The 118,750-nt window shown below is 40.7% G+C and overlaps 1 protein-coding gene and 1 long non-coding RNA gene across 13 annotated transcripts; both read left to right on the top strand.

Moving 5' to 3' along the window:
- Nucleotides 1–1,622: 1,622 nt before the first annotated feature.
- Nucleotides 1,623–19,942, top strand: LOC117023062 (uncharacterized). Its single transcript, XR_004423163.1, has 4 exons — nucleotides 1,623–1,783; nucleotides 3,319–3,390; nucleotides 19,258–19,432; nucleotides 19,635–19,942. It is a non-coding gene; the product is annotated as an uncharacterized LOC117023062 (long non-coding RNA).
- Nucleotides 19,943–23,841: 3,899 nt separating this feature from the next.
- On the top strand, nucleotides 23,842–117,020 carry NIN (ninein). Of its 12 annotated transcripts, none has more exons than XM_033108100.1 (32): nucleotides 23,842–23,859; nucleotides 25,146–25,199; nucleotides 33,537–33,740; nucleotides 44,535–44,616; nucleotides 53,951–54,040; nucleotides 55,624–55,793; nucleotides 69,524–69,563; nucleotides 70,889–71,079; nucleotides 74,920–75,066; nucleotides 75,548–75,715; nucleotides 76,310–76,446; nucleotides 76,768–76,908; nucleotides 77,163–77,337; nucleotides 81,174–81,284; nucleotides 81,667–81,756; nucleotides 83,427–83,565; nucleotides 85,808–85,929; nucleotides 87,057–87,562; nucleotides 88,500–90,626; nucleotides 91,899–92,024; nucleotides 92,137–92,206; nucleotides 93,774–93,989; nucleotides 94,957–95,070; nucleotides 98,015–98,137; nucleotides 98,860–98,973; nucleotides 99,750–99,896; nucleotides 101,115–101,294; nucleotides 102,409–102,558; nucleotides 105,184–105,285; nucleotides 109,312–109,512; nucleotides 113,833–113,946; nucleotides 116,049–117,020. In XM_033108100.1, exons 3-32 carry the CDS (start codon nucleotides 33,558–33,560, stop codon nucleotides 116,256–116,258), a joined length of 6,486 nt encoding a protein of 2,161 aa, XP_032963991.1. In that variant the 5' UTR covers nucleotides 23,842–23,859; nucleotides 25,146–25,199; nucleotides 33,537–33,557; the 3' UTR covers nucleotides 116,259–117,020. The 12 variants fall into 12 exon arrangements, with proteins under 12 accessions (XP_032963991.1, XP_032963993.1, XP_032963995.1 ...); XM_033108099.1 differs by lacking the exon at nucleotides 23,842–23,859 and adding an exon at nucleotides 24,558–24,630; XM_033108102.1 differs by lacking the exons at nucleotides 23,842–23,859; nucleotides 53,951–54,040 and adding an exon at nucleotides 24,508–24,630.
- Nucleotides 117,021–118,750: the final 1,730 nt, after the last annotated feature.

The raw sequence follows: 118,750 nt of genomic DNA on the forward strand, positions 1-118,750 counted from the left end.
CAGGAGTTACAAAACGTGGTGACCATTCCACCAAGTGCTCTACTTTTAGTAATATTGGCTGCCCACTCAGACCATGCACTTCACGATTTTTCCTTTGGGAGTAGACGTGGAGTTCAGTCTCAGAGAATCTGCCCACGTGGCTCCGAGGTAGGCACTGAATTGGAGCAGAGTTGTTGAATTGCTTTGGGGCAAGTGAAGCCTGAGCCTTGTCCCTCAGAGCTATTTCTGGATGAAACAGTGAGCACTCGGGAACCACAGAAGGCTGCTTAGTGGGTGTCTTTGGGAAGTGACACTAAGGCTGCCACTGCAGTTAGAAAGATTCTGGGATGATTATTAGGAGCACGCGGCCATCTCCTCCACAGTGTTGAGGAGCCTGCTGCAGCCTTTCTGCCTGAGGGAACCGCCCCTTGATCTATTCAGCATGAAAGCCACTTTCCAAATTCCACCTAGGACAACACTATATTCTGTGTGGTCTCAGTTTCTCTGAAGCAAGAAGGGAATCAGAGACACGACGTGAATGAGCAAGAAACAGGAAGAACTGGCAATTAAAACAAACCCACAGCGGCAGCCTAGTTTCACATCAAAGTGAGGATCCAATCTGCTCACTGAAAAGGTACCAGGTGAGCACAAGGAAATTGCACTTTGATGTGTGTTTGTTTGAGCCATGTACCAGAAATCATCTCACATCAGAGACTCTGTGCGAACTTTCAATCATCCTGAATAAAGGACTTTTACTGAATGCTATAAAATAAAATCCAATGCACATCAATGAATAAGTCATGTGGTTTCTCTGGAAGGGAGTCTCGTTAGCCGGACTTACATCGATGATGAAATCATAATCACTCTCTCTAAGGATTAAATTTACCCCTTCAGCAAAGGCACAATGAACTGCAAGAGGGAGAGAGAAAGGGAGGGAGGAAGAGAAGGAGAGAGAGAGAGAGAGAGAGAGAGAGAGAGAGAGAGAGAGAGAGAGAGAGAGAGAGAGAGAGAAAGGTGATATAACGATGTCTTCTAAAATGAAAGACTTGGTGAAAACTCGCCTGGGTTATACAGGGTTATGAACAATAGAAAGCACTGGTTTAATTCCATATCATTTATTGTCATGGGAGCTCGTAGACTGGAGGGAGGTTTCCACCCTTTTATTTGCAAAGCAGAAAACTGACAAGTTCTATGTTGTGGCTTTTATATCAGACACGTGGGGGCAGCCGTGAGCCAATGAGGAGCATAAACAATACCTTTGAGCCAGAAAGTTTGACTCCAATCATTGAGATGTCAGCTAGCTAGCTGTGTTTAAAATGACTTAAACCAAACAGAAACATTTTTAAACCTTTTAAAAATTAAGTATTATTAGTGTTTACTCTTCTAGCATATGCTTCATTATTTCCCAGATGTTTTGCTTTTCCTATTGACAATTTCCTTTTTTAATCCATTTAGGAGTTTGATCATTTTAAAGTTGATGAACCTCTTCCTGATCAATCCAAGTGGAAGCGTGGGGAGAGGAGCAAGATATTCCAACCCCACAGGCACAAACACAAGCTCTGCGGTGCAGAGGTCACAGGGACCACCTTTGTGGAGAACCCACAGTGGGCCGAGCTGCCAATAGCATCGTGAGAGCAATTGGTTTCCAGAGGGCTCCTTTTGAGCTGGTGGAAGCAGCAGCACTTCCTCTTCCTCCCCAAAGACGGATTCGCTTCATCCCTGCCTATCTGACAGCTGAAGAACAGCAAAGGGCGGGCTGTCCTGGTTTTGCTTTCACTGCTCACGGAAGATTTTGTAAACAAAGGTACCCCAGTCTGTCCTCCTTTAAACCCCCCAAACGACAGGGCCGTGAGAGAGAGCTGGAAGCAAAGGGCTGGAGCTGGTGATTAAGGGGCTGTTTCCTGAGGGCAGGCTGGTCTGCCCCACGCGGGTGGTGGGCAGTGACGCCCGGGGGACGGAGGGCTGGGCTCACTCCCCAGGTGGCCGAGGAACAGCACCTCCTGCTGCACCTGACAAGAGGCCTTTGTTAGGATGTCAGGCCACTTTTATTTTTAGACTCAGTCAGGGCTGTACTCTGGCTCTGGGCTTCCCTTCTGCTTTCCGAAGCCCTAGCCTACAGGTGTTACGCTTACCTTTGCCTTTGTTTTTGGCAGTGACAAGTTGGAAAAGTGATGATTGTTTTAAAGGGATGAGATGTGGAAGGCTGCCCCTGGGGCTGAAAATCCTCCTCTGTTCTCCCCAGCCCAGCCCTGCAGCAGCATGCCCTCCCCTGTCCCATCGTGGACCTCCAATCCAGGCTTGTTTAAATCAAACAGTTCCAGCCTGAGGCTAGGCGGCCTCATGTTAGTGAGCACCCTGAAATGCTAGGCCCTCCTTCCTGCTCTCGCTGAGTGTGGGACCTGTCACCTGGCCCTGACCTGTGGACTAACCAATGGAGACGGCAGAGCGGGAATCAAACACCAAAGCCCCCCCTACGCCACAGGCCTTCGCTGATTAAAAAAGGGTTCCTTGTATACAGAAGGTGCCAAAAAATGTATACACATTTTAAGAAAGGAAAAAACTGTATTAGTATATACTGATAAAAGATGACTACAAGTCACGTTTGACTTCTGCAGTGACAAGAGGTGCTCAAAGTGGTTACCATCAGCCTCCAGACACTTCTGAGCACAGTGAACTACTGCTTGAGCAACGTTGACCAAAGTCTTAACATCGCTTAAATTGTGTATACATTTTTTTGGCACCCCCGGTATATTATATTTTAAATAGTTTCTTTCTTGCTGTATATAAAATGTGTGTTTCTTGTGTTATTTCCATGCAGTTTGTCTCTCTGGACAAATCGCAGCATAATTTCACGTTTCTGGGTTTTTTGAGCATGTTTGCAGCCCTGCTGGACAAGTGACTGCCAGCATTGCCTGTGTGTATTTTAAAATCTGCATAGAAGCAGAGATTGCCTATGGCGAGTAGGACTGGGAGATGAGGCAGTTTTGCTTTCTTACTTTCTACCCTCCGGTTTAATCTTTTCCCAAGAAAGGAATTATTTTGTAATGTTTTAGAATAAAGGAATGAGGACAGCCTCACTGATGTCAGGGCCATTGCTCTGTTGGCCGTGCCCTCAGCCAGGACTCCACACAATAGGGTTTTCTCTTCTGTCCTCAAAAATACACTTACATTCTTGCTCCTACTGGTGTAGTTCTCTTTGCTAAGAGAATATTAAATGGTTATGCTGTCCTTGGACACCAGTTTCCTGAGGAACAGACTGAGGGCTTCCTTCCTCTGCTCAGCATCCTGCCCTCCCCCCACCCCCCTCCTCACACACACTACTTTCTTCCTCTTTTCCAGAAGCATGATGCTATCAGGCCCAGGAGTTGGCCAGGAAAGGATTCAATGCAGACAGGACCACTCAGAAAAACAGTAAGATAAGTCCGCATATGATCCAATACTTTGAAAAGCAAATTGTCAGGAGAGTAAAAGAGAACTGGCTCCTCTTTCTTTTAAAGCACTTTGTCCTTTGATTTGTATTCTCTCTTTATTCAGCCTCTGAACACCTGCTGACCACCCACCCTGTGCCTGGCTCTAAGTGGGTCCTGAGTTGTAAAGGGAGGTAGCCACAGTCCCACCCTGGGGACCACATGTCCTTGTGAAGGACACAGCTCAGTGGTGAGCTTCCTGTGAGACGAGCAGGCAGGGACCATAGCCCAGCCCAACCCGGCCCCACCAGCCCAGATTAGGGAAGGTTCTCAGGAGGAGATGCCTGAGCAGAGAGAGTCTAAGGCCTGGTTGGCCAAGCAGAGAACAGGAGAAAGGAAACATGAAATAACAAGGTTCTTCTGCTACTGAGCTTTTCTATGCATCATGGCCGGGTTCTGAACATTTCACATGTATCATATCACTTAGTTCTTACAACCCTGTGGAAAGTGCTCTTATGGCTCCCTTTACAGAAGTTAAGGTCCCTAAGGCATGGACAGGCAGTCATTTTTTCCCAAGGCCGTGCAGTTAGGAGTGGTGGAGCGAAGGCTTGAACTGGGGCAATCTCTCTCCAGAGCCCTCACTTCAAACCCCTCGATTGTCCTGCAGTTTGGGTAACTTGAAAAGTGAGGGGTGACTAGAATATAGTAGGGCAGGAGCTGGGTTGGAAAGTGGGCAAAAGCCATAGGATGCTAAGGAGCCTGAATGTTATCCTGAAGACCATGAGAGGATTGAAAACAGAGGAGTGCCATGATCAGATTTGGGTTTTAGATAGAGCCGTGCATCTGAGATGGTCAAGGTGAGTGGAGAGGGGGGACGAATCTGAGCTCTGCTGAGGAGACAGGGCTGGGTCCATGATGGAGTGTGGAGAGAGAAGGGCAGTGCTTGGCACCCAGCTTGGGTTACTGGGCCGAGGGTGGCTCCTCTCAGGCATGCTGGGAACACTGCAATAAGAGCAGGCTTAGAAAAAAGGGGAGGAGTCGATTCAGGTGCATGTGGGGACATAAAGACCCTCATCAGGTCAGTGGCAGGAAGAATGGGAAAGAGGAGGCAAGTGCCAGAGATCATTTTAAAGAAGTGTTCTTTTTAAAAAACTGAAATACGATTGATATGTAACATTAGGTAAGTTTAAGCTGTACAACATGTTGATTTGACACATTTGTATCTTGTAATACGATTGCCATGATAGCGTTAGTTAGCGCCTCTATCACTTCACATAATTATTGTTTCTTACAGCAGGTGTTCTTAATTCAGATAGAACTCAGGGGATCTGTAAACTGTGTGGAAAGAACATGATAGCTTTACTTTCACTTTTCTCTTAACAAAAACTATCATATTCTTTGATTATGAATGCAAAAAAAATGCTACAGTAAATTTAGCAATATCTATGGCTTTGTCTCCAACAGAAATCACAGATTTTTTTTTATATCACATTTCAGTTGTAGATATCTCTGAGTATCATTTGTGTTCATCACTACTTTAAAATTGCTGTAATTAGATCTGACACTGGATCTGAGTATTTGATATTATGTTAGTGCATTTTTACATTGCTGTATCAAAACTTTTTATAATTTTGGAAATTGTATTTCCAAAAAATGATATCCTTCGTATTTTACGCATTATAAAGCATTATTTTGAGAAGCAATCTGAAGTCTTCACCATATTGTCGGGAAGATTAATGATATTTTTAAAAGTTAAGAACATTTAACGTTAAGGTAAAGTGAGTAATGTTTGTTAATGGTTGGAGGTTTAGCAGTGAGGGGGAAGGAGGAAAATACAGAAACTCCATGAATACCTGACTGAGTGACTAGGTGGTTGATAGTGACACCTCCACCATGGAGAACACAGAACGAGCAGAGCTTTGGAGAGGACCACGATGAGGATCTCTTCTGGTGAAGATGCTGGTGTGAGAAGCCCATAGGACAAGCAGCTGGAGCTGTCCAGTGGAAAGATGGAAACATGGCTACAAAGTTCAGGAGCAACCATGGAACGGAAATCTCATTTCAGAGTCAGGGGCATAGACTCGTTGCAGAACAAACATATCCAGGAAGAGCATGTGAGATGGGAAGATAAGAGTTCTGAGCTGGAGCCTGGGGAACACCAGTCTCTAAGGGAACTGAGGAGAGAGGGAGGGTAGCAAAGGAAACCAAGATCAAATGGTCAGAGAGGAGGGAGGAGAACCAGGAGAACGGGCCTTCAGTGGCCAGGGCAGAAAGGATGCAGGTGAGAGTGGTGTCAACACTGTCAGATGCAGCAGGGAGGCCAGACTGCATGAGGACCAATCAGAAGCCATGGATTCTGGCAGTGGTGACTCTAGGGGACAGTGCCCAAAAGCTGCAAGAAACCAGATCTCAGTGAATTGAGCAATGAGGAAATAGAGACGATCTATGGACTTCTTTCAAGACATTGTGTGGGGAAGGGGAGGGGCGGGGAGGAGTCAGGAAGCCTCTAAAAAAAGAGTTAGGCAGGGAGTGGGGGGCCAGAATCAAGGAAGGACATTTTTAATATGTTTGTGGTTTGACGGGGAAGAGAAGGTCATGGCCATCCAACGATGGGGAGGTCAGTGGAGAGAGGCACTGAGGAGGTGGGTGGAGTGTGAGGCCAGCAGCCGTCAGGGCATAGGTGGAGGGAAGGAGTAGGGCCGTTTGGTCCCCTTCCTTGAGGGAAGACATGAAGTATAACAGAACATACAGCTAAGTGTGGATGACAGGAGAAGAAAACTGAATGCATTCTCTCATTCCTGTTTCCTCCAGACAGAAGTAGATTCAGGGCTTGTGGGCCTGAAATGTGTGCAGTTTGGAAGAAGGGCCTGCTTAGGAAAAAGAACACAAAATTTACCGAATCAAAATTAGAGATAAAGTGAATATTATTTAGAATGAGAAAAGAAATTGTAGAAGTCATAAGTTTATAAAAAGCTGACAAATACAACAAACCCTTAAAATTCAGAAAGCACTATCATTTATATTTATCAGCTGGCACACACAATGCTATTTTTTCCTGCACAATTTGGCTAGAAACTCTGGTCATCTCTAAAATGACAATAATTTTTGGTAATATTTTCTAAAGAGGGAATAGGAGGATAATTCAAGATTTCTTCCAATGTGGCTAGCAGAAATGTGTTTCTTGATATTGATGGTGGTGGTGCATAAAGCTTACAACTGCACACACACCTACTTGCCGTTTGTAGTGCTGCTGTAAGGTTCTGCTCTGCAAGCAGGAATTGTCATTCTAATGTGATTCCCACTAAAAAAAAGAAAAGAAATGTATAATGTGTATCTTAGTCAGCTTTGGCTGCTATAACAGCGTAGCATGGACTGGGTGGCTTGAACAAAGTATATTGATTTCTCACAGTTGGAGGCAGGAAAATCTAAAATCAGGGTGCCAGCAGGGTTGGGTTCCGGTGAAGACCTCTTCCTGGTTTGCAGACGGCCACCTTCTCCTTGTATACTCACATGGCTGAGAGAAAAAGAGCAAGTTCACTGGTCTCTTCTTATAAGGCCACTAATTCCATCATAAGGACCCCACCCCCATTTCATGGCCTCATCTAAACCTAATCACCATGCAAAGGCCCCATTTCCAAATACCATCACATGACGGGGTAAGGCTTCAACATATGAATTTGAGGGGCAAACATTCAGTGAGTAATGCAGTAATAACTATTAGTGCTGCGTTGTCTGGTATGTTCCTGACAGGGAAAGACTTCTGTTTTGACTATGTCCTGAGAACCAAATCCTTTACCTACCGTTCAGTATATCAGAGGATTACAAGAACTTTGCACAGACTACCTTGTGGCTCTGTACATGCAAACCCTGTCTTCCCTTTTCCCTGTGCCTCTGCTGCCAGGCTCTGTGGAAACATCCTCCCGCCTTGTCCCGCCCTGCACATGCGGTGGAGAGGGCAGTCGGAGTCCCGGGAGCTGCTTCCGTGCTGGGATGGCCAGCAGTCACTGAAATCGATCTGGAAGTGATCAAACCACATCGATGTTCCCCACTGAACCCAAACTAAATGTGTCTCCAACGGAACTTCTTCGTTGGGGCCCCACATGCCCACGGCCACTTCCTTGCTCCCTAACACAAGGGAAACAGACGGAAACAGATGGCATCTTAACCCATTGCGATGAAAATATATCACTTTTGCAAATTTGACAAAAGCACCACATGAACACATTGCTAGGGCCTCTCTCAGGACCTGGAAGCGACAGGCTCCTCCAAGCAAGGGGCTTTCCCTTCTCGGTGAATCTATGTCTGCCTCAGGACATGAGCTGTGAGGGTGAGGATGGGGACAATGAGACAGTCATTTAAAATAAAATAGTTCACACGTTGGTAGTGCTTACAAGGGGAAATGCTATGTGTGTAGTCAGCCATTTAATCGTCATAACAACCCTACCATGCTGGTACTATGAAATCCTTCATTTTACAGAGAGAGAAACTGAGTCACAGAGAGGGTAGGGTCACACATATAGTAAGTGCCAGGCCTGGGATTGGAACCCAGGCAATCTGGCTCATGCTTGCACCTCGTACACGGAGCACAGCACACCTCACAGATGCTACCACCACTACAGGACTCTGCAGTCCCCCCGATAAGACTTAGTATATGTGTTACTGATTTGTCTATTTTCTGTACCTTGCTACTAAGATATGGATTCTATGAGGACGGAGCTGTCTATTTTGTTCACTGCTGTATCCTCAGCACCTAAACCAGTGCTTGGTACATAGTGTATGGGAAATATTTTGTGATTACCTTCAAGTCATTAATGCTCCTCTAAACTTTTTAATTACTCCAAGAAGTCATCTATTTGGAAAACTGCAAAAGAAAATGAAAACAAGAGGAAACACATACGAAAAATGGGGAAAGTTTGACCCACATGAAATGCAGGGGGGGACATGAACTTTATATATTTTGAATAAGATAGATAGATCTGTCCTAAGTGGCTGTGATTCGTGTCATCCAGTCCCACATGCCTCAGATCAGGTAGATTATATAGGGAATCAACTAGAAATAATTGAAGAATTTTAGGTGGTCTTGAGTGCCCAGCCGACGTTTGAAATTAAAAATGTATATTAGCACCTGACTGTATGGTTATGTGTTATGTAATTCTCTCCCATAATGCTCAAGGCGCAAAGACAACAGACAGATGGGTGAATCCAAGATGAAGGATTTTTTGGTTGGCTGTGCTAGCAAGTCCCAGGAGTAGGGGGTTGTATCTGATGATGATAGTGTCCTTAACCCCAAGAGGGCTAGGGGCTGTTAGATGGGGAGATTGAAGGCCAGTGCCTTCTTACGACTGAAGACAGGTCGGGTGACGGTACAGGTGCGGGAGGCGTGTTGAGTTGAGCTCAGAGTGGAATTTCAAAGTTCAAGATTTCAGAGGTGAAGCAGTTCTAGGTGATGACAAGGTCTTGCAACAGGATAGGGCATATTGATGGCAAGTGCATAGAGCTCTCAGATGAGTCATAGGACATGAGAAATTTGATATTATGTGGGTTAGGCAGGGATGTATAAGTTTATCAGCTTGAGCCATGATTTGTAAATTATAAAGCCAGCTTTAAATATTACATGATATTTAAATATCACCTCCAGTGGTTTATTTTGCTTTAAAAATACTTTATTTATAATGATTCAAAAATAAAGATCCTCCCCAAAGTAACAAACCAGGATACTAGCATCCTCTCAATTCAGTAGATTCATAAAGTTGGGGGCTGTGAGTTTTGCTTGTTGAAAGTTCGATTCTGTTCACACACACCAAAGAAGTGTCACTTTATAGTACCAGATTAAAGTCCCTTTTGAGACGATACTGAAGAATCCCTATTTGGTGCTACTAAAGATAATAAAAGATCTTTAGTCTCCAGAAGTTCACATTTTAAGGCTACAAGACACTCAGTAACTACATAAATATAATATTAAACAGTGGTAGGACAGAAAAAAGCACTTAGATCTCCCAGACACCCAGTTCATGAAGTGCTCCAATTACAAATATAGCCAGCTGATTTTCAGAGATACAAAAAACTTTACCAGGTATTGTCCAGTGGCTTAAAAAAACAAAAAGATAATAGAAGCTTGAAATTGGAGGTAATGTCCAATGAGGAGTAAGATTTCAACTTCTTTCCCTGTCAGGGGCAGCTGGGGATAGGCAAGGAAATGGTTTGTTTTGCAGATTTTTTCATCCAGTATTTAACCTGAAACATGAAAGAAAGGTATCAGAAATCCCAGATCAACTGTAGCCAGCAAGTAAATTGATGATATTCTTTTTTAAGGATAGTCATGATAAAAGAACCAATCTGTGTGTTTCATTAAATTCACCTGAAACGATAAGAAATCTTACAGAAGTCTTTCAAAGTAGAGGTTGTGTAAAAGGCTTTCAACCTTGCAAACTTTCTAACCAGGGAGTAACTGAGCAATGTCTCCTTTCCCTGCTTTGGAAGGCAGGTTGACCGGCACCTGGGTAGTGAGTCTTGTGGAAGTAGGAAGTGATGGAATCCATATACTAGGTCTTACATGTGAAGTAATTTTTAGACATTTCAGAGAACTAGGGAAATGCTTTTGCCTTTTCCATTTTACCCTGCTGAGTTTTCCATATCTCCAAGACAGATGGAGCACATGTAACAAAGCCAACCAAATGCAGAGGATGCAATCTGGGATATTAAAAATAAAATCTTTTCCAAATCTTCACAAGCTCCTTTAAAACATTTCCACTTAAGTGTTAAGGCAGCTAACAGAGGTGTCTAAAAATGGAAAAAAGGAGAAGAGGTGCCCCAAGCGTTCCTTTTTCAAAAGCAGTCAGCATTAATATTTACTTCTCAGAGAGGGCTCTTTCCACAATGAGCAAATATGACCAAATTTAGTCATATATGGATTAAACATGATTGTATCCCAGAGGGCTCTCCATTAAGAATCTTTAAATATAAAAATGTTGAATCAAATCCAGGAATAAGACAAATAGGCAAATGCAATTAATACCTAGGTATGATATTAATATTTCCAAGGATTCCAAATAAATATTTAGTGCCATTAAATTATTCAGGGAAATCAGTTAAGAAAATATGATTAGCTAGATTTTAACACTGTATTCTTTAGCCTTACTCTTTATTATAGCTCTTTATTATAGAAACATTGTAGCTTATATTTTATATCTTCATATTATTTAAAAATAGGAACCTATCAATTGTGGCTCCTGGGTGTAAATTTTTTTATGTACAAATAATTTATTCTGAGCCAAATGTAATTTCAGATTTTCTGGGGGTAGATTAACCTCACAAAATTATGTGGCGATATCACTATTCTATTGCCATCTTCCAAAGAATACATCAATATTCAATTAAATGTAAATAAAATTCATTTTTATCGCCTTCCTTTTCCCATTGGGACATCTAAGTAAATTGTTTTAAACGTATTACTGATGGAAATTAAATGTAAATTCCTTATTTTTTAATTTATGGAGCCTCCGTGCCCTGAACACTGATGAAGGTTCTGGGGACACAGCCATGAACAAGATGAACAAGGCCAGTCAGGCTAATAGGTAAACAAGCAGAACAAAGGACACCATTTCAGATAGCAGTGTGTGCTGTGAAGGAAAGGAAATCTGCTAATGGCATAGAGGGTGGCGGAGAGAGGGTGAGGGGCAGGGGCCAGAGTGATTGGGAAATTGGAGAAGGTGACATTTGGACCAAGACCAGAGGAGGAGAAGGAGCCAGCTATGCAAAGAGCCTGGGGGAAAGCATCGCAGGCAAAGGGGAATCGCTGATGCAGGAAGGAGCTTGGTGTGTTCATATAACAGAAAGAAGGCCCAGAGGCTGGACGGGAGGGAGGTCGGGGTGGGGAGTGAGTGAGAGATGAGACCTAGCTGTTAGGCAGGGCAAGATTATGTAGTAAAAATTTGGGGTTTATTCTAAGAGTGAGAAGAAGCCACAGGAACTGACTGCATTCTTTAAAAGATGACTCTGTCTCCAGTGAGGCAAAGGCCTGGGGCAGGGACCAGCGTGGAAGCAGGGAGACCAGTTAGATGGAGGCAGGAGTCCAGGAGAGACAGTGGTGGCTGGAAGGAGGATGTTGGCCGTGGCCACCATGGGGGTGGTGAGAAGTGTTCAATTTCAAAATATATTTTACAACTACAACCTAAAGGACCTGCTGGTAGTTATTTGCATTTCCCGAATTGTTAAGTTCTCTTTTGAGCCTGATATCTAAAGCTTGTCTGAAACAATTTCAGATCCAAGTTCCTGGCTCTTATCTCCCTACTCACATGCACATCTGTGCACCCCTTTTAGACTTCAGGAAAATGGCCTCAACCCTTTCAAATCCCAGTTGATCCAAATGGTTAACCCAGCATGCCAAGCGCATTTCAGCTGCTCCTCTATCTACGGACCCGAGCCATGACTCTCCAGACAGCCTTTCCCATGTCCTGTTGTCACCTTACAATGCGCACCCTCCTACACCGCCAGAGAAGTCCCTAAATGGTCATTTCTTATTTTGTGCAAGACTCTTCACATGCCCAAGATGTCTGCGCCCTCCGGGGGTCTGTCCTAGAATGCTACAGCAACCCCAATAACATTACCAAAATCTTGCTTGACTCGAGGGCCCTCTCATGCCTCAGCTACTTCACAGAGGACAGAACCCTCAGCAGTGCCATCTTACCATTGAGGAAACCAGGGCACAGATATGGTCTGTGAACTGTGAAACAATACCCAGCTCAGGTTTAAGTCGGGTGAAGACCAACTGGGCTCACAGCCGGTCGCTGCTGGGCCAAGAGCGCCCCCCACCCCTCCTGGTTAAGCGTCAGAGCTAGAACATGACTCTGGAGACAGATTGCCTGGAATCAAATCCAAGTGTCACCACATTTGAGTCGCATGACCTTGAACAAGACACTTAACCTCTCTGTGCCTCTGTTTCCTCCTCTGTAAAAGAGAAAGAATAATAAGACCTGCCTCATGAGATGAGAATTAAGTGAGTTACTATATATATCACGTGCTTAGAATGACACCTGGTATCGAACAAGTGCTGTGTAAGTATTGTTATCACCATCATCATTCTCCCGTGTCCCGCACTGATGCATCACCCTCATCTCATATTTGTACAACAGAAATTCAGCTCTGTGATCATTGAGCCAGTACCGAAAGCCCCGAGGTAGGTGTCTAGGTGGATGGGTTGGTAGGGGTGTCCCTAGCAAGGTCATTACAAAAACACTTTGGTATGGGAGGGCAAAGTGAAGAGACGAGTGTCAGAAATACTAAGCAGACACTTAATAAGTTGTGATTGATTTACTCTGAATAATGCATTGACGTGAAGACATTTTTAAAGCATTATTTGGATTAAATTACCATTCTGAAGCTCCTCTCGCTAACCAATGGACAGAGGGGAACCTGTTCTTTCTAGTAACTGTTCAGTTACTCAGTTAAGGGTCTGCATCTCCAGTTCTTGCCTTCACTTTATTGCTTTTAGTTACTACAGCATTCAGGGTGTTTATCAGTTAAAATAGACTAGATTTATTCGTTGGAACAATAGTAAACAACTTTCAGCTGCTTAAAATGATAAAGTTTATTTCTGAGTCCATCACGGAAGGGACAAGGCCCTACTTATTGTAGTCACTGAGAACTAGGTTGGCAGAGTCTCCATCTCAACATGCCTCCCTGATTGAAGAGGCAGGGAGGGGGCGCATGGCAAACCACATGTTGGCCCTGGAAGCTTCTGCCCAGAAATGACCCAACATGCTGCTCGCATTTCCTTAGTCCAAGTAAGTCATATATCCATGAATAGGCTTTAAAAAAAAAACAGCATGTGCAATATTTCTGCAGGGAAGTGCCCCAAATCCTTGGGGACAAGCTACCACAAGAAATTAACTGAAAGAAAGACCATCTAAAAGCAGCATGAACAATTAAGGTGTTGTTTTCTCACACAACAAATCTGGAGGTGGATCCAGGAAGAATAGTGGTATTTCCTCCTGTGGGTCACATATTACTGAGAAAAAATCTTTCCAGAAGCCTGAGCTTACTTTGGTTCCCATTCGCCAGAAGGAAATCATACGGCCATGACTGAGGCAGTCAGTGGCAAAAGGCATTAGATAACCACCTGGGATGAGAAAAGGCCTATTTTCCCTTTTCACAAACAACTCTGATTTCTGTAAGAAATATGCCACTGAACATAAGAAATCAGGAAAATGTAACCTAGTTTCATCTATTATGGCAAGCTCCTTTATTCAGCGTAAGAGGAACCACAATGTCCCTTCATGAAAAGCCTTCATTTGTGCTTACGTAATTATTCACAGTAAAATAACTATGGGCAAATAAAGTGAGCAAAACAGGCATTTAATAGGGAAGGATCATTTACCTAAGGGTCAGGGAAATAGAAACTACCTTGGATTGATATTGCATCTGTCTCAAAAGAGTTGACCAAAAGAATTCACCACTCCCTTCTTTGTGATACCCACCCCCATGATAGCCTAAACATTCTTTCTTCATCATTTCACCCACCACACTTTATTGCCTTTATCTGTGTACCTGTCTGTCTCCACCTGGAAGACTGTAAGCTCCTTGAAAGATATGATCTGTTTCATCTATTTGTTCTTGGGCATGATAAAAATAATAGTGGGTAACATCAGTTGATCAGTTACTGTGCACCAGAGCCCATTCTAAGTTTTAAATGAATTAATTCTTGTAATACTCAAAACTGTCATATGAGACATATGCTATTATTACCTATGTTTTATAGATGAAGAGACAGAGAGTCAAAAGGTTAAGTCTCTTGACCAAACGCACACAACTATTAAGTGAAAGAGTTAGATTTCACACGCAGGCAGCCTAGCTGGGTTATGCCTAGCACATTTGCTGGACAAATTTATTTATATGCAGAATTTATTTATATGTAGAATCTAAAATCCAGTATGAGGGTAGAGGTCATGTATGTTTCCCTTGCTCAGTATGTTATCTCTAACTCCTAGAACAGTTCCTGGCACACAGTAGATTCTCAAGTATTCCTGGAAGTAGGGGAGGGAGGAAGGAGAGAAGGAGAGAGGGAGACTGAATGCGTAAACACAGCGAATGTCCTCCTTTTCTTGCGCCTTATGTTTTCTACTTTCCCTTCCTCTGTTATTTCCATGGGTAATCTGGCTTTTGAAATCTACAACATTTTACTTTAGGATAAGAGGAAGTTTTAGTTTCTAAGTACTAAGTTTTCTCTAAGAATTGAGTGAATGAGTAACATGGTTACAGAGTAGCTAGGACTCTGTGGCCCTATAATTCTTTTGGCTTTTGAAACAATGTATCTTGTGTAAAGTAGACTTTTCTTCAAACTGAAACACTTTTTAAGAATCTGGACTTGTGCTTTCTCTTCTGTGTGCTGCCTGAAATGTCGACCAAATGCAGGGATGGTCAGTCCCACATGCACATATTGATTTTTTTTTTTTTTAAATCAACGCAAGGCCATAAGCAAATCAACAGTAATAATTAATGGCTAGGAAATTACTACTGTGCGTTGATGGATTTATTTCTCCAGCAGTCCTTTCACCAGCAACGTGTTCCATTAGACAGGTAATAGGTTGCAAACACTAAAAGTATTATTTTTCTTCTGTATTTCAGCACCATTGTCATAGGACTCTGCTTTCATAGATTGCTCCAAAGAGCCAGATTTAGTGTATTAGATCTAATCTTTGGACCATATAGATATGCAACTCTAGTTTTAAACAGCAACGTAAAATCGTAATGAAAGTGAAGCATTGCACTTTGTCACAAATAAATTTCAAGAGTTCTTATACCTGATAGGTGTCCAAGTTTCTGTGGTTGATTTTGTTGTTTTGATTCCTATGCAGAAACCTAATTTTAAAAAGTGTCTCTCTTTGGTCTAACTTTGAACTAGAACTTGAGTCTCTAAATAGCCCGATTTGTTGTTGTTATTGTTGTTCTTCTCAAACTTCATTCAAATTTCTTTGAGTTATTAGAGATTGTTTTTCAGATGTCTCCTTCAATTTCAGAATATCCAAAAATGAGCTCATTGGTTTCTCTGGCTTTTACCTCCTGGCTTCTCTCTGTTGGTTGATGGCACCATCATTCACTCTCTGACCCAGTCCAACACATTAATTAGCCACTTTTGATTGCTCTCACTTTCCCACCTACATTCAGTTAGTTGACAAGTCCATTTATTCATTGTCTAGATCCATTCTTTCCTTTTCGTTCTCATGCCCAGTAAGTACCCTAAGTCAGTCTCTCATTATCCTTACCCAGAATATTGCAATGACCCCCAAATTGGCTTTCATTATTTATGTCTTATCTCTCCAACCCATCCTTTATATTTCCATTTAATTATTTTCTAAAGGAGAGGCGTATCATGTTTCTCCTCTTCTCAGAAACCCACAATGGGTAACTGTTGCCAATTTTTAAAAAGCCTAGATTCTTTAACAATATTTAAGACTCTTCTTCAGTTAATCCCAGCCTACCTTAGCAGCTTCATCTCCTATCACTCCCCACCATCACCTGTATTATCCCTGCACATATATTTTCCCCAGATTTATTATGGTATTCCTCACTTCCTTCTGCCTGGCAAAATCCAAATTACCCTTCAAGGCCAAGTTCAAATGCCTTTTCTTTTATTTTCACCTTGATCTCCAGGTGAAATTAATCACTCTTTCTGGGCTCTCATAGCATTTTGTTTATATTCTTATTACGCCCCTTGTCTTAGGTCAGGTTCCCAGAAGATGCTCCCCGAGAGGAGGATTTGTAGGGAAGTGTTTTATTAAGGAAATTCTTCCAGAAGAGACCAGCAAGTGAATGAGGGAAGTAGGTAAGGGAAGGGAAAGACACTGAGCAAGGGTGAGTTTAGGCACAGTCCCAGAGGGAGTAGCTCAGCCAGATTCTCTAGGGGCATCAGTTTATGTTCTGCTGCACAGTAAGGGAGCTGGGCTTCCTTACTCCATGCTGAGCAGTCACTGGCTAGGAGCACCTCTGTCTCTGTATATGTACATAGCACCCAAGGGCAGCCACCAAGGAAGAATCCTAGGTGAAGGCTGTTGGAAGCCAAAGCTTATCAGAGCTGATGGAGGGGCACATGGAAACGGTAAAGGGATCCCCCAGCCTCTGGGAGGAGGCAGTGTCAGCTGCACTCCTCAGTATAGCCTGCTTTGTTTCTACCTAAGCATCTCCCACCCACTGGATGGTGAACCACTGGGGAGCAAAGACCCCTTCCCAGTCACCCTTATGTTGGTGAGGCATGGAGGCTATTACTTCACACCTGACAAGTGCTTAAATAGCACTTACTGGTTCAAATGACACACTCCTTTCCTAGGTCTTGCGTGACATTTTGCTGCTGCAAATCACATTGCAGAGATTTTGTTCCCTAGCTGGTTATAGTTCAATAATAACAGAGATGGCTTCTGGGGTTTCAAAACCTATGATTCAACTTTTCACCTTGCACTTTTCTTCCTGGGGCAACAACTTGCTCAGCACATCTCTTCCTAAATTCCAAGACAGGCTGTTTGCTCTGTTCAGTCAAGGCTGCCAACCCAAGAAACATTTTTGAAAGATCACAGTCAACATCATTGCCAAGAGAAGAAGTTCTTGGCACACGAAGAACCTGGTTCAATATGAGATGGCAGATGGTGATTTTAACTTCAGCTAAATTTCTGCTGAAAAAAAAGTGTTTGAACTGCAGATGAGAAAAGCTTCTGTGACAAATTTCCAAGTGTTAGAAGCTTCGGAGGGAAATGGCAAGTGTTGATACCCCCCCACCCCCCAAACACATGCACACATACTGTAGAACTACTGTCGGTATCTGGTAGCTAATATTCCCACAGAGATGCCTTTGCTCTTTATTGATTGGATTTTTACTAACGTTAAAGTACATGAACCGAGTCCAGTAAAAGCAAATACTATTTAATTATGTGCAGTGTTTTTTCAAAGGGTGTGTCCCCTTAGCATCTGCTGTGAGCTTTTTTTGGTATCTGGAGGTAACACTCTTCCCTTCATTATTAACTCCGTTATTAAGCCACCAATAACTCCATTATTAAGCCACTTAATAATCAGTGTGTCTCCCCTCCCTAAATACTTTCAAATTATAGGGGATATATGTGAAATATAAATTGATTGTACTTGGCCTGGATGCCCTTGGGTCCCTGACTTACTGGTGCAGCTCTCCTGACTCGAGTCAGGGTAAAGTCTGAGATGTGGTGTATGCCCCAGAGATCCACTCAAGATTCAGCTGAGGCTGGGGCTTTGTGTGACATTGTACCCTTGCTGGCTTCATCTCCTGCTTTCTCTGTGTTGCCCCTCCCCGACCCCTTCCTCCACCACACTCCCTTGCAGGTTTCTCCTCAGAGCATCTCTACAATAAAACTCTTCAACACAGATCCTCATCTCAGGGTCTGCTTGTAGGGATCTGACCTAAAACTCTGGACAATGAAAAATTCAAGGTGTTTTATGCTAATAGAGAGAAGGGTCATTAGTTCTGGAGCATGGTATGTATCCATAACTACTTTATCAATCAAGATCTCAGAAGGAAGTAGTGGATGAACTCCAATGAGGTTTTGGGGGAATAGTTAACAAAGGGACTAATGACAAAGGGGTGGGCCAGGTGCAGAGAAACAAGGGTAGTCCCTGTCGGGAAGCTGACATTAGGGGGTTTATTACTCATCCTCGGTCTCAGTGGCAAGAGGAGAGCTGGTGACAGAATTGTGTGGGAAGGGCTGTGTGACAGAAGCTGTGATCTTAAGGGATGCAACCAGGCTACAGAGACCCTATAGGGAGCAAGCTGGGTGAATAAATACCCCAACATCATGCTGCTTCCTCCTTACAATCCTTTGCCGGTGACCCCATCACCTGGACCTAATGGACACCAGGGTGCAAGGGAACCCCTAAAAGCAGTACATCGAGGTTTGCCTCTTTGGGCATAGAACAGATGGAGAAGGGCATAGAGGGCATCTGAGAGGACAAACAGAAGCTATCCAGCACATCTATCTAACTATTCTCTCTCTCTCTCTCTGACACACACACACACACACACACACACACACACACTTTGACCTGCGGCCAATGACACATAAATAGGCACTAATTTTTCCCTCTGCTTATCTTATTTCCTTTTATATTGTTTGTACTTTGGGGGTCCCAGAGGTAGGCTGCATGATGTGGGGAAGATTCCTCAATAATCAAGAATTACACCAAATACATTTTTATTAAAGTCTGAGTACGGCAACTGGACATCTCAGCATTAGCTCCCAAAACTCGGCCTCTAAGAGGGCATTTTATGTGGACTGAAATAGGACTCCCAGAGTTGCCATGAGGTTAATCATGACTTTGACCTCAGTACAGCGGTATCTCAGTTTTCGAATGTCTCTGTTGACAAACATTTTGGTTCATGAACGCTGTAAACCCGGAAGTAAATGCTTCAGTTTTCGAACACGACTCAGAAGATGAACTTGTCACATGATTTCCGCTGAGTGCAAGATCCTGAGGCCTAGCTGTTGGCTGTTTTCGAATATTTCAGAACTCGTGGATTACTTTAGAAAACCGAGGTACCACTGTATTTTGGTACAAAGAGGCCTAAATTATATCCTTGGTGAACCATGCCATTCTCTCCCAACTGAAAATGAAATGCAAACCAAAGATGTATGTTGCTTTTTGTAATGACATATCTAATTGCTTTCTCATCAAGCCAGGTGGGAAGATGCCATCATTATTTAGTTTGCTCCCAAATGTCCTATCAGAAGCAATGCTCTTCCTTTCGGTCTCATTTTCTGTTTTTGAAGTGTCATTTTCCCTGAATTCAGCTTTGGCTTGGTTCAGAAAGCAATAGAAAGTATGTAGAGTGGAAGACAAAAAGTCACTCTGTTATTTCAAGGTTTTTGAGATTAACCATCAGTCTTCAGGATGCTGGCAGGAGCTGATGTGGGTGGCATGAAGGATGGAAGATGGAGAAGCAGCACTCCCACACATCGCTGGGGGACAGGCACCACCCAGCAGCGCTGCCTTCTTATCCTCCAGCCTTGTCTCTGCTGGGTACTCTGCAGACTCAGGTACAGCTGAGTAGAAATGGGACTATGGGAGAGGTATTAACAAGTAGCTAACAGGGTTGTCATTTCTAAGTATTAAGGTATTATAGATTGGGCTATTTTCTTCTCAAATTTTATTTTTAGAAATATTTTGAGGCGTGCAAAGGTTTTAGAGGGTGGTCATTTAAAAAAATATTTTTAAACACTGTGTTTCATTTTGAGGCAGCTGTTGGCATCACACATGAACCTTCCTCTCAGGAAGCAACTGCTGAAATGAATGGGCCCAGCCTAGGGATCTGATGCAGTTGTGTCCTCATCTTGATCAAGGCGCCAAACCCTCCTGAACCCAGGTTCCTTGTAACAATACGCAAGACAATGAAGGCGGAATCCTCTTCTTGTTCTAACATTGCACTATAGCCACTGGCCACATGGGGCTGGTCTGAATTGAGATGTACTGCAAGTACAAATAAAATACACACCGCATTTCAAAGACTTCCCTGAAATACTAATGTAAATTATCTCATTAATAATTTTTATATTGATTACACGTTGAACTGATAGGACTTGGGGGTATATTGGGTTAAATAAAATATTAAAAATTACTTTCTGAAAGGTAGCTACTAGAAATTTTTGAATTACACATGCGACTCACATTATATTTCCATTGGACAGCATTGTTTGATTTACTTACTTACTTATTTTAAGAAATAGTTTTAATATATGTGTCTGGGTTCCCATTTCTTTTGTGTGTGCATCAATTTCTAGAAAACTTAAAGTAGTCTTGTCTGCGGGGAAAATGTTACATCATTTTGTAGTCAAAGTTCTTTTTTTCTAAAAAAGGGTAAAGATTTCATGTCATGTTGGCTAATGTTGAAGAGAGTGTAAGGGGAAGGAACACCAATGTTTCTTAAACTAGAATTTCATTTCCTTCTACTTTGAATGAAGCTGTGCTGTGGTGCCAATCTTTATGCACTTACAGTCTTTAGAACAGAATATTTCCAGATTCCAGCACATGAAAAATGATACTTCTAAATGATCAGTCCCCCCGGCCCCCACACACATAGGCCACAGCTCTTCCCCATGTGAGCACCAACTATTTGGAAAGCACCTAAATGTCCAGCCCATGAACTCCAAAAGTCCCATGTTCAATAACTGCTGGGTCAAATAAAGAACAGTAGACAGAGACAGGGCATCAAATATGCCTTTGGACCGATGATCTGGGCAGAAGGAAAAGCAGAGGGAAGATTCCGAGGCACATATGAGGTCTGACAATTAAGTTCGCAAACTTTCCACCATGTAAATGGACATATGAGCAGAGCTTGGAAGGAGGGTTGGTTGTCTGGGGACATTGACAATATATATACATTTGCATGCATCAAGTAGGGCCCCGCGTGTTCAGAAGGAGCTCTAGGATCTGATGTGAAAAGCAATGACCTGATTGAAGCCATGTTTTCAGGAAATCATCCCTCTCTGCCATGCTATATATGTGTGCATCCCCCAGCTGGAGGATCTGATTAGAATCCAACGCCATCTCACATTGTACCCTTACTCTCTTGTGCGTGTATATTTTTGCTTCCCCAAGAGAGAATGATACATTCCTCAAAGAGTGGAAGTTGATGTTCCTTTTGAGCACCTCATGACTTCCAGGACAGTAGTAGGCACGGAGTAGGTGCTCAATGCTTACTTAAAAAAAATAATAATAAATTGTACAGAATCCCTGTTTCCTCTTCTTTCATGTATTTCATGAGGGAAAATGAAGACAGAGAATCCTAATTACGAACAAGGGCCCTTCAGTGGCAAAAGTATGAATCAGTGTGCCTTCTGTCTCTTTCTCATTTCTTTTCTGTGTTTTTCTCCTTTTTTCCTGGCAACTTCCTGGGTCCTCACCACCAGCATTTTGTCATCAAAACTCCTAGTCTTTGACTTGCATGTCTGGAACCCCAAATTTCCCCTTCCTCCTTTCACCACCCATTGCCTCAGGCCCGTAGGGGAGAGTATGATGTCTCTTTCACCCTGACAGTCCCTGTGTCGGACCATAACTGATAATCTGCTTTAGCCCGTTGGCCCTCCCTGATGCAGCTTTACAACTGACCTGAAGATTGTTCGGATTAGTTTAAGTGGTCAGAGAAAAGTAAGAGATATTTATTAAAGAAGTGTGGAAGGACCTGGGAGTTAGTACAGAGTGACAGGAGAGTTTTCTTTTTTACTAGTCTGTAAATGAGAAATAACTTATACCCAACTGTGACTTTGGGAAAGGTAGACTCAGTTTGGGTAAAGCTATAACCTTTCCCTGACAAAAAAAAAAAGAAAAAAGATAATTCTGTAGATGCCAGGAAATTTACAAAGCCTGGATTTGCTTTTTCTCTCTCTCCTTTTATTTTTAAATTCATTTTTGTTGTCCTGACTCTATACTAGTCGTTGCAAAGTTAATTTCAGGAAGAAGCAAAGAATAACTTTCTCTTCCTTGGGTTACTCTTTAGTTAACTTCTTAGAGCTTTCAACCACCTGAGAAAGCCAGGCCAACATTGAAAAATGTAGGAGAAAGCCACTTGAAAATGTCATCTACAAATACTTTAAGGATCCTGGGTCCCTCAACAGGACTCTTTATTAAATGAGAGTTAATATCAGAGGCAGATAAACTGCAATGGACAAGAATGAAATGTGGTTTGTAAAGGGTATTAACACAAGGTAAACATTTATATTTCATTTTCTTTATATTGGTGATAATGTAGAATTGGAGGTTGGCTGTTATTTCTGCTTTTACCTTCATTTTTGTTTAACAGAGAAAGCTCAAGAGATAGGTTCTAAGGTAAGACATTGCTTTCTTCTAGCGACTCCAGTGGACTAAGACTTTCACCCTGTGCAGCCTAAATTCCTGTTAAATTATCTACTTCCGTGGGATTGCCCTTACAAAGCTACACCTCGAGGTACCACTGCTCCTTTGCACTACCCCTTTGTAGGGAGGCTGGAGATTGAATGTGATTTCCCGTTCCGAGTCCCAGCAGTAACTCCTCCCCGTGCCCTGTTCTCAAGAAAGAGTATCTCATCTTTTTCAAATTATATAACCGTCACCAGTTCTGAACTTTCTCCACAGGGAGTGAGTGAATGCTGCTTCCAACATCCCTACACCCCACGAATCGCTACTTCAATGAGCAGTCTCATCCTTAAGAATCCTTGCAGGTTAAAAAGGGATGTTTGGAGAGAAACCTAGTCAGGTGAGGCTTCCATGGCAGAGATTAGGTGAAACAAAAACATTTCTTTATTCTTACCTTCTAAGACTTGGCTGTTTTAGTCCCTAGTGCACATTATTCTCTTATTTATAAAATGACACCTATGTAAGTATCTGGTAACAAGTTTGCTATTCGCTTAACAAACAGTGCATATGTGCGTTGTATACTGATTACTGGTCTGAACAACCAGGCATAAAGAACATGAGTGTGGATGTACAGACAGAACGTGAACCTCTCCTCTTTCTTATTCTCCAGGCATACTGTGTTGAAGGAAAAAGCTTGAGTTCTGAAATAAGACATCTGCTTTATTAAAAAAAAAAAAAAAAAAAAAAAAAAAACAACTTTTTATTTTTAAATAACTGTAGATTCACATTAAGTTGTAAGAAATCATATACAGAGATCCCTTATAGACGCTTTACCCAATTTTCCCCAATGCTAACATTTTGCATAATTGTAGTACTCTATCACAATCAGGAAACTGACATTAATACAATCCTAGGGCCTTATTCAAATGTCACCAATTTTACATGCACTCATTTGTGTTTACTTAGTTCTACATAATTTTATCACATATGTGATCTGCATTTGAATCCCAGCTCTGCCAAGTACTGGCTGTGTGATCCTGAGCAAGGTCTTTAACATCTCTAGGGCCCAGTTTCTCATCTGTAAAATGGGTATAATAATATCTGCCTGTAAAAGTGGTGCATTTTGTGGAATTTCCAGCACAGGTGGATTCTCAAATGCTAGTTTCCTACCTGTCTATCTCTTGTTCTCTCGGTAGCAAGGGAGCTCTCTCCAGTTTCTTGCTAGAAGAAAAAAACAGACTTGTGGGTTATAATAAATCAGGTGCTCCTTCTTCACAGGCAACACATTTAACCCTGCAGCTCAGAGAGTTGTGCCCCAGCCCACAGCTGCTCCCGCCTTTGGGCCTGGTCTTGAAATCCTGTTTGCATCCAGATCAGAAGTGTAGGGATGGAGGAGTGAGAAAGCGGAGACTTGGGGGGGGGGGATGGGGGAAGAGGAGGGCGAGGCTGTGGGGCAGGAGGGAAGAGGGAGGAGGAAAGAGGCGGTAAATACCGTCGGCTGGGGAACTACCAACTCCAAAGAGTTTCTGTCCTGTGTGGCTAGTGACCGAGGGTTGGATGAACCCGCGGAAGGCTGGATAGGGGATGGGAGCCTATGAAGACCTGATGGGCAGGTGCAGAAGGCAGTCTAGATCGCGTAAGAGGGTTGCAGTCACTTCACAGGGTTCAGAGTCCATGCTAGAGCCCTTCCGCCCCCTAGACCCTTCTTCCAATGACAGCCAATGGGCGCTCGAGAGCTGAGAAATCCAGGGCAAGAGAGGCACCTGAATCCCCACCTCAAAGTACCGCTGGCTGGAGGCGGGGCCTGTCCTCCACACCTAGAGGTGGCCGGCCGAGAGTGCTGGGAGCAGCGGGGTGTGTGCGGCGTCTTTGGAAGGAAAGGGAAGCGGGCCGGCAGGGGGTCCAAGGGTGGACGCGCCAACGGCTGCCCGCCTGCGACCTCGGGGCGCTGGCCTCCTCCACCTGCACCTCCTAGAGCCCGGGCGTTTCCAAGTTCAAATCTCCGAGACGACCAACCCAGTGTCACGCGGCAGCCACGCGGGGACCCGGCTCCCGCAGGCTCCGGCGACCCGAGCAGTCGGGGCCTGGGACGCAGTCCGGGGGGAGGCGGCGCGGCGGGGACAGGCCGGGCGAGGGCCGGGAAGCGCTCGGCGCTCCTCCCTCGGCGCCCCGAGGCTCGGGCAGGAGGAGGAGCCGCGCTCCGGCCGGCGCCGCCCTGGCTCCTCCTCCCAGCGCGGGCCTGGCCCTTCCAGCCCGGCGTCCGAGGCTGCGGGCGGCCGCTGCAGAGCCAGGAGCCGAGCGCGCTGGGCGCGGCCGTCCGGCTGCCGCTGCCGCCGCCTGCGAGCCCTGAGCGCGCCCGCGGCCATGGTGCCCGCGGCGGCGCCCGGCGCCTGAGCCCCGGGAGGCGGTAAGCGAGGATCCCAAACCCGGGACCTCCACCCCGCGGCCTGGGGGTGCACGGAGGCCTTGTTCTGCCCCCACGCCGTCGGCGGGGCCCTGCGTGGACACGGCACGGGCACAGGCTGGGTCTTCCCCATCGGGGCCCGGGGCGAGGGCGGGAGATGTCCCCGCAGGCCGGGTGCAGGGGGCGGAAGCGAGGAAGCGGGTGGCCGGGCCGCCGGCCGGGCCGGGCCGGTCCCGGGGGAGCCGGCGGGGAGGGGGTGGCTTCGGGGGCGGGAGGAGGGGCGGGTCGTGGAGTCGCGGGCTGCGCTGGAGGGGGCGGGCCGACGGTGGAGAGGACGCGCGCGGCAGCCCCCGGGAGCCTCGCTTTTGTAAAAGCTGGCCCCTTACATATGGAAATGACGCTCGCGCGGGTCCCCATTCTCGTCCTTTTGAAGGACGCCCTCCCAGAGCCTCGGCGCCGCCTGCAAAGTATTGTCCGGCTTCTTGCGCCCTAACAAAGCGTCCGCCTTCGCTTTGCAGAGCCGTGGAGGCAGGCGGCCGGCTGTGCGGGCGCAACGGAGAGGTCGACAGAAGGTAGGCGAGGACGGCGGGGTCCGAAAGAACGTGCTGCCAGGCGGTACAATTGGGGTGACTGAGGTCTCTGCGGGTGGCAAGGGGCAGGCGGATCGGGGACGCGTCTGCATCACAGGTTGCCAGGGATGTCGGCAGCGCGCCCGCCCTCGGGCCTCACCTCTCCTCCGCGTCCAGCTGCGCAGCTGAGTCTGGGAGCCTCCGCTACCCGCGTGGTCCCAGCCCACAGCTCCCAGCTGAAAGCGGCTACTGTGTGTTGGTCCATGAGTAGACTTGAGTCCCGGGGGGAGGAGAAAGGGTGGTGGTTGTGTTGCTTGTGCCTCCCAGGCAGACTTGTGATTGAGAAGCTAAAGAGAAACCTGTGTGGGCAAACTCGAGGTGTTAGCCTGGGCTGCGTAGCGGAGAGTTACCCTTAAAGTGGGAATTTTCGAAGGTGTGTGGGATCAATGCATATAGAAAGACTTTCCCAGGGCAGTTACTACTAAGAAAGGAAAAAGAACAAACTGATATTCGTTTGTTGCCTGAAAGCCTTGATCGCCACACCAGCAGACAAGTGTGGAGTGTTGCAGGAGAAGCTTCCAGGGTCCCAGGGGCTGGCTTTCTGCAGCTACCAAACCGGTCCCTGACAAAAGGACAAAGCTGATGGAAACAGTTTACAGCTGAAAGCTCTGTCTGCGAAGTTGAGAGAGAGAGAGAGAGAGAGAGAGAGAGAGAGAGAGAGAGAGAGAGAGAGAGAGAGAGAGATGATTTCCTAGCCTCAGCGCTACAAATCAAATGGAAGCTGGAGAGATTGTTCTACCATGTACCTTGTGTCTAGACAACTAATTATGAGATCTTCTGCTTGCTTTACTTCCCTGGAAAACTCCTGGTGTTGAGGAATTCCTGAGATGAGCTTGCCATAGAACTCCTGAATTTATTAGAGATCAAAACAGATTGCATAGTTGTCTTTGAGCCTAACGTGGTAGCTTTTTAGGATTAGAATCCTAATAAAATCCGCTATGGTACATGGGGTAAGCCCGGGAGACCACGAAAAATTCTCAGTTGGGCTCCCTTGCATGCATTAACATAAATTTTTTATGTTACGTGTTTCTTGAGGCTTGACAATCAGCATGCAAGGTAATGTATTTTTTCTGTGTCAGCTTAATTTTATCTTGAGTCTTCTCTAGGGGCTAACACTGGTGACTGACCTGGAATATTGGCAGATCTTGCTCTGGAGCTGAAGGGGGCTGTGAAAATTCCCAGACTGAGTGTAAAAGTAAGATTCCAGGCTGGCTGCAAAACCAGTTTGTTGTGGTCTCTTCAGCTGTTGTCAGTATCCCTAGAGAGGTCATGTGAACTGGGGAGTAGGGAGTTTGTTTGTAGATTTGTTTATTTTCACGAATTCTCTGGTGATTCTTTAGAGGAAAGCATTCTGAACCGCAGTGGAGATAATAAATGGATGTTCCAGAAGAGTTGAACATGGGGCAAAGGAAGGAAAAGGCTTTATAGGGGACAACAGAAAGGAAGCCACCACAGGCATGGTCTTTGCATGAAAATGTCAAGGATCAGTCATTTTAATAGGCACTTGCTCAGAATGGCAAGTGTCATAAGAAGATGACACTTTTTTCTTATTCTTTTTTCATTTCTTATACTTTTTTTAATTCTTTTTTTCACTTTAGATATGTGATGACCCTTAATATCACAAGATGTTAGCTGTCACAGGGGGAGAACAGGGCTCCAATGAATTCTGAACAGCCAATCTTAATTTAATAGACAATATTCTTATCATAAGTCAAATGTTGTTCAAGTAAATTGTTTTAAATGCCACTGCAAATAACTTTTTAAACTAACATTTCACTAATCTCGATGCTTCCACTTTCTGTTGATAATGAAAATACATTTTATCAGGCTTACATTGATAAAGGGTTGGCGAGTTTAGCCAAGGCATTTTCAAGGGATTCAAACAGCCTAAAGCCTTTTCAGAAGGTTTATTTTTATAGATGTCAATTCATTTGTAAGCCAATAAATTATGTGGTTTGAATTCTGGCTATTGAACTTACATCTGTTGAGCAGGGGCTTGTAAAGAGATTTACTAAAGCTTTCAAAATGATTTTTTTATCCTATTTACAAATAAAATAGAAATTTAAAACGACGATGGGAATATGCAAGTGAGCAAGTTTGTTTGAAATTAGGATGCTTCTTTATTGCAACTTACATCAGCAATTAACCATTTATTCAGTTTTTGGATGGAAACATTACGAAGTATTTATCCTCTAATGCTCGCTCACTTCAAAAACAAAGTTGAGAAAAATCTATTGCTTATTGAGGAAAAAGAGAAGTTCTTCACTTTTACCCCAGGGAACTGTTCTCCTATCTGCAGGCATTCTGCATTAATTTGAGTTAATAAGGCTCAAGAAGTGAAAGTTGTTACAAGCAGGCTCTTTTAAGAAAGTAACAAACAGGCAGCTGTTGTTTGCTTCTGTAATGTTACACAGTAGCTGATTACAGGTTATTGTATCTACAATGTGCTAAGCTAACGATTTTGTTCCTCTAGCTATCCTGAGTTAACAACTTGATTGGGTAGCCTACCTAGCTATCAGGTTTAACAAAAGCTTGGCTTTTCTACGTCATTCAGGATAGTAAAATACTAAAGCTTATTTATGTTTTAGAATAAATCCTGGTAGGATACCCTGAGTTAAGTTAAATTTTATAGTGTAGTTAGCAAAGGTTATTTCCTTTCAATTTAATGTGACTTTTTTTTTTCCTGTGTGGTGGCATTTAAGCTTTTGTGTTGTATTTTTATACCATGATTTTATTCTTGGTGATGCTCTTGTGCTTTTGGTATCCAGCTAGAAGTGAGGTGCTATCTGAGCAGGGAGGAGACCGTCTGACAGTAACCAGTTTGAGCAGCAGTAGTTTTTGGCAGAAATAGTCTATATAGATATGTAGATGGGGACAATTGCTTTTTCTATTAAGTTTTTACTAGACTTAAATATATCCTAGTCACTATTTCATTTTATACTGAAATTAGTCCAAAATGGTAGGACTGGAAATCTTTGCAGCAAATTAAAGTGCAAAAAAAAGGAAAAGAAGCACTGTAATTTGATCATGGGCATTAGGAGGCTCTGATCTGCCAAACTGAAAGCTAAAGGCGTGAATGAAAAAGCTTTGCCAAACCAGGGTTATGCATGTTTATCAGTTTAGTTATAAAGTAACTAAATTAGTCACTTGGTGGTCACTGCCTGGTCTGTGGACCCCCAACAGCTATGTCTGAACGCAGAGCCAAAAGCATCTATTATACTACCCAACGAAAGCGGCTGAGCCAAGAGGGGCATCCAGACATTCCTCGTAGCTGTTCAGCTGCTGGACCATCTGGAGGGGAAATAAAAGGCCTGGGCGAGGGGCTCTGGCATTGTGCTCGTTTATTATTTGGTTTTCCCTGGCCAGGCTTTGTCCCCTTTTCACTCCCTCGGGCCCAGAACAGACGTCCCCTTTGGCCGGGGTACCATTCTTACAAGCTCCTTTCTATATCTTGGATGCTGGAAAGTTCATAAGTTCACGTATCCACTTCATGCTCGCCTTATGTTGGGGACTTCATTATTCCAGCTGCACCTCCACTATCTCTTTTCTCGTCCCAGTTGGCACTGTGATTTCATCATCCAGGGTTGCCGAGGGCAGCGCAATAACACAGATCTGTAATGGACATCCCTGTCACGGACTGCACATTTTGGCAGCCTTGTTTTCAGTTATTTGGAAGGAAAAGTCTCCCAATAGTTCTCATTATGAGTGGTTACTGGGTGGTAACTGTTTTGATTAATGTCTCTGTGCACCTGCCTCGTTAGAACTCCAAAATATTGCTCACACACTGGCCCTTTTATTCCCGAGGATTGGTAAAGGCTTCTGACAGTTGGATGGGGAAGGTAGATAGTGAAGAGAGGCCCTGGTTTGTGGCAGGCTTTATAAAACGGGGATTGTTCTTTGCCATTTGAAGGAAGATTTATCATTCCAAACCCAACTTTATCTCTGAGTAAGATTCCTGTCACCGATGGTTGTCAGCAAGGCTTTGACTCTGGAAAGCATTGAATTGCACAGATTAGACATAATTAAGTGTTTGGGGGAATATTTAATAACTGACAATTCCTGGACTGTTCCCAGTGTTGAAGATATGGGGCTTTTCATTATCATTTTTATATAAAAATTTATTTCTTCCCTAAATCCCACAGCTGCTTTAGTAAAAAGAGATTGCTTGTTCTATGTTTCCCTAGTGCCTTGTGGCTAATAATTATTCAATATATGGATGAAGAGAGGTAGGCTGAAAGGAACCCCACCACTCCCCATTCCAGTTTGTAGGAGTTTGTGGCTATCAAGTGTTCCATGGTGGTTTCCAGTACGTGGTACAAGTGATTAACACATAATGGTGGAGACAAGTGATATGCCAGTGATGTCATTTCATCGGTCCCATTCCTGTGTTCTGTGTATATGTATAGCACTGAAAGACAGTGCAGGTTAGAGTCAGACCAGGGTTCAAGTCTCGCCTCCACCTTCCTATCAGCTGTATCCTTAGACAAGTTGCTTGATTTTTCCAAGCCCCAATTTCCACATCTTAAATGGGAATATGATATCTACTTTAAAGAATTAGGAGGATTAAATGAGATCATATATGTACTCAGTGTAGGCCACACTTACAGCAAATGCTCAGAAGTTAACATGTATATTCTCCCGAACTTTTCATATTTCGTTCTTTCTGCTTTCCTGTGGCATTACATTTCTCAGTAATCTGCCCTTAAAGATTGAGGAAACATTGAACATTAGCTGATGCTATTACCATTTAGTAATGTAATATTTTAATGTACGTACTACGTCCCCTGTCTGTTTTTGCGCCTGCGTTCTGGCATTCCACAGCTCCTGTTCTGTGTCTTTCAAGGCAGATGTATGGCTGATTGGCTTGTGTAAGTTACCTCTCCTCAGTTTTTACTCCTCCTTTGTAAGTCACAGGTATTTTCTTGGTAGTTTTCTCAATTCCCTTCTTGTACCAGCTTTCTCTGGGATTGGCTACTCTCACTTGCTTACTACATTTAACCCTCCCAGATGGTTATTATTCTTTTGATTCTATAAACCAGGGGACTAGGGAGAGTGTTTTGGTACAGATTGGCCTCCAAAGTCACATCTCATAGCAAGCAAACAAAAAAAAGAAAAGAAAAGAAAAAGAAAAACGAAAAAAATGCAGCTGAAGTTTGTGATTTCATTGGCTCACTTACTAACTCCTTGAACCAAACCTCAGACAGCTCTGCGTGGTGCAGTTTGGCAGTGGGTGCTGTCTTTCTACTTCTGCATGGTTATGTGTAGGACTGAAAATGCCTTTGAAAAGTGGTTGCATGGGGGAGGTAGAAGTGTGTTTTCTGAAGAAATAGGCATTTCAAAGTCTTCATATGCTCATTTCTACAGCTCTCTTTCAGGTTAAGTTTCCACTCAAGAAATCTCCAAACACTCAGTCAGTCCATGATGTTGACTATGTCCTGGTGTGAAGAACACACTCTACTATGCATTTGGGGGTAGTTATAAAAGAAATAGAGGTTGTGGACCTCACCCTTAAAGAAATTTCTGGCAAGTAGGGAGAAAAAATTCTTGCACATGAAATTCCTGATGAACATTTGGGAAATAATATCGATCAGTAGAAATGCATTCTGTGCCAGAAAAGTTCTGACAGTGTGTCACCATATGTAACATCTTTTGGATATTTCCTTCTGAATGATCATTTGTTCTGCAGCCCTCTGCTTTTCCCTTTCAGTCAAAAGAATGCTTTCCTAATTGGGGTGTCTTGGGAAAGAGGGAGACAGAATAGAGATAAAAGAAAGCTGCTGTAAAATGAAAGAGGGTTGAGTTAGTGAAAATCCAATGGCCTCCCAAAGAGCAGGTTATGTTAGCTTATCAATTCAAAACCATGGATAAGATCGGTATTTCTCAGTACACTGTTAGTTTTAGGGCTTCCTTTCATTGGTTTAGATGGACAAATTCCCTCCGCCCCCTTAAAAATAATTTTACAACGGGGAAGTGTTAGAATTCTTTCAGTTTTGAGTTGTTTTTTTTTAATATGCAAAATCAAGCAAAAGCAGAATAGTCTGGCTTCTATGAAGTTGGTCAGACTCCAGCCCAGGGGACTGTTAAACTCGGAGAGTGAGTCAGAGCTATGGCAACCCTGCAAATCCCAGGGCACCTTGGGGATTCTCCACAGATCTTAGGTGACAATTAACAGGCAGACTTTAGGTGAATCTCATTAGCCAAGCCTTGGTCTTCTCTAAATTCCTGACTTTTGTGGCTTTGCTTATCACCTTGGTGTTTCTTTCCTGAGGCTTTGATGTTTATATAGCATTCTCAACTTATTTTGATAACATTTGCCTTAGTGATTAGTTAACCCAACAGACCAACTCTGGGAAGGTAGCCAGAACCAGCAGCACCTTGGTAATAGAAAAACTGATAATTAAGAGAAGAGATCCTCTGAGACTAGGGGTCTGGACCACCAGCTTCAGCTCTGGTGCCACTTCATGTTAATGAGGGGCCCCAGGAAAAATCAAACTGGGTGGTGGACTATTTGAATTCATCTTCTGAGCCCCCCTGGTTCTGCTGACACCGTGGCTCTTCTTTAGCTTGTCATGTTTTAGACAGTTGTCTATGGAAAGCAAGCTACACAACCTAGAGCAGCGCTGGTTTGTTGTGAAAGGCTCTCTTCTTTCCCGTTCTGGCCGTGTTCAACATTGTAAGTCGTATGTTTCCCATGTTGTAATGGTCTGCTCCATGCGACATCGCAGAGTTTTCTGATCCAGGGCTGGGTTTAGCAAAAGGTACTGCTTTCACACTTAGAATGGTGGTTGCTAGGGCCTGGGGGAGGGAGAAGTGGGGAGCTGCTGTGCAGTGGGTATAGAGTTTGTCATGCAAGATGAAAAAATTCCAGAGATCTGCGGTACAACAATGCACATATAGTGAATGCTACTATACCATACAGTTAAAATTTTGTTAATAGAATGGATTTCACGTTATGAGGTTTTTATTACAGTAAAAAAAATTATATTGGCAAGATAAATACATTGGTTGTTTTAAAGGTGCTGCGTTTTATAGTCAAGGGCTGGTTCTGAGAGCCATGCCTCAGATGGCTGAGGTCACCATCTCAAGGGCATATGTCGTGTTTGGCTTCCATTGCTTCATGGTGAAGGTTCTTCCAATGTGCAGGTTTCAGGCTGTCATTGGAAGACCCAACCCATTAAAAATGAATTACTGTACAAGCAAAACACCAGATTCATTCTTAAAGTATGATGTACCTAGTATTTTATGATGTATATTTTTAGCAATAAAATAATTCTGCGAGTTATTGATGACTCCACGTTTTTATGGATCCCATGGAAATTGGAAAAACAGAAGAGTCTGGGTGGTCAGAGAGATAGAAGACAGAATAACCAGGTGAACAGAGTGAGACGGCTTAGATGGTAGAGTTCCCTGAGAATCTTTATGATTTATATGGTCTGCGGCTCCTTCAAACCTCACTGAAAGGTTGGAGGAGTGTTTTCCCCTTTCTCTAGGCAACTAAGCATTACCTAAACCTCCCTGGGACTAAAGCGAGCCTCAGGGAGTACTCTTCCTGTCACACCTGTAATTGCACCAATGAAGTTAATTGAGTTGCTTTTTGAGGAACATGTGGAAAAGACATTCAGTCTCATGTAAACAGGGAGGTGGTTTTGTATCAGACTGTCCATTTCCTCTTGCTGCAACCCTCTGGTCGAACAACAAAGGTGGGCATCTAGGCTGCTGGATGAGAAACTAAGCAGCTCCTCCAAGCTGACATATTGCAGCATCTGGGCAGGTAGTCTGGAGCTCACAGACTGGCATGGAAACTCTCACCCTGCAGGTTATTGCTGCTAACAGTTAGTACATTTGAAAGGACAGGATGTCCGAAGTGGTCTTTCACCATCTGTAAGTCCTGCTCCAGAGAGCTGATAGAAGGAGAACCGCTGGCTCTCAGTCTTGAGTCTGATAGACTGGTTGGGTGCCTTTCTGCCTAGAGACTCCCTTCTGGTAACATTACCCCGCGGTGACCGGACCTCATGGGCGTGCCCCATGTGGATGCATGGGGCAGCTCCACTGGCCAGCGCTGGGCCTGGAGAGACCTGTGGTCTTGCTGAGGGGTGTGCATAGTATTACCTCTCCCGCTGGCCCTTAGCAAGATCTTGATTGAGCTGCATGAGGGGGCCAAGGCATACAGAGCATTCCCAAGGCACTGGCATGGGTGGGGGTGGCGGTAGTGTGCGAAGCGGTGGCGGCAGTAGGACTCCAGGGGCTGCCACAGCTTCTCCTTGTTTCTGTCTCACACAGGTGAGCGCTGTGGGCTATGGGATGGATGAGGTGGAGCAGGACCAGCATGAGGCCCGACTCAAGGAGCTGTTTGACAGTTTTGACACGACGGGCACTGGGTCCCTGGGACAGGAAGAACTCACCGACCTTTGTCACATGTTGAGCTTGGAGGAAGTGGCCCCAGTGCTGCAAGAGACTCTGCTTCAGGACAATCTCTTGGGCAGGGTAAGTAAGGTCTGGGGAAGAGCACCGGCAGTGGGAAGTGGGGGCGGTTTCTGTCGGGGCGCTGGGGGTGGGGCAAACCACACATATTGTAACTTGTTTCTAACATCCTGGCTGTCTGTGCCCTTGGCTCTTAATGTGATACACAGACAAGATGTAATGGGTGTGACATAGCAGTGCTGTTCGCTCAGGTGGAGAGGGCCTGCTGTAATTTGTGCACTGAGCATCTTAGATAAAGAGAGAACAATAGGTAACAAGAGGATGTTTTCCAACTTTTTTCTTTGTGGATCATTTTATGGATGCCGCTTTTATCATTGAGACAGCAGGGGGGAGACAGATTTCCATTGAAGAGAAGGGAAATGCAGTAAGAAAACTGCCATTCACAGGAAAAGTAGATTGCTGTTGTGACTTTTACTTCCAATAAAGCTATTTCTTCTTCTGTGGGTTGTTTCTCAGGCGAAGTATTAATTAAACCCTTCACCCAGGAAATGAGGCTGGAGGGTAAGTAAATACAGTGTAGGTTCATTTAAAACCCAGCACGACTTGCTTCCAGCAGGGAGATGTGTGTGTGCTGATGTTAACTTCTGCATTTGACAACAAATAGTCGTGTTCTCACCATAGATCAAGTCACAGAGATGAGTAAGAAGTGAGAAGGGAGGGATCCTGTCCCCACCCTCTTGCTGATAGTGGGGAAGATGTTTGGTCCGTTACGACTTGATATTGCCTTCAAGTCTCATAATTATAATTAAGAGCATCGTTTGTATGGCTGTGGGTTGAGTCTTGCTGTTGATTTTTGAATGGCTGAGAGATAAAAATGGGCAACACTTTTTGAGTTCTGTTGCTGTCATTGCTGACACTTTGTAAACACTGGTTTCTGTCATGTGGTGTAAATTGAGGAAGTAGTCATGAAGCTCAACTTTATTCCAGTGGTTGAAATTCCTTTTCCTCATTTCATTTTCACTGTCTCTTAGCTGACAAGTTGAGTAAGTGGCCTTAGGTGCAGTATGTACGATGTGTCAGCTCTCGGTGACATGAGACAGACAGGAGTAGCGATCATCCTGCAATGAATGCACAAAGGATGATATTTTCAAGGGCGTGGCACTACGAATGTGGTGGTTAACAGGGCTCACACTTAAAGAAAAAATGAGTTTGCAAAAGTGGGATCATTCTTGGTCACTTTGGGGGCATTAGCTGCTTGTGAATACATGTGGTCCCTACAATATGTTAAAAATCTTGCTTTGAGGGGCGGCCAGATGGCTCAATTGGTGAGAGCGCGAGCTCTGAGCAACAGGGTTGCTGGTTCGATTCCCACATGGGCCACTGAGCTGCGCCCTCCACAACTAGGTTGAAGGACAACAACTTGGAGCTGATGGGCCCTGGAGAAACACACTGTTCCCCAATATTTCCCAATTAAAAAAAAAAATCTTGCTTTGAAAGCAGTAGGAATGGGAGATTTGAGGATTAAACAAGTAATGCACTCAAGTGGTTTTTAGTTCTGCCTCTATCTCAGATTCTTTGGGAAACCAAGAGTAGTGTTTCGCCCTGTGGTCCTTGGAGAGCTCAGGCCTTTTGGCGTCTAAGGAATCGTCTGAAAGAGTGGATCTCTTTTAATGCTTATTAAAACCTGAGAAATCAAAATACAACTTAAGGTTTTGTTGAGCGATCGTGTTAAGGTCAGTGTAAGTATGGGACCCTCTGCTCTAGGTGGACAGCGCCTTGGCAGCAGGTTAGCAGTTTGCTCCCTGGCTGTTGCACATTGTTGCCCTCATTTGGCAAACTGGAATGAGGAGCAGCTATCGATTGATTTGTTAACGACTTGACACTACCAGCCTGCTTTTCACGTTTGCTATTTGCCTGTGAATAATGAATAGCTAAATGGTCTATAGCGTGATATTTACTTAGTGTGCACAGGACGAAAGTTAAATAGATGTATGCACGTCGCTTTCATGTGGGAGGTCCCTGGCGATTATCTTGAGAGCAAGGTCGACATGAATTAATACGCTACTGTTAAATTGGAATTTTTTTATGAAACTGAATTATTCTCCTCAGGTGATCCCATAATCTGGGCCATCTGCTGTTAAGGTACTCTACGTGGCCTATAATTTTGAATTACAAGGGGGAAAAGTTCCTTAAAATTCATAGAAGCGATCCAAGTGCTAGCACCTTCTTGATATATTGAGTAGGGTCATAAGTTGTAAAATTATAAGTTGTTTTTAATGGCAGTCATCTTTCTTCTCTTTAGATAGTGTTTATAAAAAGCTTGTAAGGGTTAGCAGTTTGGTTTAGTAAAACAAAGAAATAGCATCACGACAAATCTAAATATATTCATCTATTCTTTAATTTAACAAATATGTATTATGTGTGTTTGTCCTGCATGTCAGGCATTCTGCTAGTCTTATGGTATGGGTGCAACTTATTTATGTTTATTGTAAAGTTTTCCATTGAATTGGCTTTTAGGTACATTAGTATCCATCAACTTCTTGAATGCTTATGGTTTTAATTTTATCTTTTAAATCTTAATGAGTATAGTTTTTAAGTAAAATAAAACTTCCAAGTTTACCATTGGAATTAAGCTGAATTAATCATTTTTCCTTGAAAAACAAGTAAGAAGACAAAAAGCATTGTACTTCTCAACTAAGAACATGAATAGTCTGTATATTTTTTATTTTAAAATTCATCTTTAATAGCTTCTTGTTCTTTTTTCTTGAGGCCTAATGTTTCTTTTGACAGCTGTTAAGGAAAGTAACTTAAGTTGACTTGCCATTTTCATGCATTTTCATAATAGGCCATTTACCCTCAAATTACGTTTAAATTCATCTGTCCAATCTTGAAGCCACATTCCCCTGAGCATGGGATTACTGTGTAAGTGTTTGAAATGCCTAAAGATTGTGGATCACTGATTTGAAAGAAAGAGAGCATTGCCGATAGGTGTTTCCAACTAGTTTATCAAAAGAGCTCCATCCATTTCTTTGTCACAGTTAAGCATCTGCCAGGTGGTGAGACCCCAAGACAAGGGACTTTTCAAGATACTGAAGAACTTATAGTCTGGTCACGTAATGTACCTGGCAGGTAAATAGTACTGGGAGCTAATACTACAGACATTTAAGAAAGGGAACCATGTTAGCTCTTCATTAAACCAAGTTTTCATCCAAGCAATGGATATATCTATTGTAAGTGCTGCCTGTTTTTTTGTGTCTTTTAAATGAAGTTTCCATATGCCTCTCTATCCCTTTTATTAGAAATCAGGACATAAATATGATAATTTACCTTGGTTTTATGGAAGCCTTTGGTGATATCCAGCTTGAAAATGCATTTTCCTTTTTTTTAATGGAATATACCAGCTTTGAGACAAAACATCGCCCTGAGTTTCTGATGAGTTCCCTTGCTATACTCTTTAATATGAATCTGGAGGCTGAAGGGCCCCATGTCCTTGTCACTCTTTAGCATCAGAACAAGCTACCTGGTAGTAGAACTCACCATTGGCTTCCAAAGAGTGCTGTGGGTATGTGGACTTTGGTCATCAAAGGCATTTTGAAATTTTTTAGTATGAACATTTGATAGCTGTACAAATACATAATTTAGTTCACCTTTCCCACCTTTCATTTTAAAGTGCTTGAGGTTATTTTGTAAATGTCAAGATTAATTTTATATGGAGGATTTGCTTGTTTGTTGTTTCTAATTCATTAAAAGCTTTTAAAGATTTCTTTCTCTTATACGCACTTTAACCATTTGAAAAGCCAATCAGAAATACAGAAACACTTTCTGACAGTGATTATTTGATCTTGTTCTCTGTGTACAAGATTGTGCTTGATCATCAAATAGTGCCTATTTATAACTACCCCATGTCCATGCTCCTGTTTCATACTATTGATCCAAGGCTTTTTGTATGCATTGGAGGGAATGGTGGAAACATTTCTCATTGCATCTCTTAAATGTCTGAACCTTCACTGTACCTTACTGTCTAACCACTGTAGAGTAACCTAAAATGATAAAGGATGTTTTCCGATTCCTGTGTTGCTCTTGTGACTCGGGGTATCTCTCCATCACTTCCTTCCTTTTCAACATTCTCATCTGGGGTTGAATTGAACTCTTAAGGGTCTCTGGTTCCCATTTATAGACAAACAGACATTCTGAGTAAGAGGCTACGAGACTTGTTTCTATTCTGTATTAACACTTCCTTGTCAAATTCAATGCAGAATTATTTTTGGTTTTGCATCCTGTGAACCTTGAGTCTCTCAGAGGTGTTTAGTTTGACAGAAAGCAAGGGCTGAGGGAAGAGCTGTTGGGAAGGCCTTTTACTTTCAACAAGAGTTGGGAAGAAGCACTAAATGATTGTTCTTTTCTACCTACTTTATTTCAGTAATGATCATCTCTTTCACCAGAGAAAGTATGCTCAGGAATGCTCATTAGATTCCCACAATATTTCACTGATACTTTTATGAGTAGCTTTTTGTCCGGACAAGGGGACTTAAAATTTTCAGTGTCCATCACAGATTTTAGATTTAACTGTTCATCTGTATGACAGAGAAACATGGAATCCAGAACTTCGAAAAGTGTAGTGACTTGTCCAAGGTCAGGCAACTCATTTGACGCAGCACTAGAATGAAAACCTAGATTTCTCAGTCCCTGAATGTGAATGCATGCCTCCATAGCCTCCTCAGACGCCACATATGCAAAGATGAATCTCATTGTGTCTCCTCCCTTCAACCCACCCCTACCTCCACATCGAGACAGTGTACTATTGGAGCACAGTCTTTGAAGTCAGACCTGGATGTACGTACTGACTCTTGCCACTTTTTAGCCATATGGGCATTTTATCTTAAATATTCTGAGCCTTAGTTTCTTCATCGGTATAATGGGAAAAATAATACCCTCCTTGTAAGATTGTGATGAGGGTTGACTTAGATTGTGTATATCAAAGACATCATAGAACCAGTACAGTTAACTGCTGTGTTCTTTACCTCCCTCCATCTCTTACATACCTAGAGCGGGGCTTTGGTACACAATGACTTCCCACTAAAAATTTTCTGAGAAATCTCATTAGAGAATGGATTTGCTAGAAACTCTTATGTGGTGGTGGTTTGCATCTATTTCTGTCCATAGGCAGGGCTCCTTGGATCAGTCTTGAATACAACTTCATACAGTTGCTTTAGGTATTTAAAATCTGCCTTTGAAAATGGACTTTGCTTGTCTACATTGTCTGCTGTTAACGACTAGTAAGCTACAATAACCTGAATGCTTTATTTAGAATACAGTGTTTCATAATTATAGAATACAGTGTCTTTCATTATGACATAGTTATGATCCAAGTCATTTATCTTTGCATAATGCCATAAACATTATTTTCCTCTACACTGACCTTGTGATGAGTCCATATTTCTATACCCATTTCAACTAACCCAATGTTTTGAGTGTTCCCTCATTGATTTCTCTTTGTATTACTAGATACAAACCTCCTAAGAGTGATGACAGTCACGTGGGCCTTTGTCTTGTTTAACAAGCTCACTTTGTTGAACGCTGGCTTGAGCTTTCTCATCTTGTGTCTGTTTGAAGTGCTGCCTGCACACATATGGAAACTATATTCATTTGATCTCCAAGACTGCACGAGATGATTTTATGCAATGCTAGGTTCCTTATTCTACTTCCTGTTGCAGGTTTTTTTGTGGTTTAAAATAGTGTTTGTTTCTTGTGTGTGCTTAAATTCTTTTTTCAGAAAGGAAAATTGCGTCTATAAAAAAAACATTCATATGAAATTTGGAGAGCAGAAGTGGTGAGGTAAATTTCTATTACGCGGTGGTAACACATGACAAAAAATATCAGACTTGACTAGTCTTCCTGTTAATTTAGTTTAAATGTCATGTGTGTTTTCAGTCAGTCATGTAATTCCCCCCATTGCTGTAAACTGCCCTTTGAGGCATACAAGATATAGGAATGCCTTATAAAATGAATGGCAGCAATTATTATTCAAATGAGGAGATACCAGCCAGGGTACACACAGCTGGGAAGCTTGTTACCTGGTGAGATTTAATTGCATTGTGTATTTGTGAAGACGTCTAAATTATAACATAGTACAATAGTAAAACTCCCTTGGAGGGGAAAAAATCGTGCTTAAAAATTCCAGTTATTGAACTTCGTGAGCCCACGGATGCTCATTTCTTCACAATAGAGGGCATTTATTAACATTTTGGTTCTGCCTTGTGCCCTCAGGGGCTTTTCTGCCACATCAGTATTCATGAGCATTGATGAAAAATAGCAGTCACCTGCCTCTGTTAGAGCACTCTCTTCTTGAAGCATGTGGAATTTACTGTTGTTTAAAGTGGAGGGTCCACTGTCTCTATGTCCTTGCAAGAAGGAAAATAAAGATCAACTTAAGACTTAAAGTTGCTCCAATATTTTTCTCAATTGAGATAGCGTTGGTTAATAACATTATGTAAGCTTCAGTTGTACAGCATTGTAATTCAACTGTGTGTATACACTATAGCATGCTCACCACCAAGAGTCCAGTTTCCATCTGTTTACCACATAATTGACCCCTTTTCTCATTCTGCTGTTTCCCCACTGCTCCAGGTGTTTTGATCAGCTTGCCAGCTTTTTGGGGTTTTAGATTTTTTTTGTCGGGGGAAGGAGGGGTTACTTAGATAGACAATGTTGGATTATAAAGAACCTCTGAGTTAATAATCATGTTTAGTCCTTTTAGACTCTTCTAAAATGTGGCTGATTTAATACCTTATACGTCCATTTTGGAAATCTTTAAGCTCTGCTTGTGAATATCTTGGAGAAGTCAAATGTCATCAAATGTCCCTCTTTTCCTGCCTGCTGGCCCAGTAAGATATGCTTATTTTTCAGAGGCCCCAACCAGCTTGTTTCTGTCTCAGAATACTTAACCAGATTCTACCTAGTGATTGCTAATAAAAATTCCTCTTTCATTCCCCATTCTACCCTCCCACATTCTAGAATCTAGAATATAGCTGATAAACTTCTTGAGAGCAGAGGTTATGTGTCTTCTTGATGTTATATTCCCTGAAGTCCCAGTGGACTGCTTTATGCCTAGTGGCTTTGTGTAAAGTTGAGGATTTGACTTGGAGCAGCAGAGAGATTTCCCTGAAAGGTTAGAGCAGGAGTGGAGCAGCCTGGGGCAGGCAGAATTACTAGACTTTAATGCATCCAGTTAGAAGGCCTGGGTTCTCCAAGTAACCCCATCACTTCAAGATGTGTGGCCGTGGGCCGAGTACAGGTCTTCTCTGAGCCTCTCTCATCAGATCTAAGGATGGATGCCTGTCCTTAGAGCAGCTCACACGGATGTTGTGAGAACCAAATGTCCAGGAAAGAATGAACCTACACTAACACCCCCATTCATCTCGTATTATCCAGGACCCACGTTAATAAAATTTTCTAATAACTGGATCTCTTACCCTAATTAGTGGGAACCTTTTTTAAAAAACTGGTTAACCATTGGGAATTTAAAATTTTTTATTAACGTTTTGCCCTACCAAAGAGTATGTCAAACATTACAAGGTTGTTCTTAATTATTTAAATCTTCTTGTCTATCACTTATCCTTCTAGAAGAGTGATACCCTCAGGATTTATTTAGTAGCACATAGATCCTTGCCCCAGCACTAAATAACCCTGGACTTTTAGGTTTTTGAGAGCATGTGCGTTTTTTATGTAGTTTATATAGTTTAAAAAAAAATAGTTTGTTAAAATGTAAAATATATTTTATTATGTTTGTTTGAGGGAGGATAGTCAGTGTCTTCCCTCAATCTCAATATGTCGATAGTTACTTCTTACACTTACCTTAGATCACCCCTGCCTTTTTTTGGGAGGGTGGGATATTGGGAAACAGTGTGTTTCTCCAGGACCCATCAGCTCCAAGTCGTTGTCCTTCAATCTAGTTGTGGAGGTTGCAGCTCACTGCCCCATGTGGGAATCGAACCGACAGCCCTGTTGTTAAGAGCTTGCATTCTAACCAACTGAGCCATCCGGCCATCCACCCCCGTCTTTTGTTTGTTGCTTCTAATCTGTGGCAGGTTGGGAAGCAGGCTGATGAAGCTTATAAAAAAATCAAGTAGAGCGAGGATAAATAGCTCCTGAGTTGCTTCTGCGACATTTTCTATGAGTAGAGCGTGTGGGTTTTATGATGCCTTCCTCAGCTTTGGATACCACTTGTTTCCTGATTGTCTGCTGTGTTCTAGATCACTGAGGTGAAGAGATAAGCAACCTCCACATAAATGAGGATAATACTGTCTTCTAAAGTTGGTGTGTTTGTATGAGGCCCAAGTATCCCTTGAATACAGTATAATAAAGCCTTGGAAGCTGACGAAAAGTAACTTCCCAATATATAGCTGTTTTTGTCATTTTTCAGGGGGAGTAAAACAGGTACAGAGACTCCAGGATGATTTTCATGGCTGATACTCACTGAATTGAACTGTTAGGATGAAATTCAGAAGGGATCTTTCCAATTACGGCTATGAAAACATATCTTTAGAAGACCCTGCAGAGACCCATGGAGACAAGTATAAAAGATGTGCAAGTCTCAAGGCAAACACCTCCCTTTTGAAACAGAAGCCTCTCTCTATTCAACTCATAACTGGCAAGAAGAGACTTAGGTTTCACTTAGGCCATCTCTATTAATATCCTAAGAGAGGAGAAACCCAGACTTGGGGTCCCTTCACAAAGCAGACTGGCTCAATTTCTCCAATGCTGGGCAACTGCACAGATCTGGGGGCACCCTGCTGTCACCACCCCCCAGTCCTGCTTGGCTGTCTTGGTTACTCTCATGGCCAGTTGCTTTGCCTGTGAACACGGCCCTGTTTCTGCATAAAAGTGATGGGACCAGTCAAGCCTGTTATTATACCTGTTAGTAGTATTCACTTCCACTTGCTGAGTACCTAATAAGTGCCAGGAAGTTCTACATGCTTTACATAACTCTCCTTTTGTCTCCCCAATGCTGCTCTGAGGGGAGTGCTATTATAAATAACAAAGTACATGCAGTGCTCTTAGCACAGCTCTGCCTCCCTCCCTGTGACATTTCCTGAGACTGTGCTCAGTGGCAGCAGGGATCCTTGTCACTCTCCTTCACAGCTGTATTACCAGGGCCTAGGATTAGTGCCTGGTGCATAGCAGCTGCTCAATAAATATTTGTTGAATGAACCATAAATATTAGTTGTTAGATAGCCCCATTTCCACACATGAGTAGACCAAAGCTCAGAGAGGTATAGTAATTTAGCCAGTTCACAGAAGGAAGGGAGTGACTGAGCCAGAGTCAGAACCTGGACCCAGCTGGTTCCGGCGCACAGCCTGTGCTCCTAACCCGCCCTGAGAGGGAGGCCTGATTCTGGCAGAAGTAGTAAATGCCTGCAAGTGCCCCTAATGGGGAGTGCCCTTGGGCATGTGATGTCTGTGGACTGGCTGGTTGGGAACTGGAGCTGGGATGGCACAGTGCCTGAAGCCCACCTCTGACTCTGGGACACGGGCCTCCGCCCTCCCCCAGGCTTCTCAGTGATTTGTCATCTGTGAAACCTAATTAGCACAGCCTACATTTCTACAATCTTTTAACCCTTTCATTGATTGCACGGCCCTGGCTCTTTAGCGGATGTCCAGACTCCCTTGACAGATTTCTGCTCTGGCTCTGTAGATTATGCTGATTTTTAGTCTACATGATCTAAAGGAATATGATTTTGGAGTATGACTCAATCAATCAAAACTACTTGTAATAGAGAAATCACATATGCTTTGGGAGAGTATTATCAATTGCAAGTGTCTACGCCATAGGAATCTCAGTGGTTTCCTCTCCTTTGATTTGCATGGGTAACACAGTATGTGACTTTTACCTTCCATGGTTTAGCTAACTCTTGAGGTTTGTTGCTTTTCCAAATTTAATTTGAAAGTGTTTTATATCTGTTGCATATTATTAAACTTCTAGGCCATGTTTTATAAAGATGTCCAAAGAGACCCATAAGAGTGTAAATTAAAGAGTTACCAACTTTGTATTTATATATGGGCTGCTGTATAAATAGATGCCACGTTATCAAACTAGAATAATGGTGAGAAGAAATACTGTCTCTCCCTTCTGCCACATGGTGAGATCACATAAATTTGTTATAGAAAAATATACGTGGCCAGAAAGAAAACCATTTTACCCCTTTAACCAGTGATATCCCAATTCTAACTATTTATTTAAAGAAAACTCTGATTCTTTCCTACTTCAGTCAAGGTAACTGTGTTTTTAAGAATTCAGGAAAATGCTTTCCAAGGTCCTTTTATCCTTTGTGTTTGCTATTTATAGACTCATAGGGGCCTTGGGAGATAAATATTATACACCTGCCTCAGGCAAAACTATATTCAAGTCATCCTCAAAAGATAACTTACTCCTTTCTAGACTATCTTAAGAGATAAAAGCATCTTTAGGACATCATTACAATAGATCATTTACTTGGGAAGTTTCTCCTAATATCTAACCTAACATCTTTCTCTTCTGGTCTTATTCAGAAAAATAAGAATTCAAAACACGTCTTTTTATGAGTTTATAAAGAAGGTTTTGCTATATAGCTTTTCCCCTCAGGGTTGAATAAATATTGGTATTAGTATTTATGATACTGGGGTGTCAAAAATAATCAGCCCATTTTCCTTTAGTGCTTTAGAGAAATAAAGAAAAAAGGGAACAAAAGCAGGTTATGACTTACTGCTTTGAAGCTCTCAGGATGCTAACAATGGTTCTGGTACCTTATATGTAGATGGATTTGTTTCCTTAAGACTGTGGAAATGATTTTGAATTTATTTTGAATTGCTTACTTTTAGGTGCATTTTGACCAGTTTAAAGAAGCATTAATACTTATCTTGTCTAGAACGCTATCCAACGAAGAACACTTTCAGGAACCAGGTAAGGACACTCACTTGTCTTCTCTACCTTCCCCTATAAAAGTTGTGCAGGGAAGAATTTGGGGACCTTGAAGCATGTCTATGAAAGATTTGGGGCATCTGCCTTTCATGGATTGAGCAGTTATTTTCAGTGACTTGTCTTTTGATATTATCATAAAAGCCCTGCAGCTGTTGAACACTGAAATGAGACTTTCCTCTGACAATAGCGAATTATGGAAGAAATAATTGGATTGTTCCTAGGCAATATGTCAGGTGGTATGGCAATAACTCACTCCTGAAATGAGCAGAGTGAAGCTGAATGATACTTCCTTCATTCTTATTTCCTGTGTACATTGAAGGATATGAATTGGGAATTTTGCCTGAAAAAAGAAGGGTGGCCTATCTAGAGATAATTTTATTTAGTCCTGTTGAGTGGATAACCCTCTGCTATAGACATTATCACGTTATAATTGTTTATCTCCCTCTCTCAAGTGATAGTTCCTTGAGGACCATGTGGTTCATGTTTTTTATATTTCTAGGGCCTAGTAGAATGCTTAACACATAGTATTCAGTGAATGTTGTGACTTTCATATACTTTATTGATTTTTTTTAAAGGCACTATAGATTATAAAACGCATCACTATTTTATGTATTTCTAAGAAGAAAAATTGTTGCCAGTTATAATAGTAAAATGCCATTGATTATAAGACACATCCTAATTTCAGTGTTCAAATCTAGGGGTGAGTGTGTGTGTGTGTGTGTGTGTGTGTGTGTGTGTGTGAGAATTGATGAAATATGGTACTTGATGATACTTGTGTGTCTTAGAATTGATGAAATATGATACTTGATGAAATATGGTAAATATTTAAGGGGAAGTCTAAAGAGTGTTGACATTTGTATTATAATACAGCCCAGTTTTATCAAATCAGTGGTCATTGGGCTGGGGTTAGCGGTTGACCGTAAAGAGGCATGAGGAGATTTTGGGGGTGATGAAACTTTAATGTCTTGATTGTGGTGGTAGTTACAGATTTTATGAGTTTTTCTAACCCATAAAATTGTGCACTAAAAGTGTGAAATATACTCTATATAAATTATACCTTAATGAACCTAACTTAAAAAAAAAATAACATAAAATATATAGTCCAGTTTCTGAGACTGAGGAAAATCATTAACATTTTGTTGCTACAAGGAGTCATTCAATGTGACCTATTTAGATGAGCACAGATGGGAACTCATTTCTTATCCTCACTAGTGATCCAGTTCTTCGTCACACCTTCTGAAATGCTCCAGATTTGTGTCATGTGTGTGAACACTGTGTTCAGCACTGTTTTGGATTCCGGATTGAGTCTCCCCCTTTTTTGCATATGGTGACCACCCCTAAGAAGGTTCTTGTCAACTCTGAGACTTGCCAGGGCCCTCTGGAAGCCGACAGTGAGCCTGGGAAAAAGGTTATTGCCACCTCAAGATTTTCTAGTCTAACAGTAAAATTTCTGTAGGTGATCACTGCTGGAACGTAGAATTTTGTTCTTATGGGGTCTCACATTTTATTGATATTTTTCCTTATGGAAGGTTGTTTGTCATCTTGATAACAATAGTGCAAGAGCTAGGGACCCTGAATAGAACTATGGTGACGTTACCATAACATTTTAGTTAATGTGAGCCTAGGTCCCAAGCATAAGTTCCGTGTTCTTCTGTAGGCTGATAATGTGCTTTTGTGCAGGTTTGGAGGGCGCAGCCCTGCCACTATGTAGTTAGTCCACAGGACCCTTCTGCTGCCCTTTCTTCAAATCCTGTACCGTCATGTGCCAGAAAATTGTCCTACTAAAGATACAGATTTATGGTGACTATACATGTGAAGAGTGAGCCCTAGATTTGTGCAGTGTGGGAACATACATAATGGGACGAGGGCATAGACAATGGCTGGCTGAGCTTGGTAACAGCTAGGAGGTAACATTTATGATTCTGGCTCCAGATGGTGTTTCAGAGTCATGTGTGTGCCTTGCTGCTGTATAGGCCGAAACCATAATTTGGATAAGTCTTCCAGGACAACACACAGAAGGGTCTTTTATAGTTTCTCTGTGTGTTCCATCCTTTGCATAGGCTGGAACAAACCTTTGTTATAGAGCCGCTCCAAATCCGTGTGATGAAGCAGCAACATACTTATCGAGAGCATTTCATGCAGCATTTTTGTCACTTCCCTGATGTTTGGTCTGGCAGGATAAAATCTAGGATTGAGTCTATGCCTTAAGCGTATTTTATCTCACAGGAGGCCGTGAGGCAGCCGTCCCTCCTACATTCCCAGCTTCTTTCCTGAGCATCTCTGCTTTTTCTATCTTTTACCCATCTCTGTCTGGCCCTTCCAGTTGTGTCTGGGGATCACACAGTTCTTTCTACTCAAATGTTCTCCCACCCACTCTAAAATGTGACGCCACCCCCCACAGGCTGATTGGCGTGGCTCGTGAGAGATGGAAAGAAGGGTCAGGATTCAAATGCAGCATATCAAGAGGCCACCCGAGTTCACCCCCTCCTTCCACTTTATGAAAATAACTATCCTTTAAGGCATAGACCATATCATTGTTGGGCTACAGAGAATGCTGCCATTTTAACCATGAGCAAATTGAGACCTCAAGAGGGACAGACCTTACTTGACGTCTCACAGATAGTGGCAGAGAGGATGCTGACGCTGTATCGCCAAGGGATGTAACTCCAAGAGCCTGTAGTTTAAGGATGTCAGCCCTCAGATGGAGATCTGGGGCCACCCAAGTCCTCATCAGTGCAGGCTGGCCAGAAAGATTCTGACAAGTGGCCAGAGGCAGCCAGAAGGAGTGAATAACAGCAAGTTCCACCTGATCGTTAGTGACAGGGAGGCCTGTGTCCTCAGCATCATTTGGCTGTTCGGTACTCAATTTATCTTCTACCATAAGGGCCGGGGCTGTGGGATTTACGTCTTGCCTTTTGAAATCAATGGTCCTACTGGACTTTGAGAGAAAAGATTATCCTTAAACTGTGAAAGGTGACTGAAAACATAGGAAGGCCATAGTGCATAGCCTTAGAAATGGAATGGATCCTGAAGTGATATTTTATAACAGCTAAGATTTTCATACATTAAAAATTCCAGATGCTATACAAGACCATAATACAGAAAAGCCAGCTTGATATGGTGGAAAGAGCCTTAAGCCAGGAGTTATGAAATACTGTCTCTACCCTTCTCATTGGGTGGCCTTATACGTCACAACCTCTGTGGCCTTTGTTCACCCCGTATGTAAAGGTGGTTGTACAGGAAAATACTTAAAATCCACTCAGATCAAAGATTTGATTGTGTTGTGTCCTAATATCGAAATGACATTATCCACTTTTATGAAAAAACTTAGCCTTCTGTTTCTGTAAGATTTTTACCTAACATAAATTGACACTGTAAAGTTTTGCTTCCTAGGGACAAATGCCCAATATATGACATGCTGTCGTATTCTCCTAATAAAAGGCAGTTATGTGTAAATAATACAAAAACAAAGTTATAATAGGATTTGAGAGGAGATGGAATTAACACATTATTTCTGTAGTCTTGGGGTTATAACTTCTCTGAGGAAGTTATAACATTTATAACTTCTCTGAGGTACATTTCTTTACATTTAAAATTGGAGGGTATGGACTAGACTATTTTCAGCATCTTTTTGACTCTGATATTTATGATTGTAAATCTTAGCAGAGAGTGTTTTCTTTAAAAAGCAAAGATAACAACAATGATAATAGCAACAATACAATGAGAAATACTGAAATTCAGATAAAGGTAGAAACATGGATTTGGGTGGTAGGGAATCTTTTGTCAATTCTAAACTGATTAACATTGCCAGTGGCCTAACTCCCTCATATCTACATGTACAAGTTAGTTTTTAAATTACTTTCTTGGAATAAGTGAAGAATGACAACTTAATTATTAGTCATTTATTCAATTTGCTGTGGCCTTGGATTGTGAAATTTTTGTCCGTAATAAAAATGCTGGCCCAGGCTCTAAGCTACATGGCATCAGCAAGCTGTCTGAATCTGTTCTCCAGAGATTTTGTCCTCATTTGATGCATCTTGCATTAGATTTCTACTCTGTAGTCGATGTTAGCATAACGCAAGTAACCTTTTCTTTCCCTGTTATGGTTTGTTTATCTGGTGAGGGAGAACTCAGGTTTGGAAAAGCCAAATCATTGGAAAGATCAGACTAGACGTGGTTTTGGTGCAGATGATTGGTTTCTGTTATTTGTTTGTTTGTAATAAACATTCCTAACTCCAGGAACCACCCTAATTTTGATTATTTTCCTGATGTTTTGAAGAAGCTATAAATACCTATAATAAACAGGCCCCTTTTCATTCCCTCAGCAAACGTGCATTGAAGCGGGTCTGAGGGCGTCTGGCTAGGTCTTGAATTGCGGTGATGGAAGATTTCTGTTTGTAGCTGTATTCAGAGGCCGTGGGCCAGGCACTCCTGTTTTTAGGAGATATTATACACAGATGGCCCAACAGGCGTGTTCTGTTGTCCTCTCTTTGGTTGAGTAAGATAAGTAAGAACTTAGTCTCCTGTTCCCTTGGTATTTATGAGATGTTGACGGTGAGGACCAGAACATTTCTCCCTAAATTAAAATAATTTAACCACCACCAACAAAAGCAAGTGTGGGGAGTCAATTCATGAAGTCAAGGGGAATTGGGAACGCTCACACCCACTGGTGGTCAGGTGAAAAGATAGGACTTCCCTGGAATGATATACAACAATAGGCACCGAAAACTGTAAAAATACCTTTGGCTAATCAGTGTTACCCTCAGATCTTATGCTATAGAAATAATTATGGATGTTCACAAAGATGTATGTGGATAGTCATTTAAAACAGTGAAATATATATATATGTGTATACATAGATATACGTACATATACATACATATATAAAGCATAAATATTTGACAATGTATTAGTTAGGCAAATTATGATGTATCTTTGTAATCAAAGATTAAGCAGTTATGAAACTGTGCTATAGAAGAATACTTATTGTTATGATGATTTTACTAAAGGTAAAAATACAATTTTAAAAAAAATATGTGTATGTGCAAAAAATATAGTCATATTATTTAAAATTAAACAAATAGGGTTGGTGAGAATTTTTATAATGTGAAACAGTTTACTTGGGAGTTCTGCTGATGTTGTAAGTTTATTTCAACTTCAGTGTATGAGAAAGTTTCCAAATGGGGGATGAAAAGATGATGATTTTCTACAGGGAGTCTTAGAGAATTGGTGTGTTCCTCTCACATCAGCCCCTTGCTGAAGGGAAAAGAGATAATAAGGAAAAGAAAATGAAGGCAAGAAGGAGATGGAGGCAACTCTAGTTTCTGAGATGATGGACTGGATAACGCCATTATGCTTTTGCCACTAAACTTACCTACTGCAAAAAATGAGTTCGAGGAAATTTGCTTTGGAATTATGCAAAGCTAAAGACTTTGAGACTTTTTTTTGGGCTATGAGACTCTCCCTGACTCTGCTCCCCTGGGGCCCCACGTGGGTGCCTCTCACTGGTGAGCTGGCTCCTCCCAGGAGAAGGCTGGAGAAACAATCATATTATCATCATTATCAACTCAAAGACTTTCTCCTCTTGACTGATCTTCAACTGCTTTAGGGCTTAGTCAGACCCATCAGTCCTTCCTCCACACCCTGGTGGGGTGATAACCTCCCTCCCAGGCAAGGCTGTTCTGAGCTACCCGTATTACCTTTGTGTCTGAGCTGTGTTCCAGCAAGATGCATCATTCAGACTGGTAGGAGCTGATGTGGAGACTCCAAAAAGTCTGTCATTGCATCCAGGGACAACCTGAAAGCTCCAAACGGACACGTGCATCAAGAGAGGAGTAGTTGGGGAGCACTGTGACATGGGCCCTGAAGCGGCTGCCTTGGGAGAGCGGTGTGCACACATGCATGGGGCGATGGCCCATCTGCCAACACATCCCGCAGAGGCAGGGAGCTGACTGGGAGGCGGAAGGAGTGGCCTGCTGGGGGGCTTCCCTGATGTCTGTTGTTCATTCTCATGGCCTCTCTTCTTCCCTCCCTTACCTGGGACATCCCCCTCCTCACCCCTTTCTGTCCACCACTCCAACTCACCTCTACCCTCCTCTCCTCCTTGCCCCCCGCCCTCCCCCCAGCACAAGCCTCTAGGTCTCTGACCATTTTCTGTCCCTACCCCCTTCTCTCTTGGTCTCAGTCTCTCTCTCTCTGTCTCCCCTTTGGTTTTTCTCTCCCTTTTCTCTTTTGTAGAATCAGGTGTGGGTTTGCACTTTCACGGTGTAATGCCGGTGAAATGGTACAGGTTGGAACAGGCGAGGGCCGGCGGGGGGGTGGTGGTGATGGATGGTGGGCTGGTGGTGCTCACTTACTGCCTGGCTTCCTTTCCCCAGGGAAGCTTCTGGGCTGCTGGTCCTGAGGTTTGCACGAGCTTCATTTTAGACTCTGTCTTATTTTCACATGGATTTCATGAATCGTGTGAGCTTGGCAGAAATGTAGTTTGGAAAGCCTTAGATTGGCGGGTACCCTTGTTCTGAGGTCCTTGGGAAGGAGGTGCTGTCCGGGGAATGATTTCCGGGGCTGACTAAATGGGGCAGGAGGGGAAGCAGGAAGTAAGGCTCTGCATGAGTGACCCCAACATAAGAATAAAAGCAGGGCTTTCTTCTTCATCCTAGAGATATCCTCAGGTCACTTTTAGGAACAGGGAAATGTGATTCAAAAAATGATAAAATATTCCTCTTATCTCACAACAGGTGCAACATAATGCTTTGCCCGTGGCAGGCGTTCAGTAAATATGAGTAAAATGAATCGATGCAATACTGGCGTGCCTCTTTGACATTCTCCTTTAACTTCCCATACATGTGCTGTGGATGCCACTTCCTTCCAGGTCTTAAGCTTGTGTTTTTGCAAAGAAAGCGTTGATTGAGTAGTGTAGGCTTTCTGGTAACTATTTCAGCTTCCTCTTGGGTCTTCATTGCTTTGCCTTTGGCCATCAGGGGAGCTCAACCTTCCAAGTGGGACTCTCTTTCACACTAGTGGCTAAGGTCAGTTCCGGAAAGTACTGCTCAGTTAGAGTTAGGGAAGGGAAGAGAGTGAGGAGAGGGATGGGATGGGTGCATGTCAGTTGTTCTCCCTGCCAGCAGCTGGCTTATCCCCTGAGTGGTCATTCTCACTTGACAGTGTATTTCAATTTTCCTTTGATTATAAGTGCAAGAACCTTCCGGTCACAAGGCAGACATGTGCACGGTGATTCCTTCTGATTCTGGAAGGTGAACATTATTACAGAAGGAGTTCCTCTTCTTGGGACAGATGAGATATGGAGTAAAGTGGTGTCTGAATATCCAGATTTTGTTTAATTTCTAAGGCCAGAAAGGTTTTTCTGTTTTTTTATCTTTTGAACTCTGATTAGATTTTTCTTTTTTTGCCCACCTGCTCTGCACAGACTGTTAGTTGCTTCTACATTACTCCAGCAATCTTTAGGAAATTGAACAAACCAAGTATTTGGTTTGTGGAATAAAGCCTAGATCATCCAAACTAGGTCATATAGGACTGCCTCAAAGTCACCTTACTACTCATAATAAGATCTCCAGGGATGGGGTCCAAGACTTTTCTCGGCAGGAATCTTGTCCGTTTTCCTTCAAACCCCAATTTTTGTTTTTATGTAGTGATGACAAATAGGAGAAATGGAAAATGGGAAAGAAGGGAAAATGACCCAGAAGATTGACAATCCAGGTAGAATCATAAATATATATTCAAGGAAAGCACAGCAGTGCTTTATGTTTTGTTTGTTTCACTGGCATTTCACCTCTGTCCTTGGAGCTCATGATTGCAGCAGTTACTTATGCTATAGGAAGCTGTATGATTTATGTAAATTATTTTATTTCTTTAAGATTTTTATTAAAATATAGCTAACATACAATATTACATTAGTTTCAGGTGCACACCATAATTATTCAACATTTATATACCTAAAGAAGTGATCACCATGATAAGTCCAGCAACCATCTGACACCGTACCATTCTGTCACAGTATTATTGACTGTATTCCCTATGCTGTGCATTATATCCCTGTGACTTATTTGTTTTATACCTGGAAATTTGGACCTCTTTTACTCTTTCACCTCCCCTCCCCTTTTTGAATTGTTCTCTTTTATTTCTTAATAAATCAAAGGACTCTATATTATCTGGCATAGATAAAATTGTTCCAGTATGAAACCGTGAAATATGTAAGTTACATCTGGATGAACTCATAAAGTAAATAAACTTTGCCCCAGGCTGCGGTTTTGCAAATCTTATTGGGCATGGTTGGGAAAGGGGTAAGGCATTCTTTAATCTGGGTGTATAAGAGTGTCTTAAAATCCCCACGGAGACCTTCTGCTTGGTGGACTGCTGCTGTAGATTTCTAAAGGCCTGGCTGAGATTGACAAGGAGAATCGTAGAGTTTTCAGATACATAAACAACTATGGCTGTTGACCATGTATGTTTTCTCTGGACCTCCTTTTGTTGTCTTTTTTTCCCCCTTCTCATCATGCAAGTACAATGATGCTGATACTCTAAATAGGAGAGGTATATATGAGTGTGTAAGTCTAAGAAGTACTTATTTTTAATTGGTGTGATTAATCTAATTCTTTATTGGTTTCATGGATGGTTTGGGAAATTCAGTATAACGAAACCTTATTTACCCCATTTATCCTGTGTGTGTGTTTAGTGTCTCTGTTCCAAAAAGATGATGCAGTTTAATCAGTTTCTCTAGAAATTGACTTTGTCACATATGTACACTCTGTAAAAGATGTTAAAGTTTGCTGAAAATTAGTTATGATAATAAAATATAATAAATAAAAGTTTTTTAAAGTTCCTGGCAATGCAAAAATAAGTAAGTAAATAAATCAACCAAAACGCCATAGGGTTCCTAACGGTTCACAGTCTATTACTTTCCATTGCTTAGAAAAAGAGCTGTTTCAAATCTACCACTGTTCCCTACACAGCATGGGGTATTTAGCGGTAAATAGCTAGAGAACCATTTCATCCACAGGTGGGTTTAGGATTAAATCACAGTGGGTTTTTTAAGATGGTTACTTTGTTCCACTACTTTTTTTTTTCCTTGAAAAAGTGAAGCATGCTTTAAGAGCTCCCCTGCCACTTCCATCTCCAAACCAAGACTGAGTTCTGACACTGGGAAAATCCCATGTTCCATTTTCTGATATTACAGGTTTTCCTTTTAATCTTTTCCAAGCCCCTATCATCACTAATGGTGTATCTCGTTGTGTGCCAGTAAAATTTAAGAATATGTCATAAATTAAGGATGGTTCTGCATTGCCTCTTGTCTGACTAGCATCTGTGAGTGTCAGCTGCCAACAAGTAGCTCGGGTGTCTGGGCCGCTCCTGAATACTCACAAGCTGACACACTCTCTTCTGATAAAAGGTACTTTCCAATGTGCATGTGATTTTCAATATAAATTTTGTATACTTAAATGCTTCCTGTAAGAGAATCACTCGACCTAATACAATGACTTGGCTGGGACTTTAAAAAAACTGGATATAAATATCGCTAGACATTAGAGAGCAAGCATAAATACTTCACTCTGAACTTTGCTGAGCATTTTCAGGATGCTTCTGACCACATCTGTGAAATCTGAGCTTATACCAGAGGAAGGGCAGTCGGGGGGAGGGTGGCAGAGTTAGTCAAATAGGGTCACCCCTCCTCCCAGGGAAACTATAAAGTAATGGCTAACCCCTAACATGGTTTCATTGATGACAAAGGAAAGTTTTGTTCTTTTAGTTCTACATCCTCATTTTGCTGCTATGTGTATATACCTCTTCCAAAAATCGACATGACTGAGTTCAGACATATCTTGTTAGGACTGTCATGTTCAAACAGAACACATATTTTGTTCTCCAGAGAGATACTATATCTGTGTGGATGATAAGAATCAAAGCACATTGCCAGTCTTTTGTATCTTAATGAAATATTCTCCTAATTCTGTGCAAGATACTTAAAAAAAAATCTGTATCGAAGATGATATTTATTCTCCTTATTCTGTGCAAGTTACTAAAAAACGTATCTCAGATGACATTCGCATAGAGTGAAGTATTTATTTTATTGCTTTAAAGCTATCCATTGTAGGAAAGGGTAGTGTGTAGTGGTGGTGGTGATGCTAGTGGTGGTGGAAACCTTGGTGGTGATGGTGGTGGTGGTGACTGTTGAGCCTGCGACATGTTATGTCAGAATGCTGAAGTCCTTCTTTAGGGTCAAGAGATGACTCTCTCCTTATGCACAATTCTTTTTATTTTGCGCAACACTGAAGCTCATGAAGAAGAAGAAAACATAATACACCATATCTATTAATGCAGTTTCACATTTGCTATTTTATTCCACAGCTTTTAATTTTATAATGAGCTCTGATGCCAGGTTGCATATAAGCGATGAGTTGTCATTAATTGATTAGGATCCACTGTGTCAGTTTCTTTGTTCTGCCATCCTGATTGTCTGATAGATCAGAAAGTGGGGTGGTTAACAAAGGAGTCACTGAGGTACGCGAGGGGTGTGTTTTAGACTAATCAGTGTGAGTACTGAATTGACAGTGCTGAGGCGGTGTTTGTTTTATCATGATGTTCCAAGACTTCCTCCAACGTGTCTCTCCGTTAGTGTGATCGACCCTCTCCCTTTACCTTTCTCTGCAAAACACCAGCTTAATAAACAGAAGAATAAAAATGACCCCTCGCTTTGTCTGTATTTTTAAGTCAGATCCTTCCCTGCCGGCATTATATCTGTCCCATCACGTACAGAGATATATACTCGGGGTGCTGTAAATCATTCCGAATTAGAAAGAAGCTGTGCTCTGCATCTGACCTGGTGGCTCACATACGCCCACGTCCACCCCAACTGGCAAACGGTGGTGGTTTATTTTGGGACTGGTATAAGAGGCTGCGTCTGACGGCTGTGCATGTCAGCTAAGGGCCGAGACTGTCATGTAATGTGGCCTCAACTCTTTTCTCCTTGCCTAGACTGCTCACTAGAGGCTCAGCCCAAATATGTTAGAGGTGGGAAGCGTTATGGACGAAGGTCCTTACCTGAGTTTCAAGAATCCGTGGAGGAGTTTGCAGAGGTGACAGTGATTGAGCCACTAGATGAAGAAGCCCGGCCTTCACACATCCCGACCGGTGACCGCAGCGAGGTAAGAAATCAGAAAGGCACATCTCTCTGGACCGCAGGATACCTGCATCTCTGCGGTGCAGAAAGGAGAACTGAGGGGGGTTTATGGCTTTTCTCAATTGCCCGCTACTTGCTGATCTTATTACTTGCTTTTTGGATACATATAGCTAATTTATTTTACTGTTTGAATGTTTTGGTCTTTGTTTCAACTTTGGGAGAGCTGACATTTCTGTGCATGATTTATGCTTATATGTTTTTGGATTCAGTTATTTTCAGATTATCTGGGGTCTGCCACTTCTAGCTCTTCTTAGAAATCGATCTCTCCTCGATGGCCCTGTCATTTTTAGTTGTGTAAAAAGCTAACCAACCCTACCTTCAAACTATAAAACAGCATCCGTGACAGGTAGAAAATGAAAGTAGTGTATTTAGGTATTTTGAGATTCGGCATCCCAACTTTTGCAGTGGGGTAAAGCAGCTTTAAAACTTAGTTCTTGTTGTAGCACTCAGCAGTTGCCACAATTCTTCTTACTGGTTCTGTAGCACCCAGGCACGTCGGGCTCTCTAGCAGAGATTCACCTCTCTCATCTCCCTTCTTTTCATTTTACACGTTGTCATAATGTACAATAAAGGAGAAGCAGTAACATTTTATTTACTCTTTCTTTACAACTCATTTACCAGCATGCCATTTATAGAACATGATTGAAAATGCCATGCTGAGCAAGCTGTAAATATTTCTTACACATCCCAGTTCAGACTAGTATACTTCAGATACTTATATAAACTGGAAAAGAGAAAGAGGGCCTCAACTTTCTTAAAGTAGTCCGTAGATGGTAGGTTGACTGGAGGTGGCCTGTGCACACATGGATGTGTGTTCATTGCTCTCTGACATCCATGTTGAGCTTACTGAAATTTACAGGAAGTTTGCTCCAATAATGTCGCCAGAAATCAGACATTTAGCACCCTCAACTTTCCATAAAACCCCCCAAACTCAAAGGTAACTGGAAAGAGCCCAAGATCAGAGCATAAATGAAACTGGCCATAAGTACTACAATTTAGAAGACACATAACTGATCTGCTGATCAGAAGAACTTTGCACCATTTTTTAAAAAACAAACTATACCTGTCCTCACACCAGAAGTGAAGGAGCAGTGGCAAAAATGTAGGCCTGAAGAGAGGAAGAAAAGCAGCTAGAGAAGAGAGAGAAACCACAAAAATGGTGTAAGAGTAGTGTGGCTAAGAAGTGAGAGCTGAAAAGAGAGAAGCAAGAAGCAAGAAGGAAAACACTGCCTAGAACGCCATAGCACTGGGGCTAGTCGGCCTGAGGCAAAGGCTACTTCCCATCTTAGTTCAGCCAGTTTCAGACCCTTTCTTGGATCCCTTTGAGAGTTTAGATAGGGCCCTTTCCTCAGTAAAACACATACACTCCCATGCATAAAAATTTTACATATACAATTTCAAGGAGTCAACTATTTGCATACTTTGGTTATTGCAGTGTTCATAATATTTATCTTGCTCTAAGGAAAGATATAATTTTATTACATAAAGTCTATTTTATAACCCAGAATAGTGTGGAATGTATCTGAGACATTTCTCTGTGGGGAAAAAAAAAGGTTAAAACATGTCTCAATACTTTTAGAAGTAAGATTTTGTTATTTGAGGCACAACTTTTAAGTCTGGTATCTGCCTTCTCCAACTATTTTTAGTACCCGAGGCATTATTTGGTGCGGAAATTTAAATGATGACTTAATTTTGGATGAGATAGTTTCTAGTTACCACCAGGGGATACCCAGAAAGTTCTTGGGCAGAACTGGTTTTGTTGCTGGCAGTATATTTCTTATATGCTTGTTTTATCTTATCTACTGACTTCCAGTGAAGATTTACAGTTAAAAAAGTGAGACTTTGTTTTCATGTATAAATGAAAATAAGAGTTGAAGCCTGAGTCTGGGCAAAATCTTGCTGTTTGTGTCTGTGGGGACAGAGCCCCAAAAAGCAGTTTCCAGGCTCTCGACCTCACATAGAAAGGTGCTGGCTCAGGTAGTAAATGGCCATCGACTGTGATCAAATGGCCATCAGCTGTGGCTAGTTGGCCGTCAGCTGTAACCAGTGAGCCATTGGCCACTAATATAACTGCTGTGGCTACGCTAGCAGAAAAGGGGGGGCTAGCAAGAAGATGGTGGCTGAGCCTGCGAGCGGCGCAGTGAGGGTTGAGAATTGTGTGGCTCCTGCTTCCTGTGTCTCCAACCCAGCCGCCAGCTACATAGTGGTATGACTCCCCTACCTATGGCTCCATGGGTGTTCCTTTTTGGCCTCACCATGTCCTGCATTCTTATGTGGGGAGCGGGAGCAGAGACGCTGCAGGCCACCCCGCGTGACACATGGCGCAGCGAGCAGGCTCTCCCGCATGACAGTGTCTTAGTAAAAGGGTATGTTAGGAGAATCATTTCACCCCTGATGTACTTGAGTTTCCCTAACACCTCTAAAACCTCTCAGGTGTGACCTTTTGGCGCTAAATATAGATGCTTTTGTGTTCTACTACCCACCATCTTAGAACAGCTAATAGAGGCGTGGAGAGGGTCATTTCTCTCTTTGTCTGTTCCCCACAAAGATTTTTCTGATTCAATGATAATAGTCTGTTATATCCCACCCCAAACAGCCTACAGGAGTACCGAGTACCATCATTTACTCTGTTTTTTTAAATTGCTGAATGTGTGACTCAAACCAAACCTTATCCAGCTCCTCCTTGCTTAAAAATTAAGTGTTTCGTGAACTGAATCGACCTGTCCGTTTTCAAATCGGTTCACCAATTTAAAAAATTAATAGCTTCACATGTGATGTTTTTGATGTTCCCGTTGGCAGTAAGAAGGGCCAATCCCAGCTTTGTGCTGTAACTGTGATCGTAGGTCATACTCATGGATACGTACAGTCTGGTGGCATAGTTTCATCTATATGTCAGTCTTACTGCATGCTGTTGTGTCAAGATAGCAGTCCTGTTTCCTGACCAGTTTCCATAGTAACCTCCGGAAGTTGGGGCCAACCTCCTTCAGTTGGCCAACAGAAGAAGTTCATGCTCCGGGCAGCATGGGCTTATGCTAGAAATACCCTCATCCCTTCTATGGAAGCTGTTTAGGGCTCCTCAGAGTGCTGGGTAATTTCCCCTATTCTAGGGTATCCCCCAAATGGGGACTGTGGGGAGGAAAAAATTCTCAGTGACCCGTGGGGTTTATTTATTATTAACCTTTAAAGAGTTGAGAATCTGTCAGTTCTTTATTGTACTGTTGGCTACTTTTTCTCCTTTTTGGTTGCCTAAGGCCCTTTCGTCTGCTGCCCTTGGGTGTTAAGAATTTATTTCTTGGGTATGTTTGTTACCAGTGGCTCATAATTCATCTCATTGCCACTGGGCAGTATTGAAGGAGGAAGTGGGGTTGGGCCTCTCCCCGGTGTGAATATTTCATAAGGAGCAGTCAGTTGGAGAGCTGGAGACAGGCCTTCTTGGTTTTTGTTTTTGTTTTTTTTTAAAGATTTTATTGGGGAAGGGGAATAGGACTTTATTGGGGAACAGTGTGTACTTCCGGGACTTTTTTTTTTCCAAGTCAAGTTGTTGTCCTTTCAATCTTAGTTGTGGAGGGTGCCGTTCAGCTTCAAGTTGTTGTCCTTTCAGTCTTAGTTGTGGAGGGCGCAGCTCAGCTCCAGGTCCAGTTGCCGTTGCTAGTTGCAAGGGGCCCACCATCCCTTGAGGGAGTTGAACCGGCAACCTCATAGTTGAGAGGACGCACTCCAACCAACTGAGCCATCCGGCAGCTCAGAGGCAGCTCAGCTCAAGGTGCCGTGTTCAATTTTAGTTGCAGGGGGTGGAGCCCACCATCCCTTGCGGGAGTCGAGGAATTGAACTGGCGAGCCCGCACTCCAACCAACTGAGCCATCTGGGAGGCAGCTCAGCTCAAGGTGCCATGTTCAATCTTAGTTGCAGAGGGCAGAGCCCACCATCCCTTGTGGGACTCGAGGAATCGAACTGGAAACCTTGTGGTTGAGAGCCCACTGGCCCATGTGGGAATCGAACCAGCAGCCTTCGGAGTTAGGAGCACGGAGCTCTAACCGCCTGAGCCACTGGGCTGGCCCCTTCTTGGTTTTGATTGTGGGTTTCCTCTGACTCCTGGATCCTGGCTCAGGGGAAGGTGAAATCCTGACTTGCCTTTGGATTGCAGTTTCTCCTGCTCTCAGACATGCCTGATTTTTCCTAAAGTGGACATTAGAGAGTTTTGATGAAGACAAAAAGGACCTGTTCCTGTTATGGGAAATTAAATGGAGGGGAAATCCTGCTACCCAACAGGAGACTAATTTTAGCTCTAGTGTGAATCAAATGATTATTTCTTTTTCACCTGAGGACTTGTGGAGGGATGTGCGGTGGACTGGAACGGTGTCACAGCGCCTATAAAAGCTGTCCTCAGGACGGCTTGCTTCCTTCTAGGGACTCATCCTGTAAGGATATGTGAGCAGTCATCTGAAGGGATAAGACAATCATTCCTAACCCCTCCTTTTCTCTAGGGTTGTTCCGTAATAGGGGAGTTGCTACGGATTCATTCCAAGGCTCCGCGGTTAGTAGTTCAACATGTTTTTCTGCATCTTTCTTTAGAAGGCCTTCTCCATGTGTATAAGAAAAATTATAGGTAATTCTTAGTAGTTATACTTCTTTACAGTCTACTTGTAACGCTACCCTTTCCATCCCACCCAGGAAAACACAGAAATGCAGGCAAGTGAGAGTGATGCTATTATAGAGATTGCTTTCAAGCAACTAAATTTATTTTTAATGTAAGTCCCTTGTGAAACTTCAGGCTTCATCAGTTACAATGCTTTGGAACTCCTCTCGTGATTGACTGTTCACGGTATACCAAGGTGACCTGGTGCCTTGGGTGAGACCCCCCCACCATTGTTACTATGGGATAACATGCTCCACCACCCTGGGCTTCATTCCCTGAATAGATTATATGAGAATAAACCTTGTGATGAGGTGTTTTGTTTTTTTTAATCGTGTTCTACTTTTGTTTCAGTTCATGTATGTTAAAGCCCTAACATAAACTGTAAACATTTTAATTATCTGCATCCTACCCCGTCCCTCCCAGCTTTCTCCAAGCAAGTTTATTCGTATCTGCTGAAACAGAAAATATCGAACCTAGCTTTTAAGCGTGCCTCCCCTACCAAGTTTAGTTCACAAGCCCAAGCCATTCCATGGGGGAAAGACCACTGTAATCTTGCTAAATTTTCAGCCCTGAATTGTGAATTACAGAACTTCATTTGGAAACTGTAAAGCAGAATATGCTAATTCACAAGTGACAGGTAGGTCCCACTGTCAGGCTGACACGTACATGCACCTTCCAATTTAGTATGTTTATCTGCAAATGGACCCCTTGGGAATCTGACCTCTCATTCTGGAGGCTATTGAAAGGAAAGTAGTGATTTTTTTCTTTTTTTCACAGGATCATTTTCACTCAAGGCAATTCAATTGGACATTCTATTCTGAATTAATCCAGACTAACAAAGGGCACATTCTCGATTCCAACGAAAGGTGTGACTAATGAGAAAGTTTTGGTTGTCATTGTTTTTGCTTTAGTTCATTAAGAAACAGAAGTGAGTTTTTAGATTCCAGAGATTACATTTCCCCCTTTTTGTATGCATATATACAATGGCTACTGAACTGACCTTGAATTTTTTGCTCACGGTTCTTCTAAGGCTAGGTGGAAGGGGGTGAAAAAAACAAAACTAATTCTCAATTCTACTCTGCATTACTCAGACCTGGTAGGAATGGTTGTTCAATTAATACAATTGGGGCAGGGCCACTTTGCTTTCTGCCCTCATTGAAAACAGGGGACACCTTGTTAACTGTTTTCCTCCACAGGGAATAAATCGAGTCTAGTAAGATTCTTATCAAGAGCAAGAGGCTTTAAACAATTCTTTCTTCAACTGCAGACAATAATAGGGTAAGCCAAAACCGTGCAGTTTAACTGAGGACCTGAGAGAAAAGTTAAAGCCAATTGCTTCATTCGCCTAAGAATAGAGGAGCAAATCAAGTCTTTGCGTTTGGACTATGGGAGTGGGAGGATGGGAGATGGTGGTGGTTTAAAAACTTTTAAAGGATTGCTGATTTTACTACCCTACATAAAATCATATTTGCGTAACTTTGCAGTTTAACTTCATGAATTCATTTACATTGTATAGAGTAAATATTGAATTCTGGAGCAAACTTCTTACTAACTGAGAAGTTCTGCTACGAGCTTTTGCAGTTGAAATGTACCTATTTTCCCGTCACTCCCATGACATATTTTGTCCTAGTCTTTGACAAAGTAGGTCAGCAGTTTCATTACTGTTGCCGTTTATTTCCATCAAACAATATGACATCATCAGGATACATTTTTTATTAATGGAATTCCAGTGTTTCCCTTTATATTTTTAAGTCTTGTTAGATTATCTGGCTGTTCCCAGAGATGAAACACTCATTTATGATGCAATTGTAGATCCCTTGAAAGTGATATAGAGAAGCCCCTTCAAAGCCAGTAAGAGGTCTCTCATTCTAACACAGACTGCAGCTTTCGGTCTTGAAGGCTTTCAGGCTTTGCTGTTCCGGTAAGTCTTCCTGATTTGATCCCAGAGGGAATTCCCCTGGAGTCCGCCCCCACCCCGACCTTCTTTCAGGTCAACAATTTCTAATATTTATTTTCTAACTAGAAAATAAAGCAGACAAATCAAAAATGAGCAAGTTAATTTTAATGATAACAGTAACACTTTCCAAATATACCAGTAAGTGTTTTCTAAATGGAAAAGCAGTATTCACTATCTTTCAGGAATAGCTTGATGAGCAAGATACCATGAGCAGAGATATATATCCCTTTTCTTTAAGGACTTTAAAATCCAGTGAACCAAAACCAGTCCCCAACCTTAGGAGAGGCTTAAGGCTCAGACTCTTTCAAATTCAGCATTTCTTCACACTGGCAGTATACTAAAGGCTTTTTGGCAATGTAGCACACTCATCTAAAAGTGTGTGCATTAAAAAAATTATACATTAATTCCTGTTACCCACAACACTTTATTGTAACTTGCAATTGCTTTTAAAGATAAAGGGACTGATTTGCATTCTACTGGAGACAGCCCTGTCACTCACTGAGCAGCTTGTCACTGGGTTCAGAATAGCCCGGGAGCGGGGCAGGCAGGCCCTCCGTGGCCCACTTTGCCTTCAAAGGCGGGATAGCGGGAAATGAACCAATCTCCCAGGAAGCGTGTCCCTGTGGAAACAGTCGCCAGCCCTCCTGGGCACACTTAATTTCCAGTACCTGGCCAGGAGTGCGGGCATTATAAATATTAAAGACTGTGAAGTAAGCCATAGATGCTGTATTTTTAAAAGTCCTACAGTTTCAGTCATAAGCATTCTCTTAAACTGACTTAGGTTTTTTTTTGTTTGTTTTTTTCAGGGACTTCCTTTGCTTAGCTAAGGGTGCTGCTCTTGTAAAATGGACACTATAGCTCAGTTTGTTTGGGAAGCTTTGTTATTCTCGTAAATTTCCTTCCTCTTCTCTTTGGGCTTGCAAGGCTTTCCCCTTTAAAAAAAAGGAAAAAAAAATCTGCTTATGGCTGCTGAGATCTACTCAGCAACCTCTGCTGGGAAAGAATAGCCCCGTGTGTGCCCCCATAATCGTTTTAATTAGCTGTACATTCTGCAGGGCACAAGGTCTGTGCTGGAGCAGATGGCTGGTAGGGGCTGTGACTGGGCTATTATGGGCAGGGGCCGGGCCAGGCCCGCAGGCTGCAGATGCTGGCCTGGCCTCGGGGCTGGAAGCCCAGAAGCCAAGAGGCTCAAGCCATCTGCTCTGCAGTCCAGCAAAGCAGGTGTCCCTGCAAAGAAAGCATTCCTGAAAGCAGCCTGTGCTGCCCACGTGTGTGGGGCACCCTTGTCCAGCTCTAGGACAACCAGAGAGCTAGCCACAATGGCCAGCATAACATTGAGATGCACAGCCCACAGGGTGGGTGTGGGGCTTCCTTTGTCTGCCTGAGGGGATGAGGGCTGCCTTCTGTAGCAGCATTTTGGGGCCAGTCAACCTCCGACCCTCTCCCCTCTGCCTGCTCTCAATGGGGCTGTTGGCCAGCACACTTGGCATAGTAATGTGGGAGCGCAGGTCACTCCTGCCAGCTGTAGCCACCCATGGGACACTGTCCACAATGGGGAGGGCCCCTGGGGAGGATCTACCCCTCAGTTGAATCAAAAGTTTATTGCTTCATCACAACGACCATGCTCAAAGCTGTCCTTTCTACAAGTCTCTTCTGGATTTGTTCTTAAAGCTGACACGGGTCTGTCTTCTGTTTCTTTCCTGTGTCTGCCCTTGTCCTAGTTTTGTACACCCAGGTAGTAGGAATAGTAATTATATTAAAAATATGTATTATACTTACTTAACGGACACTTAGCACTTAATTTGTAGCAGTTACTATTTTAAATGCTTTCCAAACATTAGCACACCCTCTTGGGTAGGCATTGCTGTTCGCTTACCCATTAGGAAACTGAGGCACATTGGGAGTTAAATAACTTGGCCAAGGTTGCACATCTAGTAAGTGGTGGAGCTGAAATTGAACTAGGCAGTCTGGCTCTGGAGTCCAAACCCTTAACCACACCATTGTTCGCGCTGAAATACTAACAATAGCTAATAGTTCCTAAGTGCCAGGTATATGCTTTCATGTCTCCATTAGGTAGATATCTCCACTTTACAGATGAAGTAAGGCACTGAGGGGCCCCACAAAGTGGCAGAGCCAGACCTCACCCACACAGCTCTGCCAAACCCGTGTGCTCATGCATGCCACCATTTTGCCTCCAGAGTCGGGAGGAGTAGCTGACGTCCCTCAGAAGGATTTTTTAAAATTTATCAATATCCATTCTTTCTCCAGTGAGAGGCTACGTACGATTTCAAGGGACAAAATTAAAAATCCTTTTTTGTGAATTAGTATTGAGCACACATCCCAGCAATTGTCCCTCCCTTTCTCCCCTACTTTCCCAGAGATTTTTGTGATTATCTCCCTTCCAGTGCTCATGGCTGATCTGTGGCTAGAGGCCACCTGCCAGCCTTTCACTGTGCTGGGTAAACCATCAGCAACTAAATGACCTTGTTCCAGAATGATGCCTCCTTTTATTGGTGGTGTTCCAGTAGCTGAATGATCTAATCCCCCAATCTTCTAACCTGCCTTCCCCTTCCTCTCCCCCTGCTTTTTAATTGGAACTACTACTGGCTCCAGGCAGTGAGAATGAAAATAAATGAGCTGTGAATGAATTAAATCCTCCCCCACCCTCCAACTGCAATTTAATAACAAATATTCAGCCACCATGTGCTTACCTCCCTCTTTATCTGGATGGCAAACTTCATCTACAATTGAGGTGGTCTTAGAATGAAAATGCAGCAATTAGCATAAGCTTGCTTCTCCTCCTAGCTGGGCCGGTCGGGAGCTGGATCTGTGTTTCTTATTCAGGGGCATGGGAGAAATGCTTGGGAAATTGGTATCCCTAGAGATTTTAAAACAAGTTATCTCTAGTCCCACCACCCTTTCGCTTGTTTGTGTGAAATCATCTAAGCTGCTGGTGCTGCCTGGGATTTCGAAGCCTGAGGCGAGTGGGTTAGGTTGTCTCAAGAATGCCTCTTTTGGATGGTCGTGGTCACAGTCCCCGGTGTAGGTCTCCGATGAGTGTCCCTGAGCTTTCTTTCCACATTCCGCTAAGCTGAGGAGGCTTTGGCATCAGCAGCTCTCATCCTCCTGAACAGCACTGGGCTTCCCTCCAAGCCTTGCCTCTTCGTACCAGGTCACAGTGCTGGAGGACATTGCAGACGTTGCAGTGGTACGTACCTGTAAGGAGGGGAGAGAAGTTTCCCTTTCTCCACACTCCCAGGTCACAGGAAATTCATGTAGTGAGAATTTGAGGGCAGGTGGGCAAAAGAAATAGTGAAGTTGGACCTATTTATATTGCATAAACAACATTTATAGCAGTAAAGGAAATAAAATTGTTTCCCATATTCCCTCAACCAACTGTATCTATTTTATTATTTCTATTTCCTTCCAGTCTTTTTCTAATTATATACATATTTCTGTTAGCAGTAATCATAGTGTAGATAGGGTTTTTTTTGTTTTTTATTTTTTTTTATTGGGGAACAGTGTGTTTCTCCAGGGCCCATCAGCTCCAAGTCATGGTCTTTCAATCTAGTTGTGGAGGGCGCAATCGCTGTTTTCAACCTTTAGTTGCAGGGGAAGCAGCCCACCATCCCATGCGGGAATTGAACCAGCAACCTTGTTGTTGAGAGCTCGCGCTCTAACCAACTGAACCATCCAGGCACCCAGGATTTTTGTTATATGGTCTTTCATTGAACATTTTATAAGATGTTTTTCCATAGGCCTACATGGTTTTGTAATTATGCTTTTAATGACTACATTATGATGTGTCATTATACTTTTATACCCCATTGTTGAATACTTAAATTGTTTTCAATACTCATAAAAATGCTAACTGTACATATTTATGCATATATATTTATTCTTTCTTTGATTTTATTGCCATTGGAAATCAGATGAAATTATTGGTTCAAAGACCATAAACATTTAATGGGTTTTGATACATTAAGCCATTTTCTTTACTAAAAGGGTAATATCCATTTACATTGCTACCAGTAACACATAAACAGGCCTATTTTAAATCATAACCTTAATGGTAATAGGATTCATATCTTAAATACTTTGCTAATTTAAAGGGAACAAAGTGATTTTTTGGTTTTCATTCATGCTTCTTTGATTGCGGTTGAAATGAATCTTTCCCTATATTTGTTTAATTGTGTTGCCTTGAGCAAATTGTTTATATTCTTTGCATATTTCCTGAAGACTTGGCATTTTTCTTATAAATTTATATGAATAACTGATAACTCCCTAGGGCCGCCCAAATTAATGCTTTAAGTTTAAACATGGTAATGGGAAAAAAATGCAAACATAAATATAATACGTGCTACATAAACACATGTCCAATAAAAATAATATGTTTTATAGTGCTTATTATGTGCCAGGCATAATTCTAAGCATTTTAGCCAGCTCTGTGAAATATATATTTCTTTATTCCCATTTTATAGATGGAGAAACTGAGGTAAGAAACTGTCCACACACAACCTGGTAGGTAAGCCAGGATTTAGAGCCTGGCAGTCTGCCTCCCATGTCTGTGCTGTAACCCCCACACTCAATCTCTTATTAGTTAGGGGTGAGAATTAGGAAAAGAGGGCAGCAGGGAAGTACTGCTCTGGGGAGTGAACCAGACACCTGCAGACAGTCCCAGGAACTCGGGAGATGTTGGCTATAGTATATTGTGGCCTCTTGTTCCTCTGAACTAATTGCTCACTATTGTAAAATGAATTGAGAAGTAAGCAAATGTAAGAAATAAACTTTTATGTAGCAAGATACATACCTTGTTGCTTTAGGAATTGTTACCAAGAAGTTTTTGAAGGTGTGTGTTTGCATTTTTCCAACTGTCTCCCAGCACGGGCTCCCTTTATTGTTCAGTGGTACAGAGCCCAGTGACACGTGTTCTCTGGCCTTTCCTCCTGTCAGTTTGTGCTGTGAAAAATCATCCCCTGCTTGTAATTTGGTAGGTTTTATTTTGACCAAATGGTTCTTAGATCACCTTAGTAACCTATTTTGTTTGTTTTAGGTGAACTCAATGGATTTCATTTTAGGGTGTTTCCAACTTACATGTTGAATAATGAGCTTCCACATTTGGGGTGCCAAAGTAGTATGAGCATTTAAATTATTTGCTCTGTTGGATGAAGAAATAAAGATGAAGGAACAGACAGGCAAGATGCTTTTATTAGCGGGGCTTTATTGATTTAAGACTTTCTATATAAAAACTGTTGACTTCTACCCAGAAAAAATAATGTAAGAAAATCTATGGAGCAGTATTTACTACACTGCTCCCTCCCCACCCCCACCATGCCTTACACAGCCACCAGGTTGGAGATGTGTTTATGTGGAAATATGGGCAAATAAAATTGTAATCACAAACAAACAAGCAAAAATCATACTGTGCACTAATTCAGTTCCCACAGATACCATGAGTTAGTAACTTTACCGGGTATTAGTAACTTTCAGTAACTTTCATTAGTAATCTGAGATGTAGTGAATTTATATATTTTTAGTTACGGTCTTTTATGTCTTTTCTGTATGGTAAGAAGAATCCATCTCAGCATTGTCAGTTTGTGGTTTCAGTTTAGTGTGGCGAAATTCGGTGAACTCTCTCACTTGGTGCTATCTTCAGTATCTAAGTAAAATATAGAACCGTGAAACCCTGATAGATGGTGGTTCTTCAGTTACAAGGAGAGGACTAGCATAAGTGAGTGTGGAGAGGAACAGAGTAGAGGAGCTTAGGTTGCCTGAGAGAAGTATTTCAACTCATATCAACTTGAAGAAACTACTGAAAGTTGACGTGTAATCTAAGAATTTTAGGTGGCACACCGTCTGCCATGAGGAATCCAAGGTCTGGAGGCAGGAAGTAATGAGGCTCTTTTTCCTGTTGAGTTTACTTCAGGATTCTAAGAAATCAGTTCAGCCATCACAGAGAATGTGTTGGTTATTTGTTGTCAAAGGCAGCTTCATTCATAAAATTGGCTCTTTTTGAGATAGCAGCTGGATTTGGAATGGGGAGATACACCTTTTCTCAACAGGGTTTCCCTGTGATGGTTGTGGAACCTTCCAACAGGAGTGATTAGGAAGCTTGCTTGTGGGGCCAAAGGCCACTGCGGACCCACTTCTTGCCACTGGTTGAAGCAGACGTGTGCCTGCTTGGCCAGTGGAGCAAGACATGGATTTTGGTTCTGACTTCTGACCCATTGGCTGGGTGCTTTTGTGCACTAACACAAACCACAACTATATGCTGTGACTTGGAAAAGACCCAGTAGTAACATAGCATGATAAGAGGGCACAATGGCCCAGATAAATTTCACTGCTTTTAATGTAATTTACCAGTAATGTATATTTTATTTAACTTGAGCTTTCTAGCCTACCTGTTTTGGGTTGCATCTCTATGACTTCACTTTGCTCTTTCTTGCTTCCATGGTTCAGCAAACAGTAATGCTCCTTTCTTTTCACTTGGCTGTCTTCTGCTCATCCTTCAGGTCTCAGTGTAGACATTCTTTCAGAAAGTCTATTCTGATCTCTGCAGATCCCATTTAGGTACCCTCATAAGCATCTTTGAACTTCCCCATCTTAGCACTTAATACACTATAATATTGTACTTCCTGTTTTGTTTTGTCTGCATGTCTCCATTAGCATATAAACTTCTCGAGGCAAGAAATATGTTTGTCTTGTTCATACTTGTGTCCCAATGATATAGTGTGATGCCTGGAAACCAATAAACATTTATTGAAGAGCGAATCCATAAATGCATGCATATAAACCCTTGTTGGTTGATGGATTCTGAATATTTGCTCTGGCTTGGTTTTATTGGTTCTGATAGGTTTCGCTGTTGAGTAAGTGACCTCACCAATGTGAAAGGCAAATCCTTGGTGAAATACTGCAGAAGGCTCTATGTAGTATTTCTTAGGAGTCTCCTCTCAATTGGCTGCTTGACTGATGAGAAAGCACTAGAGGGTCCTGAACTGTGTGACTCACTCAGATGATGATTTCAGAGCAGAAAGTGATCTGGTCTTGGAAAAACTGAGTAAATTCTAAAGCACACTAATCTTTTTTTCTTGCCTTCTGTAGCACTGGAAGACGCCACACAGTGAGGAGTATGAAGCGGAAGGTAGGAACTGAGTGTGTGTCGGGGCCTATCTGGAAGGAGGGACAGACATTCACAGGGCACACTCCACACCCGCCTTGCTCCATCTCTTAGCCTTCTTCTTGTAGCCTTGCATGCTGGGGGCCAGCTACGAAGTAACTTGAAGAACAACAGCAACAAAAAAATTCATTCCCAATTGATAGCTCCTAGTTTTAAAACCCTAACATTTAACATCATGCGAGATATGGCAACTGAGATGTAGATTTTCACTTATGGGTCAATTACTCTCTTATATTGACTTTGAAATTAATCTGTGAACAGTCCTAAATTAATTCGTGACTATCTCTTGACAAATTTTCTATGTATTGAAGAAGCATCAAAACATGTTGACCTTCTGGCCAGCAGATGGCACTGTCGTTCAGTTGACAGACCCTCGTCTGGCTTCACAGCCCACCCTGGGTTAACTGTACTTAAGTCTATTTGTAACTTGTTCTCTAGGTCTCCAACCAGGAAAGACACAGCAGTAATGGGCTTAATTTCGTCAATAAATAGCAGGGGTAGCACTAAATGCTCTTCCCAGGCACACAAAATGGTGTCAGTAATTATCTCATGTTTAAGGAATAATTTTACAGAATCTCTAGTAGGTAGGTGGAAAATTGAACTAGAACTGAGAACTTTTAATGGAAGATAAATCAATTTTGATTTTAAAACACATAGTTTGATCCTCAAGTCTTCAAATAGACCTTATCCTTAACGTATAGATAATTAGTAACTTGCAGCTTATGACCATTTATCCTTTCACACTGGATTGTTCTCAGGTCAGGATATTCATATGTGCAAAGATTAGAGAGCAGGCTAATCTTGAGACTTTTCTGATTATTTTATGATATTTATCGTGACATTATTTTCTTTTCAATGAAAGCAGGCCTTGTGCTCAGACTAGAAAGAAAGTAGAGATAACAAAGTCTGGTAGCTCTAATGGAGGTATATTAAGCTCTTTGGAAAGCCTCTCAACCAGCCTTCTCTTCCGATCACACCAAAGCCTAAGCCTGTGCAAGTTTTCAGTTGGAATAAAACAAGACTAAAATCTTGGCATGACCGCATAGGAGATATTTCTTACACGGGTATGACTGCCAGGGAACAAATAAGTGCCTGTTTGCTCTAGTAGCAGCCTAAGAACCTATGGTTCCATTTCATTTGAACTTCAGAATCATATCAAAATGGAATCAACATTTATAGTCTTTGTCTTACAGTATTTACTTTCAAAAAGAACATTTTTCTTTGAGAATAGGTCTCTCTCTCTCTTTGCAATCCCTTTGGAGACAACGCACTATGTGCTTTTACTTCAGGCCAGTTAAAATTTTGGAATCCAGATGATTTGAATGCCTCCCAAAGTGGGTCTTCCCCTCCCCAAGACTGGATAGAAGAAAAACTGCAGGAGGTTTGTGAAGATTTGGGGATTACCCGTGATGGTCACCTGAACCGAAAGAAGCTGGTCTCCATCTGCGAGCAGTATGGTTTGCAGAATGTCGACGGAGAGGTAAGCATGGCATCCTATTTTTATTCAGGAATAATAATCACGATAAAAGATAAACTGGCCACAGGATAGGAACAGCCATATATCGGCCTCCTGCAGCATGTTCTAGAGACTCCATTCTCTTTTTCTCCTAGGAAGTCAGCCATGAAATTCTGTCTTTGAGGAGCTCATGTGTTGTAAAAAAGAAAAATGGACAATAGCTGGCACTTACTAGTGCTAAGCACTTTGCCCCCCATTATCACATTAGCTCAGAGCAGCCATGATGTCAGATACATTTGTAGACGTGGCATTCCAAATATGAATGTGGGAAAGGTATAGAGGAAGGATTAAGCAGGGAATTCAGTAGATTTGAGTTGGAGGAATATTTTGAAGTCCAGGCAGATGAGTTTTAAGTTTTTAAGAGAAGATCTCAATATCATCCCTGGGTTTTTCAGAAAACTGACTAATGTAGAGGAAAAACTGACTTGCTGAGGATGGTCTGGGCTTCTTTTATGGGGCATGTTGTATAAAGAGAGCCTCTGGTTAGGAGACCAGCCAGGAGCCATCACAACATTCCAGTCGTGAGGAAATGGAAAAGGGTAGGTTGGTGGTTTCGAAGATACGCAGAAAGTCTTGAAGGAGCCCCCCAAAGACTCTTGCTTGGTACAATTCTGAGCTTTACGTTTTCTGAAAATTTAAGTGGTGAACAGGCAGGACCGGGCACATGAATAGTCATGAAACGTAAGAATATAAATGATTCCAAGATATGTCTTTCAAAGAGCCGAAAATAAGGGGCTTAGAGGTTAGGGCTACAGTTGCAGCTTTGGGAATCTTTGATTATAATGATATTTGAAACCATGCTTTCTGTTTGCTCAGGGGATAAGTGGTATTATTTTCCTAAACCAGAAAGAGATTTATCATCAAAAGCTTCCAAGTAGCCTGGCTTGCAGAAACATTTTTTTACCCCTTCTTCCTTGTACATGTGACCGTTATATAGTTTTTGACTACTTTTCATGGCTTGGTGTTCATTTATTCTTCAGTGGTGGCTGTGGAGTCATAAAATTGAATGCATCCTCCCAAATTATAAACCCGTGCAGTATGTAGAACCTTGGGTTGTTTTTGCCAAGAAATATTGCACAAACTTGGATTATTTATCTAGGAACAACTCTTGGAATAAACTGTAATCATTTGCGGGGAGTTTCATCTTTTGTGGTGGAGTTTCCAGAACCTGGGAAAAGAAGTAACACATTTAGTTATTTTCCTCTGATCTAAAGATGAGTAAAGGATTGCTTATGGAATATAGCTTTTATTTAGTGTCCCCCAACCCCCCCAAAAATCACAAAATATTATAGTACTTTGTATTATTAGCTCTGGACCACAGAAGAGCTGAAAGTTCAAGATGATCTCATCAAGATACATTGTGGAATCTTAGAATTTTACAACTGAAAGCAATTTTAGATTAGTCACCCTCTCATTTCATAGATAAAGTGAGATCACTGCTGCTTGTTGCTGTTCCCATGAAGGGGGAGCTGGAGTCACTGTGTTAGAGCTGTAACTAGTACTCTGCTTTCCAAAAGCAAGGACATCTGTAGGGCGGGGATGGCAAACTGTCACCCTAGTTGCCAAATATAGCCCAAAAGCTATTTTATTTGGCCTGTCCCATGTTTAAAAAATCGAACTTCTTGCTGCACTTTTGAAAATCAGGACATTTTTCTGAAAATCAGAAGATTTGGCTCCATTTTGCTGGCAGCGAGAAGTGCCTCGCTCCTTTGGACACGACAGTGCACTCATGCGTTCAGTTCACTGCCTTAAGGGGCACTACTTTCTAAGGTCTCAGGACCATCCTGCCCCAGGTGTTTACATCACCTTCCTGGCCTCTCTGGATATTTGGGTTCATGGTCCCTACTCTAGTGCATTATTTTGCAACTTTCTTATTGGGAAATCAACCATCCAAAGACCTGGCTGGTGTATCATGGGGAGTAAGAATATCCTCAAAGTTCTGGATTTGGCTCCTGCACAGGCTGCAGGGGTGCCCCTGTTGCTTATTTGACTTACATTCCTTTCAGCCCAACCCTGCTCATCCACCCTCTTCTGCATCCACATCCTTTTTATTCACCACTTGCCTACAACCCCACATGCAATAACTGGCAAGACCCACTCGCTCTACCATTTTGAGTGGATGAGGTGATGGGTGTTTAGCTGGTCTGGAAGCTGTGCATTGATTTGGCCAGGGTCACAAGCCCAAGCAGTGTGGAGCTAAGATTAGAGCCAAAACATGCTTATTAACTTCAGTCAGCACACCTGGATTTTACTGTGACTTCTGGTTTAATGATCCTGAAAGGCTAGTCCTCGATGGGAGTGTTTTTTTGGTTGATAAGACCGAGACACTAAGGGATCTTGACGTCAGAATCTTGCCCACAATACCTTTTCATTGGTTTCATTACACAATTCTCTACTAGGAACTGTTGCTTCTGCCAAAGATTTCCATTCTTTAGAATGGTTTTCTTGATTTAGAGTCCTCTTCAGAGGAAGGGGTATAAACATAAGAATAGAGACAGATGTTTCCTATTGGATATGAATTGGAAAAAAACATTTGAGATAAAGGAAATGCCTCAAGCACTTCACAAAGAATAAAACCAACAATTCTGAGGTGACACGAATCCTAGCAATACTCAGACTTACAAAATGAATCTTGAAAATTTGATGATGTCTTATAAAGAGGTCTTTCTTAGAATGGACCCAATTAATTGTAAGCGCTAATGCAACAAGCGTAGATGTGTTGTTTATTTTTTTTCCTCGTTGCTTAGCAACATGGGCATCACCTGAGAGCTTGCTAGAAATGTAGAATCTCAGGCCCCATTCCCAGATTTAACTGTATGAGAGTCTGCATTTTAACAAGACCGTTGGGTGATTTCTGTCTTGTAATTGGAGACACATCCCTATAGAACAATTTTAGCCCCCCAAATAAAGAGGAATCTGATTGCCAGGAGGAAGAAGGTCTTTGCCTTCCCTCCGTGTTTTTGTGGTGTCAATGATTCATCTGCTTTAATTCCCCTTTCCATTCCTCTCTTGAGCTAAGGAACAAACCATCTCCCAGGCAAGCCTCTAGAAGGTACTATAGTCCAGTCTCCCCTTCCCTAAATACATGATGAGGACTACTTGGTTACTGTCAGAGGGTACAAAATAGCCAGGCAAAATTCCTTTCTCTTGACATCTTTTGGAACCCTCTACTGCATGCACACAAAATCCTTTTTATCTAATTTTTGTTTCTCCTGTACTAAAGCATTAAAACAAATAAAAACCCAAAACATACAGTATTATTCCAAGTAACATTCTAAATCCCAAGTCATGGGTTTCAGACCCACACTCTTAGATCATTGCAATCTGTCCCAGACTAAATTTTGCTTTGCTAACACACCAATTTCAAAAATTCAATAGAAACACAATATCGTAGAGTCACCACAGTATAATTGCTCAATTAATGTCCAACTAATTTTTACTGTTACAACACTGGGTAACTGTATCTTTATAGTTTTAAGTAATGTTTTACTTTGTGAGAATAATGTGTAGTAACATTAGAGATTACCTGTTCTACAAGTTTGAGTAAAAGAGAAAAACAGTTAATTGCTAGATTGTGTAAAGATTATGAAGATGTTGAAAATGGCCTTTTGTTCAGTTTGTGTGAGATGGAAGGATGTATTACTGGAAAGGAGAATACATTCAGTGAAATGAGAATAAAGGGACATGTATTTCTGGAGTCCTGGGGCTCAACAGTGGTGCCAGTTTCTATTGGCCAGAAGTGTACTTTGGGCCTTGTGTTATTTTGAGTGAAATATTTAAATTTATATGGTTACCCTTCTCTAGATGCTTGAGGAAGTCTTCCATAATCTTGATCCTGATGGTACAATGAGTGTAGAAGATTTTTTCTATGGCCTGTTCAAAAATGGAAAATCTCTTACACCATCAGCATCTACTCCATATAGACAATTGAAAAGGCACCTCTCCATGCAGGTAAGAAATAAATAGGAAGTGGTTTCTTTAGGAGTAGAAGTTAAACCATTTGAATAATTTCTAACGACTTAATCTGTTGTTTCAAGAAGAATACTAAGGAGAAAGAGAAGCAAAAAAAAAAAAAAAAAGGAAAGAGAAAGACTAAACCATTGGGAAGAAAAAGTTGGGCTTTGAGAAATAACCATAAATTAGAGAGGGGGAAGACGATTAATAATGCCCGTTAATGTTAGCTGAAGAAGAACCCTGGTGTTAAGTAGAGACACATCTCATTAATGTCAGTCAACTCTCTACCAGATCAATCGTTGATAAGCTTTGCATTCTTGACTCACTTGGGAAAAGGAGATCAAAGGGACTGCATGACATTTTTCTAGCAGTGTAAGTTAGAGAAATGTGCCTCTGCTCCTTGTGGTCAGGACTGACTAATTTTGGTGTTGACCAAACTCTTGTTGAAATGCCTGCTCAAATCTCTTTCTTCTTCCAGTCTTTCGATGAGAGTGGACGACGTACCACGACCCCATCGGCGATGATGAGTACCATGGGCTTCCGGGTCTTCTCCTGCCTGGATGACGGGATGGGCTATGCATCAGTGGAGAGAATACTCGACACCTGGCAGGAAGAGGGCATTGAGAACAGCCAGGAAATTCTGAAGGTGTGGCAGCTAAAGTGGGAGAAAAATGAGAAATTGGGGAAGAGTTGAAAAATTCCAGTTCTTTTTTTTTTTTCAGAAAACTTTTTTTTTTTTTTTAAGTTTATTGGGGTGATAATTGTTAGTAAAGTTACATAGATTTCAGGTGTACAATTCTGTATTACATTATCTATAATTTCAGGTTTTTTGTTTTGGTTTGTATTGAAACTGTGACGTGATTTGATTTCTCCTTCACGATTCTTCTATTCACAAGATCTCAAAGATAAGAAGTAACTTTTCCTACCCCCTTTAACCAGGAGTCTACTTTCCTTTTTTTTTCAACCCCTCAATTACTGACAAGCGAAATGCTCTTAACTGATCTCTAGTTGGTAAAGATTAGAATTATACCATTGTGTTTATTTAAAGTTCCGATAGCATTTCCTGAAAGAGAACCTAGTTATGTTCTGGATTGAAGAGTGCTCCTTAGCAATCGCTAAAGAAATGTAATCATCCATCTTCTAGACTGTAAAATTCAGTTCCCTAGGTTTGTTAGCCTTCCCATTTTCTGCTTTCAGAGGATAGAACTTGTGATTGTCTTGAACTTGTTCTGATTTCTAGGCCTTGGATTTCAGCCTTGATGGAAACATCAACTTGACAGAATTGACACTGGCTCTTGAAAATGAACTTTTGGTCACCAAGAATGGCATTCACCAGGCAGCTCTGGCCAGCTTTAAAGCTGAGATCCGGCAATTGCTGTGAGTTGGGGGGAAGGATCACCTGCTCCATTCCCTTTTCTACTTGTCCAGCAGGTCATTCAGATGCCTGTGACATACATTCTTTTATTCTCTATGCAAATGTGGTTAATCTCCTATCATCCCTTCACTGTGAAAGTGAGGTAGAGCTTAGATTTGCATGTAGGTTTTTAAAGGGAGCTGTGGAATGTCTGTGTTGGAAGGGTTTTGGTTGTCTTGGTTTTGTGTTTGTGTTGAAGCAAGCCAGATGAGAGCTTTTTTGGGGGGGAGTCTACTTGTTGCTGAGAGACGTTTCCCTTTAACTCGATTTATTTCTGATTCTAGGGAGCGAGTTGATCAAGTGGTCAGAGAAAAAGAGAAGCTACGGTCAGATCTGGACAAAGCTGAGAAGCTGAAGTCTCTAATGGCCTCAGAGGTGGATGATCACCATGCAGCCATAGAGCGACGGAATGAGTACAATCTCAGGTGCGATTGGTAGCGCCAGGCCCCTCCTTTCCTACCACCTTGGCCCAGGGCAGTGGGGCTCAGCCTGCCAGCCTGCTTGGCCACACCTGGCTGCAGTGACTTGGCTGTGGCTAAGCTAAAGGAAAGCAGGATACACTAGATACCTTCTCAAGTTGCTTCCCATCTCTGTGACTCTGTGTTTCCATTTTTTGATGGACCCACATAGGGATCTCTGAAGGATCTGGTGGCAGCTTGTTGGTCTTTCCTCCTCATAGGAAATTGGACGAAGAGTACAAGGAGCGCATAGCAGCCTTAAAGCATGAACTCCGAAAGGAGAGAGAGCAGATCATGCAACAGGTGGGCAAACAGCGCTTGGAACTTGAGCAGGAAATTGAAAAGGCAAAAACAGAAGAGAACTATATCCGGGACCGCCTGGCCCTCTCTTTAAAGGTAATCACCCTAGTAGCTCTGTGATCTGTGTCCTGCTGGGGATACCATATGGAAAATGCAGCTCTGTAAGAGGGCAGGTCTGCACAGGGCTCAGTCCGAGGGCTCCTGTCAGTTTACCCACCTGGGGCATGACCCCCACTGGGATCTAGGTTCCAGGAGTACCCAGACTTCTGGTTTGCCAACAGTGTTGATTAGTGTGTCTTATTCTTCCCCCGCTGAAGTTGCACTGGGTTCTCAGGGCTGTTTGGCACCTGGTTGGTGCCTTCTCCCTTCTCTGCCCTTTCCATACCCCTTACTGTTAGCAAATGGCCTTGTTCCTGCCACACTGCCCACCAGCTTTGCTTCTCCGCTTCCAAATGTGCCTTTTCCCTTATACATCCTCCTCTCCTTTCCTATGCCTCAGTAGAGGAAGTGATCCTTCTCTTTGTTGGACTGTTACACCAGATAGTATGTACAGTGTAGTCCAGTGATGGGGTGGGGGGTGGGGTTTCTGGACTCAGACTGCCTGGTTCCAATCTGGATACCACTGCTTCCTGGAAAACCTTGTTCAAGTTACCCAAATCTGTTTTCTAGTGTACAAAACGGGCACTATCATGACGCCTACCCCATGGCACTGATAGGGGGATTAAATGAGATACTACATACACAGTATCTGGAATGTAACAATATGTATGGAATATTCACTATCATTGAGGTGGTGAAAGGTTCCCAGAACTCCACATATCAAAAACTGAGCTAATCCTCGCTCCCTAACCATCAAACTGCTTCCTCTCCTGAATTTTCTCCATAATTGATATCACCATATGCGGTAAGTCATAGAAGCTAAAGGTGATCCTCAGTCATCCTCACTCATCAGTCCTTACGTCCTGTTGATGCTCTGAAATGCCTCTCAGATTTACCCACTTCGTCTCCATTTCCACAGGCTCTAAATAGGTTCAAAATTCTCATCACGATTTCTCGGTGGTCTTACTGTGCAGCCTTTCTTCTATCTATCCAATCTCCATAGAGCCACCAGTCACCTTACTAGAGAACATTACAGTCACACTGTTACCCTTTGTAAAAGTGCAGTGTGGTAGCCCTGAGGGCCCTGAAACGGGGCTTGTCCTTTCTGAGCCCAGAAACTGGCAGCAACGCCCAGTGCCATGCCCCCAACCCCCTGCACCGTCAGCTCTCTCAGTTCCGTAGAGGGCTTTCGTACTCCTTCACTGCATTCTCCAACACTGCAAGCCAAATTACTTTTCTGTTCCCATGTCACTTTCTTCTTGCCAGAAATAGGGTATTTTCTATTGCGTCATAGGGAATTGTATCCATAGCCGTCTCCCTCCACTCAGTCCAGACTGCGTTCCCTGCGGTCAGTAACAGCATCTGATTCCTCAGTGCCCAGAGCACCTGCACGGGCTCGACACACTGAGATTGCTCCTCAGTGGTTTGACATCTAGATTTAGACATACCTTGAAAGGTTAGAGTTGTATTAGGTTGGTGCAAAAGTAATTGCGGTTTTTGCAATTATTTTTAACCTTTTAAACTGCAATTTTGCACCAATCTAATAGAATTGGCATTTGGTGGGGGGAGGTAGTATTTTTTTAAATGCTTCAAGCACATACTTTTTTACTCCATATTGCTGTGTGAGGGTGTGAACTGGAATGTATTAAAATATATTGGCTCTATATTCTTTTGGCAAAATGTACTTTGAAAATAATGTTCTTCCAATCATCCTTTAACATTGGAATAGAAAATATGTCAAATAGCGCGTCTGTGTGATTTTATTTTATTTCTTTTTTAACAAGTGTGGGTGGAAAGCTCTCTAACAAGTATTATATGCACAGAAAAAAACTCCCACATTTTGTGGACTTCAGTTGATGTGTTATTTTATTATAATAATTTAAACATACCAATTATGAAAAACCTATAATATGTAGCTTTTACATCTCTAAACCAAAATAAAATTGTAAATTAAATATACACTAAACTGTAACATCACTAAATGAAAATTGATTTTATTCTACTTTCTGTAGTTTTTCTGACTTCTCTTTTGCTGTCATCTGAACAAGTTATTCTGTAGCCAGTTTTCTTTTATTTGACAATATGTCGAGAATGTTTTTTGTGTCATTGAATTTTCCACTGCAATGCTGTCCAATAGAAATACTATGCAAGCCACATATGTAATTTCAAATTTTCTTTCTTTTTTTTGTTTAAATTAAAGTTTATTGGGATGACAATTGTTAATAGTTACATAGATTTCAGATGTACGATTCTGTAATACATTATATATCACATTGTGTGTTCACCACCCAGTCAGTTCTCTTTCTATCACCATATATTAGATCCTGTTTACCGTCTTCTAGAGACCGCGTCCCCCCTTACCCTTTGGTAACCCCTAAACTATTATCTATGTCTATGAGTTTTTGTTCCTTCATTTGTCTGTTCTTTTGTTGTTTTCAGTTTTATATAGCCAATATCAGTGAAATCATATGGTTCTCTACTTTTTCTGTCTGACATATTCTGCTTAACATTATACTCTCAAGATCCATCCATGTTGTCACAAACGATACTATTACATCTTTCTTACTGCCAAATAGTATTCCATTGTGAATATATACCACAACTTCTTTATCCATTCATCTATCGATGGACATTTTGGTTGTTTCCATGTCTTGGCCACCGTAAGTAAAGCTGCAGTGAACATTGGAGCACACGTGTCTTTATGGATAAATGTTTTCAGATTTTTTGGGTAGATACCCAGGAGGGGGATTGCTGTGTCATATGGTAATTCTATTCGTAATTTTTGAGGAACCTCAAAATTCCTCAAAATTTTGGAAGGCCACACTGCCTTCCATAGTGGCTGCATCCATCTGCATTCCCACCAACAGTGTATGAGGGTTCCTTTTTCTCCACAGCCTCTCCAACATTTGTTACTGTTTGTCTTGTTGATGATAGCCATTCTAGCGGGGGTGAGGTGATACTTCCTTGTGGTTTTTATTTGCATTTCTCTGATGGTTAATGATGTTGAGCATTTTTTCATGTCTATTTGCCATTTGTATGTCCTCTTTGGAGAAATGTCTCTTTAGGTCCTCTGCCCATTTTTCAATTGGGTTGTTTGTTTCTTTGTTGTTGAGTTGTATGAGTTCCTTGTATATTTTGGATATTAGCTCCTTATTGGAGGCACTGTTTGCAAAAATCTTCTCCCATTCAGTTGGTTGCCTCGTTATTTTGTCGATGGTTTCTTTTGCTGAGCAGAAGCTTTTAAGTTTGATATAGTCTCATTCATTTATTTTAGCTTTTACTTCCCTCGCCTTTGGAGTCATTCATAAAATGCTCTTTGAACCCAAGGTCCATAAGTTTAGTACCTATGTTTTCTTACAAATTTTCAAATAGCCACATTAAAAGGTAAAAAGAAACAGGTCAAATTAATTTTAAATCACTTTATTTAATCCAGTATCTCTAAACATTATCATTTTGACATGTAATCAATATACAAAAATTATTATTGAGCTATTTTATGTTTTTCTATGAACTCAGAAATCTGGTATTTTCTACTTCCAGCACATCTCAGTTTGCTGTACATATTTCAAGTGCTCAGTATCCATGTGTGACCACTAGTGGCTGCATATGGGACAGCACAGATTGGTAAGATAAAAAAAAGAAGGAGGCAGACTTTCGGGTTATAAAATAAATACCAAGTTTTTATATTTACTTTTGTCTCATCTGAAATGTGCAAAATTTTCTCAATCTAGAGCACTGATTTATGCCTCCTATAAAATGGTACAACGGTTTGCTTATTTTTTAATCTGCACCTATTTTCCCCAAATTTCTTTATTTTCCCCAAATTTCTTCAGGAAAACAGTCGTCTAGAAAATGAGCTTCTGGAAAATGCAGAGAAGTTGGCAGAATATGAGAATCTGACAAATAAACTTCAGCGGAATTTGGAAAATGTGTTAGCAGAAAAGGTAAATCTGTGTAAATTTGATTTTCTAATATGCAGCCCCAAGTGTAGTTTGCTCAGAAGAGCAGAAGCAAGGCCACCAAGATGGTTCCTATTAGGGAATTATTTAGGGGGCTAACAGAAGTGGCCATTTTTGCTGGGATATAATTTAAGAGGTTGGATGTGAGGGAAACACTGCATGGCACTGGGAAATGATCCGGCCTTAGTTGAACACATTGCTCTAGCATGTTCTTCGCATCATCCTGTTGGTGCTTTTTCTGCTAAAATGTCACATTCTTGCCATACTCAAGAGACTGGGTGAACCCCAGAAACTGGGGTCTTTGGTATGTTATAAGTCAAAGAAGGACACTGGGAAAAATGACAGCTTTGTCCATTTCCTTTTCTAGTTTGGTGATCTTGATCCCAGCAGTGCTGAATTCTTTCTGCAAGAAGAGAGGCTGACACAGATGAGAAATGAATATGAGCAGCAGTGCAGGGTGAGTGGCTGAACTGAATTTCGTAAGTGGAGGAGTGCCTAGGTGCAAATCCTGCTTCACTGTTTCCTAGCTGTGTGACCATGAGCAAGTCACTTATCCGTGGGTGCCCCACTTCCTCATCTATAAGATGGTAAAAATAAAGGGTTGTTGTGAAGAGTCAATGAGTGTATATATGTAGATAGAGTGCTTAGAACAGAGCCTGGGACGTAGTAAGCACTTAACCCAAATGCTAGCTATTAATATTATTTGTAGTATCCTGAAATATTAGGGAATCATACAAACTGCATTTAAGTCTGCTTTATCTAGGTCGGAAATTGCCAGGGCTTAGAGGAAAATACAGGTATTTTTATTCCAAGTGGAGGAATGTGTGTTCGTGTTGATGTGCTTACACAAAATTAGCCTTTCCTGATTGATCATTAAAGACCTAATCTGATGTAATTTGCCTTTGTCCTGTGAGGTTTTGTTTTTCTGAATATATTCGTTATTTTATTTACAAAATGCAAATGAAACAGAAACCACTCAAATCTTGAGCTAGTAAATCATTACTAATTCCTACAAGAAGAGACAAAAAGTTGTATAAATAATGGGAATCTTTGATTTTTTTTAAAAAAAATAACTCTCCTAAGCTTAGGAATTTGATTTTTTTTTTTTCTTAAACCACAAACATTTATTTTAACAAGGTAAGCATAGCGAGTTCTAACTGCTCAGGCGAACGTTGCATTTGTGCAGAAATGAGGGAAACATCACTTCCTTATGTGGTGGCTCATAGGTTGTTCAAAAAGAAACTCCCGCCCCACTTAGCTGTACTCTGTCCCATGATCCCAGCCCTAGGCAATTAATAATCTTTCTGTATCTATAGATTTGCCTGTTCTTTGTATTTCATGGAATCATACAATGTATAATGTTTTCGAGGTTCATCCATGTTGTAGCATGTATCAGTACTTCATTTCAGTTGCTGCATAATATTCCATTGTATAACTACACCGTATTTTATTTATCCATTCATTAGTTGATGGACATTTGAGTTGTTTTGAATGTTATGAATAACACTGCTGTGAACATTTGCATGCAAGTTTTTGTGTGGACATATGCTTTCATTCCTCTTGAGTATATACCTAGGAGTGGAATTGCTAGGTTACAGGATCACTGTATGTTTAACTTTTTGAGGAACTGCCAAACGTTTTCCAGGGGGTTTGCACCATTTTACATTCCCACCAGTATGAGAGTTCCGATTTCTCCCCATCCTTGCCAGTAATTGTTATTGTTTGTCTTTTTTATTGTAGTCATCCTAGCAGGTATGAAGTGGTATCTCGTTATGGTTTTGATTTGCATTTCCCGATGGCTAATGATGTTGAGTACTTTTTCATTTGTTTATTGGTATATCTTCTTTGGAGAAATGTCTCTTCAGATCCTTTGCCTAATACTTAGTGGGTTGTCTTTTTATTATTAAGTTGTAATAGTTCTTTATATATTCTAGTTACATGTCCCTTATCAGATACATAATTTGCAAAAATTCTCCCATTCTGTGAGTTCTCTTTTTACTTTCTTGATGGTATCCTTTGAAGCACAGAAGTTTTCAATTTTGATGATGTCCAATTTATCTATTTTTTCTTTTGTTGCTCGTGATTTTGCTGTCACATATAAGACTTGTGTTGGTTTTTAAACTCCAGGTATTACAAGACCAAGTGGATGAACTCCAGTCTGAGCTGGAAGAATATCGTACACAAGGCAAAGTTTTCAGACTTCCCTTAAAGAACTCGCTGTCAGAAGAACTTGATGTTAACAGTGGTTGCCTTGAACCTGACCAGGGTAAGCCATTCAGATCCTGTCTTTTCAGAATCTCTGCATTGACTTTTCTTTTTAGAACCATGATTGAATGTAAAATTGAAAAACTTTGGCAACCGAAAAAAAAAAAAGACTTTGGCAGTACTATTTTCTTGAGCTATTTCACTTGTGGTCTGTTTTTTTCATTTGTCCTTGAAGTCTTTATGAGAATATTTCCATCTGATTTTTATATGCATCAACAAAGTAATGGAAAAATCAAACCACAGGGATATTTGATTTGTTTAAAAAAAAACTGTCCACAAGTCTGAGAATCCAGGCCTTGGGAGTGTTAGAATTTGGCTGAGCTATTGCTGAATCCTCCCTTTCTAACCTCCCTTTTGCCTAGCTGGTATGGCGATGGTTTTGGAGAGGAGGCCAGCTGGAAACCACAGAATTTGGTTTTCTTATGCAGGCTGTGCTAAATGTCTGCATTGCCTCTGCAAAACAACAAATAAGATAAATAAGTGTTGGTTGCCTGTGCCTTTGAGGAAGATTTTGAGTGGCAAGTTTGGAAGGCAGAGTTGTTTGGGAATCCTCCTACATTTATTATCAGCTCTTCTTCTCCCTCCTGTTCTCAAGCCTTTTTCCTTCCGTGTGTTTGAATTTCAGAAAGGGCTCCTAATAAGCTTTTTTTCTTTTTTTTAAGTAAAGCAAATATCCTTGTGGTTTGATTTTTCCATTCCTGTGTTGATTCTCCAGTTATAAATAGTTGTGTCCACTGTTACTTGTTACAGGAATACAGGTTCTTGAAAGCGTTTAGTCTTCTCCTCACGTATTCTAGAATAAATAGGGGGTTGGGGAGGGGACAGGGAGAGGCCTTAAGACCTTTGCTCTGAGTCTGTGGCCTCACTGTAGTGTAAGGATGGAGCTCAACTGATGATATGATACATTTCAGAAGTTTTTCTGAACTTTTCCATAGGTGACCGAGTGTTGGGGGTGGTTCTCCTCATGAGTACGTAAAGCTGTACCATCTTGGGGTGGTTTACACCCCAAGTATCACTTCTTAGTTGGGGATATGCCATGACATATGAAGCAAAAGCTCAATGCAAAACTGGCAATTCCGGATGCTAGACTTACGCCTTTCTCCCATCTGCCTGTGTACACCCGCATGAAAACCTTCCTGAGTCCCCTGCCGTAAGAGATTTCTATAGGACAGAATCATTTTGTCTGTGTATTAGCTCAGCCCCCAACTTAACCCTTTACATTTCAGTGTCCTTCTCAGTCATCATTGTGCACGGTAGCAAAGGTGAACTCCTGGATGAATTGAGAAATTTTTCCCAAACTGCCAATATCTGTGTTCCTGAACTATGCCCTGTTTGTTTTGTTGGCTGAAAAATAGTATCGACTGGGTGTTTTGTCACCAAAAAGGATTTATTCAGGGAAAAGGAAGGGTTGCAGCCCAGTGCATGCAGACCTGGCAAGCCATGTGTACACACTGGCCTGCGAGCCAAGATGGAGGGTTATTCATATAAAGGAACAAGGAAGTCGAGGGAAGTCAAGTTGAACCACAGAACTTTATTGTAAACATGGAGTTCTTCCTGTAGGGTTCTCGCTGTTATGTAGGGTGCGAGAACTCCTCCCATAAGCCCTAGCTCCTCCCATAGACCCTCCCAACTTATTATTTTCATTTTAAAGTCCCAGTCAGTCTTTATCAGTTTTTAAAAAAAATTTAGCTGATAGTTTAAGATGGGGCTCCACCTGCACGACAAGAAATTAATATTACAGTACTCAGTCGTCTGTGATGTTGAGTCGGGGGTTGCATATGTTGACCTATGAAATGAACACCTCAAGGCATAGCAGCAAGTAAGCTGGTCATTCATTCTCCTGCCACATTGCCCCTCTGCTAATTTGTTATTCAGTATTTGTTGGATGAATAGAAGGCTGGTTGGTTAGACCAAACTACCTCACTCAGGGCATTTTCATTAGGAGGAGATCACATTTAAGGACCAATTTCCACATCTACCCCCCACCTACCGTTCGAAAAAATGCATTCTATTACGGTTTGGTGCACTGCCCGTCCCTGAAAGAATCTGTTCACCTTCATTTTTTCTTGTTTTCCCAAGTGCTTGAAAACAAAAGAGACTTCTCTTGGCTTCTGTTGTTTCCTAGTAGAGCTCATCTTGGCAATTTAGGCTGAAAATTATTCCTTTGTTAAACTAGATGTCCCTCCTCAGATGCCAGTTGTGTTATTGAAGGATCAGGGTCAACAGATGTCATGTGTTTTCAGGGCTTGGTTCTGAAGAATGCAACCCACTGAATATGAGCATTGAGGCGGAGCTGGTCATCGAGCAGATGAAAGAACTTCATCACCGGGACTTGTGCCGCCTAAGACTGGAGCTTGAAGATAAAGTAAGTCCTTCATATCAATCCTGTTCTCTAATTTCTTTAAGCTCTGACAAGCGTTTGTATGTAGGACATTCTCAGTTCTTTTTTCTCGTAGAGCAGCACTGTCTATACATTTCTTCTTGTGTCTTGGTGGCTGCCAGGAGCCCACTTTCTCAGGGTGGTGTCATAGACCGAGCACGAGGCCTTTTCCTCATAGAGTTTCTCCAAAATGTAATATATTTTCTAGCAAACATGGAACCTGATGGCCATTACATTATTTCCAACTTGTTAAAAAAAAAAAAAAAAAAGTCTTAACATGAAAAAAAGCCCTTGGATGTAATGTTACCTCCTAAATTAGGTACAAGTTCTGAGTCTTGGCCTCCCAAACCCTTCACCTTCTAGCTTCAACTTATTTTTCCTTTTTTCTCATTTACCATTTCTTTGAGTTAATTTATCCTGTAGCCAAAGCAGGCAGTTTGCTGTTCTTTATCAGTATGTCCTCCTTTGCTCATACTGTTATATGCTATATTATTACTTCTTTCTACTTCTTGAAAGTCTACTTACCCTTCAGAGTTTGTATCAAATGTTACCTCTTGCATGAACCCATTCCTGAATTCCCCCACCAAATGTGATTATTCCCTCCTTTGAATCCCCTGGTTATTGTAGCTCTTGTTTCTATACTTTCTATATTTTTTATTCTGCCTTGTAGTATACATGTTTGTATTTGTCATAACCATGTCTAGACTGGTTTCTCCTTAATAGCAGGGACAAGTCTTACCCAACTTTGTGTCCCCACCAGGCCTGCAAACTGCCTTAAAGGTGTTCAATAAATATATGAGTTTAATTAAGTATGTTAAGACCCTAAGTTTGCAGTTGGAAAGGATGGCTGGGAAGACCAAATGCTATCTCTGTGAAGGTTTAGTCAGTTTTCATAGAGTTGTTCAGAAATTAATAAGATTCAGCCAAGTTAAAATAAAGGAAAGCAAACCATGCCTGACTTAAACATATCTTATTTAATGTGTTTCTGAATTGTTTAAAACAAAATGGGAAAACTGAGGAATATCTTGTAGCAAAAAAGTACTTCTGCCCCCATCGCATTTCCATGGCCTTGAGTTGAATAACACTGTGGTGGTTTTGCTTTCTGACTCTAGGTGCACCATTATGAAAAGCAGCTAGGTGAAACCAAGGCTGCCTGTGAAAAGGAGCAGGAGAACATGAAGCAAAAGTATGAGAATGAAGTGCACATCTTGGAAAAACAAATAAGTGACCTTAAAAATCAAATTGCAGAACTTCAGGGCCAGGCAGTGGTGCTCAAGGAGGCACAACATATGACTACCTGCAGACACGAGGAGGAGAAACAACAACTGCAAATGAGGTGGGATGAAGAAAAGACTCTCCTGCAGGAGAAGCTGAGGCTGGAGCATGAGGCAGAGCTCAAGGAGAAACTGGAGCAGGCGGAGGAAAACTTTAACCGAGAGAGGGAAGGGCTTATTCACAGTGGTGCCTGGACCGAAGAGAAGGTGAGAGGCTTGACTCAGGAACTAGAGCAGTTTCATCAGGAGCAGCTGAAAAGCCTGGTGGAGAAGCATACTCTTGAGAAAGAGGAGTTACGCAAAGAGCTCTTGGAAAAACACCAAAGGGAACTTCAAGAGGGAAGGTAAGAAAACGGGGAAAATGGAGCAACCTGGGGTGCTGTCCCTCAGGAGCGTCAGAAGTTTCAGTCAATTAAGGAGACTTTGATGAATCAGAGGCATAATAACCCATTGATTGACTGGATTTGGGTTTTTTAGTTTTTGAACCTGTTTTGCCATTTTGCTGACATAGGCCAACCCTGGGGTTATTGAAACTTTTTTTTTTTTTAAAGAGTAAAGTATGTCTTGTATCTGACTTGTATCTTTTAAGGTTACAATGAGGATAAGATTATCCTCAATGTGGTTCCTTCCTAGTTCAGTCCTGTTGTTTTCTGAGAAAGGCTATTTATAAACTAGATTCTAGGTAAAGGTAGCTTTCCTCCCAGAGTTATGAAACACTACTTTGTGCTTGCCTTACTCATATGAAATCTCAGGTACATTTGAGGGCTTTGGCACTTCATACTCTGTTGAATTCAGTGCTACTTCATTAAATAAGAAGCAAAAACGTGATGAATTTGTTAATATGTGTGGTTTATATGATTACTATCCTCCAATGTATACTTAATTAAAATGACAGAATTTTATATATTTCCCAAGTGAGAGGTTACATTAATATGCATTTGATCATTTAATGTGAAATACCTGTTTAAGTTTTTGGTTAAAAAATCCAAAAGCAAATACATCCAGGAGTGGGCCAGATAATTTGGTTTCCAAATTTTCCTTCTAAATGCGAAGAGAGGTTAAGTGCTAAGTCATTTAGATGAATTATGGCTGCCAGTCTTGGCTCTCAGAAATGAAATCCCTTCTCAGTATAAATGAATCACGTAAGGATTAAGCGAAAACCATCTTTAGAAAGTATTTAAATTGTTGACTTGCAGCTTCTTCTATGCATGGGAAATGTTTTTTTGTTTGCTTCTGGAGTTGATGGCAGTTTTAGTAATGCTGTATGTTGACCACATTTAGGGAAAAAATGGAAATTGAGTGTAATAGAAGAACCTGTCAGATAGAAGCCCAGTTTCAGGAGGATTGTCAGAAAGTCACTGAGAGATGTGGAAATGCTCTGCGAAGCCTGGAGGGGCACTACCGCCAAGAGCTTCAGGAGCTCCTGGAACAGCAGCACGAAGAGAGAGCCCAGTGGGAGTTTGAGAAAGACGAGCTCACCCAGGAGTGTGCAGAAGCCCAGGAGCAGCTTAAAGAGACTCTCCAAAGAGAGAAAGCAACTTCTCTGGTCCTAACCCAGGAGAGAGAGATGCTGGAGAAAACATATAAAGAACATTTGAATAGCATGGTTGTTGAGAGAGAGCAGCTGCTCAAAGACCTGGAAGATCTAAGAAATATGTCTGAAAGTCAGCAGAGCCTACTGTCCAACCAGGTACTTGAGCTGAAAAGCAGTCACGAGAGAGAGCTGAAGGACCGCGAGCAGGTCCTGTGCCAGGCAGGCGTCTCAGAGCAGCTGGCCAACCAGTGGCGTCAAAGGCTAGAAATGGAACGTGACCAGGAGAGGCAGGAAATGATGTCCAAGCTTCTGGTCCTGGAGAATATCCACAAAGTGACCTGTGAGAAAGCAGATCAAGACAGAGCCAAGATGAGCACAGAAATCTCCCGGCTTCAGAATAAAATTAAGGAAATGCAGCAGGTGGCATCTCCTCCCTCCAGACTTCAGAATGGCTGCCAGGAAATAGGAGGGGAAGAGACAGAAGGAAGTGGAGCCATGTCCCTGCTCCAGCAAGGAGAGCGGCTGTTGGAAGAGAACGGAGATGTCCTCTTAAGCCTGCAGAGAGCTCACGAACGAGCAGTGAAGGAAAATGTGAAAATGGCTACTGAAATTTCTAGATTGCAACAGAGGCTGCAAAAATTAGAGCCAGGATCAGTAATGTCTTCTTGTTTAGATAAGCCAACTACTGGATTTTTTGGAAATTCTGTGGAACAAACAGAGCCATTTTTACTGCAAAACCGAGTGAAGCAAATAGAAGGTGTCCTGAGTGATCTGCAAGACGATGAGGTTCAGGATCTGGAAAGCACAGGAACGAGCTCTGTTCAGAGACAGGAGGTCAAAATAGAGGAGTCTGAAGCATCAATAGAGAGTTTTTCTGAGCTTGAAAATAGTGAGGAGACCAGGACTGAAACCTGGGACCTAAAGAATCAGGTTTGTCAACTTCAGGAACAACTAAGGATCTTACATGCAGATTGCGATCGAGCTTCTGAAAAGAAACAAGACCTCCTGTTTGATGTTTCTGTGCTCAAAAAGAAACTAAATGTGCTTGAGAGAATCCCTGAGGCTTCTCCCAAGTACAAATTGTTATATGAAGATGCTAGTAGAGAAAACGACTGTCTCCAGGAAGAGCTGAGAGTGATGGAGACACGCTATGATGAAGCACTAGAAAACAACAAAGAACTCACTTCAGAGGTTTTGAGATTACAGACTGAGCTAAAGAAAGTTGAAGAAGTGACCGAAACATTCCTTAGCCTCGAAAAGAGTTATGATGAGGTCAGAAGAGAAAACGAGGATCTACATGTTCTGGTTTTAAGACTTCAGGGCAAGATTGGGAAGCTGCAAGAAAGAGCAATGTTCCGGTGTGACTGCTTCTCCTTGTGGGAGACCCACTTAGAGAACTTGGACGATGAACCTGATGAAAAGGCAGTTGAACTAAATCAGACACTGGAAGCGTGTGTGCCGAAGGTGATGAATGTACACCATATTATAGAAGGACATTATCAAGAAAACCAGTATCTTGAGCAGAATACACAGATCCTGGAAAAAGTAAAAGCACATGAAATTGCCTGGCTACACAGAACAATCCGGACACATCGAGAAAAGCCTGGAGAACAGAACCAAGTTATACTGGAGGAAAACACTGCTCTCCTAAGCCGGCAAGACAGACATTTTCAGCGTCGAGCCATGATAGCAGAGTTAGAACTGGAGAAAAAAAAGCTGCAGGAGCTGACTAGGAAGTTGAGGGAGAGAGTCACTAATTTAGTTAAGCAGAAGGATGTACCTTCTCAAGGAGGAAAGGAGGAAGAGCTGAAGGCAATGATGCTTGACTTGCAAAGCACGTGCAGTGAGATGCAGCAAAAAGTTGAACTTCTGAGGTAATGTATGTACCTTCTCACCTTCATGGAATCCCACAGAGCACCTGGCCAAATCTAACTTCCGCTGCTTGCTGTACCTAGAGAAACTAACCTGTTAGTCTTCAAGGAGAGAGCAGTACTTTAGACTTCCTTGTGCTTCTGTGTCGTATTAACAAATAGAATAATAACCCTGCATAAGAGGCATTCCCTTCCTCTGTAGGAAATAAATGTCGTTCATCTGGGGTGTGAAAGTTCATAATGGAGTGTTTGCTGTTTAACCACGTGCATCATCAATGTATGTCAAATCTTTAGCTGTTCTAGCACTTCATTTGGGTAGATTTTTCTTTTTGCTAAATGTTAGTTATTTTCCTCATTTTGATGAAACGTTATATGAGAATGAATGCTTTTGTGTATTCTTAACTTGCTTGGTAGAAAGCTCTCTTCTTATACTAATATAGGACAAATGTGTTTTGTGGCTTAGTTTTTCACTTACATCACTTGAAGTACATGCCAATATTCTGTAAACAATGGAAATTTATCCTAGGACATATAATTTTATTGAGGAGCTATCAGATTCTAATAAATATGCTTAAAAATAGAGATGAAAATGAACTACTTGAACCAATGCTCATTTGACTTTATAAAATATGATTGCAATAATCTAGCAAATTTGGTTTTTTAAAAAAAACTTTTAAAATGTTAGATCATGTCTGAAATATCTTAATGGAATGAAACAAAATAATTTAATTCTGGATGTAGTTTTTCCTCTTCTTACTTCACACCATTTTTAGTTCTAAAAATCAGAATATAATGAGGTGGAAAAAATCTCAAAGTAAACGTTAGTGTGTATATTTCACTGTGGACCTTCTGTTTATGTAGTGAATTTCCTTGCTGTAGGTACCCTGAGGCCTAAAACTAAAACTAATACAACTTAATAATATGGCTTTGGTCTCTTCGAAGCAGGTAGGACTTGAGACTGAGACAAATGAAGTTATTTGCTCAAACAGTATACTTGCCACTGAGAAAATCAGCAACCAGAGTAGGCATTGCGTCTCCATGCTCAAGTGTCCTGGCTGTACTTCCCTAAAGTCTTTTCGTGAAATTCTTACTTCACAAAAGAAACGAGTCAATATGTCATAACTTGATTTCCAAGTACTAAGAGACTACTAATTTAGACTTCTCTTTTTAACTGGCATGGAATACTGGTTTCATTGGAAGTTACTAGAAAGTATTCTCCAAAGATGCCAGATGACTGCCTTGTTGTAATTATTTTTTTTTATATCTCTGCTTCAGATATGAATCTGAGAAGCTTCAAGAAGAAAATTCTATTTTGAGAAATGAAATTACCACTTTAAATGAAGAAGATAGCATTTCTAACCTGCAACTGGAGAAATTAAATGGATCTCAGGAAGAAATATGGTAAGACATAGTATATTTAAATATTCTTAAGGCATGTTTGCAAGAACTAAAACTATTTCACCTCAACTTTTAAACCCTAAGTCTTAAATTATATATTTCATTGTCCCTTTAGGCAAAAAATAGAAACTATAAAAGAGGAGAAAGCTGCAGTTCAGAAGATGGTTGAAAATTTAAAGAAACAGGTAAGGAGATACTAAATATTTCCCAGTGTTTCTTAATTCTGAAATTTTTTTTTTTTTTTTAATTTACAAATTTATAGGACATGCTACTGGAACGACATGTAGCTAGTGATGGTAAGATTATAAACCTGGAGTTTCAAAATGGAAACTCACCTCATGCTGACTCTAAACTAGGTTTCTATTTTTTGTGAATAGGTGAATTTTGGTGACTAGAAACTAGGTTCTGTTTTTTGCGGATGTAGATGTAATAGTGTATATATTATTTCTAGACTCTGAATGCTTAATACAAACTTTATAATCAGTGGGAATAGTGAGGTAATACCTCTAAAACCAAACCTATGTAATACTAGCTCTATCCCTCATGTAGTTTCAATTGTTAGCTCCTTCCTCTTTCCTCACCATGACTAAAAGCAGAAAGTTAAAAACAAAATTTCACAGGTGTAGAATACCAGTTAATCAGCATATCTTTTCACCGAATTGTGATTTATTCAGGTAGCTGTGCCATTCAATGCCTAATTTGTATAATCTCACAGCATGCAATTATGCAAGGGAAGGCCATTTAAGAATCTGTTTGAAATGGTCAAAAGACAAGAACATCCTGGGAAGAAAGTACTTTGAGTATTTGAAATAGATAAGGTGTTAACATCCAAAATATATTTTCTACATTTACAAACAAATGGTAAAAGACAGCTGAGAAATTAATAATTGATATGAATGGTCAAGTCACAGAAAAGAAGAATACACCAAATGAAAAGATGGTTAGCCTCATTAGTGATTAGGAAAGTGAAAATTAAATGAGTTTTCTTTTTGTCCACCTGTCAGATTAGCAAATATTAAAGATGGACATCACCTAATACTTAAAAAGGGGGTAAGGAAATGAATGTACACAGCTCTTGTTGATAGGACTATAAATTGGTAGCACTGTGAGGAAGACATTTTGAGGATATCTGTCAAAACAGTAATGTATATGCATACCTTCTAACCCAGCAGCTCCACTTCTACAACAAAAAAAAAGATCCTAAATACAAAATGCTACCATGTGTAAATGAATTTTCCAAAAGATTGTTTTAGTTTCTTCATAATTAGATTCAATGCATTATGGAATGTCTTGATACATGGAATACCCTACAGCCACTAAAAAATATAGCACATGGTGATTTCTAAAATGCACTGACTTGGAAATATAAGAGTCTGTAAGATATTGTAAATGGAAAAAGCAGGCTGTCCAAACATCTGAAATAATTCAAATGTTTGTTATAAAGAAGAAAAAAATCTCTATGTATATATGGGTTTTCTATATGCCTGGAAAACCATCTGGAGGGATACACATGTATCCAGCTGTGAACAGTGGCTGCTGGTGTGGAGTGGGATTCGACTGTCTATCACTTCTTCATACACGTCTGAATTGATTGAATTTGCAATAAATACTGTGTATTAGTTCTGTTATTAAGTGTGTATGTGTGTGTGTATAACTATCTACACATAGAGGGGAAAGCAATTAGTCTCTAAATCTGTTTTTTGGCAGAAGTAAGGTAACTAGTTTCTAAAAACTTATCTCAATTTTAATTAGATTTCAGAATTGAAAACCAAAAACCAACAGTTGGATTTGGAAAATGCAGAACTTAGCCAAAAGAACTCTCGAAATCAGAAAGAATTACAAGAACTTAATCAGCGTCTGGCAGAAGTGCTGTGCCAGAAGGATGAAGAGCCAGGACACAGCACATCTGAGGAGTGGGAAGCAGAAAAGTCTCATCTGAAAGAAGAACTGGAACACTGTAAAGTACAGGTATAGTTTGTAGCCACCATAAGCCTTTCTGGAGGAAATCCCAAGAAATAAAAGAAATGCTTGTGTTAAATTTCTTACACATAAAGTCTTAATAATTAAAACAGTGTGGTACCAGCACATGAATGGACAGATAAGTGAAATAGAAAGTTTAGAATTAGACCCAAGTATAAATGGAAACGGTATACATCGAAGGTAGCCGCTCAAATCACTGGGGTAAAGACGGCCTTTTTAATAAGTGGTGCCTGGACAACCAGGTAGACATTTGGAAATAGATAAAAATTAGATCCATATCAGAAGGATAAACTCTGATTGGATTGGGAGTCTAAATATAAAAAAAATTGTACAAGTCCTAGAAGAAAACATGGGTGAAGTCATCTTTAGCCTTGGTGTAGAGAAAGGCTGTCTGACTATGACTCATAAACCAGAGGCAAAAAGAAAAGGAAAAAACCTTGAATTTTTAAAATTTGCATGGCAAAAAAGTAAAATACGTATCTATGGATCCATACTGATATGAAAAACTGAGTAAGTAAATAAATGGAAGAGAAACACTGTCTTCTTTACAGAATTCCAATTAATGTGGAAAGAAAGAAGGAAATAGAAAGTCATCACGAGGCAAGCACCAGAGTAACAATTGTTGACAAAAACCCACTGATAGACACTAAAATTAATATGCAAAACTTTAAGGAGAAACCTGATTTGCACAGTCTAAAAATATGTCCCCCAAAGACAAAGATAGCGATTTTACAGTGGAGAAACCTGCAAAAACTACCCAAGAAATCATGTTCATGCCATTTATGTGGGAAGTCTTTTAAAGAGATAGTTTTAGTTTGTTCCATTGAGTATAAACGTGAATGGTCGTAAAAGCTTGTGTCATTGAATTTATACTTTAACGCTGCCTTCTGTGAGCCTAGTAAGTTTCCCCAGACTAAATGAATATGTATATTTGACTTTTAAATGTTTTCCTTAGTCCTCTACTGTAGTGTCTTCCCTGGAGGCAGAACTTTCCGAAGTTAAAATACAGACTCATATTGTGGAACAGGAAAATCTCCTTCTCAAAGATGAACTGGAGAAACTGAAACAAGTAAGACTGCTCAAGAAGGGTCCAGGGGAGGCGGGGCTCACAGCCAGTGTGGACCTGGTCATCTTGCTTTTCTAGCCACCAAATGTCTTTTCACTGAATCCTGTCAATTAGCTTGTTGCTTAGTAAAGTTGAGGACTCACAGTACAAGTCTATTTATAAAGGCTCCTACTGTTAAGTCTCTAAATAAATATTGTTCTAGTTATGTAACTATGTTGTAGACTGAAATTCTGTGACTATAAATGAATCACAACTACTTCAGTTTAAGAAATTTGTTGTTCTACTTTCTTCGAACCAGGTGATAAAGCAATATAAGTTTGTCTAAAAGGAAGGTGGCTTTCTTGCTTATAACTTTAATAACTATTCACCCAGATTTGTGAGACACAGGTGAAGCTCGTCCCTCTTATCCCTTTTTCTTATAGCCAGTGTGAAGCATCTGTCTGAGATATAAGAGTAAGTTCTAGAGTATTACCAGGGAAGCAGCCTCACTTATGAATCTGGCTTTAAGAAGCCTGTTTCAAATTTTCAGTATCAAGGAGGGAATCACTTTAAAGTTATATTCTTAACATTGTCCTATTTTATGCTTTATTCTGAATGTTTCCTTGAGTACAGGACTCTCAGTTTGAGCAGTCCTGATTTATAATAGAAGTTAGTTCCATTTTATTTATTTGCATCACCAAAGCATTACTTTAATATTATGAGTTCCTTAGATTATACAACTGTTTCTCATATCTGTTCAGCCTGTGAGCATAAAGGTGTTGCCTCCCTGAGTGCTGCAATACTGAATCTGGACCACCCAATGTTATGTTTGTGCTGCTTTCTAACCGCCTCCAATCAGGCTTGATTTCCTAATAGGATTTTAAGACTCGCAGGAAATTTGTGTCTCTCATAATGCCTAGTACAGTACGGGTACCTAATGGGTGCTTGAAAAGAACCTTTTCAGGTCACATGCTGATCAACTGTAACACTATCGTAGTAGGGGTTTTCAACACCCCACTGACATCAATGGACAGGTCCTCCAGACAGAAAATCAATACGGAAACAGTGGCCTTAAATGACACATTCGACCAGTTGATTTAATTGATATTTTTAGAGCATTTCAAGTCACATGCTGCTGTGCAAAGTCCATCTGTTCTGCCATAACAGAAGCTGTCTGTCCATATAAACATTCCGGAAGTTAAAACTCATGGGGCACTTCTTTGGTGTATCAGTATCTCAAAGCTGTTGTTACCAACTTCATCCTAATTGGGCATACTTTTCTCCTTAACCTTTTGAAAGTCTGTCTGTTCGTTCAGCCTTTAAGATGATGATGACAGGTTCCAAATCCATAGCATGCGAAATGTGTGCTTTGTGACTTTGCTAATAAGCTAGAGATCAGAAGAAAAGGGGCAGAGCTGGGAAGAAAGGCGCACGATGAGGAGGACATCATTCAGCACATTTTTATTGCATGCTTTTGGTAGAGGTGTTGATATAAATCATGAGATAGAAAAACAGTGAGCCCTGTCTGCCTTTGGCAGAAGTTGTTTCCTGGCACTCTTTTGGCTCATGAGAGTAGGATGGTGTCAGCCCATTGTGGCTGCCATACAGCTTTGACCTAGAAAGCATGTGCTGCTCTATATGACATAATGACTCCTCTTCACAAAACACTTTTACTTGTATTAGCTGTTGCGCTGAAAAGAAACACAAATAGCATCAGCAGAAGTAAAATGCCAATTTGTAGACACCCAAAATGGTACCAGGCTTTGTGAGGGTCTGGGGGTGGGAGGCAAGGTTGTGAGCAAAGGAGAAAGGTTCTTTATTAAACAAATGCCCAGGTACTTTAAAACACATTTCCTGCATCCTTCTGACTTGTTTAGATTGATAAGGCAGGCTGGATTTGTTGCCAGTTGGAGGCAAGATTCCACCCTTAAAGGCTATTTTGTCATACTATTCCTAAAGCTAAAGGTAGGATAAAATAAGTTTAAAAACATAAATAAACAAATAGGGAAGTAGAAAGATGGCCATAAAATTATAATGATAATAAAGAATTGAAGAATTGAAAGCCAAGTGAAACAAAGGGAAATTAAAAATGTATAAACTGTGGGAAAGAGTTAAGAAGTGTTAACAGTCTCTTTAAAGTAGAGGTTGGGAGAGGTGAGGGTTGCTCTCCCACCCTGGGACATTTAGCAGTGTTTGGGGACATTTCTGGTTTTCCTAACTGGTGTGGGGTGGGGGCTGCTCCTGGAATCTAATAAGTAAGGCCAGAAATGCTGTTAACTACTCTAAGTGCACAGGACAGCCTCCCACAAGAAAGAATTATCTGCCCCAAAATGTCAGTAGTGCCGAGGTTGATGCTGAAAAGGAACCTGCAACGTCCTTGGTTTGCTTCATAAAGTGGAGAGCAAGAAGCCAGCGTGTCCGCACCAGCAATCTTTTACTGAGCAAGTCAGTTTAGGTGTCTTCCAAGGGAAGGGTACATGGACCGCGCTGAAAAAACACTGCATGTTTTACCTTTAAAAGTACCCTTGGGTTGATACATTGTACTTGCTTCATGCCAATTCTATAGTCTTGACTGAGATTTTTGACAAAAAGATTTTTTTTTCTCGTTAAAAAGGCATGAGGAAAATCTATTGTGTTATAAGTACACAAGTGAAATTGATGACAGGATGGCAGCATGTTATTTATTTGACCCTGAAGGTAAAACGGAAAGTTGGGACCATTATTTAACAATGTCTGTCTGGTTGAGTACATCTGAGCACACATTTCATCAGTCAATTAGAGAATGGATAGGAGCACACAAGGAACATTTTGTTAAAGTTAATTATAGTCCACTAGAGTTTCTATATCCTCTGAAATATCTACAGATGGGGAAATAGCAGTAGCCATGAAAATGCCCTGTTTATAAATACCTCTTTATAAATATAGCCATGAGAGGTGATGAGAGGGCTTGTTTGTTTATCTCTTACAGCTGCACAGATGTCCTGATCTCTCTGACTGCCAGCAAAAAATTTCTAGTGTTCTAAGCTACAATGAAAAACTGCTGCAAGAAAAGGAAGCTCTAAGTGAAGAATTAAATAGCTGTGTTGATAAGGTAGTAAAAATAAGACTTCTTCCCGTCAATGTACAATGTGTACCATAATGACTATTTCTCTATGCACAGTGCCATATCGGCCGTCCGTGTTAGCCTAATTGTTCCAAAGTCTCCTGAAACAGCATTTCAGCTGGCATTATGTGACCTTAGAGTTCCTGAAGCCATCATTTTAACAGAAGTCTACATTAGTTGTTTAATAGTTATGTTATTAAATACAGTAATACAAAGTTTGTCTCATTTTACTATGTAAACATACTACTTAATATATAATACTATTTAAATATATCACTATTTTACTTATATGTAATATAAATAATATTATTGTTGTATTTAATAATCTGAGATCTATTACATAGACAAACGCTTTTTTGCTATTGTATTTTCCCTAGCAAATCCAAAAATACTGCTTTTACCCCACCTGCCTTAATAGGTAGTTCATATTTTCCTATTATCATAACACTCTTGAGATTTCTAATTGCCTTCCGGTTCCACCATCTCTCACCCACAAAATATGAGGCAATGAGAAAGAAAGATTAGAGACTCCTCAAAATTAAAGTTAGCAAAGGGCTAGTCAGTCAGGAAAACGTCTTTTTTTTACCTTGCTCTGTTCCCCTATGTGAATGGATGGTACTTAATTTTTCAATATAAGTGGAGGCATAGAAATTGAGGCTAGATATGTTTGCAAAAATGCCCTGTTACATCTTTTTTTTCCCCTGAAACAGTTAGCAAAATCAAGTCTTTTAGAGCACAGAATTGCTACCATGAAGCAAGAACAGAAGTCTTGGGAACACCAGAGTGAAAGCTTAAAGGTGCAGTTAGTAACTTCACAGGAAAAGGTATGTGGACAATTCTTGTTTCATCTGCATGGTTAGTATTTTCCTGTATCTTCCAACAGAACTCTCAGTGAAAAGAATATTCCGGATGAACGTTTGGCTCAGAATGATTCAATTTGACTAATATTTGATACATCCTTGTAGTGTAGTGAAATAATTTGGATATTTCTCTCAAAGTTCATTATTATAAGATTATCTCATCATTATGAGAATACTTATTGATGAAAGCTTGAGGATAGTGTATGAAAAGGACTACTTGTTCCTAATTTAGGAATAGGATTTCTAAGGCAGGTTCATGCCCGATTATAGTTGTCTATCAACATTCCTTTTAAAAATTCATTTTTTTAATTGAAATAATTGAGATGTTAGCATGGAGTGGGGTTCTACAAATGCATATTTTTATTTTTAACTAAGAGGTCCTTTACAAACCAGCACCAAAGCCTAAAACATAATTTCTATAAAATTAGGTAAAACCATCTTTTGTGATGCCAGCTGGTTACTCACTGGTTCTGTAAGGTGTCACTTGATAATACGCTAGATGACTATATCAGCGATATCTTGCTCCAGGCATAGCTCCTCATTATCCTAAATATAATTTAACATCCTGTAAATATACATAATATTTTGGGTTTGCACAGTTACTGGAAAGAGCCAGATGTAATAAGCAGAAACAGAAGGGACATGGGTGTTCTCTTGTCCTAGCTCATTCATACCTAGACATGCTGTAGGTGAGACCACAAGGGTTTGGATCACAGTGTAAGACTATTTTCATGATGCAGGTTCAGAATTTAGAGGAAACCCTGCAGGATGTAAACCTGCAAATGTCCCAGATTAAATCCGACCTACAAGTGACTCAGCAGGAAAAGGAGTCTTTAAAACAAGAAGTAATGTCATTACATAAGCAACTTCAGAATACAGGTGACAAGGTAATTTTCTTTTCTTTTTTCTAATTGAGGTAAAACTTTATACAGTAAAGTGTACACATTTTAAGTCTATAACTTGATTAAATACGTGTATGTGTAGAATATGGTATTTTACATACCTGTGTATATATGTTTGTGTTTGTGTAATGACCACCCAAAGTATAGAACATTTCCACTTTCCAGCAGGTCCTCTGTGTCCCTTCTGGTTAATAACCCCAAGGATCCCCTTCTCTACCCTCTGCCACCATAAGTTAGGGATGCTCATTTCTGAACTTCATATAAATGGAACCATAGTGGCAAGGTAACTTTTTGTATTGCACAAAAGACCAGGTTGAGTTATTTTGTTGCAGTAAAACGAAAATATTTTGATGTTGTAGAAAGTGTGTCTCATCTTAATATATCACAATGCTGCTTCATCTGTACATAAAGAAAGAACAATGTAAGCCTTGGGGTAGATGTTAAGATTTTGTTCTCCCATAAAAGTAGGCATTCATTCAGTTATTTTATCTCTTTTCTTTTTAACGGTGATTTTAAAAAAATAAAATAGTTGTTTCCATTAAATAATATTACTTCTGGGCTGACATTTTTCTCAAAATGAGATGGTACCTTTTTTCCTTTTTCATGTTTTGGCTTAAAATGCAAAAGGTTTATCTAGTTGTATTACCGTTTTTACTTTTTAAAGCATTTTTCAGGATCCAAAAAATCACTTTGATAGATTAAAACACGTTCCTGTTTTCAGGCCTCAATTACTTGGACAATATGTGCTTTGGAGTCTAAAAAAGGATATGATTCCATATGTGAAAATGGAAGTAGAGTTTAGCTTGTGAAACCTTTCAACTTAGCTGTGCATTTCAGAGCAGTTGTCTTAGTTCAAAGAATAACTTCATACGAATGAGGCAGTTTTTAAGGCCACCAATCTGTATGCACCTGGGTCCTGTGTGGAACTGGGACTTGCCCTACAATCGCCTTTGCTATTAGACTTGATGGGGCTATTTTGCCAAAGACGGTTTTAAACAGAGAATTTGCAAACCTTTTTTTAATCAAACCCCAATAATATCGGGTTTTTAAAAAATATTTATGTGTACATACACTCACTCCCATTAGAAGACAAAGGCGAAGGTTAACACGTGCTTTCTAAGAATTGCTGTCATTAAGTAAATATGACACTCAAAACAGAAATCAGCTTGTTTTTAAGGCTTAACTCTGCAATTCTCTCTTAAGAACTGGGCCCCAGAAGTAGCCACCCATCCATCAGGATTCCATAACCAGCAGCAAAGCCTCTCTTGGGACAAGTTGGATCATCTGAGGAATGAGGAACAACAGCTGCTTTGGCAAGAGAATGAGAGACTCCAAAATGTGGTGCAGAACACCAAAGCGGAACTCACACACTCCCGGGAGAAGGTAACTCGGAAAGTGGCGCATGGTGGTATATATTTGGAAATGCTTAGTTTGGTATGGAAATGAATGTTTGAGATGATTGAAATGGTTCTAGGTTATGGATTTCAGTATTCTGCTATGGCAGACGGGTTTTAAGACTGTATAATTCATCATTTACTTTCATTTAATTTTATCCTGGTGTGTTTGTACAGTATATTTCATTTTCTATAAGCAGTTCTGTATTAAAAGCTGTGAATTTAATCCTTATTTTCAAACTATAGACTCATGAGAATTATGTTAACCATATATTTGTCATTCAAATAGGCTAGATGCCAAGACTAGTGGTACAAAAATGGCAAAACTAGACTCAAATCTGGTTGGTCTAACTCCTTGTAAGAGAAAAGGTGTCCCTTTTTAAAGGTTATTTCAAGGTTTAGAGGTTAGAATGGCCTTTAGGATTAGACTTCAATCTTTCTAGGTTCGAATGGTCTTTAAAGATCATCTCTCCCAACCACTAAGCTGGTGTTTAAATTCTTTCCCTCTGCTAAGTAGTGGGCAACTATGGTTGACCTATACTTACACACCTCTTTTAAGGACGAACTCTCTGAAACGCTGCAGATACTCATTCTGGCACCTACGCGGTGCCAGAAACTCTGCCCTCCCTCAAGTTGCGGTGCTGAACAACAGACATGGTTGCTGTCTGCAGGAACTTAGCTGATGTGAATACATTGCTTCAGGGGTGAATAGCCCAAGACACAGTCGATGGACCTGTCACCTCATTCACATCTTAATAGGCACTGGCTATTACGCTCATGTCAGAGCTGAAGGACCTAGGCCTGTGTCTGTTTCCTTGACTCCTAGTGGGTTGGTAGAGCCAGGAGCCCCCGTCTTCCTTGTCTGTTCCTTACAATGTTGGGTTTTTAGACATAAACAGACTGAAAGTAGACTAACCTAGAAAGGATCTTTTGAAATCCCCAAAAGTAGGCTTCAAGAACTGGTAGACTTGGCTGGAAAAAAAGAAAGTATTTTTAATACAATACCCACGCACTAAAGAAAACCTTTCCATATGCTCATCATTTGTTTCTCCTGGCTCTGTGATCATATTAGCATCTCTTCCTCTTACATTGGTTCTCGTTAGGTCCGTCAACTGGAATCCAACCTTCTTCCCCCCAAGCACCAAAAACATCTAAACTCCTCAGGTACATTGAAGCCCTCAGAGCAGGAGAAGTTGAGCTTAAAGAGAGAGTGTGAAGAGTTTCAAAAGGAACGGTCTCCTACTAACAGGAAGGTGAGTTTTTAAGAGTTTGTACCACGTGTCTATGTTCTGACTATATTGTGTCCCTAAGTGTGTTTCTTCCCCTGTGTGTTTCCAAGGAAATAACTACAGTGGCGTAGTTTGGTTCTTCCTTATGTCTATGCTTTTGTAGTCTTGTGAAAGCAGTATCGTACTTCTTTTTTATTGAATGATGGTTAAAAAGGAGCAAGTAATTTTAAGCTGTTATAAAGAAGACGGCTGATCATCTATCTTCAGTAGTATTAAAGAGCCGGTGTAATTTAGTAAAATATATAGGGACTGAATATTAGGAACATCTTAACAAGATCTGTATTATCTGTTGCTGTATAACAAATTAAAACAACCAATATTTGTTGTCTTACCTCTGTGGGTCAGGAATTCAGAAGCAGCTTAGCTGAGTGGTTCTGGTTCAGGGTCTCTCATGAGGTTGCAGTCCAGATATCAGTTGGGGTTGCCTTCATCTGAAGGCTTCACTGGAACTAGAAGGTCCACTTCCAGGTTCATTCATATAACTGTTAGGAGGAGGTTTCGTTTCCTTGCTGACTGATTGCCAGAGGCCTCAGCTCCTTACTGGCAGGGCCTTTTCTCAGGACAGGGCAGTGAGTGATAGGAGGGAGAGATCGCAAAAGACCAAGATGGAAGCTGTGGTACCTTTTCTAAGCTATTAATAATTGCAGAAACGACATACCATCATTTCTGCTGTATTCTGCTGGTCTCACAGACTAATAACCCTGGTATTGTGTGGGAGGGGGTCATGCGAGGGTGTGAGACCAAGAAGTGAAGATTTTGCGGAACCATCTTGGAGACTGGCTACCGCCTGGTTAGACCTCTATAGCACAGTTCAGTTTGCTTTCTATACTTTGTGCCATGAAGTTAGAGTTCTAGACCAGTTTTACTTTGCGAGTTTGTTTTCACTGGTACCTTCCTCTTCTGGAAATTATGGTTTGTTTATAAATTTGGGGAGAATGATGAACAGTCATTTATTTTGTTATAAAAATTTCATTAAATTGTTTTTTTAAGTTTTTTTAAGTTTAAGTTTTTTTAAGTGAAAGTTATGACCTTTGGCAGTAAGAAGACTGGGTGTGCTTTAAAGCTGAAATATCATTTAATTTTAGGTACATGCAAGTAAACTTTTCAAGAAAGATAATGGGTTTCATCCAGCTGCTCACTAAGGGAAAAGTCTAATGATAGGTTTTCAAATAGCAATGAATTTAAACATACCTGGAGAGATTACATTACATTTAACAATTCTTGCTACTCTCTTCAGCTCTTTTTGATAGAGGTGAAAATCAGCGTTCTAGAATAGTGTCATATGTTTTCTACTTAGCAATATTGTGAATCACAGTGTTCTTTAGCTCATTAGATTCTTTCTATAATAAGGAGAACTCCAAAAATGGAGACTCATAGAACATTTTGATGGTTGCCAGGTGGGAGGGGATTGGGGAGGTGGGTGAAAAGGGGGAAGGGATTATAAAAACTGGTTGTTACAAAATAGTCATGAGAATGTAGGGTGTAGCATAAGGAATATAATCAATAACATTGTAATAACTATGTATGGTGTCAGGTGGGTACTAGATTTATCGAGGTGATAAATAGGAGGGGGGTTGGGGCAGGGTGAAAAAGGTAAAGGCATTGAGAAGTACAAATTTGTAGTTAAAATATAGTCATGGGGATGTAAGGTAAAATAGGGAATATTTTTTATTAATAAAATGTACTGCAAAATATCAGAGTAATGGAAAAGTATTATTTCATGAAATTTTTCTTTCAGTGATACGTACTTAAAACTGATTATGCATATATATGTACGTGTCAGTGTGGATTTATTCTCTGGGTTGCAAGAAACAATGTATTTCATACAGTGAGTGTCATTGAAGTTTGAAAGCCACCTGCTTTAAGGAATCTGTTCTATGTGAGGCGTGGTGATTAAAACTAGACTACTTAAATGTAATCAATGCACGGAATATCTTTTTTAATAATTTTTTAACTTTTCAATTACAGTTGACATACAATATTAGTTCCAGGTGTACAACACAGTGATTAGACATTTATATAATTTATGAAGTGATCACCCCAATAATTGTAGTACCCATCTGATACCATACATAGTTATTAAATATTTTGACTGTATTCCCTATGCTATACTTTACATCCCCGTGACTGTTTTTATAACTGGCAAATTGTACTTCTTAATCCCTCCCCCTTTTTCACCCATTTCACCCCTCCCATCTGGCAACCACCAAAATGTTCTCTGGATCTGAGTCTGTTTCTGTTTTGCTTGTTTGTTTATTTTGTCTTTTAGATTCCACATGTAGGTGAAATCATATGGTATTTGTCTTTCTCTGTCTGACTTATTTCACTTAACATAATGCCTTCTAGGTCCGTACATGTTGTCACAAGTGGCAAGATTTCATTCTTTTTTATGGCTGAGTAATATTCCAATCAGTGCACAAATTATATTGTTTGTTTTCTTTTGAAGAATGAACTCAACTTTCTTCCAAGAGCTGAGATTTCTGACAAGTGTGAACTTGTCCAAATAAAGTAGACAAATTCAGGTGGGTTTGTTTGTTTGTTTGTTTGTTTGGTTTGTTTCTTTAAAGGGAATTTTTTGTTTTTTAACAGGTCAATCAGATGAATTCACTTGAACGAGAATTAGAAACGATTCATTTGGAAACCGAAGGCCTGAAAAAGAAACAAGTAAAACTGGATGAGCAGCTAATGGAGGTAAGCTTTTAAGCAAATGGCCTTAGCTATGAAGAATATTTTAATCCATGAATGAGCCATTTGTTGGGAGAGACTAGCACAGCGTTGAATTTGTATTATGGAAAAAGTGAAAATCTAAGTACACTGCCAAGCTGAATTCTTTGGTCTATCTTACTAAGTTTAATAGACATTTTAGCTTAATTACACAGTCACAGGAATTCATAATTCTTCACAGAGAAAGAAATAATGTTGATTATCCTAAAATGTAAGGACCTGTACTGCAGCAAATTCAAGTGGCAGGGACTCTGTCTGCAACTGGCGCAGAGCTCTCTCCTCATTGCTATGGTTATGACAGTTTCCTGATACCTCCCTCCCATGTGGCAGTGTTTTGTAGCTATGGATTGCTCTCTAACAACTTCTTCGGTCAGGAGAAAATCCATGCAGAGAATTTGAGAGCATTAGCATTTAGAAGTTTAACTTTGAAGTGTTGCCACTGTTCATTACTATATTAGTAACTCAGCACTGCCTTGTGAGAGGTACATCTGTTAAATTAAAAATGGATTTGTAAAATGGATCAGCTTGGACACTGGGTGTCTGTTTACTGCATTGCTTTCTGAATACTAAGAACAATTAAAGGCTGTGAAACAACTTGTGTACAAATCCTCTTTAATGAGTTATAATTTCATTGAGATACTTTGCTTTGGATAGAGGAAAGAATTAATTCAACATTTAGTGAACTGTAAAATTTATATAAGGTACAGAGGCATGGGTAGAAAAATGTCTTTTTGTGTTCTTAAAAAGTACTATGTATACAAATATTTTTAAGCCAGAATTATAGGAATGGAGAGATTTGAATATTTTCTTGTGAATCTGGACACACACAAAGGTAACTTGAAGTAGAAGCTTGGATTTTAACTGGGAAATATGGGCAAACATATTGCATTGACATGTAAATAACCACTGAGGCTTCTGTTACTTTTATGTTGTCTGATTTATCCATAAATAGGGAGATTAGTGAAACTATAAATAGGAAATCCAAACCATTTGTTTTCTCTGGCAGCATATAATAAATGTGTTCAAAACCCTGAGCTGTGGGCTGTGTTTAGCTGCAGATATGCTTTTCTGATGAAATAATTACATACTGCAATGAATAAGATATCTGAATCCGGGCCTGCTGTGTCTAATACCAAATTGAAAAGTAACAGGGTATATACTTAATCCCGGCTAGATCCTCTCCAAACACTCTGCCAACTGGCCAATTCTCCCACCTGCTCTTGCTGGCCTTAGAAGCCCACTTATCTTCCAGGACTACTTGACATTATTAGCCGTCATAAGCAATTTTCCCTCATTATTTTTCTCTCTGATCTAGTAGTAAATATTTGCTAATGGATGAGGGAAATTGAGTGTTCTTGGCACTAGAACTAAATAAAGAAAAAGCATGAGTTTTCCATTGGAACACTGAAAAGAGCATCTTATACATTATCTATTCTAACAAAACTTTCTTTAGGAAATGAGGCTGAGCTATTAACTCTGTATCGGCGTATACAAATTGAATTCTTTAGCAGTTTTATTGAAATATAATTCACATACTATACAATTCACTTATTGAAAATGTACAATTCAGTGGTTTTGATATATTATATTCATTTTAAAAATTACGTATACATATATACATGAAATTCGCCATTTTAATAATTTTTAAGTGTACAGTTCAGTGGCATTAATTATATTTGCAATGTTCTACAACCATCGCCACCTACTTCTAAAACTTTTTCATCACCCCAGACAGAAATTCTAACTATTAAGCAATAACTCCCTTTTCCCCTCTCCCACCAGGTCTACAAATTGGATTTTTATTTATGTTATGATATCTATAGATTAGGCAATTTGAGAGATACACAGTGGTTTTCCCACCATTTTTTGTACCCAGCTCACCTGAGGGATAAGTACATTTCTCTCATTCTGAGGAGGATTCTCATGGGTTTCGGTGAAGGGCAAGAGGCAGGCAGGGAGATGTTCCTTCATCAGAATCTTTGGGATCAAGGAATTTCTAAAGCTTTCTAGGTGATTCTCATCTTATGTATGCACTCCCTTGGGGGAAGGAGACTCTCCTCATCCCTATATGCCAGTTTAAAAGCCACCGATCAAATACAATACATACTCCTACCCCGATGTAACTAAAGATCCCAAATAACTAGACAAGGAAATGGAAGAATTTGACTCCCACCCCAGGGCTTATTCAACTATATAAAGCAATGTTCTATAAACAATTCATTTTGAACCTTTAAAAAAAAAAAGGTTACAGACTATATCAGCAGTTCTTCAGTCTCCTGTGTACCTATGATAGCCAACAATTCAGATACTTGAACAACAAAATTTTTATAGTTTAAATTCTGCATCTCCAAATGGCAAGGTCTTTAACATCAGATCCATTCCATGCTGGACCTGGAATCTTGTAAATAATTATACTGGGATGAGTGGAGGTAAAGGTGGCAAGCTCACAAACCAACCAAATTACTGTACATAAGGAAGAGGTGGTAGGATTAGAGCTGTAAGATATTTTAGTATCTGTAAAACATATACAGAGACATGTAAATGTTGCTCTTTTGTAAATTCTTACTAGAGCACACACATTCAGGTATATAATATACCCAGTTTGTACTGTTCTTTTTCTTTTTATAACTCATCCTTTTCTTTATATAACCTCTGTAATTTTCTTTTGTTTGTTTTTCTTTTGTCTGTGGCTAACCTGTACCTAGAACTCTGTGGTTGGAAGTTGCAGAGAAGGGTGCAGTTCTCTGCCTGAGATAGTGTGTGAAGGTAGAATACTCTCTTTCAATGAATGTCATAGCATGGAGACATCTCATTAAACCCTTTGTTTACGTAATCATTTCTACTGATTATAACAGTTACTAAGTACTTAAGGTAAGAGCCAGTATTCATTTTCATTTTGCTGTAAGTGTGGAATGTGTCTCTGTTCACATTTATATCAGGATTTTCCTCAGTATTTAAAACTCAGTATTTTAAGACGTGTGAAGAAAAACATCCCACTGTTATAAAAATCATGGGATCATAATTCTCCATACACTTTATTCCTGAAAATAAAGTGATGGGTTTTCTGAATCTGTAACAAATATTTCAAAATGGGTAATGGCCCACCTCAGAAATTTAGATTTAAGGAAATGGATAGTGGCTCTGAAGTTTCATGACAACATTTAATTATAGTTGTGCCTTAGAGGACCGTTTTCCCTTCTCACAAGCCGGGAGGTACTCCTTGAGTTTAGTACTTGGACATGTTTGTTGCATGCCTTCCAGTGTCTGCTAATGTGTCGACAGATGTGAACTGGCATGCTTCACTGGCCAAGTGCAGGGCATTCTCCTTTTTCCTCGCCCCAACATGATTGACGTGTGATACACATACCATTTTCTCATTGTCTTGAAGAAATACTTCTATTCCATGTACTTCAATTCCCAGAGATTCTGGGATAGCACCTTCTACCCCAGAATTGCCTTAATTGTGCTACTTAAAAGTATAACATTGATAAACTAAGATAGGTTAAAATAATTTTAGATGCAAGGTGAAATTCTTTGAAAAAAATTGCTAACTTGGAAAATATGTAGTCATTGAACATGTGCTTTTAAGAATCTTTATGAATAGTCAGTAAAGTGGCAAGCCCTAAAGCACAACCACGTTCTCCCTTTTGCCTACTCCAACCCTGGTTGTTGTTTTTTAAAGAGGGATAACTAAATGTTCTAGTGTAAGAAGAAAATGAAGTAGAATTCAAACATATCATGTACATCCTGTCCCTCATACCCTATGGTCACTCAAGAGTGAGTTAAGTCTAAAACATCCAAGAAGACCTTCTTATTTAGTAATGATATTATCTCCTAAGCAAAATGATTCTTCCCATTTACTTCTTACTCAGGCTCATGGTCCACCCTGTTTTCAAGTTATCAGTGGGTCATAGGCTTGCTTGCACTCTAGTTGACACGTCCAAGAGCAGCTGTGTGATTGCCGCTGACCAGGACTTTGCCGTTTTCCTCCAGATGCAGTATGTGAGGTCCACGGGGACGCTTAGCCCATCCCCTCCTGCTTGGGACCTGCGGCTGCTCCAGCAGCAAGCCTGTGCCGTGGTGCCCAGGGAGCAGTTTCTGCAGCTTCAGCACCAGCTGCTGCAGGCAGAAAGGATAAATCAGCGCCTGCAGGAGGAACTTGAAAACAGGACCTCGGAAACCAACACACCACAGGTACGAGGCTCTTTTTTCTTCTCATTGTAAGCTCAGATCACCTAATTTAATTTTACCTGTTTATTTGAAGTTCTACCAGTTGGAAGGTGGGGATAAAGAATGTAACTCTTCCGTCAAGAGAGTTACACCTTACCTGTATTACAAATCCACAGAATGACAGTGCCTGTTTTATTTTTGTTTCTTCGCAGTGCTGTTTTTGAGCTCTCAACTTCTAAGCCAGGTCATTGTATATTCTGGGTCTACTTTGCACATTTGTAATTGATGACAAAGTACCAGGATCACTTGAGCATAGTGCACATTTGACCTAACATTCTTGTCTGATGCCAAAAATATTACAGAATTTAAGTGCAGCTCTAGGATGTGCGTTACTAACAAAGCATCCTGGGTTTTCCTGTACCAGAGGGGGAAGCCTGCTGAGTTCCATGGAATTCACAAGTAGGGACTTTTCCCAACCAGGTAGAATGTGTAGTCAGTGACTCTGTTTAGTTGACATAGTTTGCTTAACTTAGAGTTTTTCAAACTACATCATTAAAAAAGGTATATTTTTAAGAAAATAAAGATTTTCCTCCCCTTCTTTTCGAATTAGCATTATCTCAGCTCACTACCAGACACAATCTTATATTATCTAGGTTTTCAAATAGTTATTTCTCTTTAGTGCTTCATTCATAATCATCTGTTTTCATAAGGATGAACTTATTACTTATTTTCCCATAGGCTAGCATACTACTTGTCAAGATATCAAATTATAAGAAAGAAAACACGTGGGTCCCTTTTCTTATTCCTGAGGAAGTACAAGAGAACTAAGTACAGCTCATCTGTAGAATTGTGAATTTATCTTATACAACCTTCCCAGATCCCACTGCTGTAATGTGTAATCCTGAACTTTTGATCTGGTGATCTTACATCTTATCATGTAATAAACAAATTCATTCCTTCTCATTTCTCCTGGAAGAATGTGGGCACCTTTCTCTTATGGTTCTGATCCCTACCTCGTGCAATTCACATATTGGTATTATGATATACCGAGGTTGCCCCCAAAATGTATACAAGTGGACACTTTGGTCAACGTTACTCAAGCAGTAGTTCGCCATAATCAGAAGTGTCTGGACGCTGATGGCAACCACTTTGAGCACCTCTTATAATTGCAGAAGTCAAACGTGACTTGTATCATCTTTTGTTGTCGGTATACATTGAGTATTACAATTTTAATAGTTTTTTCCTTTCTTAAAAATGAGTACACATTTTTTGGGGACCCTCTGTATATCATAGAATGTATTAAACACAATAAATCATGAAACAAACAAAAGAAATAATGATCATCCTTTTCTAGAAGTCTCTGAACTCTTTGGTCTTACCCATTTAGTTTATTCAGAATTAGAACTAAAATAAAAAATACTCCTTAGTTTGTAGAATTCTAAATTAATTCTTTCTGGTTTGGATGCTCTTCTGTTGTCTAATGCCTTGCTTGTCAACTGACATTTGATAAGCAATTTGCCAACTTGTTCTGTAATCTCCTCAAAGTGGCTTTGCAAAGTCACGTTAACACTATAATCATACCCTGGAGCAGTTCTCTTTTCCTCTCCTAGGAGATAGCTACCCTTTATCATGATGTACTTCTGTCATCTATTCTTTCCAACAACCTTAAAAAAAAAAGTCTCTTGTGCTTTAATATCTGTTTTTAGAAGCTTCCTGCATTCCACTTCAATTTCCAAATATTAAAATTAAATTCTGGAATTAAAATTGTGAAGGTGGGGTATTGACAGATGTTTCAACCCTTCATTACAGAATTGCATTATAAAACCTTGACCTCAAATTTTTTTTTTTAACTTTTTATTTAAGTGTGTTTTCCCAGGAGCCATCAGCTCCAAGTCAAGTAGTTGTTTCAATCTAGTTGTGGAGGGTGCAGCTCACAGTGGCCCAAGTGAGGATCGAACTGGCAAACCTTGTTGTTAAGAGCACCGCGCTCTGACCAACTGAGCTAACCAGCCGCCCCCTTTGACCTCAATTTTTAATGGACATTTCAAACCAAATGATTAGGCTAAGATTCTGCTCATTGCTTTCTCATACACACTATTTTCAAAGCATGTTCTTATGAATCCACCCACCAATATTTAAAAAAAAAAAAAATCCCAGTACTCCAATTACTTCAGGATTAGGTAGCCAAAAATGTTAAGATTTCTGTACTAAAAAAAACACCCTCCAGTCAGATGTCAGGCTGGACTGACTGCTTATTGCTCTCACTAGAATGACACTATGGGTTCTCCTGTTTCTGATAGCTGAGCTGACACTCATTTTAAGCTTATTAGAATCTGCACGTTGTCTCTGTGTGTGGAGTGATGTGATTTCTTCTGCCTTTGTGTTGCTTTGCTTGCATATGTGGTGTCAATGTGTGTGCCTAAAAATTGTTTGCATTATCAATGTGTGAACTGAGACTCCCCCCAAAAATATAATCTGGACATCAGGGTGAAGTGTACCACTTGCCTTCTTTCTCTAGGCCTTGCTACCGGAGCAGCGAGCAGTGCATGCAGATTCCTGCAGAAGGATTGGGCACCTGTGAAAACTGTGCTGCTATGGATGACATGTCTTACCATGGCAGATACTCAAACGCACACCCCCACACACCCCCACGCACCACACAAACAGAGACATAAGCTGAAAAATATTTTGGAATCAAGTGCTCTTTTGAATTATGATGGTGATGCTGATGCCTTTGCAGTATTATGTCTCCTATTTATTTATGTAGAAATGACAGGTTTTGTGAATCAAATTCACAAATTTCAGCTTGTTACAAATAATTTTATTTATACCATTTAAAGAGTGTGGATTGAGATTCTTGAAAGGATGTATTCTATATATTTTCTAATTCCATATGTTGTAATTATTTTTAATAAAAGGTACTACTTTTATATATGGAATTTGAAGAAAAATCACGGTTATTTATACTGTTTTGTATATGTACAATACATTTTTGACAGGAAAAAGGAAAATTTTGATGAAACAATAAAATAAATTTTAAATATATGACTGCCTCTGTTTTTCCTCTTTCCCCACTCTTTTACTACACTCCATGTTCTTTGAATTAATTATCTGTTATTGTGGGGTTTTTTGTTTTGCCTTTTTTTTTTTTCCTTTTTAAGGCAAGTGGAAATCAGGCATTTTCCATTTATGTTTGAACTTTAAAAAGCCATTATAAATCCATTATATCTTAAAATATAGGATTTTTAAATGCAAGATGTCTAGGGCCTGATTTCTTGAAATTTACTTTCTGCATTAGACTTTTGCCTTCTTCAGTTTTTGTCTTCAAATTAGTCACATTGTTGTTGCCTTTATGTTTGAATAAATGCTATTATTTAATAATGAAAAAATACTGGCTTTCAACTCATTTTTGGTCATTCTGCGTGCTTTGTAAAGGATGCCTTTTTGAGAATATTGTAAAAGGCATGATATGCCATCAGCCATTAACACCTTAGTTTTGCTTAAACATTTAAAGAACCATTTCAAATGTGAAATTCCTTACATGGACTTTTTGATGGATTGTGGGAGGGGCAGTGAGTTGCACTCGAAATCTCTCTCTAGGCCCCTCTACTCTCCCAAACCCACATGTTCTTTAATCTGTCACAGTTGTGTGAGGAGAGGAAGAGAAGTGAGGCCTCTTTCTGCCCTATTGTTTTATCTAGGAATTGTTTGTGGGGAGAATATTCGTAATTTTAAATCTGTTCTCATGATAAAGCTATCCTCCAATCCAGATTTTTGCTTCACATTGACAAGTCAAACTGGGAGATAAATAGAATAATTGGCAGGAAGAGGCTGGTTATCATAAAGAAAGAAACACTAACACCTTTACAGTAACATGCCACTTCAAAGGAAAATCAGATGCACATATTGCAAGCTGATTGGGAATTTTAGGTGATCCTGAATAAACTCAGTTTTTGTTTCATTGTTGAGAGTCCCACAGTATGGCAAAGACCCAAATCATAGTTGGAAGGTTGATAACCATCTTTTAATTTAGTTTGGATACCTAGATTTTACTAGAAGTGCACACAGGTATTAAATTATGGGTTTTAAGAATTTTGCTTTATCTCAGGGGAAGGTGGTAACACAGGTAAGATTCTTTTTTCTTTGATTTTTTCTCTGATAGGGTTACTTTTCTAACATGTACAACCCATGCAGAACTCCCATTTCATCAGAAATCCACCATTCCAGTTACAGAGGCAAACATTTGCTGTCCTTTCTGTAGGCATCTTATAGGGAAAATAAACTACTAGTGTTTTCAGTGTGGCATGATTTTCAATTGATAATGCTTTTTTTTCTTCCCTTCAGGGAAACCAGGAACAACTGGTAACTGCCATGGAGGAACGAATGATAGAAGTTGAACAGAAATTAAAACTGGTGAAAAGGCTTCTCCAGGAGAAAGTGAATCAGCTCAAAGAACAAGTGAGCCTCCCAGGTCATCTCTACCCACCTACCTTACATTCCACTTTTAACTCCAATTCCACATTCTTTTATTGCCATTAACTTTTGTTGTCTAACCAAGACAAATTCTACTATGAATGCATAGGAGAAGTTAGGATTCACTCTCCCTCATACCACTTCAAAAATATGAATTCTGTATTCTACATTATTTCTTCCAAAGCTTTTTAAAGGCATATTTTTTGTCCACAATTTTTAAAATGTATATTTGTTAATAGTGACTCATAGTTTTGTTTTTTTTGTGCGTTTTTTTTGGAGGGGCTCAAGACAGGAAAATATCGCTAGTAAAGCAGATTTCATATTGGTAAAAAAATTGGAAGATAATAAATAGAACTTTTGCTTTCCTGTTTGTAACACCTATGACAACCTCAAAAAGTACCTTATGGCTATAACCAGACTCAAACGGCTATGCTTTGAACTAGAATCCAGACCCTGAATTCCAAGACCACTAAGCAGCTTGAACTTTTTCACCTGCTGGTAGCAGGTATCATCTCTTAGAAATTATATGTGCATCCACGGAAGAGACATGCAAAAAGGATTACTTTCTAGGGCAGTTTTATTAGCTTCTCTGGAAACTGAGATTGAGACTATTTGGTGGGTATGGGAGGGAGGAAATTGTCCACCTTGGATTTCTAGATGCATAAAATTTAAGAATAATCGCAAGAAGGTCTTAATACAGAGGTAGTATTTGTTCAATCCTTCATTATTCATTATTTAATACATAGTTACTATGTGCTAGGTACTGTTAGAGATACAGCAGTGAACAAAATCTCTGCCCATATGGAGTGTAGTTTACCAACTAAGTATCAGGCATTTGGCCAGGTAGTAGTTTCAAAAATAAAGGAAATGGGGTCTACTTTATTTTCAGTAGAGGGGAACATAGAGAAGAAATACTTGATCCAACCCAGGTAGTTGAAAGAAAGTTTCCTGAAGGCCTTTTAAACCTAGTATTGAGGGTTGCGTAAGAGTTTAACAGGTGAAGAAATGTGGAAAGTGCATTCTGGGCAATGGGAACATCATGGAGTTAGGACAACATATGGGGTGTGGACATCTACAAACACTTTGGATTTAGTGGTTTGGAATAACACTGTCCTGGGAGAAGCAGAAGAAACAAGAGAGATAGAGAGGAGGGAGGAGCTGGCAGTAGAGGGCCTTACACACCAAGCCAAGGAGTTTGAATTTCATTCTGTAGGTGATAAAGAGCCATCAAAGAAAGGGAGAGGGAAAGTTCAGTAGAGAGTAGGTTAGTATGTTACACTTGCCTGTCATCTCTGTTCTGGCCGTCAGTGTTATAGTCTTATCGTTGTCCTATGAAATGCTAATAAATTATTTAGCCACTCTTTAGTTGTTTATCTCTTTAAGTCTTTATCCTTTGAGGTGCCCTGCTTGAAATTGGGTATAAAATGAGGAGTTAGAGGTATAACGAGATAAGGGGGGAGTAGAAGATATTAACAGGAGCAATAATAAAATTATCCCAAGGCTGCTGACAAGTTTTCCCACCTTAGCATAGACTATATAGCCTCCCCATAAAGATTAGAATATATCTTCTAAGACAAGGCTCTATGCAAAAGAGGAGTTAAGGAAAAGTCACTGCCCAAATCTTATCTCTTTGTTATAATACACGAGCCAAACTTCAAAATAATTGGTTGTAGTTATGAATGGGAAGCTCAAGCATCTGTTACGAACAGAGTTAAACACAGTTCACACCCTATGTCTCAGAAATTTAAGTTATAAAAGTATTTTGATATTTTTAGAGAATGAATAGAAGAATAATACCTAATTTATTTAGGTGGGGAAAAATAATTTTCATCTTTGAACCCTCAAATACCTATTTGTTCTTTTTAGCAGTGACTTCTACCAACGTATTATGCAGAGAAACAGCTTGGAATAAGTGGATTTGCTCCACTTGTATCTCTGATGCCAGTCTGATGTTAAAGCTGTATTGTAAAATAAAAGAATATAATTGATAGAAGCCATTCGCTTTTACAAACAACTGTCCTTATGTCAGATTTTAACTGAAAAGAATTACAGAAATGGAGTCAAGATGTTTCTGGTTCTGTTTCTAGCTCTGCAAGAACACTAAAGCAGATGCCATGGTGAAGGATCTGTATGTTGAAAATGCCCAGTTGCTGAAAGCTCTGGAAATGACTGAACAGCGACAAAAAACAGCAGAGAAGAAAAATTACCTCCTAGAAGAGAAGATTGCCAGCCTCAGCAATATAGTCAGGAATTTGACACCAGCACCACTGATTTCCACACCTCCCTTGAGATCATAGCAAAGCCAAAGGATACAGTCATATTTGTGCACTTTACTGAAATGGATGGAACATTTCAGTAGGCTCTCTCAACCTTTTTTTGTATTTATTTATTTAAAAAACTTTTAATGGCATAAAGTTAAGCGTAACCTAAAACTGCCAGCAATAGAATTGGAGTCTCCGCTCATTGTAATGAGTTTTCCTAAATAGACTCTAATGGGAGTTGCAAACAAACATTCACATTTCACTGTTTCGATTACTCCCAAGTTTTGAATTTTAAAATATTCTAATAGCCACCAAGAAGGTAGATTTTGAAAACAATTCAAGAAGCTTAAAACCTCAATTTTGAATGAATTTTTAAAAATCATTACTATATACTAATCAATCTGTAAATTCAAGATATTTTAAGTTTGAGATCTAATTTTGTTGTTTTGATCTTTATTTTAAACCAAATGTATGCCTTCCTCACATTTAAATATGGGAAAGGCATTCCGTTTCTAATAGTTTGGTTCTTTGAACTATTTGGCAGTCTTTCTATTTGGTAACAGAAACTGGGCTCAATAACTACTGAGGTCAGAAAAGCCAGAGTCTATAGAACTCTACCTTCTAATACCTGTGACAGTATTAGCACTCTTGAGGTGTTATAGATACAAAACTGATTTACTCAACTGCACTGTTAACTACCCTATTTCCCCAAAATAAGACCTAACCGGACCATCAGCTCTAATGCGTCTTTTGGAGCAAAAATTAATATAAAGCCCAGTATTATTACATTATGTTATATTATATTATATTATATCATATTATATTATATGAGACCTGGTGCTATATTATATTAAAATAAGACCTGGTCTTACATTAATTCTTGCTCCAAAAGACGCATTAGAGCTGATGGTCTAGGTAGGTTTTATTTTCTGGGAAACACGGTAATGTTAAAACTTTACTTTCTTTAAAGAGCCCGTTTTTTTCTTCCTTATAAGATTCCCTTGGGAGCTTGTCTTCTAAAAAATGGATAAAGCCTCATTATTAAAGCATTCGAACTATAGGGAAAGCACTGGACAAACCACTTTGGAGTAAACAGCTACTCTTAGAAGAGATAAGCACACCCTGTGGGTTTCTTTCTCTTTAAGTCTTGGAGTTCATGAACTTCCATTTGGGGTTGCCTCAAGAACTCAGGGAACAATACTTTAAACTGTCTTCCTGAATTACTGTAGGGCCTCTTTCAGAATTTGAAATGTATAAACCACGTGACCTTATTTATTTGTCTTATATTTAGAGCCATAGTAGGATTTTCATTTCTACACTTTTAGTAAATGTAATCTTCTGAAAAAAGGCCTTGGTTATAAAGTTAAAAACCTCTTCTAACTTATGGAAGAGTTATTATTATTTTCTTGTTTGTCTGTTTAAGTAGGTCAATTTTCACGCTCCCTGTTCCTTTACACCTCAGATCTGATAATAAGAGTTTCTCACTGTGATAAGCATTGGTGTGCCAGCTGAGGTAAAGGAATACCAAATAGGATTTCTTAGTCAGTCTCCATGCCCTAACTTTATAGAACACTTAGCATTTTAGATTGGGTAACTTATTATCCCCCAAGTAAAATCTTAGGTTGTAGCCTACATCAGCCAGCAGTTGATGGAAGACTTATTAGGTGTAGGATAATTACAAAGCTCATGACAGCCACCTATTTGTTTTTGTGGGAGAGCAATTAGATTTTAAACATTCACTTTGATGTATCCCAGGAAGGCCCAAACCCATCAATTTACGAGAGGTATAAGAGCAAAATCAAACACTACTTTATGTGCAGGAACAAAAGATGAAGCAAACTGCCTAAGAAGTCATATAATGTCAGAAACTCAATCTCAACAAAATAATTTGCGCCAAGGAACTTGAGACTTCCTCAGGGCCTACCCACCTACTATTAGTCCCTCTTGCCAAGACAGGCGTCCTCACTACCAGAGCCCTGACAAAGCATGGTTGTTTGTGGGACTGGGAGTTCACATTCATGAAGCAAAACCTTTCCATTTTTGGACAGCTCTTATCAGAAAGTCCTGATTTCCCCCTGGAAAAAAAATTATTTAATCCTTCCCTATAATTACACTTCAAAGCATTTGATATCTGCTATCATGCCTTCCCTCATCTTTCTTTTCCAGTGCAAACGTTACTAGTAAATGGAACTACTTCTATGGCATTGGATTTAACAGAGAATCCTTTTCACTTAAAACTGTGGATAGGCCTAGGCTAAGCTAAGTATCTGTGGTATACTTACGTGATATGCTTCAAGTTACTCAAGGTTCTTGCCATCAGAACTGAACACCAAGCATATTTCTCAACTAGCTAGCTTAGCCGGTGATCACATGTATTGTATTTTTTGTTTGTTTGTTTTTTTACATTATAAAACGTATAGGTTAATTTGTTTATTTCTTATAAATCTGTATTTATGTGTATATAAAATGTACAATGAATGTGAATATGACTTTATGGAAAGTTTTAGACTACATTTAGAATCTCTTTA

The sequence above is a fragment of the Rhinolophus ferrumequinum genome, chromosome 6, assembly GCF_004115265.2.
Source record: "Rhinolophus ferrumequinum isolate MPI-CBG mRhiFer1 chromosome 6, mRhiFer1_v1.p, whole genome shotgun sequence".
NCBI lineage: Eukaryota > Metazoa > Chordata > Mammalia > Chiroptera > Rhinolophidae > Rhinolophus > Rhinolophus ferrumequinum.

What these genes read in the sequence shown, in the direction of transcription:
- NIN (XM_033108100.1), top strand. Translation starts at nt 33,558, where the DNA reads ATGGATGAGGTGGAGCAGGACCAGCATGAGGCCCGACTCAAGGAGCTG. An exon ending in AATATGAGCAGCAGTGCAGG is followed by an intron (nt 81,757 to 83,426) that starts GTGAGTGGCTGA and finishes TTTAAACTCCAG; the next exon opens with GTATTACAAGACCAAGTGGA. An exon ending in AGGGAACTTCAAGAGGGAAG is followed by an intron (nt 87,563 to 88,499) that starts GTAAGAAAACGG and finishes GACCACATTTAG; the next exon opens with GGAAAAAATGGAAATTGAGT.